Source organism: Malania oleifera, chromosome 2 (genome assembly GCF_029873635.1).
Source record: "Malania oleifera isolate guangnan ecotype guangnan chromosome 2, ASM2987363v1, whole genome shotgun sequence".
NCBI classification, from domain to species: domain Eukaryota; kingdom Viridiplantae; phylum Streptophyta; class Magnoliopsida; order Santalales; family Ximeniaceae; genus Malania; species Malania oleifera.
Genome location: NC_080418.1, coordinates 36,968,436 through 37,074,703, shown reverse-complemented (window position 1 = coordinate 37,074,703; position 106,268 = coordinate 36,968,436). Strand labels below are relative to the sequence as shown.

Sequence of the window (106,268 nt, the reverse complement as noted above, 5' to 3'; positions counted from 1 at the left end):
CCACTAGAGTTTGCTAGAATGTGCCCGATCAACAGGAGTGTCAACTGGATGTACCGGGAAAGCCAGGACACCCGTCATAATAAAAAAAAAAAAAGTAAAAATTAGAAAATATAATTCTCACTTGTTGTCATATCACCAAAATTGCAACCCAAATTAAAAGGTTAGCATAGATACATCGTCATGCCTTATTTTTAATTGTACTTCAATGAAAAGATAATACAAGATATAGAAAGTGTACCCCACTTCAAAACTTGGAAAACATTCAAATTGAAAGAAAAATATGAAGAAATTTAGTTTTTTTTCATATTTATTACCAACAAAAGTCAAAAAGTAAAAATAATAGCAAGTTAATTAACTAAAATATTATTATACTTGTTATTAGCTTCTGATTTTTCTTAATTTTTTAATCATAGTATAATAAATTTTTATTCTTAATAGTTTTAATATAGATGGTAAATATAATATGAATTTTTCTCTTATTTTATTTTCCCTTCTTTTTTTCAAATAAAATCTTTGATGCAAATGGAGCACAAGTGTACATAATGCAAAATTTAAAAGAAAATTTGTCATCATATCATTCAAACAATTAATTTACTTAATCTATATTAATATAAAACACACTTTGTCTTTCTAGCTTCCAAAATGCAATTCCAATTTTTAAATTTTTTAATTTATTAATGATATGATTAATTTTTGATTGGTTGGATTTAAATGTTGAATTGCAAATAGTTCATTTTACAAATTAATTATTTTTTCCTTGAAATGGTTGCATCTACGCTCTATTTTCCCCGTTCTGGTGTCCCAAAGGGTAAAACCTTCTATTGGAAGGACACATCCCAAGCTATCTCAATAGGAATGGTGAATTTATATTTTAGTAGTTTTCTTGATTGATTTTTATGAAATCGTCGCTAGCCTATAGTATATAGTGTGATTAGAACGCCTTATTTTCATGATTTGGTATGTGTTACCAATTAAGGAACGGGAGATTGGTTATATACGGAAAAAATATTGGCACCTCTTACACACTCATCCAATAGACATTACCTAATTGTTCTAAAATCTCTAAAATCAACTGAGTGTGACTCAGATTGTAACGCCCCAAAAAATCTCTGCTGATATAATAAAAATATTCAAAATAATGCACCATCATGACATCTCTGATATCATACTTTTACATTTCCTTCTTTTTTTTTTTCATTTTAAGCATAACACATATATGCATGATAATATATGTAGTGACCCAAAAAATAATAGTATTTTAATAATAAAGAGGGACGAAAATGGAAACGGGAACCGAATGAGGCAGTAGACATCGTCAACGAACGCGGAGGTAATAACAATTTCAAAAAATTTTCAGGCCTCGTCAACGAATACAGGGGTTCATCGACGAAGGTTCTTCAAGACCTCGTCGACGAGGTTCCGTCTCGTCGATGAGAAAATACTGAGAGAAGAATTTTGGCTACTCTGAATTTCATCAAAGAAGGGTAAGGTTTGTCGACGAAATTACTTAAGGACTCTTCGACGAGATGACGAGGCTCATCGACGAATCCCACAGTATAAATAGCCCTAAACTGATTTTAATCGCAGAAATTCGACCGCAAACCCTCTCCTCTCTCTCTCTCCTACGGCCCTTCCCTCTTCTCTCTTCGATTCTGGCTCCGTCAGTCATTGGATCGACGATTTGAGGCCACCACGACGTTCCTGGCGAAGTTCTCTTCAAGTCTGCCGAAGTGGATCATTGGTAAAACGAAGTTGGAATTCATCCCAAATCCAAGGTAAGGTCTTTTATTCAGTTTTTGGCCTTCTGGCAGTTGTAGGTAATGATTTAGGCCAAGAAAGATTGATATTCTGTTCTAACAAATGTGGTTTTCAGGGTGTTGAGTGGAGAACCCTAGGGGTGTAGGACCCATTACAGTAAGAGGATTTTAGGGAGAATCAGATAAGGGAAATATGTTATGTTAGATAATTTTACTATGTTCAGTATAAATTATACGTTTTTATCAAATGATAATTCACGATAGAAATTTATACAGTATCGTTTATGTATAATATGTTTAAAATTTCTGTGTGGCTTGAGAATATGGGTATAGTAAAGAAACATGTTTTACAGTGTTTTCAGAATATACAGTCAGTGGTTATGTTTTATAGTAATTACAGTATACCATGATTATACAGTTTTCAGTGCCATGATTATACAGTTTTCAGTGCCATGATTATATAGTTTACAGTACCATGATTATATAGTTTTCAGTACCATGATTATACAGTTTTCAGTACCATGACTTACAGATTACAGTTCAGTTCAGAAATACAGATCATACAATTACAGTTTATTATAGTGTCATGGTTAATACAATTATTACAGAATCATGGTAAAACAGCTAGTTGTATATAGAAATATATTATATAGTATCAGGCCCTGTTGGACCATAAAGCAGAGCACGGTACCGTAGCTACATATAGTTTACAGAGTGCAACCACCTATTTAGATAATACGTGGTAGTAGGTCGATCGTATAGTGCCCTGACGTGGACAGGATCCCCATCAGATATAGGTTGAGGAGGGCAGATCAGACCGAGGGAGTATAGTGATTTACCCTGGTCGGCCAGCCAAGGTAGATCCCGGCTATGGGCCGCACAACCCTGTCATGAGGGGTTAAATCATGACACATAGTTATCCACAGGGAAGTTTTCAGCTATTTATATGTATATACAGATTTACAGAGACAGAGAATATACTTATGTACATTAGAAGTATTTTAAATAGTAACCTAAAATATTGTTTTGTTAAGTAACATGGAAATGGTGGTGGTTTCTCTTACTTGTACTGTATTTATAGATCCAGTTATACATGATTTTATAGAAACAGATTTTCATAATATTGTAACTCATCTGCCACATACTAGCAATAGCATATTTCGTCTTACTAAGCGTTGGGTCATCCCAATTACTTTAACATTTTTCAAGTGACCCAAGTAGGCGAGTAGATCAGGCTCGCAGATAGAGGGGCCTTAGTATTGCCCTGATATTAGAGTGAGTATTTTTGGAAGTATTTTTGTATAGTCCTAGCCAGTTGAGGATATTTCTGGGGAGCAGTTATATATGTATATTCTGGGAAACAATTTAGCACTATGGTATTGTATATAATTACATATGGTTATGTTTATTTAATTTTTGTTTTTCGCTACTTAGGTTGATGATTGGGTTTAACCTAGTATGGTATCAGAGCATGTTAAATGTTATAGTATAAAAAATAAAAATAAAACTCATTTAAATAGCAAGTCGTTACAATATAAATTTTACATCTACCCATTCACTGTCCGCGGAAGCAAAAATAGACCTATCCATAATTGTACAAACTAGAGTACTACCTCTCAACCACTACTATACCATCTCCTCAAATAGAACTATAATCCAAAACTCTAATCATTTATATACACAGATCCAGACTAACACTTACTTTATCTGTAATAATTACACCCCATCCCTGGGCTCCTAGTCCTGGTTACCTGGTGATCCTGAAATGTTAAAATATTAATGAGGTGAGACACTTCTCAGTAAGACGGAATAAATTAGTGTCAGTGTGTGGCAATGAGTTTATATATATACGTATGACTCGTCTCATAATTAACTTAAACGAAATAGTAATTTAAATTATACTCAAACAATTTCATAGCATGTATTCTTTTTCAGTTCATAACTTGGCTCAAAAGCTCTATTTATATAAATTACAAGTTACATGATCTGTACACATATAAATCATTTGCTGATATTGAGGCATTTTATATTGTCGTCCCCCAATCCAGCCATTCATACTCAGTTCAAAAATAGGCTTAATAGCCCTATACATATAAGACCACAAGTTACATGATATATACACATATAATTCATTAGTTATGATTGAGGTGTTTCATACCGCCATCCCTCGATCCACCCATTCATAATCAGGTCACAATTCGGCTCATAAGCCCTATGCATAAATCCACAAGTTGCACAATCTACACACGTATTAACATTCACTGCATGATTGAGGTGTTTCGTGCCACTGTCCCTCAACCAGCTATTCATACATTCATTTATCATGATTGAGGCGTTTCGTACCATCGCCCTTCAATTAACTAATCATACATTCATTTATCATGATTAAGGTGTTTCGTATCGCCGTCCCTCAATTAGTAATCATACATTACACTTACTGAGTTTGAGGCATTTCGTACCGCCATCCCTCAAACCACCCATTCATACACATACCTTAACAAACAACAATATGTTTTGGTGAGTGTTTTCGTCGTGTAGTTTATTTCGCAAGTTTCGATTATCCTAAGCATAATTTGTGTGTTATTGTTATTATTAAATATATGTTTCATGGTTTAAGATTATATGTTTCATATTTATAATTTGTCTTATTTATGTTTTACAATTTGCGTATAAGGTGAGGGTTTCTAAATGTATTCATAAGTGGTAGTGGTACAGTGTCCAAGCATTCACATGAATACAACATATTATCATACTCTAGCTCTGTATAAACTACAGCCAATCTATAGTTCTGTATAGAATAATATCATGTTGTAACTCTGTCCTACAACTACTCTGTGTTAAACACTATCAAATCATTATTCTATATCCAACCCTAACATATCATTATGTTGTATTAAACACTATCAAAACATTATTCTATATTAAACATTATCATTTTATATCTCTGTATAAAAACACGGTCATATCATTATTCTGCATTAAACATCGTCATATCATATCAAGCTACAATATCTACCATACTCCCTACGTTCCTTGAGTTCGATATAACACATACTTGCCCTGTATCATCATAAAATGTCCTAACAGGCTTACTTATGTAGTAAAACAGTTATTTCTCATGCCACAAAAACATAGATGATTATTAATATTACAACTTATGCACCATCATATCGTTATTATTCTGTATCAATCTAATGCCACACAATTTGAGTATTACTTCATAATATAAAAATTTGTCTGGGATAACTTTATTTTCTATTGAAAATAATGGTATGACAAACTCTAGGGTTTTACTCAATTTCAAAATATCTGTTTCCCAAAAATATACCTATAACAATATTAATCCAAAATTCCCATATGCCTAACCATTCAGAAAATCACGTATAACATTTCTGTTCTTAAAATCTCAATTTTAAATGATTTATGTTAGCTTTATTGTAATCCCAAGAGGGGGGTGAATTGATAATTTTAAAATTTATACCCTAGGTAAGTATCCTAACAGCAGTATATTCACAACCCTATGGTCAATCTAGTGCAAGTAAAGTCAATCAATTATAATATGTACCAAAAATTAAATAGAGCAATTTAATTAACTACACATGCACCAGAAAGCAGTAAAAATGAGTGACACGCAAAAATGTGATCGAGGTTTGGAAAATTGCCTATGTCCCCGCCTTGGCTAACAAGCATAAGGATTACCACTATACTTTCTCACTTAAACGGGTAGAGCAGCACCTAAACAAACCAGGTCAATTAGCACAGGGCTTACCTCAACCTTTACAACCAATCCTTACCGGGCTGGATTACCCCCCACTCAAGCCACGCTTGGAAACACTCAGTAATTTCACAACAATGAAATTGGTATAGTGATTATGCTTTCATGTAAAGCAGATGTGTACCCAATCTAAGCAATCACATACACCACCAAATGATATAATGAAGTAAGCTCAATATGGTCTTAGATGTCTACTCTCAAATAGTTATATGAGCGATGTAATCAGTGCGTGAGAGTGCAAACAATATGATCTTTGTATCACAAAATATATATTCAATCTAAATGCTCAAACAAAGATATTAGCAACACTTCAGATTATCTCAACAAATGATATTTCTCAATACATAAGCCTCAAGAGATGTATAGATTTTGTTTGCAAAAACGAGTTTGATCTTTGTGTTCAAAAATAATATCACTCAAGAAATATTGCAACAAAGATCTTTAACACATAATCAAATATCTCTTCAAAGATTTCTCAAAATGAAACACACTAGATATTTGAAAATGATTTGAAAGTATTTAAGCAACCAAAATTAAGTACAAATTTCTTAAGATATTGCAATGATTGTGCAATACTCAGAAGTTCAAACGAAGTCTTCTCAGGAAAGACTTATTAATAAAGTCCCCTAAGAACACTTGAGGTTTTGCTATCAAATAAAACAATTTCAAACAAGCACAATCTCGAGAGAACAAACCTTATAGAACAACAACACTCAAATCAAACTTACAAAAAGATTTTTGGCAATATGGCAAGGTAAGAATAAGTGTAGGGAGTTTAGAAGTGAGTAATAGAAATTTTGGAATTGAGAGAAAATTCACTAATCAAGTTTGCTAATCTTGTTCCTAATTATTCCAAATGAAGGGGTATATATAGACTTCCCCCTGATTATGGTCATTAAGGACACATATCGAATTGTTATAAAAGTTTTATATTATTTAATTAAATTAACCCCATTTAAAAATATTAACCACGATGAAAATAATGGGGCAACTTGAGAGCACCGGTCGACCGAAGGAAGTTTGGTTGACCGAGTTGCTTGAAGTTTGGTCGACCGGGTATTAATTGAACTGCAAGTTTGGTCGACCAGACATGAAGGTTTTAGGGCGATTTTCCTTTTTAGCGTGGTTCAGTCGACCGGAAACTTTTTGAACTATCTAATTCGGTCGACCAGACCGTTGAGTTCTCACACATGGGAACTCGGTCGACTAAGGTGTTGTTATTCATTTTGGGCACGGTCGACCAGAAGGTCAATATGTTGACTCCGAGGGAGTTCGGTCGACTGGACATAGATGAACTAGGTAAGTTCGGTTGACCGGGCTGCGGTCAATCTATTGAGTCGGCACCTGTTCGGTCGACTTGGAGGATTTTGTACTTGAGAGTACGGTCGACCGAATGTGCACATTTAGTGCATTTCGGTCCTGTTTAAGCATGCAATCACCCTATTCAAATGACTATTCATATATGTGCATGTGTGAGTGTCCTAGGGTCATTTCTGGGTCCTTTTTAGTTTGAGCATACCTATTGTATCATGCAGGTGATGCGTATGATTATTACAAGCCAAGCCCTATTTACTATTACAGACTCTTTAAATAAAAATGAAATTAAGAAATAGAATACAACATATATTGGGTCTTTAGCTTCAATTCCTCTTTGTGCTATCATTATAATCTGCCAATTAGAATACCTGAACATAATCTCAAGCATGCATCAAATACAATAGGTATTTGTCATTATGAAAACCGAGCGTGACCTATAAGGTTAACAGTTTAATCTCAAAAAATAAGCTGACCTAATTTATTCCCCTTACCTATTTACTGGAAAAATGCCTACAAGGACCCTAAAACGATGCCTGCGGTGTTCGCACAAAACTTTGTATTCATATACCTTAGTTTAATTGACTCAACCCTAGAAAAACTACTATTTTAACATCCCTAGGTTCTGATTAAACTTTAAAAACAATTGATATAATTCACGCATAATTCATTTTCCTTGCCTTAACTTTGGAGTGGTGCCTAGGATCCTTAGATACCTAATCTACTCTAGTTAAACTGCAGAGAATCGACGCCAAGATCCCGAAATGACGTTTGTTAGTCAATTCAGGGTACAAATTGAAGAGAGAGAGAGAGAGAGAAAGAGTTTATCATTTTTTTTCCTAAACAAATGAGCTACTGCCCTATTTATAAGCCCCTATCCCAGACAAAACTGTCGACGGTTTGCTGGTTTGGCTTTTAACCCAACCAATTATTTACCATTTTACCTTTACTAAGCCGCGATAACTCAAAACCATCGACGGTTTTCTGAACTCATCCAAAATCGTCAACGGTTTGGCCTGTGCCAAACCAAATTTCCTCTTTTCTTCATTATTTTTATGATTACTATTTTTCGGGTTTCTACACAGATTCTTTCATTTATTCAATCATTAACTTCATTATCTTTGATTTGCTCTGCACAATACAAAAACCTTGTTTCCTTTTTCAAGATATGCACTAGACATGATCTTGAAGTAAATTATCTAAAATGACTTTTATAATTTTGTATTTTAAATCTTAGGAAGACCTACAAAAAAATAGAAATTTCCCATATTTTAAATTTAGAAGTATGCGCAAGACATAACTTCGGTATTTGCTTTATTTGAAGTAATCTTTATGCAAATGAATTATCATCTAATTATCGAGTTATTTTAAAATTTTGAGGTCGAATCACTAGACAGAGCATCTCTATATGTTTGACGTTTTAGAGATATGCACAAAATATTATCTCAATGGTGTTTCTAAAGTAACCCTTATTCATTGAATTGCCATTTTCTACATCTAATTATTTTAAATTTTGAGAAGACATGCTCAAGACGGAGAATTCTCCATTTAATTTTGATTAACCAAGGGTATGCACAAGACATAACCACTAAGGCCTTTTAATAATTCAAAATATCCTTTAGTATATTTTTTCTTATATTTTTACACAATTTTAGTGGATCTCTAATGATCTTTCTCTAATTTATAAACTCATTTTATCAAGGAATTTACTTAATCTAAATTTTATGGTCAATGCTAATTTTCCTATGATTTTATAATATTGACCTAATTCATATGCAACTTCCCTATTTTTTGTATCATTTTAAATTCAATTTTTTCAAAGAAATTGTTTAAGTTGCAAACGCTCCCACCCTCTGGTCAACTGGTCAATCACCAATAGGTTGGCCAATATACATTCTAACGCACCGACACATGAGTCTCTCCAAACCTTAACCCTAATCCATTTTCTCCCCTCTCTTGTCTTCAAACCCTAGCCAACTGTTAGCCTTGGTGGTTACACCATTATTGTTTAAAGTATTTTGATGATATTAACCTATATATTGTTCCTAGTGTTTTCTTATCTTTGGAAATCATGTTTAGTACAGGTACTCGTACATAAGTACTGGATCGAAGGCAAAGGTCGGACTGAGTAGATGTCAAGAAGGAAAGATCAAATGGACTCGTACTCGGAAGGACCCAAGCATGACCAAAGGAAGCTTAATGTAGTCTTATATGTTTTTGGGGAGTGTTTGAGGTAGTATATGTTGTAACTCTTCCGGGTGTATTTCTTGCATGATTTCTGAGTAAGAGTTGAGCAAATGCATGCATACTAGAACACATGAGTTTATAGGATTGCACTAAAATTATAAACTCAACTTTCATGGTTTTCAAAATTAAATTTAAGAGTTTGTCAAATGAATCCTAAACTCAAATACATTTTCAAAGAGACAAAGTTTTCAAACATTTTGGTTTTATAAATATTTTCATACTTGGTCTCATTTGTGTCAAAATGAGCTTTTGTCCTAAAGTGTTAACTCAAGAATATTTTATAAAGGACATATTAAGCATATAAGATATCAAAATAAGTTTTCAAATGTGTTTTTATTATCAAGATAACTTATATTCAATGGAAAACCCATTTGGACAAGTATTAAACTTTATTAGACTTAATATATTTCATATACTTTTGTCCAATAATGGTTTAAGTGATTAAAAGGCTTTTTGGTTGGTTTTAAAACCTCTGTTATGAATTGATCATCTTTCCTAAACACCTTTCGGTATTTGAGGCATAACTTTTGCTATAAGAGTCCAAAAAGCATGATCTTGGTGTCCCTGGAAATCTAAGAAAAAATTCCACAACTTTTTGTTGATGACTTTTTCTGGTTTAGGGCAATGGTCAACCATATCAAGGGAATGGTCGACCAGAGTAGGGGAATGGTCCACTAGATCAGGGGAATGGTCGACCTGCAATTCGAGTAGCTAATTATTCTTCATAAACTAGATGAATGGTCGACTAGAGAAAGTGAATGGCCGACCAATGGCCTCGTGCCCAGCGCTGTAATGGCTAAAAAACGACTAGTTTTTTTTTTTGGAAGTTGCTCCCAATGGCTAGTTAACGACTATAAGGGATTTTTGGCTATAAAAACAAGTCCATGGACTTGTTTAGGATGGTTTTGATCATTTATACAAGCATATAGTGAAAAATATCTTTGAATCCAAAACCTAGGCACTTTACATTGTAGTTATTCATTCACAAGTGCTCAAACTCTCTTGTTCTCTAATCTTGGTTGAATTATTCCTTGAGAGAGTAGTGTGAGGTTTAGTTTGTAATTCATATCAACTCATTTGTGGAGCATCTTTTGTATTTCCAATATCTTGTAAAAGGTTCTTTGTGAACCGTTGTTGGTGAAGGTTCTTTGTGAATCAAAGTGAAGGCTCTTTGAGAGCGTGTAAGGATCTTGTTCCCGAGTGTAGGGTTGTGTACCCGAGCTATAAGACTTGCTTTGTTGGGGAAGGAGCGTTGATAGTGGATAGAGGAATCCTTAGTATGGTGCTAAGACGTGGACGTAGGCTTGGTGCTGAACCATGTTAAAACCCGGAGTTAAGCTTTTCTCTCCCTACTCTTTTATTTTACTATTTGTCTCGTGCATGATTTATATTTTGTATATTGTGATATAATTGCTTGCCATATTACCAAGCCTATTGTTTTTTAGAGAGAAATTTTTAATATGCGAAAAGAGCCATTCACCCCCCTCTAACTCTACATTGTATATCCGCTGCGGGGCACACGTATATACTTTACGGGTGACGATGTCTAACAAGTGGTATCAAAGCCAGACGCTTGCATTTAATGGTGTAAAATCCAAAGCGTAAATATCAAACGGAGTATTTGGCTAGTACCTCCTCCCAAGGACAATCCGTGGCAAGACCGCCATTGTTCAATGGTTCAAACTACCCAACTTGAAATAACCAAATGACTACCTTCATCAAAGCACACGATTTCAAGATGTGGTGGGTCATCTCAGAGGGAGATTATGAATTCAAAAATGCCAAAGGTGAACCAAAAAAACTTAAGGAGTTGTCAGAAACCGAACTAAGGTTAGTTGAGCTTAGCTTTCAAACCAAAAACTTTCTTTATTGTGCTTTAAGTGATGATGAATACAATCGTGTTTATGGTTGTGATACCGGTAAAGAAATATGGGAAAAACTTGAAGTCACATATGAAGGTACTTCACAAGTTAAAAAGTTTAAAATTTACATGTTAGTCGATGAGTATGAAATGTTTAAAATGGATTAGGGAGAATCCATCACATCCATGTTCACGCAGTTCACACACATCACAAATGAACTAAAAGCACTCCATAGAACTTATTCTATGGAGGATAATGTTCAAAAAGTTCTCCAATCTATACCCGAAGGGTGTGACGACACCGGGTTACTTGATCATGTGTGTGTGGGTGATATGCACTATACTGAAACTATTTTGTGAGAATACTAGAATTGCATTGAACTGTATATGTTTTATGTCATGATAACACTCATATGCCACACACTGATATAACCTGGATCTGCCTTATTGAGAAGTGTCTCACCCCTATTGTACGTACATGTTTTTCAGGTCCTTCGAGTAACCGGAACTAGCGTCCTTGTGTTGGGAGCGTAGTGGTCGGTGTACTGCGTGAAGTACTTGTGTGTAAGTACTAGGACTATGTCGAGTTGTCTTTTGGGTTTTGGTTGGCACCTGGGTTTACATTTTGTATTATGTAACTTAGACTCCTTTTGTATAGACTATGGTATGGTACAATGTATGTATAGAAAGAACATTTTTCGCTGTGTATATGTCATGTATGTGAATGTGTATAGGGTGTACGGGAACCCCACGGGATCGGACCCTCATTCATTATTGTATCATTGTTGTTTTGTATGATACAAGGACATGTTAGGTTGCTAATTCACCCCTGGGTCCCATTACCAGGTTCGGGGTGTGTCAGCTTGGTATTAGAGCTAATTAGGTTGCTAGGTCTTGTAGACTTGGTTAGGTGTAGCCATGTGTACATACCAGAGTATAGGATGTAGGAAATGGGTAGAGTAGGTTAAGGGTTGTTTTTTTGCTAGACAGGGACTCATTGACGGTGTTTTGTATTTTTCCTAGAATGACGATTTCAGTAAAATCACGACAAACCATTGATGATTTTTGTGTCGGTGTGATAGGGTAGACCTAGACCCGTGAGATGGTAGTTAACATGACTAGTTGTAAATGACTGCGTTAACAGTACGTGACATAGGAGTGCTAATAGATTGTATTTTCAGAATGAAACCTAAGGATAATAACTTGGAAAGTCGCTCTAAGGAGACTGCGAGCGATGAGTCTCGTTCTGTGCCTCGAGGATTGATGAGGCAGGTTATGCAGGACATTGAGCGGAGTGTTAGGAGACGCGAACGCTCTTCTACTACTGCGGGGTGTACCATCGAGAGGTTCACACATATGCACCCTCCGAAATTTGCAAGAGGACCCGATCTGATGATTGTGCGGGACTAGGTCGAGAAAACCGAGAGGATTCTGGAGGTCCTACACTGCACAGATAAGCAGAGAGTCCTCTACGTTACCTTCCAGTTGTCTGGAGAGGCGAGGCGATGGTGGACTGCGGTGAGTCTGCTGAAGAAGCAGAGAGCCGATCCTACAGAGATGACATGGAGCCATTTCAAGGAAGTGTTCTTTGAGAGATACTTCCCGGCCTCCACACGTGATGCAAAGGCGGATAAGTTCTCTACTCTGACATAGGGAGATATGACGATGCAGGGGTATGCTGCTCGGTATATAGAGCTATCCCTTTTCGCGTCGTGTTTGATCTCGAATGAGTACAAGAAAACTCAGAGGTTCGAGAAGGGCCTAAGGAAGGACGTCCGCAGATTAGTGGGTATGCTTCAAATCCGTGAGTTTTCGATTTTGGTGGATAAGGCCACTGTGATCGAGACCGACATCCGGGAGGATGAGGTGGATCAGGAACCAAATAAGAGGTCAGTACCTTCTGGTTCTCAGTCTGGATCTCGCCAGGGATCATGGAAGAAGAAGAACAAAGGTTAAGGGTATCGTCAAAGTACTGAGTGTCAGAGTTCTTAAGTGAATCAGTTGGGTGACCGTTGTATAAAGTGCCACAACTGGCATAATGGTGAATGCCAACCGTTTGGGGGTAACTGCTACAATTGTGGCCAGTCAGGTCACATAGCTCGGGATTGCCACGTACCAAAGAGGGGTACGCCCGCTTCGAGTCAGAATCGGAGAAGTAATAAAGTATTCCGGGGAACTTATCAGGTGAACACAACTCCGGCAAGGGTATACTCGCTTACTTTAGAGGATTCTGAGCATGTGGGGAATGTGGTGACAGGTACTATGATGTTGCTTTTAAATAGAGTTGTGATTTTATTTGATTCGGGTGCGAACCATTCCTTTATATTTGCCAATTTTGTAAAACTATATGGGGTTGAGACCCAAGTCATGAATGAAGAATTGTCCGTAGCTACACCATCTAGGAGTGTATCGTTCTGTAGGAGGATGTTAGAAGACTGCCTAGTGGTAATTTAGGGAAGACTGCTACCAGCAAATCTTGTGGTATACGACATGTCTGGGTTCGATGTCATACTGGGGATGGATTGGTTATCCTCTAGTTATGTTGTGATCGACTGTCGCGGAAAGGTAGTAGTGTTCAGACCTCCTGGGCAGCATGAGTACGAGTTTTTATGATCGTGTATGCGTTCGATGCCACAGGTTCTATCAGCATTACAGGCGAGGAGGTTACTCTTGGACGGATGTCAGGGGTACCTAACTTGTGTGAAGGAACCACTGCTGGATGAGTCGAAGATTAAGAATATTCGAGTGGTTAACGAGTTCTCAATGTGTTTCCAGAAGATTTACCCAGTTTACCTCCGGATCGTGAGATGGAGTTTGTGATAGAGTTGCTGTCTGGCAAGGCACCAATTTCTAAAACTCTGTACTAGATGGCTGCAGCAGAACTTCAAAAGTTAAAGGAGCAGTTGTAGGAGTTACTGGACAAGGGCTTTATTCGACCTAGCGTTTCGCCCTGGAGAGCTCCAGTTTTGTTTGTGAAGAAGAAAGACGGGTCAATGCATATGTGCATTGATTACCGTGAGATCAATAAGGTGACTATGAAGAATCGTTACCCATTGCCTCATATCGATGATCTCTTTGACCAGCTGCAGGGGATACAAGTCTTTTCAAAGATCGATCTACGGTCAGGATATCATCAGGTGAGGGTTTGATCTGAGGATGTTGCGAAGACTGCTTTCCAAACCAGATACGACCACTATGAGTTTTTATTCACGCCTTTTGGGTTGATGAATGCTTCGACAGTGTTCATGAATATGATGAACAGGGTTTTCCATGAGTACCTGGATCAGTTTGTAGTGGTATTTATCGATAACATTCTGGTATACTCGAGGAATTTAGAAGAGCATGAAAACCATCTAAGGTTGGTGCTATAGATTCTACGGGAGAGGAAGTTGTATGCCAAGTTGAAGACGTGTTAGTTCTGGTTGAATCAAGTCACATTTTTAGGCCATGTGGTGTCTAATGGCGGTATCTCAGTTGATCCTAGCAAGATCGAAGCTGTGATCGACTAGGTGAGACCGAAGAGTGTGCAGGAGGTTCAGAGTTTTCTAGGACACGAGGGTTATTATCGTTGGTTCGTGGAGGGATTCTCTAAATTGTTTGGACCTCTGCACGATTGACTAGGAAGGGGGTGAAATTTGAATGGACCGAGGATTGCGAACAGTGTTTTCAGGAGCTGAAACAGCGATTAGTTACTGCTCTGATTTTGACCATTCCTTTGAGGGATGGTGGTTTTGTGATCTATAGCGACGCTTCTCTGAAGGGTTTGGGATGTGTGCTTATGGAACAGGGTATGGTAATAGCTTATGCTTCTTGGTAACTTAAGGAATACGAGAAGAATTACCCTACGCATGATCTGGAATTAGCTACTGTAGTTTATGTACTAAAGATCTGGCGACACTACCTGTATGGTGTTCAATGCTAGATTTTCAGTGACCACAAAAGCCTCAAGCACTTTTTCACGCAGAAGGAGTTGAACATGAGGTAGCAGAGGTGGCTTGAGCTGATCAAGGACTATGATTGTACTATCAACTATCACCTGGGGAAAGCCAATGTGGTGGTTGATGCGTTGAGTTGGAAGTCGAAGCATGCGACAATATCAGCAGTGGTAGCTCAACATCATATCAAATAGGATTTGGAAAGCCTTGGTATAGAGTTGGTGTTCGGTGATCATCAGACTTTCATTGCTAGTTTGGTGATCTAACCAACTTTGTTTGAGCATATTAAAGCCGCATGCAAAGTTAACTGAGATTGTGGAGAAAGTGCAGCAGCGGTTGGCTATGGGTTTTAACATCTTTGAAGGAGGTGTGTTAAGGTTTTGAACCAGGTTGTGTGTTCCAAACAACGATGAGATCAGAAGGACAATCTGGAGGAAGCGCATCGTTTGTTGTATACGGTACATCCTAATAGTACGAAGATGTATCGGGATTTGCACGAGACCTTCTAGTGGAGTGGTATGAAAAGGCAGATTGCTCAATTCATGGAGCAGTGTCTGATGTGTCAGCAGGTGAAAGCTGAACATCAGAGGCCGGCAGGGCCGTTACGGCCCTTAGCTATTTCGGAATGGAAATGGAAGCATATTTCCATAGACTTGTTGACCGGATTGCCGCCAGCGCTTCACGAGCAGAATGCCATTTGAGTGATCGTGGATAGGTTAACGGAATCTGCTCACTTTGTACCGAAGAAGATAAGGTACTCTCTGAGTAGGCTAGCAGACTTGTACGTGCATGATATAGTTAGAATGCAAGGGGTACTAGTGTCCATTGTGTTAGATCGAGACCCGAGGTTTACCTTTTGTTTTTGGAAGAGCTTGTATTAAGCATTGGGGACGAAACTTACTTTCAGTACAACGTTCCACCCTGAGATTGATGGACAGTCGGAGAGAACAATAGATCTTAGAAGATATGTTATGGGTTTGCATGTTAGACTTTAATAGTGGTTGGATGCAGTTTCTGCCACTTGTAGAGTTTGCCTATAACAATAGCTTCTAGGCTAGTATTGAGATGGCATTGTTCGAGGCTCTGTATGGTCGGAGGTGTTGGTCTCCTATGTATTGGGATGAGGTGAGTGAACATCAGGTGTTAGGACCTGAACTCGTACAACAAGCATCTAAGAAGGTGGGTTTGATCCGGGATAGGATTAAATCAGCTTAGAGTTGGCAAAAGAGTTACGTAGATGTTCGCCCCCATGAGTTGGAATTCGAGGTGGGGGGCAAGGTATTTCTGAGGCTCGCTCCGATGAAAGGGGTGATGAGATTCGGAAAGAAAGGCAAGCTGAGCCTGAGGTATATCAGACCATTCGAGGTTTTTGAGCGAGTGGGTTTGGTAGCCTACAGGATTGCACTACCCCCAATGCTCTCAAGGTTCCATGGCATGTTTCACGTATCCATGTTGAGGAGGTATATGTCGGATTCATCGCATGTTATTTGTTACGAGAACTTAGAAATTGGAGATACTTTAGCGTACGAGGAAGTACCCATTTAGATTAGTTCAGGAGCTACGTACCAAGGATATACCGTTAGTGAAGGTATTATGGCGGAATCACGAGGTTGGGGAAGCTTCTTGGGAATTGGAAGCGGAGATACGCCGGAAGTATCCACTGTTTTTCTGAGTTGTGGTTTTGATAGTAGAATCAGTGAGTATGTATGTGTTACCCTACTATTGTATTGGGATAAGTGGTTAGTCGTTGGGAGTGTGTATTATTGTGAACTCCTAAGACGGTTTATGTATGTAACCACGGTATTCTTCCTCCATAAGTGAGGGTGTGTATGTATTGTGACGGGACTACAATGTAAATGGTCGCCGGTCCTTTCTAGAGTTGAGTGTGTGGTTGGTGGTGTGGATGAGTTTGTGAATGAGAGATTACAAATTTCAAAGACGAAATTTTTGTAAGGAAGGGAGGTTGTAAGAACCCGAACCGTGATATATGGAATAAATAAATAAGAGAAGGGTAAAACGGTAAATTGAGCAGGCTTCATTGACGAAGCCAGAATTCGTCAACGAGGGCCCTTTTGTTGTTCGACGATGAAATGCAGAGACTCGTCGATGAGGAGAAGCTGAGAGGTTTCAGGAAATCCAGAAATCTTAGGCTCGTCGACGAGGCCACCGCTTCGTCGACGAACTATCTACATTGACTCGTTGACGAAGACGCCGCCTCGTCGACGAGGTTGGCCGAGTCAAAGGTGCTATAAATATCCATTGGGTTGCTTCTTAGCTAAGTAATCAAGTTCTCTCTCTCTCTCTAAGAAGTTGAAATTCTCTCTTTCTCTCTCTAGATTTCTTCACCGTATGTTGTTAGAATCGACGATCCGAAATTACTACTAGGATTAGGGAAGGATTCTCTTTAAGATTTACGGAACGGATATTTGTTTCGAGCATTTTTGGGATTTAACCCAAAATTGAGGTAAGGCTCGGTTTTTATTTCTATTTTGATAGTTCTGTAGGGAATAAAATTGTAAGTATGTTTTGTACTGTGATTTATAGGTTTTGGCAATTCGGTTCGTTGTTTAGGAGTTGTAGAGTTCGAGTTTGGATTTTTGGGGGAAAGGTAAGGAGATTCTGTTTATATCGGTTATTTTCGAAATCAGATTCCGTAGATCTGTGGTTCACGGTCCTATGTGTGTTTTGACTACTCATTTGGGAAAATCTAACAGGTAGAAATTATGGGATTTTCATGTTACAGTTTTGGGGAAAAGGGGGCATTGTGTTGCATCTCTAGCTTCATTGGAAAATCGTGGATATATTGTGATATATATTGTGTTATGGGGATGACCGTGCCTTGACTTGTTTAAACTGTATTTTTGGAAAATCTTGATTTTTAGATTATCAAATGGGTGTGGATTGAATTGTTATATAAGCATGCATGAGTTGTGATTTTCTGAAATGAGATTTAGGAAAGGGGTTCCGAATTGTTCTAGGTTGTGAAAGAGTGTCCGGCTCTATATCCGAGGGTGTGAAATATCACCTGCCAGTGGCTGGCAAGAGTGTCTGGCTCTATATCCGAGGGCGTGCAATACCGCCTTTCCGGTTGATCACCGAAGAGTGTGGATCCACCAGATGTACCGGTACAATGCCATGGGAGCCTGGGGCTACGCCATGTGCCAGGGACGCCTTGTAATGCAGGCTGGCTTCGGGCCGAAAGGTGTGATGACATCGGGTTACCTAATCATGTATGTGTGTGTGATGAGCACTATATTGGAACTGTTTTGTGAAAATACTAGAATTGTATTGAACTGTGTATGTTTTATGTCATGATAACACTCATATTTCACACAACAATATAACCTGTATCTTCCTTACCGAGAGGTGTCTCACCCCTATCGTACGTACATGTTTTCAGGTCCATCGAGTAACCGGAACTAGTGCCCTTGTGTTGGGAGCGTAGTGGTTGGTGTACTGTGTGAAGTACTTGTGTAAGTACTATGACTATGTCGGGTTGTCTTTTGGGTTTTGGCTAGCACCCGGGTTTATATTTTGTATTATGGAACTTAGACTCCTTTAGTATAGACTCTGGTATGGTACAATGTATGTATAGAAAGAACATTTTCCGTTGTGTATATGTCATAAATGTGAATGTGTATGGGTGTACGGGAACCCCACGAAATTGGACCCTCATTCATTATTGTATCATTATTGTTTTGTATGATACATGGACATGTTAGGTTACTAATTTACCCTTGGGTCCCATTACCAGGTTCGGGGCGTGACATTCCGGATGGGAAAAGATCGATAAGTTGCAAATGGGTATAGAGGAAGAAGGAGGTGATTTCAGAAAAGGAATGAGAGAAATTCAAGGCACGGTTGGTGGTAAAAGGATACTCACAAAAGAAGGGGATAGATTATGATGAGATCTTTTGTCCAGTGGTCTGACATACTTCTATCAGAATTATGTGGGATTGGTAGCTCATTACGATATTCATTTGGAACAAATGGATGTAAAGACAGCGTTTCTTCAGGGTGACTTGGAGGAACAAATCTACATGGTACAGCCAGAGGGATTTATTGAACCGGGAAAAGAAAATTTTTTTTACAGGTTGAAGAGATCTCTTTATGGGCTGAAATAGTCTCCGAAGCAATGGTATAAACGATTTGATTCTTACATGATCAAGATTGGCTACAAAAGGTGTGAGTATGACTATTGTGTATATGTGAATAAGCTTGAGGGTGACTCTCTTATTTTCTTGTTATTGTATGTCGATGATATGTTGATAGTTGCAAATGATTTAACTGAGGTGAATCAGTTAAAAGACTTGTTGTATAAGGAATTTGACATGAAGGATCTTGATTCAGCCAAGAAAATACTTGGGATGGAGATTTGCCATGATAGAACTGTAGGGAGGTTTTGGTTATCTTAAGGTGGTTATATACAGAAGGTGTTAGATAGGTTTAGCATGGCTGATGTAAGACCGGTGTGTACACCTCTAACGTATCATTTCAAGTTGTCTACTGCAGATTACCCAAGTTTGGATGAGGAAATTCGGGACATGTCAAAGGTCCCTTATGCTAGTGTTGTGGGGAGTTTGATGTATGTCATGGTGTGTACGAGGCTAGATTTGGCTCATGTGGTGAGTATGGTAAGTAAGTTTCTTCCTAATCCAGGAAGGCAACATTGGGAAGCTGTCAAATGGATACTTAGATACTTACGGGGTACATCGGGACATGGTATCATGTTCAGTAAGCAACAAGGTTATCCTTAAGTTATGGGATTTGTTGATGCTGATGATGCTGGAGATATGGATGACAGAAGGTCTATAACGGGTTATGTGTTTATCCTTGTAGGAGGACCGATGTGTCGGAAATCCATGGTACAGTCTCTGGTAGCATTATCCACAACTGAGGCGGAATATATGGCTATTGCCGAAACTGCAAAGGAAGCCTTAAGACTTATTGGTTTAGTTAGAGAGTTAGGGTTATAGCAAGATGGCGTGGTGTTGCATTGTGATAGTCAGAGTGTCATTTACTTGGCGAAGAATCAAATATACCATGCTAGAACCAAGCATGTTGATGTGAGGTTTCACAGGGTTCGGGAATTGATTGTTTCGAGTGAACTTGTGTTGGAAAAAGTTCACACGTCTGAAAAATGCAGCAGATATTCTGACAAAATCAGTTACTTCAGAGAAGTTCAAGCATTGCTTGGACTTACTCCATGTCTCTAAGTGATAGAAAGGAGACATACCAAACCAGGCGTTTACAAATTCAAGGTGGAGCAGTTAAACATGTTTTTCGGGATTCTCCTAAGAGGCATATAATCGCCAAGGTGGAAGTTGTTGTTTGTGACTCTTATACTTTGTTTTTCTTAAGCAGAGAAGGAAGAAGGAAAAACATAAAAGGGCAGCACAACAGGAGATCATCGACGAATGCCCAGTGTTCATCGATGAGAGGACAACAAAGACTCGTTGACGAAGGTTCTGAAATCGTAGACGAGAAAATACCGAGAGCAGGAAAATCTCACAGTTTTGGACTCGTCGACGAAAGCATGTTATCGTCAATGAGTGGTCTTCTGTAGATCATCGACAAAGCCCTGAACTCATCAACAAAAGGCGCCTGGGCTGCTAGCAGTTTTTTCTAAATTTTGAATTTTTAAATGTTGGGTGGTTGAGTAAATGGAGGGAAACCTCTGAGGAATTTCTATATATGTTATTCTGGGCATATATTGAAGTATAAGTATAAGGAGTGTTCATTTTGAGAAGTGAATTGTGTATATTGTGATTTCATAGTGAAATTTGTATGTCATTGCTTCCGTGGATGTAGGCTTTGCCGAACCACATAAAATCTGTTGTTGTTCTTATTCTGGTTGTGTTTGCATTTACTTGATGTTTATTCCACTGTGCATTCTATTTATTCGATCCATATCACAACACTTTTTCTAGAGATTGAAGTAGTTCTTAGTGGTATATTTACAAGTCAAGTACAATAGACGGAGTTACAAATTTCTTCTGCTGCTCATGTTTTTAACATGTTATTTTGTTTAATATTCTTTCATACCCTCGATCATTATAGATCGCTTCCATGGAGAATCAACCTCCATCTCCACCCTTGATATTTTAAAAGCTTCTAGAAGGTTCAAATTTACTAAAAATCAATTTTCCTAACTATAGTCCATTCAGCATTCAAAATTTGCAAAACACTTGTGGGGAAGATATTGCTAATTTCAAAGGAACATTTCACGAAGTTTCAAAAACCCTAAAACCCCTAAAAAAGTATGTGCTTGTTTTCTTTTTTCTTTTGGATACAAGCATCTAAAACATCTATAAAGATGTATAAACCATCTAATGTTGTCCCTATGTAAGTGTCTATTTAGTACCATTTTTGTATTTTATTTGCTTTGGCTTTCCTACAATAACAAAATAGGTTATGAAAACATATTTGTTTAAATTATCAATTTTTCTTTTTAATTTTTGTTGTTGTTTTTTTAACAGTTTGACAAAAAATAAAAATTTATGATTTTTAGTCATTTTGGCAATCTACTACCATATCAATATCTACAATTAACTTTTTTGAATGAAATCGTTCATTTCATACATAATTTAAATTAAAATAAAAATAAAATGAACAAATAAATTTAAAATATAATTAAAATGAAAATATGCATAAAATTTCACAAAAAATTTAAATATAATGAGTCATTACAAAATATTTTTTTTATTATTTTTCAACTATAATGTACAATAAAATTATTATTGTAAAGTCAATTTTGGAATATAATAATTAAGTAAAATAATTATAATATAATATTTTTAAATTTATATTGTTTTATAATTTATTATTTTGAACATATTTTAAATTGTTATTTAATTTAAAGAAAAAAATGAATACTTATTTATTCAAGTTTTAAAATTATTTTAATTTAAAAAATATTAACCAAAATTGTTAATTTTCAGCTTTTAGTTTCTATTTTTGGTTGTCCTTCCGCTTCAGATTTTGGTTTCCTTGTTGCTCGATCATACTGATCAGTTCAAGCATGAGACGTAAATGGGCTGCCCCCAACTGCGCAAAATTGTAACATGCTGACCCTATAGTGTCTTTTAAAATGGTGCGCTTGAGCATCCATCGCCAACTGCCAAGGGCAACACCAATACCATTGTTAAATTCTAAGCAGTATGCACTACAGGAGACATGTAAAGAGGAGATGCCGTGCCAGTGCAGTTGCAGCTTATATCCCATTCCCCGCCTAAAGAGGAACCTCAACCGGGCATGCATATTTCTAGGTTTCTACCTTTTAGTTTGTATATTCATAATGATACATGAGCACCTTAAATTGGCCTCAAGAGACATTTCCAGATACTGCTATACAGTCTCACTTGATTTATATACTTCTCTCAACCCAAATAATACAATTGAATTTGCTTTTGAAAGGTTTTTTTATCATTCTTTTTAAATGCTTTCGATCACCCCTACTCCACATTTCTGCTTCATATTATAAAGCCCCCATCAGGTCAAGAAATTACTCCATCCAGCCTAGTGCAGTAGAGTTTGCAACATGAAAGGGGGTAATAGTAGTCATGTCTAATTCAAAGTAGGCTCTTCCATCGCGTCGATTAAAGAATAGATCAAACTATCAATAAAAAAATAGAAACTAAAAATATAAGAAAATACAAGAACCAATACCAGCCAAGCAAAGAACCACGAAAAATTTTAGCCCTCAAACCACCAAAAAAGCCCAAGCCTACACACCCGCAAACCCTCCCACAGAACAAACTTAGCCAGCAGCTGTAGTACATAAAATACAACGCAATCGAGGGGCATCTGACACAGTTTCATCATCATCATCATCATCGCCAACATCACCGCCATCATTATCATACTCATAACCTGTAACCACTCCCCGGGAAGTAGCCTCAGCTCCTTTCTTGTTACTAATAGAATTGGTGGAATCCATAAGACAATTTAAGTGATAGGCATGACAGCAAAAGAACGTGATAACTGATACATTCTGTATAGAGAAAGGATCAAAACACATGCAACATCTTCCACCTCCCCTAGTTTTTGACTTCACTTCCAAGGTTCTCACACGAGGTGCTCTCCCAGATGCCTCAGAAGCCCTGTTATCATTCCTTTTTACCCGTGCTTCATCATCTTCATTGCTCAAGTAAATTGCATGCCTTGCTTCTTTGTAGTACTTAACCAACAGATTAACACAATCAGCCTGCCATTTTCACAATCACACCAGAATGTCCAGCAATCAATAATTTTTCTATTAAAAGAAAAAGCAAGGATGGTGTTTCAAGTAAAGAAATACCTTAAGAATGTCATTGCATCCATGTCTAAGTGAAGTTTCAGTCCTGTAATCTGTAATTATTTTGACAAGACGATCCCTAAGCCTGAAAAGAAAACAGAAAAGGAAAATATTATCCCAAACTGAAAAGCAAGAAAATTGTGCCCAAACTTTATACATGACATCTCCCTCTTATGCAGGTTTATAGCTTCTCTTTTTTGTGGAACATATAGTGGGCATAGCTGGGAATGGAATACTGGACAGTCGAGCCCATTTCCTGGTAAATGGTACCAAAATTATACAAGGTATGCTGCCTTCCATCCATTTGACTAGATGGAAACAATTATGAAACAAACTATACGGCTGTGCTCCTGCAAACATAACGGTACTTGTATTTGGTAGTTTTCCAATACAAATTTGCATGGCATGCAGAGCTATATTATTCTCTTTTAAATATTTAACTAAAAGAAAGAACAAAAACCTCACGTTATGTCAAATGTTTTGTTCACAGAATGTCTATTGCTAGAAGTAGAATTTTTTTTATACCATACAAATTTGATAGAAGTAAAAATGTATCTTCGTCGTAACAAATGATAATGTAACATTTTTTTATTATCCACGACATTGAACAGACATCGAATAGATATTCCAAAATTTTAACTATGGACATTTTTTTCCTTGCCTATTTTATGTTGGATGGAATAATGCAAGCTTTTGCATAAGTGACTTTCTTGTAAATTATTATATCTCTACACATTATTTTTTTTATTTCACACTCAATTATCTCATTCTATTTCTAGTAATAGACATTTCGAGAACCAAACAAACAAGTCCTTCATGAATTTCCTATTAGGTGCAGTCCCCCACCCCTTCTTTCCTTTTTTCCAAGCTGTCAGGGACAGAAGGGTTTTTTTGAAAATTTTTTTTTTTCGTTATAAAAGAAGAAATTTTATCGAAGGAGGGAAGTTACAAAATGGAGCACAAAATGTCCTACAACAAAGGAGGCAAAAGCCACAAGAAAAAAAAGTACAAAAACATCATCAAAATAACAAAACCTGCCAATCTCACTGAAATTTTAAGGGCAACCCAACAAAATGCTAGGCACGGCAAGATCAATGTGATGCCAAGAAAACAATCCTGTCCCAAAGCAATACACAAAATACAGCAAATATGGCACAATTCCGTAACTCTTTACCTTCCTTTTTCCTGCCAAAAACAACAAAAAATGGATTGCCAAAAACTCCTCCACTGTCTCTGGACAAGCCCAACATTCCCCAAAATAATTAAATAGCTTGCTCCAAATCCTCCAAGGAAGTCATAATCAAAGAAAGATGTGGAGCAGATTCAGAGCAATTAAAACAAAGCACACATACATCCAGAGAGAGAGAGCCATTAACAGTCTCCTAATCTGTAAAACGTTGTTAGCATTGATCCTATCAATCACAACCAACCAGAGAAAAACTTTGATTTTAAGGGCGACTTGGGCCTCCCAAATAGTTTTATAGGGAGGAAGAGAGAAACCGGAGCTATCAACAACTCACAAAAAGATTTGCAGGAATAAAACTCCGAGGGATCCAAAGACCAAGAGTGGGTATCAGCTTCCAAAACCCAAAGAGACCAACAATTGTTCAACAAGACTAACAACGAGGATAACTCCTCCATCTCCCCATAATTCAAGAGTCTCCTGAAGTGGAAATCCCAATAAGGTAAAGGGCAACCTGGCTCCAAAAAAGGAAGAAGTGGATCCATCTTATCTTGAGCTCAAACGAAATAGGAGAGGAAAGAGGTGGAGAAAACAACATTCCCCAACCAAAGGTCTTTCCAAAAGCGAATACTGCAACCCCTACCTAATAGAAATTTAGTATGGGAAATAAAGAGGGAATAAATATAAGAGATGGCTTTCCATGGACTTTCTAAAGAAAATCTAAGACCCGAATCCCACCCACTCCCATCAAGTTCAGACTTGCTTTTTATGACTTTATGCCATAGGGAAGAAACTTCTAAAGGGAACCGCCAAAGCCACTCGACCAAGAGATCCATGTTTTTTAGACACCAAATTACCAAGACCCGAGCCTCCGTTTAGAACAAACCACCTCCCATCTCACCAAATGATCCCTAAGACCCCCCACCGCTGATCAAAGGAAATCTCTCATCATTCTCTGAATCCTACTAGCCACTCCAGCAAGAATTTTGAAAATAGAAAGAAAAGAGAGCACCCTTCCAACCATATAAATGCTTAGACACTCTTTCAACAACCAGATCCCAAAAACTAGCGGATTTAGGATTGCCCCTCAAAGAAACTCCTAGATAAGGTGATAGCAAATCCAAAATAATACACCCTACCTCTTGAGGACAACTCCCTAATGTGCTCCACCAACATATTAATAGCAGCAATATCGCTCTTCCCCAAATTGAACTTGAGCCCAAAAACCCTTTCAAATAGATGGAGCCCCAAAAAAATTCAAAAAATATGACCTATGATCCCCCAAAAATAAAATAGTATTGTCAACAAATAGAAGATGCGAACCCATTAGCTCCTCCCTCCCCACTCGCAAACCTTTCACTAAACCTCTAACCACAGTCCTATCAACCATGCTACTCAAGGCATCCACCACTAAAATGAACAAAAAAGGGGAAAGAGGGTCCCCTTTTCTAATCCCCCTCATAGCCCTAAACCAAGATTTAGGTTCACCATTCGCTAACACTGAATATAACACATCAGACATACAACCTTTCATCCAACTTCACCATCTCTCTCCAAAACCCTTCTTTATAAAAAATTTATCCAAGAAGTTCCAACTCACCCTATCATAGGTGTTGGCCTAGCTAAGCTTACGACTCTTGATTTTGATGATAACAAAGTAAGGCTATCTAATTTGTTACAAAGTGGTGATATTTCAGTTAATGAAGGCAAAGTGGATTTCAGATGATAAAATGATAATTTTGAAAGCTCATGTCAAAGATCAAGGGCCAAATGAAGCTTAGACCTTAAAATGATAGATCTTGAAAGCTCACAAGGATCAAGGAACATGGAAGACTCATATCAAATTAACGATCCATAATGAAAGCTCAAAGAAGATTAAGGATCAAGGATCAGCGACAAAGGGATAAAAAGTCAAGAGAGCCAATAGGAGATACATTGTAAGTACTTCAAATATAATTCAAGTATGGATTTTCATTTTGAAGCTCATTAGGCAAAGAGACCTAGAAACCTTGTTTTTTAAGTCTTGGAACATATTTTTCAAAGAAAAATAAATTGATATTACAAGATTGAATAAGCAAAGAAAAGAGAGAACAAAAATACTTTAAAACAAGAAAAAATTGCTTAATAGGCGACTGGCTGCACGTGAACAGTCAACTGCCATGTTAAAGAGTTTCAAATGAACAAACAGAAACATGACAGTCAACTGTCTAGAACTTGATAGGCGACTGCCAGTGAAATTTGAGACGACTGACTGAGTTTTGATAGTCAACTGTCACCCTTCTGCTCATCTTTAAAAACTCAGTTGCTCAGTGATAGGCGACTGCCACCTTACTGCCTGTGTATTTTATATGTGTAATACACTGAAAGGCAACTGATGACAGAGACCTCACAGTCAACTGTCACGCGGCAAAATTTAAAATACATAACGGACATATTTTGAAAAATTAATTACTTGAGGCTCAAACTTATTTAAATCTTGGACCCTACGCCAAGTAAACTTGGGGAATAAGCTAGATACTTTTTTACATCTATAAATACACCCAAGTTAAATTGATTTAATTACCAAGAATTAAATTCAGCATTCAAATCTCTCTCAATTGCTTTCAAATTCTTAAGGCTCTCTCTTGTTCTCAATTTGCACGAAGCTTACTGAGTTTTTACTGATTCTCACTCACTGATATTGTACTACAAATACTAATTCTTTCATCCATTGAAAGAATCATACGGTGAAATACTTCTAAAGCTTCAATCTGAATTTCATATTGTGAATTACATTGAAGTATATAGTTTTGAACTGTACTAATCAGCTCTTTTGGGAGCAATTCTTGTACATCTTGTTTCAAATCTCTTTAGCAGATTGATTGACAGTTCGAGTGTTGAATCGTTGGACTGAACGAGGGTATATCGTTTGGAGATGCGGGCTATAGCCTAATCGAAGAAGTGTTGTAAACGGTGTTGTTCCGCCCGGCAAAGGAATTGACCTAGTGAATCCTTTGGTGGTTTGCCAAAGGCGATGACGTAGGCTGGGTATAAGCTGAACCTCGTAAAACCTTGTGTTCCTCTCTCTCTTCCCTACTCTTTACTTTTCAAGCACACTTTTTAAAATGCGTGGATGCTTTATAATTTCTAAATTCTGAGTGTTTGGTTGTTAAATAGACTGAAAGATAATTTGTTTTGGTTTGATCAGCATTGATTGCGGAAACCAAAAGGGACTATGTTGGTTGATCATCCTAAACTTATTAAACTGAAGATTTATTTAAAAGCTGAACCTTGGGAAGAAGTGTGATTGTGAATTTTGACACAGGGCTTATACAAATCCAGCAAGCATTACATATTACTACAGGGCTATTGTTACAAGAATCAAGTGATTAGTTATTTCGTTTTTGATTGTGGTTGATTTGAATTGATTGTTTTAAACGTATTTTGTGATTGTGTTTGGGTTGTGTTTATTATTGTAATACAAAAGTTTTTAAAAAGAACATTTTTTTAACAACCCAAATCACCCCTCCTCTTGGGAACTATATCCTATTTTCAATAGGCTTTCTCAAAGTCCGACTTAAAAATAAACCCCTTCTTCTTCCTTCTTCTAATATCCTAAATGACTTCATTCACACTCAAAATCACATCCCCGATTTGTCTCCCCCTCACAAAAGCACTTTGGGCCTTAGTAATGGTCTTATCAAGTACCACACTCGACCTTCTAGCTAGTACTTTCGTGATTACTTTATAAACATTGGATACTAGATTAATAGGTCTATAATCAAATATCTTGATAGACCTGTTTTTCTTAGGCACCAAATTAATATTATACATAAAATCCCATTCCAATAAAATTCATTAAAAACCTTCATCAAGTCATCCTTAACCACCACCCAAAATTCTTGAAAAAAAGCCAAATTGAAACCATTCGGCCTTGGAGCTTTATCCCTTTCCATTCCAAACACGATAGATCTCACTTCCTCTTACTCGAAAGGTCTCCCTAGCCAAGCTATCCTATCATCAAGCAAAGGGTCCCACGCTAATCCTTCCACCATTGGTCTATATTCGTCTTCCTCAAAAAACAAGTTATAGTAAAAATCAGTGATCTCCGAGCCTATCCTATTATTTTCTGAGATAATATCCTCCCTATCCAACTCCAGCTCCCTAACAAAATTTTTCCTCATTTTCCCACATTCTATCCTATGAAAAAATATAGTAAGACGATCACCTTCTCGAACCCATTTAAACTTTGTCTTCAATCTCCAGCCCCTCATTTCCTTAAAAATCACCTCTTCCAATTCATTCTTCAGTGATATTCTCTTTAGATCCTCCTTCCCCGTGAGATTAGTAAATTCTTCCCTGCTACATATCAATCAACTCACCTAAAATACAAGTCTTTCTAAGCTTAATGTCTCCAAACAACTCCTTATTCCACGTTCAATTTTTTTTTTTTCAGCCTCTTTAATTTCTTCATGAATCTAAAACCTTCCCAACCCCATCCACATCCTCAATCCAAGGCTCGTTTACCAAAGGCTGAAAAGTTTCATGTTCCAGCCATATATTTTCAAACCTAAAGGGGGTAGCACCCCAAGACACCTTCCTAGATTCCAATAGAATAAGAAAGTGGTCAAAAGTGGCTCCAGGAAGAGTGAATTGAGAAAGATTAGGAACTATCCTCCCACAAGCTGGAGAACAAGAACCTATCAAATCTACTAACCACATCTCTAGCTCCCCCACTAACCATGAAAAGTTAAGAGTTATTCAAAAGGAATATCCTTCAAGTCACTCTCCCTAATAAATAAATCAAATTTATGCACTAATAAAGTAAACCTGCCTCCCTGCTTCTTTTCTCGAGGAAATCTCACCACATTGAAGTCGTCCCCCACGATCCACTTAGGGAAGAAAAATACAGAAACAGAGTAAAGCTCATCCAACAAGAAGCTCCTTAGAGCAGGCCTAGAGGGACCATAAACTGAAAAAACCCACCATTGAACCCTATCTCTTACCTCTAACTAAACAGAAGGAGAAAAGAAACCCACTTGGCTCTCCACTTTGGAGATAATGCGGGCGTCCCACATCACAAGAATGCCCCCCTCCAACCCCGAAAGGGTACAAGGACCCAATCCTTATTATGCCCTTCCCAAATCCTGCTAAAAACCTCCCCATCAATTAATTCAAGCTTAATCTCCTAAATGAAAACAATATTAGGATAAATCCTAAGCAAAACCTCCCTCACCAAACTTCTTTTCCTAACATCCCCAAAACCCCTAATATTCCAACTGACAATCTTCATAGTCTAACTCGTTTACCCCTCTCCCTGTACCCTTTCCACCCCCATAATTAAAGGAAGAAGTCAGATTCTTCAACTCTTTCAGAACCTTCTTCTTTCTCCTCTCATATGTTATAAGACCCAACTCACCTCAACTTCAACAAAACTCACAAGTTTCAAACCCACGTCATTTAGGAGTTCATTTGGGTCTCTATAGTCTCTCTCACCACCCCCTGAACCAAGAACAAAAGCACTACCCCTAGTAGGACCTTCCTTGTGGCATAAAGCGTCAAAGGAAAGAAAGGACTGGACATGAAGGGGAAGAATACCTCTTCTAGATCTGGATGAATTTGGGTGGCCCAAAGAAATAGTTGTTACATAGTTGTCTCTTCATTAGTACCCCTCCCAGCATCAGAAGGAATATCAGCTACATCCACCTTTACACGGGTAGGCTCAAGAACAAGGGACAAAACCCCTTTTCAAACAAGCTTTGGTCTGAGTTGTGCTTTATAGTATCTACATCTTCTTACCTAGTGCCAGACGACAATGAAAAAGTCTCTTCTCCTAAATGCTGAGTATCATGTGAGGAAATTAAATTCTGCTCTCCTTGTCTTCATTAACAAGAGTTCTCTCTGAGAGTTGGTCCCAATCACATTCTCCTTCCATAACCAAATCGGCTCACAGCTCATTGGCATTACATACATTGTTTCTTTGAAGTTTGAACATTCTAGTTATTTTGAATAAAAGGAAAACATTTGCGATTTTTCCTTCTGTCTACAATAAGAAATAAGAAGCATGTTGTTCGTTCAAAATAAGAAGCATGCTCCCATGTGAAGCATAAAATGAGCAAGCTAGTCATCTTGAATTATAATAAATGGGATGCATTCATCATTGCTTTCATGGTAAAAACTTGTGAGCATGCTAGTTACTTCAATTATAAAAAGAATAACTCGGTCTTCTTTTGTTTGCTTCCATTCCCATGGGTCGCTAATTCAAAAAATCCTTGCGGCCCATGGATTTGATCTAACCCCTTTGGAGTGTGATTTCAAATCAAAACATGTTATGATATTTTTGAGCAAGGATACTAAAAGCATATCAACTGTTCAACCCCCATTTCCAACCCTAATGGCCATAAATGAAACCTTGATACCCAAAAACCTTACTAGCTTCATACTGCTCCTCACTAGAAGCGTTCCACACACATTTGGAGACGGTCTGTGTTTAGGCTGTTATCATAAATATTGACCAAAACACCTATTTTTATAATCCTCGACATGAATGTCCACTCCAAATCCCAACACCTATGAATCCCAAAAATGGGCTCAAAAACACAAATTTGGAGATGGTCTGTGTTTACGCTGCGATCGCAAATACTGACCAAAACACCCATTTTTATAATCCTCGGCAGAAATGTCCACTCCAAATCCCAATACCAATGAATCCCAAACATAGCCTCAAACAGATACTAATTTTGCCAATCATAATTTTCCCTTCAAGGAAAAAAATTGCTTGCTCATTTGAGGAGTTTAAATGAAAAATCAAGGATGTAGAAGGTATTGCGACAGTTAACTAACCAGAAAATGTAGATATTTGCACTTTGCAATTCATTCAAGAACCCTCTCAAGTCTCACCATATCAGCCCTAGTTGATTGGAATACTTTCCACCTAATGCTAACCACAAGCCATAATAATCAATTAGGCTTTTTAAACATTACAATTCGATAACCAAGTAAAAACAACTATGAAAGTCCATGCCACTAAGTAATGAAGGCCAATTTGCAAAAGAGTGTCCACTGCATTATGCAGCAAGAAACTTGAAATTCTATTACCCGTTGGAAAATTTGGACATGCAAAGAAGATCACAGAGATATAAAGTGCATAATGCGGCAACAAATTAGAACTCTAATAGCTTTTGAAAATTTCGGATGACAATGTTGAGACATCGGAGAAAATCTAACCAAGATCACAGGGTTATAAGCAAGTCAAAGCTCAGAAAGTCCACACCCAATGTGCATGATATAATAAATAAAAAGAAGCTAAGCACGGCATTGGATCTCCATCTCTACTAATATAAAGGATTAACACAAGAAAAACACTTAACTCAAAAATCTAAAATTCCACCAAAATAGATGTAGGAACATAAAAGAACTGCTACAAGCAATGCAAAAATTATTGGCAATACTAACTCCATCAGAATATATGTAGGAACATAAAAAAAACAACTGCTAGAAGCAATGCAAAAATCATTGGCGATACTAACCGAGGTATCTCCAATCCATTGGGCACCATATTTACGATATACAGAGGATCAAGATTGCCAACAGTATGCTCCAACAAAACACCAACCTGCCACACCATTGAAACATGCATGAAAATTTAGCTAAAAAAATGTACAGGTCCTAGCAAACAAATAAAATTATTTGTACTTCTTATAAGGACTAAGTCTATAATATACCATTTCAGGTTTGTGAAGACATTGCTTAATTAATTCTTCCCAAAGTTCATCATCATGCTGCATAGTCACGAATTCTATTGCCTGTACACAATCACAACACATGTACATTAGTGCAGATTGGCAAAATAAATAAAAACAGAGAGAGTAGTTCCAAAGGAACAACGAACAGTCTCTGTCAAGTGGAATATCATTCCAGGACAAAATAACCAAAAAACAAAATAAAAATATAGGAACCTCTTCTATATCCCCTAATTTATTTATTATAACAGCCAAGGCTTGTTTTGAATTTCCCATTCTTCCAAGGATGAAGACTTGCTCTCTCAAAAGATCTCTTTTGACACAAATCTCATACGCCTGAGAAATCAATTTCAATAAATTATTACATGAAATAAGTCATAGATAATAACTAATTACCAGTCAAGTGTGCAAACCTTCTCAAGTGTATAATGCTGACTACTGCGAAGAAAAGGAAGTAGCATCTTTGGATCATAATCTGCATAAAGCTCTACCTAGAACAACATTCATGAAAATTGAAGCGTCAGATAATGCACAAAGCATACAAATAGATGCATGCATCCAAATATATACTTAAATCTTACCTAAGACAAAAGTGTGAGTTACAATATTTTTCATTTGATGCTAGGTTCCCTTATTTGCCCTGCCTTATGTGAAAATCCATTACAATACATTTTGTCTGTTGAACTTCGTCCCTTTTTGTCTTAACATCTTGCAACAACCTCTACAATGTGTACGTGTTGTATATAACAGTAACACAAGAAGGCTTCTAGAGTTATTTACGCTTCTGCAGTTAACTCTAAAATTGTGAGATTGCAAAATTTTTTGTTTGATGCAATGCCCTCCTTTTACTCTTTTGACTCTCAACAACTACATGTGTGCGGTGGCACAATGCAAAAACTTATCCGGATATCTAAAGCTTTTTACTTTTTTTCTGGGTACAGCAGGACTTCCAGAGTTAATTACTCTTTTGTTATTGTGCACTGTCAAAGTTCTCTTTCTCAAGAACATAATCTTCCACTAAACATTTCCTGAAGTATGGCAGCAAAGATAAGTGTGCGCACAAAACATATTCTTTTCATTATTGAAAAAAGAAAAATCCTTGATGCTTGGTAGCATAGATTTCAGGCCTTGGACTTGGAAGTGTAGATTGGAAGAAACTCGGTAAAATTTTATATTGTGTTTTATCCAAGGTTGTCAGAATTGGGATCCCGTGGGATTGTTGGAGGGGTCTGCATAATCAGATCGTAGAATCAGATCAAGAATCGTAAGACTCTACTTTCAATGTAAAATAAATATTAAAAAATAATATATGTGGAACTTTAGTCTTAAGACTACAAACTTGGTCAGTAACTATGTATAAGAAATTAAAAACACATTTTTGGAATGTAGCTCAAGTGGTAGAGCTGCTTCTCTGCTATAGCAGCTAGACTGCCACTGCACCAACTATAGTTGCAATACAAATTGCTAATTTAGTAATGATAGGAGGAATATTGGAGACAAAGTTAAACTCGATGATGAAGAAATAAATAGCACTTGTAGATTTCGATACCTTGGATCTATTATGCAAGCTGAAGGAGAAATTGAAGATGATGTAATGCATAGAGTTAAAGCAGGTTGGGTAAAATGGAGAAGTGCTTCAAGTGTTCTATGTGATCGTAGAATACCCTTAAAATTGAAAGGGAAGTTTTATAGGACAACTATAAGACCAGCTATGCTATATGGATCAGAATGTTGGGCGACAAAGAAACATAATATCCAAAAAGTAAAAGTTGTCAAGATGAGGATGCTTAGATGGATGAGTGGGTATAACATTGAAAGATAAATTAAGGAATGAACATATTCGTGGTAAGTTAGGTGTAACTCCTATAGAAGATAAGATAAGGGAGGGACGACTCAGATGGTATGGACACTTGCAACGTAGGCCTTATAGTACACCTGTGAGGAAGAGTGACTTAATTACTGTAGGGGGCAGTAGAAGGGGTAGGGGTAGACCTAAAATAACTTGGGAGGAGATAGTGAGTAAGGATTTAATATCTTTGAATCTATCAAAAGAAATGGTCCATGATCGCATAAATTGGCGGAAAAGGATTCATATAGCCGACCCCACTTAGTGGGACTAAGGCTTGGTTTTGTTGTTGTAGATCATAACTCATCAATGTATGAAAAATTTGTTCTGAAGAAGAAAAAGAAGAAGAGCAATAACAAGTTCAGACCATAAAAAGGAGAAAAAGAAGAGGAGCAAGGAAAGGAGAAAAACAGAGCTCACTACTGATTCTTTCTTGAAGCTTTTCAAGAAGCAGATCTCTTTTGAAGCATACCTCTGCAGCTCTGCCTACTGGTGATCAAAAGAACTTTGGTTGAAGAGGATTGTTGACTTTATGAGTCCTACCCCATTTTGATTATGACAAATCCAAAGTATCTCACTTGTGCATCTAGTGCTTGAACAGATAGTTATTTCAGAAGGCACATAGAGTCGAGGTACAATGGAAGCCATAAGGAACTGAAAGATTACTTCACCTGGCATGTGGCATGGCAAAGTGAAGAGCAAGAATTGAAGACATTTTCTTTTTATTGTAATTGCATTAAAGTTTGCTCTGTAATAATTGAATGTCTTGCACGATGGGATTGAATGCTCAACACAGGACCATAGACTAATCTTAGGGAACCTCAATCTTCATGGAAAACCCTTCACCTAAAATGTCATACTCACACACATAGGGTTGAAAACTTTTAAGGTCAAAACAAGGCTAAATTTGCATTTTTAAATGACCCCGGTCGACGGGCCCTTTAATGTTATAAACGCCCCAGCCGACCAATCAAGACACAAGGGTAAAAATATTATGTTAACACAGCCCAGCCGACCAACCATCTTTTATACTTGAGAAGCCCAGCCAACCGGCCTTTACTACCCGGCTAGTTTGTGTAGCCCAGCCGACCAGTCTAACTGAACAAAAGAAAGTCCAGCCGGCCAACCTTAGTTATTGGCCAGGTTATATAGCCCCAGCCATTATAGCACATTGAAGCCCCAGCCGACCGACCTTCAAAGACTGGCCGACCGGATCATCCGGCCAGCAGGCTGTTTCTCGGTCTTTTAGGAAATCACCTAGGGCCAGTCGACCAGCACGTTGCCTAGTCAACCGAACCCCTCTGAAATTTGAAAAATGGCTTAAGGCCAGCCGACCGGAGCAGCCCCAAGTCAACCGGATCTCTCAAGTTGGGCAAACTTTTCAGCGCTAAACATCATTAATTTTTTAATTAAACAATTCTAAAATGCCCAACATGTCCTTAACAGTCAAAATTCTTTAGAAATCTATAAATAGCCCACTCATAAGCATAATTAGCAACGAGATTAGCATTGAAATTCTCTCAAATATTTCATGCAAATATTTTCCTACTCTCATCTCTCACATACAAGCATATTTTTCATTCTCTTTCTTATACTCATTTGTTTAATCATTTTAGAAATAGAGCATAAATTCATCTTCTGCATTTGCAAATTCATTGCAACTTGAAGATTGTTTGAATTCTCATACTTGTGGGAATTAAACATTTTATCTAAAAGCTTACACTCCCACTTATTCATTAGATTTTGAAATCATTTTTTGAGAGTAAACTTTGAGTTCTACCCATATTATTTTTGTTGATAAATATTTTTGGGAAAACTCCTTATAGCTTATGAATCTTTGTGCATATCCATTGCAAGATTCAAAAGCTTATTTTGTGATTGCAAAAATATATTTGTGAAGCTAATCTCCACATCTCCTATACTTTACTGTTTAAAAATATTTTTAGAGATATTACTTGAGTTCTTAGATCTTTGAAATACACTAAGTAAATATTAGATATTGGAATCAAAGATCATTTTCGTTATCATCTCTCACATTATTTTCATAAATATATCCGTGAGAGATAAACTTCAAATACTCTATTGAGCATAAACTCCCATCATACAAGAGTGCATTAATTTTAATATTGTACACATTTGCTTATTGTAGAAGCACTTTATTTTGTACACAATATTTTCATATCTGTGAACCGGTTTGGCTCAGTCCGATTAATTGAGCTAGGAGGGCACCATTCTGTAAGGTGTAAAGGTTTGGCTTCGCTCGGTAAGTGAGCTAGGGAGACTCCACCCTATAAGGAGAACCGGTTTGACTCCGCCCGGTTAAGTGAGCTAGGGAGACTCCGCCCTATAAGGAGAGTTTGTAAAAGGCATTGCTCCACCCGATTAAGTGAGCATATAGTGAATCCTCGAGTGGGATAACTTGACGCGGGGACGTAGGCAGGATTGACCGAACCTCGATAAAAATACCTATGTTATTCTCTTTCCCTACACTTTTTACATATTCCGCACTTGTATGCTTATACTTAATTTGTTGTGAATGTTATACTTGTTTCAAATATTCGCATACTTGAGTATTTTGGGGGATTTGAGATTGCATGAAAAATCCTAGGTTTATGTAATACTGATTGTGGCTTAAAATTGGACACACTTAACCTAGGAATTTTTAAAATACCCAATTCACCCCCCTCTTGGGAATACACTGTTCCCATCAAGTACGTAGGTGTTATTGTCGAACACCAAAGAGCTAGCTGCTGGTACTAGAACACCAATCAACAATCACTAGTCACCAGATGATGCTGATCAAACACCAAAGGGTTCTCTGGTTGTGTGAATAGAAGAACGCTGAGTGTCAAACTAAAGTCAGGTGCTAGGAGCTCTTTTGCCCTAGATTTTGAAGAATTTGGGCCAAATGTAAACCTTTTGGGGCTTTTAGGCTGATAAAAACATGTATTGAGCCTTATTATAGAGCCCAAAAAAAAATCCAGTCCAGATAACAAAGTAGGATCAATACAATTCTACTAATGATTCTGATTCTACAATTCTACAAACTCTTTTACGATTCCAAAATGATTTTACTTGATTTCGATTTTTGTTGCGACTTGGATCATTGGGGTGATCCTAGATCGTAGAATAGTACGATTCTATGATCCAGAATGCAATTTTAATAACCATGGTTTTATCCAAATCCAAGATTTGAACTTCAGGCTCCCAAAATGGGGGTAAGAGTGGAAAAGATATATGTTAAGAGACCGTTCTACCTAAAATCTTAAGTTGTTAGGTTGCAGGCCAACAATGTATATCAAGCCTTAACAAGACACAAGCACAACACATCATCTTGAAAGAATAAGAAATGAAATAAGAGAGGGAAGGCAGGTGGGGAAAGAGAAACAAAACTAAGAAACAAAGATGATAAATCAAGGAACAAAGCCATCAAGTCCATGAGCTTTATTCCCATGAGTCAACTTGCCAAGTAATCCAATAAAGATGCAATTAATTCTATTATTTCCCAACAAAACTGCAAAGAAAGATCTTGGCCCTTGAAAATTTGTCCATTCCTCTCCAACCAAATACCCTAAATTATAGCATAGACACCACAACTCCACAACTTCACATCATCCTTTCTTCCTCAAAATCTCAAAAGGAAGTCATAAAAGCCTCCAAAGAGTCCAAACACGGGACATGCCCAACATTCTCTAAAATGAGCATACAACTTATTCCACAAAATTCAACCAATGGATGCAAGAAAATACAATAATTCGGTTCATCACACTATGCAGTCTTTCAACAGCTGCATTAGAGATTGTGGTTTGAGAGCTATTCAATTGCAGAATGCTCCATTTGCTTGGTCAATAAGGGGACAGAAAGCAGTAGCTAGCAGGTTAAACCATTTTCTATTTACTAAAGAGTGGGAGGATGAATTTCTAGATCTCACTCAAGGGACTCTAGCTAGGCCCGCATCTGATCATTTTCTTGTTTCATTGGAGTCTAGAAAGGTTAAATAGGGCGCAATTCCATTTCTTTTTGGGAATATGTGGATGGATCATCATGGCTTTCGTAATTTGGTTGAGTCTTGGATAGTTGTGATATCATTGGATGGGAAGGTTTTAGATTTATGAAGCTAAAAGGGTTAAGCTAGAAAAGTAAAATTTAGATCTGTTTGGAGACGTAAGAGTTTTAAAACAGAGCATTTTGAGTGAGTTGAATGTGCTATAGAGAAGGGACGTCAAGGAGGGGGCTTCTAAAGAGGAGAGTGAGGATAGTTGGTTCGAAGAATCAGTTAAGAGCGTTCTTTTAAAGGATCTTAGGAGCTGGAGGCAAAATAACCAAAATTTAATGGGTTAGGGAGGGGGACTACAGCTCTAAATTTCACCATAAGATGGAAAATGGGCAAATGAAGAAAAATTATATTAGAAAGACAGGGTTGAGGAATAGGTTAATAATAACTATTGAGAGGATGATAGTAGAAGAGGCTGCTGATTTTTTTGGAACTTTGCTCACTAAGGAAGATTTAGAAGGACCTTGATTGAGGGGTTGGAGTAGATTCATATCTTGGATGTCAGTTGTGTTGGTTGGAGAAGCCTTTTAAGGAGGAAGAGGTTAGGGCAATAGTATTTAGTCTTAAGAAGGGTAAGACTCCAGGGCCTGATGGATTAAACATAGTTTTTTTTCAGGAGTATTAAGGTGTGGTGAGGTCGGATTTAATGAAGGTTTCAATGAGTTTTATGGTAACAGTAAATTGGGGAAGAGTGAATTCTATGTTCATCTCCCTAGTGCTGAAGAAGTTTATGTATATTAAGGTTTCAGATTTTTTTTTTTGTTGCCTATTAGCTTAGTATCCAGTGTGTATAAAATCATAGCAATGGTGCTTGCCTATAGGTTGAGTTCTGTCCTCAGTGATATTTTTTTTTAAATACAGAAATTGTGGAGGGAGGCAGATTGTGGATGCTTCTTGATTGCTAATGAGGTAGTGGAGGATTTCTGTTATAGGAAGAAGGGTGGCATTGTGTCTGAAGTAGACTTGAGAAGGCTTATTATAGGGTTAGTTGGGATTTTTTCGATAGGGTTCCTGGGAAGAGAGGTTTTGGAGTTAGGTGGAGAAGTTGCTTTAGGGAGTGCCTGTTAGAGATTACCAATGGGCAGCCTAACAATTGGTTCTCTTCTTCTAAGGAAGTCAGGCAAGGGAACCCGTTAGCCCCATTTCTTTCTGCCCGTTTGGTGAATGTGTTGAATATATAACGAGAGATACACCTGTAGGTAGGGAGGTTGAGGGAGTTATTGACATGGGTAAGGAGGAGGTTGGCATGTCTTATTTTCAAGTTGCAGATGCTACCATTATTTTCTTAGATGACCATACAAACTCTTTTGTCAATATCCTCACTATTCTGCCAATTTTTAAGAGCTCCTCTGGTCTTGGAATTAATATGGGGAAAAGTGGCTTTCGGCCAGTTGATGTTAGTCCTAAGGAATTTGGAGATAACCTCCCTAGCTAGGCATAGTGTTATAGTGTTAGTGTTATAGGGTTAGTTGGGAATTCTTCAATAGGGTTCCTAGGAGGAAAGGTTTTGGAGTTAGGTGGAGAAGTTGCTTTAGGGGGTGCCTAGAAGAGATTAACGATGGGCAGCCTAAAGATTGGTTCTCTTCTTCTAAGGGAATTAGGCAAGGGAATTCGTTAGCCCCATTTCTTTCTGCCCCTGTGGTGAATGTGTTGAATAGAAAGAGAGATGCGGCTGTAGATAGGGAGCTTGTGGAAGGTATTGAGGTGGGTAAGGAGAAGGTTGCAGTGTCTCATTTGCAATTTGCAGATGCTACCACTATTTTCTTAGATGACCATGCAAACTCTTTTGTCAATATTCTCACTATTCTGCTAATTTTTAAGAGCCACTCTGATCTTGGAATTAACATGGGGAAAAGTGGCTTTCAGCCCGTTGATGTTAGTCTCGACGGATTTTGTGATAACCTCCCTAGCTAGGTATAGTGTTAGAGTGGCCATTGGTCTATTTAGGAGTTCCTTTAGGTGGAAAGCCTCATTCATTGGCCTTTTGGGATCTAATGGCGTCTAAGGCTGCAAAGCAGTTGGACAGTTGGAAAGGAGCATTGTTCTTTTCAGGTGGTAGAATTACTCTTATTCAGACCTCCCTTTCCATTATTTTTTTGATAGAAAAAGAAGATATATAAATAGAGGAAAGCAGATTACAATTTAAAACAGGCCTAGCAATCCTCTAAAAAAATTAAAAAATTAAAAAATTAAAAAATTAAAAAATTAAAAAATTAAAAAATTAAAAAATTAAAAAATTAAAAAATTAAAAAATTAAAATTAAGATCAAAACAATCTAACTAACAAGTCACATAAGAAACCCCCTCTCTAAGTGCTTGCTATTATAATTCACCGAACACTACAAGTTTTCTAATTCACGCTGCCTCTTTTTCAATTTCTTCCTCTCTCCATCCAAGCAAACTTCACACCTCCAAGCCCAGAAAACCACAACCCCTTCCAATCCATCAATTGTTGAGCTTCTAAGTCCTTCCAATTGACCTCAACAACTGGAGTGGGCAATATCCATTCCTTACATCATTGCTCCTTACCTAAACCATCCTCCTCAATTATAAAAGTGCCCACTAAGCCTTCCAATGGAGATGGTGTCACGTACGATAAAACCCCAAGTAAATCAGATGATTCAGAATCATAACCACATTGATCTTGAAATTCATTCAAGCAAGCAGCCCTCATTTGCAAATTCACTAACATCACTATCATTTCCTGACGCATCACCCCATTTTTTCTTTCCCTTTTTACTCCACTTATTTCTCCCTTTTTGAAGATTTTGAGAATTCACAACACATAAAGTACTTCCAGCATTGTTGATTACCTTTTTTCCGAGAATTCCCAAAAAATTATCTTGCTCATCCAATGGGTGAACATAAACCTTCTTGAAACCCCTTCTCTTACCATAAGAGTTGTCCCCCTCCTCAATAGCCAATCTCTGTATGTTATTGAACCACCTTTTGTGAGCATTAGCGCAAGCCCATCCCTCAGCTAAAGCAAGAAGCTTCTTGACAACCCCTCATCCTGGCAACTACCCTCTCTGAAAGAACAGGATCACCAGTTGAGTTCTTAATGCTAATCAAGTTGCCAGTAACCCTGGGTGGAGCCTGGAGGCTGCCCTGTGGCTTCACCCTACCAATCCCCTTGCATTGCGCAATGGAAGGCATGGACTCACTTCCCCGCAATAAAGTGTTAAACCTGTTCTGCGGAAGGGGAAGGGCAGCGTCTATACGAGAGTTGACCGTACTGAGCTTATACAGTTCATCTCTAGATTCTGCAGTTGGTTCATTAACTTTTGGTTTTAACTTTTAAATAGACTTCTGGGCCTGGCCAGGGAACCCTTTAAGACTTAAAACTGTTACGAGGTTGAAAAGGCTGCTGGCTTCTAATAATCTCCATTTGGACTTACATCTCGTCTACTCAATCAGCCAAAGTCCTCAAAATACTGAATACCCACCTTCATCACATCCCCACACCCCAATGAAAGTCAGCCGCCTCTGCCATTGGATCAGTAGTCTCCAATCTCCATATGGACAAGTCCTGCCAACAACAGAAGATCAAACTGCTGCTGCACCTGTGTCTTGTGCTCTTCCAGCATCTGCTGCTGCACCTGTGTCTTGTGCTCTTCCTGCTTCACCTGTTGCTCTATCTGCTGCATCATGCAATGACATTTGTCACAGATCCGGTTCTACTCAGCTGATACTACCTGGCTGCAAGAATGACTGCCCCTCTGTGAATCTCTGCCAACACCAATCTTTTCAATTGGGAAAACCTTAACTGTCGCACGGAATTCTTGCATGAATTTTCCCCATCCAACCCCTTTTGGTCCTCCAGGAACGAACACTGAAAACTGTCTTCCCTTCTATCCCAATCCAATCGCCAAGAACTTCCTAACTTTTGTTGGTCGAACTGCCAATCCATCACACTAACAAATCTAGTGCTTCGAAACCCTTTCCCAGCCCGCAAAGATCTGAAGTCAGACCATCAGAAAACCATTTTGCTGCTTCCACGGAAAGCCTCACCCATCGATTTCATTTTGGATTATGCTCGAGAAAAAGCAGAAAATCTCCCTTACCCACTTTATCAAGTCTCAGATCGAATGGGTTGATAGCAATCTCCTTCTTTCATAATTTATGGACAAGGAGTGGTAGCAAGATAGGAAAGAGGGGAGAGCATCGCAGGAAACCAATGTTGCATATTCCCCCATATTATTTATCTCTTTTTAGGATCCTGGGTAGGGTAACTAATAAAGATAGAGAGCAAGGAGGATAATGAGGAATTACTTTGGTCAGGTGTAGAGGAGAGGCCAGATCTTTTGGTTAGGTGGGAGGTGGTGTGTAGGTCTAAGGAAGAAGGTGGATTGGATCTTGGTAATGTGGTGTCTAAAAACAATTCCCCACTAGCGAAATGGTCATGGAGGTTTCCCTTGGAAGTGAATTCACTTTGGCATAAAGTAATAAAAGAGTAAACTTGTCTCGCAAAATAATGGCTGGGATGCTAAATTGGGGTGTTATAAGCTCTTCTGAAAGTCCTTGCAGGTGTATTTCTTAGATGAATCCTTGTTTTCTTTGACGAAAATCCAGTTGGGGAAAGTTTTGGACAGGTGTTTGGTTTTTTTTTTTTTTTCATATTTTCTTTTTGCAGATGGAGAGAGGGGGGGGGGGGGAGCAGCATTATCTTCTTCCTTTACTAGGTTATATCACCTTTTTTCCCGCCACAGTGCTCTTTTCTAACTGCTGATACTTGGGACTTCCATTTTAGATGGGATTTGAATGATAGAGAGGTGGAACCGTGGAGGAGCTGTATTCTTTACTCATTTTACCCAGTTTTCTACTAAGAATGATTGTACAGTTAAGTGATTGGACTGTTTGGGGGAATATTCTTGTAATATTTTTATTTTCTCATCTTAACAAGATTGATGTGATCTTTTTTCTATATCAGTGTGTTTGGGAGGCCAAAGATCTTCTTAAGGTAAAGGCTTTTTGTTTGGTTGGTGGCTTTTAATAGAGCATGCAGAGTAGGAAGCCCTTCAAGCCCTGTTGCCGGGTATGTGTCTTATGCATGGAAACAGTTCAGCAGATGTGTCTCACTTGTTTGTTCAATTGTTCTTTAGACTGGAATTTGTGGAGTTCTCTTTTTGGGTGCTTAGTAAAATGTGGGAATGCCCAAAAAACCAAAGGAAGATCTGTAGGTGACTTCTCCTAATGGTTTTGGGAAAGGGAAGGATACTAAAAGGTTGAGGACATGGCTCCTTGTGATGTGTTGTGGGGAATTTGGCAGGAAAGAAATGCTAGAATATTTCAAGGAAGAGTTCTTCAGTTGGATTTATTTGAGACAGGATTCAATACTTGGCTTCTCTTTGTGCTTATAGTGCTCACTGTTTTAAGGGGCGTTGTTCTTTTTTGATAGCAAGAGAAGAGATTTCATCGACAAGAGGAGAATTTACAAAAAGGGAGAAAAAGACTTCTCCCATAAAAATTCTGGAAAAAATCCAGAAAAAATAAACTAAAAAGACAGAAGCTGGAAAAAAAACATAATAATCAGAGCAAAAGATTCCTCCATTCTCACTGAACCTCTGAAACACTAACTCCCTTCAAGCAACCGAAACCAACACGCCATAAAGAAACGAGGTAATGAACCTTCACCAAAACCTGCCAATTCAATTTTCTCCCTGAAAAAATCCATCCACTGCGCTCCAAACATAACCCCACAAAACTGCAAAAATACTGCATTTCCACGGTGCAACCCTCCCCTTTCTTCTACCAAAACCCTCAAAATAGACAACAATCCCTCCACCGAGGCCGGGAAAACCCAATATTCTCCCATCACACCAAATAAAATTTTCAATATTCTCATGCATAGTCAGTGTAAAAATAGATAAGGTGCCATTTTAGAATTCAAGTAGCATATCACACACACATCTGAAGATAAGGCCTTCAAAGGTCTCCTGATCTGCAAGACTGCAACAGGTTATTAGTGTTGATTTTAGTAAGCACAATCAGCCATGTGAAACCCTTAGGGCATGTTTGGTATCGTTGTTGTTTTCTACTTTCTGTTTCTATTTCTCCACAATGAAAAAACAAATTATAAAAACGAGTTTTTTTCTATTGTTAATTTTCTATTTCTGTTGCCGATTTTCAGCTGTTAGTCAAAAAACTGAAAACCAGATTATGGTTATCAATTGTTTTGACAAACTGTTGTCAAAAAATTTTTAATATCCAAAAATAGTTTTTTTTAATTAAATTATTCATTTTATTACACTTTTAAATTAAAACCAAAATTAAATGATCATATTTATTTAAATATAATTAAAATAAAAATATAAACAAATTTAAGAAAATAATAATAAAGGCAATTACAAAATATTAAAAGAAAAATATACACAAATTTCAAAAAATAATAATAAAGCCAATTACAAAATACTTTTACAATTTTTCAATTGTCATGTCCAATAAAATTTTTAATGTAAAGTAAATTTTGAAAGTAGAACAATTAAGTGAAATAATTATAATAAATTTCATTTTCCTTATAGTAATTTTTTTTAATGTAATATTATTTGTAATTTTATTATTTTAACCATATTTCTATAGTATTTTGATTTGAAGATGAAAATGAGCATTTTTTAATTTATTTTTTAATTTTTATTATTTTTATAAATGTTAACCAAACAGGTTGTTGGTTTCTAGTTTTTAGTTTCTGTTTCTGGCTTTTGGTTTTCGTTTTTTAATTTTTGAGGGTGATACCAAATGGCCCATTAATTTTTGGGGGAGCTTTTGGTAGAAGACTTTTGCTCTCAATTTTTTCTTTGTATATTTTTCTCCAGCCTTTCAATAAGTTTCTTTTTCTATTAAAAAAATGTGGTTCATCACCATCAAAACGAGCCAAATAAATGTGGGAGATAAAGCCATGTGAGGTTCCCTGGTCTGCAACTCATTGTTCATGGTACTTGGTTAGGGACTCCTAACCAAACAAAAGCCTTAACCTCAGACGAAACCTTGGCCCTTCAAATGGGATTCTATCTAAAGGAAAAGGAGTTGAAGAATGAATCAGATGACAATAGAAGAGTTTATAGGGAAAAAACACCAAATCTATCCCTCTAACAAGAAGACTGAAAAGAAAAGCAAAAAAAAATTTTATAGCAATAAATTACGCAACAATGTGATCTTCCCAGCCTCTTTGTCATTAAGATTCCTAAAAGATGGAAATCCCAAGAAACCAAGTCCACCTCCCAACCCCCCACAAAAATAAATAATAAATAAAAACCAAAAGTAAGAAATGGGAATACTGTGAAGGTTAGAAAGATTAAAAAGAATAAAAGCGACACAATATATATATATATATATAGCTAATTTGCAAACCCTCCTAAAACTGCATTCGAACAACTCTTATGGAGAAACTCCATTAAAATATCAGCATCGGATCAGTCTCCTGCAAACCAAATTTTCTTCTAATCATCTTATGCCAAAGAAAGCAAATAGAACACCAGAAGCATACAGCTACCTCTCCACAAAAACAAAGCTCTTAGACACCAAATTACCAAGATCCAAATAAATAGCAATTACAACTGCTAATAACAACTATAGCACTTTGAGCACTTCGATCAACCACCACACTCAGCAGCGCAGGCACCAAATAATAAATATAAAACCTGAACAGGCCACAAACAGCAGCTCCAGCACTTTGATTGACCATACACAGCTGTGCAGGTACCAAAAAATATACCTAAAACCATCAAGTATCAAGCATAATTCTCACCAAACATAAACACATTGAAGCCAGCTGCAGCAACTTCAAGAACCAGTGTCTCAGGCCAAACATTTCACACCTTGTGAAGGGCCATACAGCACTAGTTACAACACTCTTGCTTAATTAGTCAACCAAAAGAATAACACAATTTCAGAACCACAAACAAATTCTCAACTATCGAATACAAAGTTAAGTCAAAGCAGTAAACAAGCATGAAATCAAACAAGAGTCACGCAATAAATTTATATCAACGCAATTCAATATTGATACCTCTGTAGGCAACGTGTGTTTAGCGAGGGAAGCAAGTAGGCGAAACACGTTTACAAAATCTAGCCAGTTTTACAATCACTGATGAATACTCACCTCCTCTAATGAGCTTTCTACGCTATTCTAGCTCTAGCACGAGGAAACATTAAACTGTTTGAGGAGTCATACTCCCATTTTTCTCCAAGGCTCCCACTCGAAGAATAAAACCTACACGACCCATCCTATGTACACAAGACAAGCAGTCACAGGCAAGCATAATGCCCTGAACAAACTTCGCTCAGGACAACCAACCATGATACAGCCAAAAGAGATACACACAGTACAGCAACCACTTCACACCATATTTCCACAAACAGACAACACCCAGAAAAGCATGAGAACAGACAAAAACAGAACAAGGACGCCATATACAACTCTCAAACCAGAGAATCTAAGAATCAACTAGGCCAGATAGGGAAAAGGAAGAAGAAACAGAAAATGGTGGCAAGAACAACACTGATCAACATTGGCATGAACAGCAGCAATGAGCAATAATTGCAAGATGGGAACTTACTCTGATACCATGGCGTAAACCTAATATATCCAACTCGACTATCCAGATAATATGTGAGTTTACATTAGTTCAAGTGAGGAGCAGAAAGGAGAGAAGAAATTAAGAAAAAAATTCAGTCTGGAGAGAGACTAGTTGACTGTTTATATATGAAATAGATCCAAAACAACACGATAGTAGTACCCTACACTGTAGGATGCCGCCACACTAACGACTTCCAACAAACCACTGTTGATATTTGAAGTGTGCCGTTTCCAAAAGCCATTTTGGCTCTCCACGAAGTTAAAAACTGGAACTCTTCATAACGTAAATTTGGTCTGTTAGTTATATAAACAAATTTATGGCACAGATCTGACAGTTCACAATAAAGGAAACATAGAACAATGACACAAAAATGACAGAAACCTAATTTCCATGTCTCTGTGTACCTGCATATCGTGGAATTCCTTTCCTGCATGTGGATTAGCCTCAAATAGTGCATGGAGATATAAATGCAAAAAAAATCTGGAATTGCACTTGTTCTCAGCAGCAAAAAGTTGTGAAACAACTTCAGCCGGAGTAATAAAGTCCCTGTGATGGATCAATAACGGAACAGCTTGTTTGCAATCTAGCATCATCAACTGGACTACCTATAAGACAGGCAATAAAACAAATAGTGATTCATCAGATGGAATACAAAAAAAAAAAAAACTAAGGCAGAAGAATTCAGTTCTTAGAAATTCTGATAGGCTTTAATGAGTTTAGTTCATTTTATGAACAAAATATGTTTTCTGATCAGTAAAGAAATGTATCTTACTAAAGAAATGCACCAAGGGGGTTCCAGCTCATCTACAAAGAAAACTATTTTACGAGTTAAATAACTAAATATAGGTTAGAATGCACATCCAGCACGCTATTCCCAATACACCAAAAATTTGAAGTTTAAACTTTTTAACAGCCTCTCTTTGACCCTATAGAGATGAAGATATTCTCTCTAAACATTTCTAGTTTTCTACTCCTTTCCCTCTAGACACCCAAAAATATTGACAGCCTGACAGGATTTAAATTAATACCTCTTTTCTTCCCTGTACAAGTCTCTATACTCGTTAAATCCCACAATTCTTGAGCTACCAACCCCACAGCAACCCAAGATACAACCAAAATCAAGAAAACTACATCCTGCAACTCCCTTGTCTGCCATCTGCCTGGTGCCTACAATGGAGGAGAAGATGGTTACCTGTCTCAGCCTCTTATAAAGAAAACACAGGTCAAACAGCACCTTGTCCTCTTCAGAAGATTATTCATAGTCAAAATCATCTCCCACGCTTCTTCCTAAGCAAAGATAGCATCATTAGTGAGACCTCCTGATTTCCAAAGAGCCCTCCATGGAAAACTTGCCTGACCGCCACCCATCTTCCCATTTGCAATCTCCTTGTAAGAAATTTCCTTTAGCAAGCCTCCGTCATTCTATTCTCCCTCTCAATATTAACCACCTTCTTATAAAACAGATTAAATTACACAAAAAACTTACCCTCTAAGCATGAACCTGCCTGACAAAGGTTACATTCCAGGTAGTGCCATTACCAATAAGCTGACAAGCATAACAACATCTGACCAAGGCACTCCCAACTTAAAAGGCTGGCTTAATGCTTCTGCAGAAATTCCCAACACCATTAGTCATGCTTCCAAAAGTCCTGTCACCCCTTCCTGATCCGCTTCCAAGTTCCAAACCTTGACCCCATACATCTCCCAACCCTCTATAGCAATCCATCCATTCCAATCAGGTACATACTTTCAATAACAAGCCTCTAAAAAAGATCCTTTTCCCCCCATGAAATGCAAAATCCACTTGCCAACTAGCGCCCTGTATTGAAAATTACAGGATTATACTCCCAACACAAAACATCCAAAGGTTGTAGCTACCAACTTAACCAACCTGACACTTGGAACTCATCCCCCAGAAAAATATGTAAAATCGGAAATAATAAAATGCCAGCAATCAGCATAGAAAGCAAAATTCAGAAAACAAAAAAATAAATGTTTTTAAAATTCTAAATTGTGGCCCAATAGATGATGATGTGATCATGACCATGAAGATACAATTAAAACAATACTGTGAATAATTTTAGAGCTGAGACAACACTTCTTTTGCACCAGATAATGGCTCTAAAAGCCAAATAGCTTTGCTGTAACTTTAGCATATAAGATGGGACTAGCATACCTTTTCGCGAATGGCATCATGTAAGTTATGTTTTTCAATGAAGTCAAATATATCCGGCTTCATAAGCTGCAAAGAAAGGTAAATAAACAAAGAAAGGAGCAACATCAAAACCAAAATAGGGAACATGTGCCACCCAATGGCATTATCAGAGCATCAAACCATTAACATAGACATCACACATAATCTAACAATGTCAGGACTCAGGACGCAGATGTTCTGGGGTACAGATGTGCATGAAGAAAACTCACATCAGCGTACAGCGCAAAAGCTTTTTCAAACTGAGCATCAATTACATACAACTCTGCTAGTGCCTGCAAAGGAGAGTAACATTAGATTAAAAATGTGTACTGGCCAACAGGGTTAACAGGATTCAGAATTTATATGAAACATAATTTCCATCTGACCTCTTTGAGCGCATCAGTCATAGATGAAGTGTTCAGTTGAGGTTCTATTGCTGAGATGACGGGCAACGCAGAATAAATTACAGATGGCCAAGACTTGACAGTTAACAAGAGATCTTTGTGGAGAGAAGGATTTGTTGCCAGAGCTACAAGGGCAACCTGTAGCATAACAATAGACAGCTCAAGAGCTGGATCGAATATGGCAGTTGGCACCAGGGACAACAGAAATGGTATATGAAAAAATTAAAAAAGAATTTGCCCATGATATTTTCCTTAACAAACCTCATAAGCAGTATCACGCAATCTTGGGTTCTCTGTTGGCATGTATTGAACCAATACAGGAAGCTGACGGAGATGAGCAAAGTGGAAAGCCCATCTAAGAGAAGCAAGCTACTGCCAGTTATTAACAAAAAATTTTCACCAAATTAATAATTCATAATTTGATACCTCTCCCAAGCTGAAGCAGAACCTCGCAACAATTTTGGACACAAAGATGCTGCTTCAGCATATTTCCTTTCAACAATCAAATGATCAAGGTACCTTGATCCCACCTGCGTACATAATAGACAAATTTAGTAAAAAAAATATCTTAAAATATACTAAATTAAATAGGAACTGGAAGATGGAAATATTGAAGGTATTGAATAATCAGCTAGGACACAAACTTTTTTTTTTTTAAAAAAACATATATATCCAGAGTGAAATATACAAAATCACCAGGTTATGGAAAAATACTGACAAGATAGAAAAAATAAACGAGCAAATATATTTCCTAAAAGTTCACACATGAGACTATGAGGATACTGACCAAGCCATATTTTAGGACAATTTTTAGGCTATTGTGGCTTAGGGAAAACAGCATCAAATTAAATTTCTTTAAAAAAAAAAGGAAGGAAAGCAAATTCTCACTTCCCTCACAAAAAAGGCCTCATGATAGCATAGACAATGATACAATTGGTGCAGAGCTCTTCACACACAAAACTAGTTGGTTATAAATTATGATCCAATTTAGCATAACATCCTCAAAAAGAACTATACTTGAAAAGAAGATGAAGATCAAATAATTACTTTGCAAGAAAATAGGAATAGGGATAGGAATGGATATTGAATGCAAAAAATTATTGCTGAATTTGAAATTATACCAATTTTCAGTTCTATGCAGAATTTATCACAATTAAGTCTCATGCTTCTCAAGATCAATCACTAAACATGTCAAAATTATCAACAAAAAAAAAAAAAAACCCATATCTCCATCAAATACAAAACATGAACGGGTCACAAATTCACCAAGCTTGAGAGAAGAAAAGTGTAGGAAGTCAACAGTAATTCCTTTTAGTTATACCAACACAGATAAAACTTTTTAGTCAAAGCTTAATGCAGTGAGTCCAAATTTGCAATATAAGGCAATAACAAATTGCCCTACGTAGAGCTATACAAGAAGAACAATTAAGTGACACTTTCCCATACACAAAAAAAAAAAAGGAAAAAAAAAAAACCAGAACAATGTCGTGAACCAAGTATCTGAAATCATAGACCTCATACTCAACAAAATTGTCAAAATTTCCATTCAAATTTCCTCTACTCACTACCTTCAAGATCAAAATAGAATCCAATTTCCACCTTGCAAAAACTTCTAAAGTTACCATACATCACCATAATATGTCAAAATATTTAAATTTTTAAAAAGGTTGTCAAATTTTGGCAATGGAACAAATTTTCTTGAAATTAAAATTTGAGTTTCAAAATCATTCTATACTAACTTCAATATATTACCATTTTACAAACCTTTGATAGAAATTTCAAGGGTTTGATAACTTTGAACAAAATTTTGACAAATTTGAAGAATTTCATAAACTAAATCTCTTAATTTATATGGAATTTTAAGTGTTTTGAGTTTTAAAAAAGCTTTGATAAGTTGCATTCTTTTCCTATGAACTAATATTTAGTTAATTTAAGAATTTCATATATGTAAATTAATTTTTTTAATATGCTCACAGTTTTACAGTTATTGCACATTATAAACCATATACTTGTCATTTATGAATCTTATTTAGAATATTTCAGTTCTAAATAATGCATTATTGTGTCCATTGATCTCCCCTCTTATGATGGTTTTAGTGGGCCTAAATAGGGCAAAATGGTCAAGTGGTTAGGTGAGGTATGGGACAGGAGAGGAGATGGCTAGCAGCGGCCAAAAAACTATTGAGGGAGGCTTCTGCAGGAGGATTTTCACAGAACTGGATGGCTTCAGATAGAGGAGAAATGGAAAGAAAAAAAGGATATTTGGGCATTTTGATGCAAAAGCTGGGCAAAGGGTTAGAAGAGAAGCATGCCAGAACATATGGCGAAGGCTGAAATTTGCATATTTTTTAAGCCAAGAAACCCTAGCCATTATCAATGTAAAACTTTGCTCAGGCCTTGTTAAGTTGGGACAAGCATTTTTGTTTGTATGTGAGAAAAACCCAAAGTATTTATTTTGAAATTTTTATGACCTAAAAAAATATTTTTAAATGGCATAAAAGACCTCGTCTAGAAGTTCACTCCGTCCCTGTCCTGCTTCAACAGCAGCCAAAGCCTTTTCATGATATCCATGCTGTAGAAGCCAAGAAATATGATCTTCAGCATCCCTACAAACCAAACAAAAAATTCAGGTTCACAAGTCAAACGAATTTTGTAATCATTCAACATATATGATACAAGAAAGAAACATAACAGTACCCAAAAAAAAAGATTTGATAAGCAAAAAAATTTTAATAGAGAGGGCAGAATGTACAAGAAGAATAAAACAAAAACGAAAACAGGGAGAATAAAATCCTCCCTTTACATTGAAGGTAAATAATTAAATATTTCCTATTCTAGGCCCAAAACCAAAATCAATGCAAGAGAGCCAACCAGTCCCACTGCATCTCTTCCAAAGATATGTGATGACAAAAACTATTTGCTAACACCCACAAAGATGAAAGGATAAGTCACTCCACTCCAAAGCAAGTTAGTAGACAAAGCCACTCCAAAAATTCTGGCATTCCTTTCCATCCAATCACACCAAATTGTAGCCATAATGGGACGTTGCCATAAAGCTTTCCTATTTTTCCCTTCACCAAAGCCTCTAAACAATATGAAGCAAAATGTCTTCAATGTGCATGGACCCAGCTATCACCAAATATACAAAATAATTTATTACAAATAGCCAACGTGTAAAGGCAATGAAGAAACAAACCAGCACAAGTCTCTCCACCCCTAAAGCAAAGGACACAAATATCCGGAGACAAGGCTTTATTGGCTCATCTCTTCAGAAGCAAATGATTGGTATTAATTTTTCCAAGTACCACAGTCCAAATGAAAGCTTTTGTTTTCAAGGGAGCTGCGCCTTTCCAAATCAATGGATACAAAGCAAATTTATCCGCAGTAGAGTCACAAGTCAAATAAGAGAAAAAGGATTTACAAGAGAATTCCCTAGAAGTATCTAAGCTCCAGATCCTTTTGTCACTCCCCAAATGATTACAAAAAGAATCAAGCAGCCTAGTCAAAAGGGCCAACTCACTAATCTCTCACCCATTAAGATTTCTCCCAGAATGGAAATTCCAAGAATGCCTTCCTTCTTACAGAAGAAAAAAAGCGGAAATAGGAGTATCTTGGGTATTTGATACATGAAAAAGACAAGGGAATTTAGTAGAAAAAGGTCTATCCCCCAGACAATGATCTTCCAAAAAATGGATTCACTCTCCATTACCCACAGAATACTGGACCTTAGGAAGGAACTGATCATAAATCTCAGACGAGTGCCTTCATTAAAGTGTTACACCTAAAACAGCATAACCTAGTCAATGCCTTTGTAAAGTGCCACCTCCAAAATGTGTGTGTGTGTGTGTGTGTGTGTGTGAGAGAGAGAGAGAGAGAGAGCACCAATCTGCATTCCCCCAAGAGATGAATGAATCAAACCTGAGAATTTACACCACCCCCCCCCCCCCCCCCCCGAGGATACATATATCCATAGATACACACATACATATACAGACGTGTATATATATATATACAGTGCAATTAGGAGACATACCCAAGAGAGAGAGAGAGAGAGAGAGCATTACATGTTGGGATGGTCCTAGAAGAGGAGTTTCTTCCCAAATAAGAAATTTAAACTTAAAAATTCCTTGGTCAAAGGAGGCTCACTCTATAAAAAGGAGGACAGCCCCACATAGAGAGAGACTTTTAAAACCCCTTCAATATCCTCCTTTCTCTTTCCCTGGCTTAAAAGGAGTATCCATCCAGGGACCCTTACGTTGCAAGGTGATAACCATAAATCCTCCTCCTGCCATTTTTTAACCTTTACATTTAAATTGCTTAAATGAAACAAATGTTTAAGAGAGAGGGGGGTGGGGGTGGGGGGGGGGGGGAGGGGAGGGGGGAAGGCATTATACCTCAACTCTTCAACACAATGTTCTCCACAAAAAATACCAAATCGCCATCTCCTTGTGTTCTTCTTCTTCTTCTTTTTTAAAGGGGAAAAAAAAAAACTTTTTTGAAAAGCAGAAGATGACAAAAATAAGGAAGACAAGTAGTCGTCAAACAGAACAACAAAAGAAAACCACGTCATCTTAATAAAGCATTCCAGTTTTGAAAACAACAACTCTTAAATGGCCAGCTTTATAAGCCCAACAAGAAACCAAGTATCAGATCCTGTCCCATATAAATCCCACCAATAATTTATTCCCTGTAAAAATTCTAGCATTTATTTCCCAGCTAAATTCCACAAAACACAGCCCCAAGAGCACATCTCCATAGCCTTTTAGCATCCTTACCTTTCCCAAAACCAGAAAATATCTTCCACTGAATTTAGAGAGACCCATAATTCTTCAAACACCCCAAAAAGAGAGTTCCATGAGTTCCAAGAAAGAGAACAATGAATAAAAAGGTGAGGCACATCCTCTGAACCATTAACCACACATAAAACAGTCTCCCACTGTACAGCAGACTGTTGGTGTTAACTCTATTAAGCACCACCAGCAAACAAAACCCTTTATCTTAGAAAGAACTTTAGCCTCCCTAACACCCCAATAGAGAGGAAAGATCACGCTAATCTTAATAAGCTGAGAAAAGAAAGAATTACAAGAATAATCCCCCAAGAAATCCAAAGACCAAACTCTAACAGAGATGCAGCAACTCTACTCCTCACCTCTCTATCATTCAAATCCCTTCTAAGGTGAAAATCCCAAGAAAAGGAATACATGTATTCTCGAAGAGGAAATCACATGGTTATGAAGGGAAGAGAGGTGAAATACCCAAGCAGAGGAAAAAGATAGCACTGCAACACCCCCGCCCCCCAAAAAAAAAATTCCTTCCCAGTGATTACCTTTCCCAAATTGAAATTTCATCAAAGGAAGAAAAGAAGGTTAAACCTAAGAAATGAACCTTGAAGGACTCTCAGAAGAATTTCAAAAACCCCCAATGAGTCTCCAACCATTATTTTGTAAAGCATATTTATTCTTTATTACTATGCGCCAAAGAGAATTCGCTTGCCAGGGAAACCTCCACAACCATTTAGGCAAGAGGGACATGTTTTCAGAAACCAAATAACCAAGACCCAAGCCTCCTACTTTAGAGCTAAAAACCACCTCCCCCATAACCAAAATGATCTCTCCTCTCCCCTACACCTGACCCAAGAAAATTCCTCATAATCATCTCCTTAGAGGAGATATTTTCTAATCTAGGGTATGATTGATGGTCCAATTCAATGGGGGTGGACCCACTAAATGAAACACTCATTCCCCAGGTTAAATGGCCAGAAGCGATTATATCAAGTAAAAGAATAAACCAAAGGCAATAACAATACTCGAAAAAGTATAACAAAACTTGACATAGTAACCTGCAGGGGGAAGGTAATACTAGCAGGAAAGCTTGGCTCAAAATTAAATTATGATTTGCAAAGTTCAAATGATATTTAAAATATCATATCAAGATTCTGACTAGTTGATTCATGTGCAATGAGTACAACTTTTTACTGAAGCGCATAACAATTTATAATTTATGTTCTGTCAAAACACAGTGGGGGAGTATTAGAAAAAATAATTCAGTCATTTTTCCTTTACCCTTTTCTTTGGGTTGGGGGGGGGGGGGGGGTTTGTTATAATAATCTGTCCCAAAGTTTCATCAGTCCAGGACTTAATTTTGTCAGGTTGAGGACACAACAATTAAAATCCATAACCGCATACTAAACATTCCACTAAATAAATTATGCATTGATTACTGCCTAGCCATAAGCCCATAACAAAACCACTAACTACAAGCCAATCAAGATCTTACATCTCATTTTAGACAAAATTAGACCCTGCAGAAGGTAGAAACAGAAAAAACCAATACTAACCTAGGTTTTGCAATAACTACATCTTTGGGAGAGACAATATAGTATAATGGTTCATCACCAGAAGCCCACTGACCACCTGCATAGCTGCTACCTACATTCAAATTCCAAGTATCACAACTGTTTGAGTGATAAGCATCAGTTACACATAACTCACTAAACTAAATAATTTAAGAAATAGAAAGGGTAAAAACCTGAGAAAGGAGAGTGAGCAAGGGAATAGTCCTTTGCCTTATAATGCTCAAAGCCATGTACAGGCAGTGCATCTGTTGCAAGTTCATCATTATTCCATGTGACTACACGTACTTCAGGTCTCTGTGCATTTCCCTGCTCAAAGAAATTAACATATGCTTCCAATCATAATTACTTTCCCACTATATGACGAGAAGATGAGGGTCCTTGCATGCATGTTGTCAACTATAATGAAAAAAGAACTATAGAAAAAGATTCTTCTGAGGCTTTTCAATATTGTTGATAATTTTTTCTCTCTGATTGTTTTTATTTTTCCAAATACATTCTATACAATTAAAGCGTAGAAGAGTTGTGTCCCACACTCACAAAAATTGCAGGAAAAAAGAACACCGCATTAAATCTTAATATTTATATACATAATAAAAGAAGAATTCAGCATCTAGGAGAATAGGACATCTCCTTAACAAAGTCTGGGAAATCCAGATTAAAAAACACAAACGAACTACCTACAGACTAAAGAACAAAAGAGGGAAAAAAAAAACCATCACAAACTAACACTCCAACACATAATGCCAATCACGCTAAATATCAGAAAAGCTCACCCCCTTAAAATTCCCTTGTCCCACACACCAAAGAGAAGCCAAATAATGTTTCTTTTTTCCCAAACCAGCAACTCAGTCGACTTCTTCTCTAGAACCAGCACCGGAGCCGACTTCTTCTCTAAAAAAATGCAGGCATTACGCTCCATCCACAACCCTCCAAAAGCTGCAAAAAAAAAAAACATTTCCAAAGCGTTGCCCTTTCCTTTTTCCTGCAAATTCAACAAAAGTCACTGCCAAAAAATCCTCCACTATCTTAGAGCTCACCCAACATTCTCCTATATACCAAATAACATATTCCAAACACTCCAAGCATAGTCGCAATGAATGAACAAATGTGGTGATGATTCTGAACAATTAAAGCATAAAAAACATATGTTTGGAGATATAGTCTCAAAAGTCTCCTAACCTGCAACAAGTTATTGGTATTAATTTTATCAAGCGCAACAACTAGATAAAAGCCCTAATGTTAAAGGGGACTTTGGCCTTCCAAATAGATCTATAGAGCAGAAAATAAAAATTCGACCTATTTGGAAAATTACAAAAAGATTCAAATGAATAAACGCCCAAAAGATCCAGAGACCAAGACCGCCTATCCTCTAAAGAAAAACTGCAGTTATTCAACCAGACTAGTAAAGAGGATAGCTCACCCATCTCCCTAACATTTAACAATCTGCAGAAATGGAAATCCTAAGAAGGCAACGAACCACCTGAATCAACAACAAACGAAGAAACGGACTCATCCTAACTTAAGCTTAGGCGAAAAAGGCATGGAAAAGAGGTGGAAAAAACTACATTCCCCAACCAAGGATCTTTCCAAAACCGGATACTACTGTCTCTACCCACCAAGAATTCAATATGGAGAATGAAAAGGGGATAACTTTCAAAGATAGCTTTCAATGGGCTCTCTAAAGAACATCAAATCTCAAATTAATATCCCGCCCATTCTCATCTAATCCATACGTACTTTTAACAACCAAATGCCACAGAGAGGAATTCTCCAGCAAAAACAGCCAAAGCCATTTAGCCAAAAGGGTTGCGTTTTTAGACACCAAATTTCCAATACCCAAACCACCCTCCTGTTTAGACCCATCCACCACTCCCCAACTAACTAGATGATCCCTACAACCCCTACCCCCAACCAAAAAAAATCTCTTATAATATTTTCAATCTTATTAGCAACCCCTGCCAAAATCTTAAAAATTGGAAGAAAATATAAAGGGATACTAGAAAGACAATTTTGGATAAGAGTAATTCTACCACCAAAAGAAAAAAAACACCCTTACACCCATCCAGTCTCTTAGAAACCATTTCCACAACAGGATCCCAAAAGCTAGCAGATATAGGATTACCCCCCAAAGGAACCCTAAGATAGGACAGCAGCCAATCCAAAACATTACACCCCACCTCCACAGATAGCTCCCTAACAATCTCAATAGCCATATTGATAGTCGTGGTACTGCTCTTACCCACATTAATCTTAAGCCCAAAATCCTTCTCAAAAACGTGAAGGAGACCCAAATATTCTTAAAACAAATGGTTTATGATTCTCTCTAGAAAAAAAAAAGTATCACTAGCAAACTGAAGGTGCAAAACCTTGACCTCTCTCCCCACTTCCAAGCCTTTCACTAAACCTCTATCGACTGCCCTATCCACCATCCTAACCTGCCTAAATCTTATAATACCAAGATTTTTCTAGAAGAAATATTACATAGCAGCGAAGTTCATGCTAACCTTGCTAATCAAGGGAGGATGATGCCAGAGAATGAGTGCATAAAAAGACCACTTTCCATGCTTTCTATTCTTTAATCTTCAGCTTCCGTCCATCAACAAGTCCCTGTGCCGCCACCGTCGACAAAGAATCAAGGAGCTGACTCGATGTTCTCCTCTCAGCACCCCTATCCTTGGCCTTCGAGATGGCTCTTCCTTCCACTAACCAATTCATAGCCTCTTTCACACAACAAAGTCGATCTTCCTTCACCGTAGCTGTTTTTTCATCATCTTCATACCTATCATCTTGGACCATAGCCCTATGTGATCGTCCTCCTCTATCACCTTGAACCCTAGCCCAGCCCTTCGTGATCATCTTCCTCTACCACCAAAAGTAATACCTAGAAGCAGTCAAAGAGGACATTGTGGTGGTCGTTACTCCACTGAACTTCACTAAGGTCACAAAACTCACAATACGAAAGTCAACAACTGGATTCGTCAATTGAAGGGGTCATTCTCTGCACCTTGCTTCGTCTTCTTTTCTCGACCCTCTCCAGAGATATTCCACCATTAAACCCTAGCGTATCACTGGGGCAAGTCCTCCTTCACTGTGAGAATCAAACAGGAACAGTGCATCACTGCATCAAGTCCTCCTTGGCTAAAAGAATCGAACAAGAGCAGTGTATCTCAATGACTCCAATGTTCCCATCTCGGCAACTCTCATTTGATTGTCAATGTCAATTCTCTATGGGTGTCCCCTTCAACGATTGATTTATTTGGTTCCCATCAAGGTCATCCTCTTCAACGTTCAGCGCCTAAGACGGTCCTACTTTCGACAGTCTTTGCTTGGAATTCTTCAGCGTCAGAGATGGTCCTGCAACCAGATTCCTTGTTAATCTTTAGCAGGGCTGTGCAAGCGTCCTACCTTCACTTTGGGAGGCTCTTAAACTTCCTGCCTAGGGCTGATTGATTGTTTTTGGTTATTTGTTGTACATGTTGTTTTGATGATTTGCTGGTCGTTTGGTTCTCTCGCCTAGTGGAATAATGTTTACTTTCTGGTTGCCTATTCGCTCGTGGGTGGAAGGGAAGGAAATAGTTGGACGTGCTACTCGTGAAGATTAAGAGAGAATTTTTCAATGCTAATTGTTGGACAATTCAGCTTTCAGGCTATCTAAATTTGTTAGGAGATTCTTCTCTTATATCTTACTGAAAAAGGAGGAGTTCTTGTGGATCTTGAGATCCATGGGGCTAATGTGTTCAGGTTTATTGGAAGTAGCGAATGGGCAAGTGGGGTTCGCTCTTTTCCTAGAGAGAGAGATAAGATTCATATGGAACTAAGGAGCAATGACAGGGGTAGGCTTATTTGTATTGAGAAGCGGCATCATGGAGCTTGAAGACAGGCACTCCATGCCCAAAAAATAAATCAAAGCGAGGGATGGCACAAATTTTTAGAAGTCTTGATGAAGTTGTCTATTGACTTCTAGGGATACTGCATCATGAGATGTGCAAATTGTGGCTCAAAGAACATAGTTCGTCAGGAGCAAACCTTAGAGAAACAGAATGTGTTTCAAAGGCTTTTGGATAACAAATCATTCTCCAAAATTGTCAAAGAGCATCCGTTAAGGGGTAGAAGAATTGGGCAATTCAGGAGTAGCTTCTCCCCTAATGATGGAAGTGGGGATTGCAAACGTGGGCATTTGAATAAAAGGCCAAGAAGGGTTGTTTGCAGATGGGTTGAAAAGAGTACAATTAATATGATTTCACAACCAATTCGAGAGGAGGAAATGAGACCTTCCAAACATAAGAATTTAAGACTTAATGAACCAGGTATCCCTTCTAGCGGTCAGATGAGTAAGTTAGGTGGATTGGGGTTGAGGGGGAATTTAGAAAGGGCTCTCAAGCAAAATTGAATGGAGAGAGATTAAAAACATAGTGCTTAGAAGACTCGAAGGTGATGGAGGAGAATCTAAGGATTGCACTGCTCGATACTGATCCATAAATATCTTTCGATTCAACCGATGGGACATCAAAAAGGGAATTGGAGATTCCTAAGAGTAGGGGGGTAGAGGAGGTTTCCTATTTGGAAAGATGCCTTGAGCAGCTTTGTGACTTTAAGAAGGAATTGTTGGCGGATCAATTGAGAGCTGATTTAGCCCTGTATGAAGAGGAAGCCTTGGCTCAATTAACAGAGGAAAGCTCTAAAGGAAAGGGAGTGGAAGATTTAGGATAGGGTGACAAACCTACACAAAGCATACAACTGTATAGGAAGAATGTATTCAATTGTTCTCTGAAACTGCGCAAGGCGGCGGTAATAATGATATTAAGAACAGTTTAAACCAAATGAAAGAATTGATGGATAAAGGGTCTTTGTCCTTTGCACCTCAACCTAATTCTAATATGGACTTTGTTGATATTCCTTCAGTAAAAAAGGGGGTAACGATGACGAGGCAGCTTTTTCTGAACTCGTCCAAATCTGGAAAAGGCATTCTTCCCCTTCATGTTCAATCTATTCTTGCTTCTGACATTTATGCCACAATGAGGGTTCTTCAGGGAGTTGGAATTGGATATGGGGGAAGTCAAATTGTTGCTGAAATCACTAAGTTTTATTCTAATTTGTATTGTGAGGAGGATGTTAGCAGAACTATGATTGAAGAAATAGAGTGGGATCCTTTATCTAGCGAGGAAATGGGTTGTTTGGAAAGACCTTTCGAGGAAGAGGCATGGAGAGGGATATAGTTCCAGGACTAGACAGTTTTAATACGCCTCTCTTCCAAGATTGTTGGAAGGTGGTGAAGGATTATTTGCTTAAGGTCTTTAATGAATTTTACAGGAATCGGATTTTAAGTAAAGAGTATCAATTCCACTTTCATAATTCTCGTGCCAAAGAAGAATGAATCTATTAAGATTTCGGACTATAGATCAATTAGCTTAGTTTCCAGTGTTTATTAAATCATCACTAAGTGTTAGCTAAAAGGCTGAATATGGTGCTTGATAAGACTAATTCTAAGGCTTAAAGTGCATTTGTGGGGTGTAGGCAAAATGTGGAGGCCATTTTGGTTACTAATGAAGTTGTGGAGGATATTCAGAGAAGGAAGAAGAAGGGTATCATCTTTAAGTTCAATTTTGAGAAAGCTCATGATAGAGTGAACTGGAAGTTCCTGGATAAGATCTTTGTGAGGAAGGGGTTTGGAGAGAGATGGCAACATTGGATTAGGGGTTGTTTGCTTGATATGAGCTACTCAGTATTAGTAAATGGCGAGTCTAAATCATGGTTTAAGGCTAGAAGAGGGATTAGGCAAGGTGACCCTCTTTCCCTGTTTTGTTTGTTTTAGTGGCTGATTTTTTGAGTATGATGGTCGATAGGGTAGTGGATAAAGGTATGGTGAAAGGATTGGAAGTGGGGGAGGGGGGGGGGGGTCAAGGTTTCGCATCTTCAATTTGCTAATGATACTATCTTTTTTCTATAGGATCATAAACCATCCTTCAAGAATATTTTGGGTCTCCTTCACGTTTTCGAGAAGGTTTTTGGGCTTAAGATTAATATGGGTAAGAGCGGTATCACAACTATCAATATGGTTGTTAAGAATGTTAGGAAGCTTTCTGTGGAGATGGGGTGTAGTGTTTTGGAATGGTCCTTGTCCTATCTTGGGGTTCCTTTGGGAGGTAACTTTTGGGATCCTGGTGTGGTAAGGGTTTCTAAGAGACTAGATGAGTGGAAAGGTGCTCTTTTTTCTCTTGATGGTAGAATTACTCTTACCTAGGCTTGTCTTTCTAGTATCCCTCTATACTTTCTTTCGATTTTTAAGATTCCGATGAGGGTTGCTAATAAGATTGAGAAGATTATGAGGGATTTTTTGTGGTCAAGGATAGGGGGTAGTAGGGATCATCTGGTTAGTTGGGGAGTGGTGGGTAGGTATAAACAATAGGGTGGTTTGGGTAATGGAAATCTAGTGTCTAAAAACACAACCCTTTTGGCTAAATGTCTTTGGTGGTTTTCGTTAGAGAATTCCTCTCTGTGGCATTTGGACGTTAAAAGTAGGTATAGATTAGACAAGAATGGGTAGGATACTAATTTGAGATTTAGATGTTCTTCAGAGAGCCCGTGTAAAGCTATATCTTAGACTTATCCCCTCTTCATTCCCCATATTAAATTCTTGGCGGGTAGAGGTAGTAAAATCCGGTTTGGAAAGATCCTTGGTTGGGGAATGTAGTTTTGTCCACCTCTTTTCCATGCCTTTGTTGCCAAAACTCAAGAAAGAATGAGTCCGTTTCTTCTTTTGTTGTTAATTTAGGTGGTCCTTTGCCTTCTTGGATTTCCACTTCCATAGATCGTTAAATGATAGGGAAATGGGAGAGCTATCCTCTTTGCCAGTCTTGTTGAATACAACAACAAAACCAAGCCTTAAGTCCCACTAGGCGAGGTCGGCTATATGAATCATTTTCCGTCAATTTATGTGATCATGAACCATTTCTTTTGACAAATTCACGGATATTAAATCCTTACTATCTCCTTCCAAATCATTTTAGGTCTACCCCTACCCCTTCTACTACCCTCCACAGTAATTAACTCACTCTTCCTCACTGGCGCACTATATGGCCTACGTTGCAAGTGTCCATACCATTTGAGTTGTCCCTTCCTTATCTTATCTTCTATAGGAGCTACACCTAACTTATCACAAATATGTTCATTCCTTAATTTATCTTTCAGTGTTATACAACTCATCCATCTAAACATTCTCATCTCGGCAACTTTTACTTTTTGGATATTCTATTTCTTCGTCACCCAACATTCTGATCCATATAGCACAGTTGGTCTTATAGTCATCCTATAAAACTTCCCTTTTAATTTTAAAGGTATTCTACGATCACAAAGCACACTTGAAGCACTTCTCCATTTTACCCAACCTGCTTTAACTTTATGCATTACATCATCTTCAATTTCTCCTTTAACTTGCATAATAGATCCACGGTATCGAAATCTACAAGTGCTATTTATTTCTTCATCATCAAGTTCAACTTTGTCTCCAATATTCCTCCTACTAATACTGAAATTACATTTCATATATTCTGTCTTATTTTTACATATCCTAAAGCCTTTAAATTCCAAAGTTTCTGTCCATAATTCTAACTCAGCCTCTACTCCACCCCTAGTTTCATCAATTAATACAATATCATCTGCAAACAACATACAACATGGAACCTCATTTTGAATACTCTTTGTCATTTGGTCCATCACTAAAGCAAAAAGATAAGAGCTTAAAGCAAATCCTTGATGTGCGCCTATGGTGATTGGAAATTCTCTAGTTTCTCCATCTATAGTCCTTATACTAGTCATTACTCTATCGTACATATCCTTAATGACATCAGTAGACCTACTACACACCCTTTTTTTCTAAAACCCACCATAGAACTTCCCTAGGTATCCTATCATATGCTTTCTCTAGGTCAATAAATACCATATGTAAGTCCCTCTTCTTTTTCCTAAACTTTTCTATTAATGTTCTTAAAAGATATATAGCTTCTGTGGTAGATCTCTCAGGCATAAAACCAAATTGATTTTCTGAGACCTTCGTTTCTAACCTTAATCTTTGTTCAACTACCCTTTCTCAAAGTTTCATCATATGATTCATAAGTTTCATTCCACGACAATTATTACAATTTTGAATATCTCCTTTATTTTTGTATGTAGGTATTAAAGTGATTTTCCTCCATTCATCTGGCATTTTCTTAGTTTTTATAATTATATTAAATAAATTAGTTAACCATATAATTTTGTTATCACCTAAGCATTTCCAAACTTTAATTGGGATGTTATCCAATCCTAAAGCTTTCCCTTTTTTCATCTTTTTTAGTGCAAACTTAACTTCGTTAGCTCTAATTTTGCAAATAAATCTCATATTTTAAGTCTTTTCCTCATTTGTCAAATCTAAGTTAGCCTACTATTTGGTTTTCATTAAACAACTTACTAAGATAACTTCGCCATCTTTCTTTAATGTTTTCGTCCTTAATTAAGACAATATCATCCTCACTTTATTTCCTAAGTCCTTACTCTTCCTTTCTCTAACTTTAGCAAGTTTAAATATATCTCTTTCCCCTTCTTTTGTATCTAATCTATCATATAAACTATTAAATGATCTATATTTAGCTTCACTAATGGCCTTTTTTGCATCTTTCTCGCCTCCTTATACTTTTCAAAGTTATCCATGTTTCTACATTTTTTCCACGCTTTATACCAAATTCTTTGTCTTTACAACCTTTTGGACATCTTTATCCCACCACCAAGTTTCTTTGCTATCTTTTTAATAAAACTAGCTAATCTACTCCAAAGAGTATTTGTATCTATCTCATCCTCTATAGTCCACTCCCCATCTTTGATCATTTTATCTTTAAATTTTATTATATTTTCTCCCTTTAGGTTCCACCACCTAGTTCTCTTACACTAGTTTATTTTATCCTTTTTTTTTCCATTTTTTAATACATATGAACACTAAGGCTTTATGTTGCATGGTTAGGCCTTCACCTAGAATAACTTTACAATCCTTGCATGATAAACGATCTACCCTCCTAGTTTAAGAAAAATCTATTTGACTTCTATTTTGTCTACTTTTAAAGGTTATTAAATGTTCTTCTCTCTTCTTAAAGCAAGTATTCATCACACTAAAATCATATGACATAGTGATGTCTAAGATCATCTCCCCATGCTCATTTTTGTCTCCATATTCATATCCTCTATGTATCCTCTCATAACTTTTATTACCCCTTCCAATGTGTCCATTCGGATCTCCTCCTACAAATATTTTCTCAGTCCCTGGTATGCCTTGTATAATACTATCCATATCTTCCCAAAATTGTCTATTAAGATTTTTTGCTAAGCCTACTTGAGAAGCATAAGCACTAATGGTATTTATTATCTCTTGGCCTAATACCATCTTGATTTTTATAATTCTATCCCCTACTCTGTTTACATCAACAACGCTATCTTTTAAGTTTTTTTCTACAATAATTCCTACTCCATTTTTATGTTTTTCTTTTCCAGTGTACCAAAGTTTAAATCCAGATTTATCAATTTCTCTAGCATTCTCCCCCACCCAATTAGTTAATTGAAGGCAAATTATATTAATTCTTCTTCTAATCATTGTGTCCACGATTTCCATGTTTTTACCCGTAAGTTTCCCCTATATTCCAAGTTGCTAATCTAATCCAAGTTTCCTGAACTAACTTCTTAACCTACCCACGTCCAAAATGATGCAGTAATCCTCGCATATTTGACACCGTACCCAGACGCCAACATGGCGCGTTGCTTCGAGGTGACGACCTAGCCCACCCTCGCCCACTTTTCGCTACACCCGAGTGATACAAGTGCAACGCGTCACTCGTAGGGGTCACCCCAGCAAATATTCGGTAAGGATTCATATCATAGTGATTTGATAAATTTTACGCTGGCTGTCAACTACCAAACGCAACCATCCTCCTTTACTCGAGCTTGGGACCGGCAATCTTGATTTTTGGATCCTTCAAAGGTTTATTCGTGCAAATTTTTTTGCAATTCTTTGAATAGGCTGAATTTTTATTTTCCTCTCTATAGTTCCATTTGGAAGGCCAAGGTCCCCTTTAAAGTTGAGGATTTTATCTGGTTGGTCACGTTTGATAGAATTAATGCTAATAAATTGTTGCAGGTTAGGAGACCTTTGAAGGCTATATATCCAAACATATGTGTTCTCTGCTTTAATTCGTCAGAATCATTATTGCATTTGTTCATTCATTGTGACTATGCTTGGAGTGTTTGGAACAAGTTAATTGGTATTTTAGGCAAATGTTGGGTGAGTCTTAAGACAGTGAAGGATTTTTTTGGCAGTGATTTTTGCTGGAATTGGCAGGAAAAAGGAAAGGGCAGCGCTTTAGAAATGTGTTCTTTTTTTCTTTCTTTTTTTTGCAGTTTTTGGGGGTTGCCTATGGAGCCTAAGGCGCGCATTAATTCTAGGGAAGAAGTCGGCTTGTTGGTTTGGGAAAAGATATATTATTTGGCTTCTCTTTGGTGTGTGCCACAAGGGAATTTTAAGGGGGTGAGCTTTTCTGAAAGTCAGCACGATTGGCATTATGTGCTGGAGTGTTAGTTCATCATGGTTTTTTTCTCTTTCGTTCTTTAGTCTGTAGGTTGTTCCTTTGTGTTTTTTATCTGGATTTTCCAGACTTTGTTCAGGAGATGTCTTATTCTCCTAGCTGTATATTCTTATTCTATTAATGAATTCTTCTTTTATTATCAAAAAAAGACCACTTTCCCACTATACAACAAAAGGGTTGTGGTCCTTGCATGTTGTCAAGTCCATCAAAAATTAATTTATAGAAATAATATTCTTCTTGAGGCTTTTTTTAAAATAATTTTGTTGACTGGTTCTCTCTCACTTCGTTTTCCTTTTTCCAGATACACTCTATATAATTAATGTGTACATGGGTTCTGCCTCAGTATCAAAAAAAATTGCAGAAATAAGACCTTGTGCTAAATCTTATAATAATAAGGTTTTTCTAGCAAAATGAGTAGGCAGCAGAGATGTTCATCTAACCAAAAGTGGATCATGGTCTTAAATTTCCACGAAATTGTCAAAATTTCTGTCAAAATTTCGGCTTTCCATCACCCTAGAAATCAAAATGGCAGACTATTTCCATCTTACATAATTTCCGTCAAAATTTCAACAAATCATCCGAAATTTATCAAAATCTTAAAATTTGGTAAAACTTATCGAAATTTTAACTATAATGAAATTTCCTTACAATTCAAATGTAATTTCAGATGCAAAGTGAAATTTCTAATTTTTGTACATTAACTTATATTTAATCGATTTATGAATTTCATTTATATTAACCAAATATGTTAAATACACATTATATTATAACTATTGCACCTCATACAAACACAGATATATTTAATATATTAGTCCTAAAATTTACATTATTATGTGTGTTAACCGTTTCTGAAGTTTCATAGAAGAAATCCATGCTTTACTACTAATTACCATCATTTCTTCAAATCGAAATTGAAATTGACATCGAATTTTCCATACTTTTTCAAGTTTCGGAATTTTTAGTTGAAATTGAAATTTAAGACCTTCGAATGAATGATAATGGAGAAAGGATCAATTGAGAAAGACAAACAAGCCTGTAGATGAAGCAATCCACAATATTAGTTTTGGAAAAGAAAAAAAACACTCGCAATAGTAAAACTTTTTTGATAAAGGAAAAAAAAGATGTATTAGAATGAGAAAGAAAAGTCACAATGAAAGGGGACAGGATGTCCAACCACCCCCCCCCCCCCGGGGGGAAAAATAATGAATAATAAGTAAATAAGTAAATAAATAAATAAAAAAAATAACCAATGAAACCATCTTCAATCTTTTCCATCATAATTCACCAAAATCTTCAAATCAGCCAACACCATCTGACCCCTCTTAGCTCCCCATTTTTGCACCCATCAAAGCGCACTTCAATTCCTCCAAAATCACACAACTTCAAATCCAATTTATCCACAAGATCTTGAGCTTCTAAATCCTTTCTTGGAATCTCCTCTGCTGGTGTAGATAGAATTCCATCCTTGCACAGAAGTTCATTAACCAAACCATCATCTTTTAAAAATAGAAACCCCCTCAAATCTTTCCAATCAGATGGATGGACATATTATAAATCCCCTAGAACTTCACAGGAATCAGAAACATATCCATACTGTTCCCTTATCTCATCAAACAAAAAACCCGCATCACAATCAGACACACTAAGATCCTCACTATCATTATCTGATAGTTCCCCTCATTTTATTACCTCCTTTTCTTTACTAGCCCCATCACAAGAATAGCCTGTCTTCTTAGCTCATATATCTTCCACAATACTTAACTGTAAATTTGTCTTTAAAATTTTTGGCACTGTCTCATCAGAGTGCTCTCTCTTCTCTTCGTATAACTTCCTCATTTCCACACTCACCATCCCATCCTCCCAACGAGTGTAAACCTTGGAACCTTTAGATTTATCTGAGTTAAGGCTTAAAACATCAGATGTCCACCCCAAATCACCATTTTCTCTGTTAGCCTTGATGACACCAGCCTCTTGTCCCTCTGCAGAACTAGAATCATCAAACACACTTGCACACTTTTGATTTTATCATCTTTGTCGCCAAGAGACTTTTTTGAAGCCAAGCTAACAGCATCCTGGAATTGCTACATGCCTATATCTGTTCCTCACGTCTTCACTCTTCAATTATTTGAAAATTTTTAAATGCTAACTTCATTTATTTTGAAAAGTAACAATAATAAGCATCTCATGAAACATCTTATTTAATACACAACAAGCAGAACGATCATAGGAAGAAAATATACCTTAGACTACTAAATTTGTTAGAGGAAGGGAGGCAGGAGAGAGAGAAAGAAGAGTGCTGGAACTAGTCTACTTTGATGTTGCAAGCAGCACTCCCTCCATAAAATTTATGCAAGAAAATGCATGGCAAGAAATCAAGACCTGGAAGTTATTCCAGTGAAAATAATGTACAAACCCAAATCCTCACTAGAAAATTAAAACATACAAGACAAAACCAAAAAAAAAAAATCCCGAGGCAGATAAAGTTGATTCACTACTAGAAAATAAACCATGCTCAAAATTTAGATGGTGCTAGATCAACTTGGTTATAAAATATAAATAAAGAAAAAAGTACCTGGCGCGATGGAACGGTGCTGCTAAATTCCTTCTCTCCATCCTCTTCGCCAGGAATATAAGCTAGAACAACCAAAGAATCACCAAAAGGAGCAATTCCTGAAATGAAATAGCTGGTTTGAAAAGATGCCACAATATCAACCTGGTTCATACTGGACATAGGTAGGTGCTTGTAAGTCCCATTGGTTCCATTATACTGGTTTGTTCTTATCAAAGCAATTTTTACAGATGTTCCCCAGCCAATGACCAAGAGCGTATCATCCTGCAGGTGATGTAGGACACAAACAACAGCCATCCTTTAGAAAATAACACCACATTTGCATTGATAAGGAGAAAAATAAATAAAATAAAAGGGAAATTTTTTTCTCCACTACTTCTGGAAGCTTGCAGCATGTGCATATCTCAATCATTCTATGCCCATGTTAATCTTCTAACCTGCCAAACTAAGTGAGGAAGCAAAAGCTCTGGCCGTGGGCTTCCTCGTGGCCTCTCTATAAATGTTATACGCTGATCATTGGCAGCATCATATACTTTCACCCCTGCATCATTTGCCCATGCAATGAGACTAGCCCTCCATTTTACTGCATGTATTGGACCCTCACCTGAGTGCAGAACCTAAAAAACAAATCAATTTTTGTCATTCAGGAAAGGGGAAAAGATGGCTAAGCATATTGGCACTCAGTCCACCCCAACAAAGCATTTTCAAACAATGAACACGAACCTGATCACGATAGCCCAGCCATTTCTTTGTATTAAAATACAAATGACCAGCTAAACCACCAGCAACAAATCTTCTTGAAGCTTTTCTGGCATAATCTGGGTCTAGATCAATGGCTTTCATTGGGCGATGATAATCAAACTTCATTCTCTCATCAGTAAAAAGGCCATTTATTACGATAGATCCATCATCAGAACAGCTTCCTATATATTCACCTTCTAAGTCAAAACTAAGGTCATTGACAGCAGCCCTGTGAGCAGGGAATTCTTTAACCTGTAAAGAATTTTTTTTTTTTTTTTTTTGGATAAACCAAGAAATTTATTAGAAGAGAAAAGAATGTACAACAAAAGAAAAAAGTGGAAAAGAAAAGAAAACCAGGAGCATAAGAAAACCTCTTTTAACACAAAAACAAAAAAGTACACCATAAGATCATCATAATCTGAAAAGCCAAGTCAATGAAGCAGAGCCAACCAGTCCCTCTGCAGGTCTCCCAGAGAAATGTGATGAAAACAGCCATCAGCTGACACCCACAAACCACTCTACTCCAAACCAAATTATTAGGAGTGGCCACCCCTTTGAAAATTCTGGCATTCCTCTCCAACCAAACACGCTAAATAAGAGCCATAAAAAGTGCATCTTCTCAAGGCTTTCCTATCCTTACCTTTTCAAAAACCTCTAAAAGTTAAGAGAGCAAAAAGCCTTCAAGTGGAGGAACAAATCCAGTCTTCACCACATATATCAAATAATTTATTCCAGACAACCCAAGTAAATGGGCAATGAAGAAACAAATGTGAGCAAGTCTCGCCGCTACTCAAACAAAGGACACAAACATCCAGTGATAGAGGCCTTATTAGGCCTTCTCATTTGAAGCACATCATTAGTATAAATCCTATCAAGTAACACAGTGCAAATAAAAGCTTTTATATTTGAGGGAGCTTTAGCTCCAAATCAAAGAGTATAAACCAAAAGAACCCTCATTAAGGTTGCAAATCAAAAAAGAGGGAAAAAAAAATTACAAGAGAAATCCCCAAAAGGATCCAAACTCCAAACCCTTTTATATTCCCCAAATTAACATGAAGAGAATCAAGCAAACTGGTTAAAGGATCCAACTCATCAATATCTTTATAGTTGAGATTTCTCCCAAAAACAGAAATTCCAAAAGAGACTATCCCTTTGCAAAAGAAAAACCAAATCAGAAATAGGGGTATCATGAAGAATAGAGACTCAATGAAAATGGGGAAAAGCAATAGCCAACGCCATCTCCCCAATCCAAAGGTACTCCCTGAAATGAATCCACTGCCTGTTACCCACCATGTACTGGATTTTAGGAAAGAGATAATAATAAAAAAACCAATTAATTATTTCAAACCTTGTCTATTTTTATGTTTATACTATATTACAATATTATCCTGTGAAATTGAAATCAATTATGTTCCATTTATTTTAATTGCAGTATCATAATAGAATATAATACTGCAATACGTTTTCTTTCCTTTTCTTGTTTGGTTAGAAGATTTGGACCTAGGAGATCCCTTTCCCCGCTCCACCCTCCTATCACCTCAACCTAGGCTCAAAACATACATTATACTTTCAATATTATAACAGTTTATCAACACTGAAGTATTTCAACATAAAATAAAAATTAAAATCTCCTACGAGCATTTTTATACAAATTGATAGTATTACTGTATGTGATTGAGATCGTATTGTATGGAATAAGAATTTTGAAAGTAATCTTGTGACCATAATTATTTGAAAATTAATAAGCATATTGATTGTGTCCTCACCTATCGTGGGGTACAATCAATGGCGTTCATTATCCAGAAACAATTTGAATAATAAAATAAAGTTTATGATCATGTAAACTATTTTGGATTGCTTGGCGCTAGGAATTCCATGATTGACAGTCATACCCTCTCAATGTGTCATTGGTTGTGAAAATTCTGCTGATGACAAAGAAAGTGAATTGGGTATTGTATATTCGAGGATTTAAGTACCCTATCAGTATCTAATTTTGGGTTGTATAATATTTGATTACTTTGCTTTGCCATTAGATGAAAATTATTTTAGCATTATAGTTCAGTATCTTTCAGACGGGACTACAATGGGTACGAGGTTTGGCATGTTCCCCATAATTGAATAAACAATGAGAAAATTATATGCATAGTGTGATATTGTATTTTGCATGCATAATGAATGTATATATTTACTATTTTCTAGCCACTCTGCCTTGACAATTGTCTGCCATTAAAACACTGTCTGGGACCAATTTTGAGGACTCAAATAAGTCTGTAGTGTTCACCTCGCCATCATGAATGTGGACTTGGCATGGAGAGGATGCCTATGAAGCCAAATGAGATTGCTTCTACTAACGAGAGGACTTATTATGGAAAATGAGAACACTCAAATCGAGTTTGTCTTATAATTATAAAGCATTCAATGGAGAAGTCCATTCGGCAGAACATGAACTATTTCTAAAAAAAAAATTGTTAAGTTTAATAAAGCCTAGGAGGGGGTGTACATGAGACTATTGAGTTTCCAGTAGGTATGATGGTTTTGGTGGAGTATGTAAGCACATCATGAAACTCGCCCATTATTATAACAAATAGAATGAGATGAAGGCGTCCTTAGGAGAGTGTTCTTGGTATGGCAAGTTTTGGAATCCTTACGCTCTCCTTTTGATGCATTATAACACTCGAAAAGAGGAATGGAGCTTGAATAAGATGATTGCAATTGTGGTTCAAAAGGATGAGATGCTAAGGGTGAGTCAGGTGTATTTGGTTTCGGCTGTTATTCATGCTCCATCTTCTTCTAATGAGAGGAAGAAATTTGGCAAGAATGACATAAACAAATATCATGCTGGGAAGGAGAGAAGGGATTATAGAAACCTCAGCAACCAGTTGACTTTAAAGTTAATGGCTTCAAGGGAAAATGCAATTTCTATCACAAACTTGCACCTAAGAAAATAGATTGCTGACAGTATAAGAACTGGAATGAAAAAAGAACAAAAAAGAAAAAAAGAAAAAAAAAATGAGGAGTTAAAAAGCCAGCAAACACCAAATGAGGGAGAAATAAAGTGAACATGGCCAACAGAGTCAAAGTCAAAGTGGAGCAAATAAGAACTATTAAACTTCAATTGACTCCTAGTCATGTTTTAGAACTAAGAAATGTTGCTTATGTACCCTCCTCCATAAGGAGGATTTTTTTTTTTGTTCCACTGTTAGACAAGTGTGGTTACTCTTTTAATTTTAGTAATGGAAAATTAGTTTGATTTTTAATTTCTCCATTGTTGGCTGATTAGCTCTGATTCCTTGTGTGATGGTTTATATAGACTTGAATCAAACACAATCTTTCTTGATTCTCTCTCTTCATTTGTAGTGAATGGGCGATTGCTGGATGCAAGCGTGATACATTAGACGAGCATTCTTCCATGCTATGGCATAGACGCCTGGGGCACTTTTCAGGAGAGAGAGAATGGAAAGACTAGTAGAAGGGTGTCATCCATGACTTGGATGTTCATGATTTCAAGACTTGTGTTGATTGTATAAAAGGGAAATTGACAACTAAAGCTAGAACCAAAGGGATTAATAGAAGTCAGAATGTTGGTAACTAATTCACACAGATATTTGTGGTCTTTTCACTCTTGTTGCAATGGATGATTAAAGATATTTTATCTCCTTTACTTGATCGCTTTTCCCACTACAGTTGTGTTGAGTTCATTTAGGAAAAATTTGACTCATTTGATGCATTTAAGGCATTTAAGGCCTCAGGTCAACTCAATATAGGGAAAAGGATACTATGTCATGAGTATTGTGGAAGGTACATATGATGAAATTAAGTAGAATCATGGACCCTTGCATTAACTAAATTTCTTCTTGACTGTGATCTAGAAACATAACTTGAAAAACTTCCATTTCAGGGTGTAAAGTTGAAATGAGTTCATATGATCCATAGTTAAATAAGCTTGACCTTAAAACTGTTAGTAATTACTTTATTGGTTATTGTGTTGGGTCAAAAGGATTTAGGTTGTATTCTTTTTTCCATAATATTAGAGTGACTGAATCAAGTCGTGCTATTTTGGTTAACGAGATCCCATAGAGTTTGAAAACTATAATGTTAGATGATTTTGGAAGGTAGCCCTTGAGCATCAAAGAATATATATCATATGTGATGAGTTAGCATCAAACATCATGATCAAGTGTTGGATTCGTTGAGTTGCCTACTGGATGCAAGGTAGTTGGATGCAAACAAGTTTTTAAAACCAAGCAAGATTTCAGAAGTGAGATTGAAAAAGATAAGGCTACATTGACAGCTAAAGGCTACAATCAACCGAATGGACGTTGATTACAAAGAAATCTTCTCTCTAATAACCAAGAAGAATTCATTCCGTGTTCTGATGGCCCAAGTGGCTCATTTTGATTTAGAGCTTCACCAAATGGATCATGGATGTTAAAACAACTATCCTTAATGGAGATCTATTTGAAGATGTATATATCTAGTAGCCAAATGGTTTTAAGGAATCTAGGAAAGAACACTTGGCATGTAAATTGAATTAATCCATCCATGGATGAAACAAGCCAAATGGCATTGGTATCTAAAATTTGATGAAATTGCTTCCTTGGGGTTTAAGGAAAATGCAATCAATCCTTGTGTATACTAAGGAGAGTGGGAGCAAACTTGTGATCCTTGTGTTCCATGATGATGATATATTGCTTGCCACCAATGATGTAGATCTTTTGAGTGAAACTAACAAGATGCTATCACGCCAGCTTGATATGAAATATTTTGGTGATGCCACCTTTGTCTCATGCATACATTTCCGTCGTGAGATCCCCGAGCATTCTTGGTTTATTTTAGAAAACTTATATTGAGAGAGTTTTGGACAGATTTAATATGCAATCTTGTTCACCATGTGCGGCACCCATAGTGAAGGCTTGAAAAACTCTGCAAAAATCAGCGTCCTCAAAATGATAAATAGAAAACATATGAAAGAAGTCCCTCATTCTTCAGCAGTTCATAGTCTCATGTATGTTCAATAATGCACGCGTCCCAATATTTCCTAGGCAATTGGTGTGCTTAGCAAATACTTGAGTGATCCTGCAGTGAGTCATTGGAAGGTTGCATAGAAAGTCATGAGATATTTGCAGGGTACTAACAATTATATGCTCACTAACAAGCGATCAAATCACCTTGAGGTGATTGGGTACTCCAATGCTGACCATGCAGGCTGCATGGTTGATATGAAATCCACATCCGGTTATGTTTTTATGATGGCAGGAGAAGTCGTATCCTAGAAGAGTGTTGAGTAAACTCTTATAGCTACCTCAATTAGTAGGCAGAGTTCATTGCGTGCTATGAGGTAACTTGTCAAGCTTTGTAATTGCGGAATTTTATCATAGGACTTAAAGTAGTTCATTTTATTGTAGACCACTATTGATATACTGTGATAATACTGATGTTGTTAGCTTCTCCCAATCTCGTTCTTCGCAATCAAAGCATATAAATATTAAGTACTTGTTTGTTAGAGCATATAACCACAAAGCAAATGATTGCAAATTCACAAAGGGATTAACCCTAAAATTTTTCAGGAGCGTGTAACTAGCATGGTTGTAGTTAAAACCCTTTCATATTTTGAGCTAGTGGGAGTGCATCATAAATGATAGATGCTATTTATATATTATTTTTTATGATTATATTATTCTCAAGAATTATGTGAATTGATCAATTTAATTGTTGGTTATTATGATGTGTGCACACTCGTGTAAATCTTGTTTACAGTCATACTATGAATTACATATGTTGAGGCATTTTGTTTGGCCTCGTTTATAGAATATTAAGATTGTTATCTCGCTGTGATGTATTTGGAGACATGCAAATATTAATCTCAATTGATATTTTGACGTAATCTCATTTGTGAAACATAGGGACATTATGAATTAGCTTCATTATGGTATATTTGAGAGACATTTTGGCATTAGTTTTGATTCGCTTCTGTGAGAAGCATATGCATCGTTATGGTATATTCCACAGGCATGTTGATCACATTTTACAATGTTGTTTTGACCACACTCTTATGTTACATGTATGGTCAGGGAATTGTGTATGTTTTGATAGTGTAATGATAGTACCCCCTTTCGGTATGTGTACTTATGTTGTTGGATATGCATGATTCCATTATGGACCTATGCGTATATATTGAATTGTAAAGTCATTTCTAGCATTCAAAGGCCAACATAGGGGTTGTACTATTCATATGGTGGCTGTACTATTTATATGGTGGCTGCACTATTCATTTTACGGCTTTGAAAAGGAGGCTTACAAAACCACTATAAATAGGGAAGTGGTGGTGAAGGAAGAAATCATCCCAAGCATCTCCAACTCCACCTTTAGAAAGAGAAATCAAGTACTCTCTTGCAAAGTGTCCCTGTTGTAGCCTGTGTTTCTAGTTTCTCTTAATTTTAGAGAGATTTGTATACTCCTAATTCAAGAGAGAGGTATCATTGTTCTCCTCTTGTAATTAGAAAGAAGTTGTATCATTATTTTTCATAGTGGATTCCTTCTACTCTTACCCGTGGTTTTTCCCTCGATTTGTTTGGGGGTTTTCCACGGAAATCTTGGTGTCAATTCCTATTTTCTCATTTCTAATTTTTAGCTGTGTGATACTGTTCCTACCCATTCAATTTCCTAACAGTATAGTCATGAGATTATGTATGTTTTGACCTACATGATGTTAGTATCCCTATTGGACATGACTTTCTGCAAGTTGGATATGCATAATCTCATTCTGGACCATTATGTTGAATAGTGCTAGCTCGCATTCGGCTTTCTTTGTTGTGGCCACATGTTACGTATTTAAGTCTGAAGAATTTTTTTTCTTTATAAAACTTTAGCTATGTAGTCCAAGTGGGAGAGTGTTAGAATTTTGTTGATTTACATTGCCTATTTTATAAAACTCAAACTAAATGAATATCGGACATTTTGGGAGAATGGAACTAATGGGCCTTATGGTAAGTGATCATCATATTAAAGTTATGAGCCTAAAGCACCAATCCATGGGATTTATGTATGTGTAGGCGTTGTTTGCACAAGAAGCCTATGATGGTAGGGTTTCTTTATGCCATTATTTAAGTAACAAGGAGAGGTCCTACCCTCACCCTAATTTAAGTATGGTTGCCCATCAAGTCAAGCATCAAGACAAGGGAAGAGGGTAGTAAGCTCTCCTCGAATATTGTGGAACTCTTTGAACCTCAACAATGGAATCCACGGCGAAAAGTATACATCCCTGAACTTATCTTCTGTTTCCATGTTCAAGTGTCAATTATTGGTTTGGAAATCGATATTATCGTTCCAGAAAATATAGTACTATTCCGAAAACTATTTTATCAAGGCATTGACAGACTCAACTAGCTATTTAGGAAAAGAAATTTTCATAATGTCTAAATTCAAGAAAAGAGGTCAGATTCTATTAGCACCTGCACCCTAAAATAAGAGTAAGTGCTTCTCTTTAAGAAAAGTGTGACAACAATCATAGGACAAGCTCAAGTGTAAGACATCAACAACTTTAGGATTGTCAAATGGCAAACTCAAGACCAGAACCAAGCTTCATTAGGGCGAGAAGCTAAAACAGCACATTCCAGAGTACATTAAAACTACTGTGCTAACAATAATCAAATATTCCTTTGGTTTGAGGTGCATCAAAACCAAAATTGCCCAAAAATGAGCTGAATAGAATCCACACTCATAAACTGAGGATAAAGTGGGGAATTCGCAATAAATAATTTTAGGTCTACAATAATCATTGTTCCAACACAGATTAGCCTGTGAGATGAGGTTGGATCATGCTAACAGCATTAAAAGGGAGGCAAAAGAGTCTTGTGTACTATTTGTCAGTAAGAATTTTGAAAGTATTACTCTAGCTTTTTAGAGTCGAAATCAATGCACAGTTCAATTTTAGTAGCAAGAAAAGTGCTCCAAAAGTGCACAGTAAACAATGGACCGCCCAAGAGAACGAGATTAATGGAGAAACAGCTACTTTCGTAGTTTAACAATAAAAAATCACATGGCGGATATCAGTTTAGGAGGGTCAGGACCTGGTAATCCCAGAGTATGTGATATGTTTCCAAAACCCTGAAGACAATCCAAGTGACGCCCGAACAATTCTCACTTCCACGGATCAAAACAATAAAATCAACCCAAAGAATCATCTAATTACCACAATAAATCGAAAATTCAGCAAACCCTCAACCCAACAAACAACCAATCAACCACAAATAAGATCATAGCATCACCTGATTTCCAAGAAAGTCCAGAATATGGACGGCGCCATCATGCGTACCAAGCGCGATCATTCGCTCCGCCACAGCGATGCACGACGCCGCATCGCTCGACAGAAGCGAAGGTATGCTCCCTCCCATTCTCTGGTACTTAAGCCTGGGCTCATCTTCCTCTTCCTCCTCCTCCTCCTCCTCTTCCTCCTCCTCCTCCTCGTCTTCGTCCTCCTCCCTCTCGTCGTCGCCTTCTACTCCGTTCTCCAAAGCGACTGGAACCATTTGTGCCCTTCACGAGTTTGGATTTGCTCGGAAGAGAAGAATGAATGATTGGGAGATCTGCTGCGTTGCTTTTGCAAAATAGAATTTTTAGCTGTGCAGCTGCTATGTGGAACAGTGGAAGCGATATATATGTTTCCCGTTAACCGGTTGTATATTGATTTTTACGGTAATTATTTATTAGCGACAGGACAAAAGAGTGGGGACGCAGGCCCCGTGCCAACTGTCTAGTCCTTTTGCACCTTCGCTTCTCTCCCCTGATTGGGAATTTCTGCCTGCGGGCTTCTTTGAGGCACGCCGGTTGCGCAACGCCCACCACAGCTTGTGTCAAGCTTTTTTGACTTTGAATTCCAAATAATCATGCTATATGTAATAAGGAAGAGGACCTAATTACCCCCTGTCGCTAGCTCAGGGGGCAAGGGCAGATCCGGTCATGCCGGTGACCAGGTAGGCGTCCGGGTTCGATTCTACCTCGCCGAGCAAATCCTGGTTTACCTCCCTGCAGTATTATGGGATCCGTACTGTAGGATTAGTCTCCGTTGCGTTGCATCCCAAGGCATGCTCTGGTAGATGTCGGCAAAGGACACCCGACGATACTCCAAAAAAATAAAAAAAAAGGAAGAGGACTTAACAAAATAATAAATGTGATATAGGGCAATTGTGTCCGTGTGGCCCGTATTGCATAGCACAATTTTTTTACAATAATGAAAAATAAAATGAATATTGTCAATAAAATAATTGAAAATGATAGAATAATAATCCAAAAAATATATATATAAATATTATGTATGAAATTACTAATATCAAGATCATTTTGTTAATATACATGATACAAATTTATAAAAAAAAAATGAAAGTGTTAAAAGTTAAATTAATACCCATTTGATATTATTATCAAAAATTATAAAATGGAAACCTAAAAAAAATTGTTTTTTAGAAAAAAAAATGGAAATAATAAATCCCTATTCATCTATAGAAAACAATTTTGTTTCCATTTTTAAGTTCTAAAAATAATTACTGAAATGTTACCTTATTCTTTTAGTTCTCTAAATTTGTATGAAAAAAGTTATTTAAATATATACATATATATATATATATATATATTAAAAATCAATGATCCCACAATTCAATGGTAAATCAAATTTTGGATATTGGCGCATTCAAATGCATGTGTTCTTTGTTCTTTAAGGTCTAGAGAAAGTGAAGTTAGTTACTTCTAGACTTAAGAACGTCAAAGTCCAACATTATATTTTTTAGGTCATTAATCCGGCAATTTTTAAAAAGATTGCGCATGCCAAAACGGCAAAGTAAGGATGGGATACTGCTGACTTTTTTAGTTCGATCCCTGTTTTGATGCTATCAAAACACATGTATCTTATATGTGTACTTAACTTGTGAACAGGTATATACTTCAAATCACACATAAGATCAAGGGAAAATGGAAGCCAGCAGGGACATAAAGTTCACACACTTCTGGCGAATTCCATGGAAAATGAAGAGCAAAAGAATAAGACATTTTGATTTTATTTGTATTGCATTTAATTTTTATATTTTTGGTGTAACGACCCAAAAATTCTGTTATATTATTTTTTTTATAATAAACTCTGATACCACAAAATATCAATAAAATCAACTCAGACCCAAAGTGGGGTACCAGAGATATACCTCTCCATAAATACATACTATCTATGCAGCGAAAAACGTAAAGTACTTGAATCTCATATACAATACCAAAGTTCTATTATCTCCAAAATTATACATATACATCCCCAAAATCCATAAAACATTCTCACGATTACACAAAAACATATCCCCCAACTCAAACACTTACCCTAAAACTATAACGGTACCACACCCTCCTCTATCTCCGAGCTCGCTCTGCTCGTCTGTTTAGATCTCCTAAAATGTTTGAATTCTTGGGGTGAGACACCTCTCAGTAAGTGGGAATATGATATTATATGTTGGCTTTTTGAGTCCGATCTCTATTTGATGCTGACAAACCACCGGTATCTTATATGTGTATTTAGTGTTTGAACAGGTTATCATTCCAGCACGAACATAAGATACCGAAAAATGGAAGCCAGTAGGGACATAAAGCTCACACACTCCTGGTGAATTCCATTGAAAATGAAAAGTAAAAGAATAAGACATTTTGATTTTAATTTGTATTGCATTTACTTTTATTATTTGGTATGTAATAATGAATACATCTTGCATGATATGTTTTGAATGCTTAGATGACCATAGATTGACCATAGGGAACCAAATGACCTTAGGGACCCTTCGGTCGACCGACGCCAAGTTTTTGGCCTTAGATAGACTTTAGGTTCTCACACTTAAGTACACAAAGCCCTAACATAGTTCTCATATTATTAGGGAAATTTTAGTGCAAAGAAAATGACCTTAGGTAAAAATCAGATGGCTTTCGGGTGACCGAACTTGGTAGTTCAAAATGCCTCAAGCGACCGGACTGTTGTCCGATCAAAAGTTTGATTTGGTTCGGGCGACCGAACTCATGTCAAGTGCCTTTTCACCAACTTGGGCGCCCAAACGAACACGTTCAAAATGGGCTCGGGTGACTGAATTAGCTAGTTCGATTAACCGAGCTTGGAACCAGGCACCCAAACCTACAAACAAATGCTACTTACTTTGATTCGGGCTATCGAGCTAATTTTTGGGATGTCGAATTATTTTAAAACTTTTTAAAAATGAGTCTAGTCGGGCGACCGAACCTTGTCGGGTTAAAATTATTTTTACCGAAGTAAATTGGGGTTAAAATCGGGTTAATTTCTTAAACTCATTTAAAATCTTTTTAATAATTCCTAGCTTGTCCCCAATGGTCAAAAAAATTTCCGAAGTCTATATATACCCCTTCATAAGCCAAGATTAGTAACTTTGATTAGCCAAATTTTATCTCTAATTTTATCCTAATCAAAGTTTCCCTAAAAACATTTTCATTGCAAAAACTCTTTCTTTGGGGTAAATCTTTTACTCTCCAAATCTCTCTTTATTATTCTTTAGAAAATTCTTTCAAAGAGAGCATACATTTTATTTGGGCATTTACTTCTTGCATTCATGCTTTCATAGAAAACTTTTATCTTGCAAAAATCTTTTGAAAAATCAAAACCCTAAGTTCTCCAATTATTTTTTGAAAAATATTTTTGGGAGAATATTTTATTAGGGTCCAAATCTTTGTTGTGCATATCATATACACTATTTTTAAAAGACTGAACACATTATATTTAGAAAAGCACCCTTACTCTACTGAGCATCATTGCATATCATTTTAAAGTGCTTGTATTAAGCTTTACTATGTACATGTCTGCTTGTATTTAGAAGCACTGTATTATGTACAAAATTATTTTTTTTTATGTAATGGTTGGGTTCATCCCGTAAATTGAACTGGGGAGTCTCAACCCCGTAAATGAGACCGGTTCGGTTCAGCCCGAAATTGAACTAAGGAGTCTCAACCCCGTAAGTGAGACTAGTTCGGCTCAGCCTAGTAATTGAGTTGGGGTTTTCCTAACCCCGTAAGGAGAGGATGTAAAAGGCTTCTACTCTGCCCAATTAGGTGAGCATGTATAGTGGAATCCTTGGGGGTATGCCCAAGGCGGGGACGTAGGTAATATTGGCCTAACCTCGTTAACAAATATGTGTGTCATTCTCCCTCTATCTTATTTAAATTTCTGCACTTGAATTTCAATATGTGTATGCTTGTACATGTTTTTTTTATAACCACCTTGCATGCATACAAAACTAATTTAAATGAGATATGCAGCACACGTGTATATATGCACACATTGATAACTTAATCGTTGTATATACACGTTTTCAATATTGAATGGGATATGAACTGTAGTGAATCGGCGTAATTGTTTAAATTAGAGAAAAATATTTTAAAACCCAATTCACCCCCTCTTTTGGGATCACACCAATTCCAACATTATCAGTGTGTGGCAATATGAGTTTTAGTGTTCCAAATATACAACCATTATTTACCTTTTCTTTCACTATGAAATCATGTAAAATTGTAATCACGTATATACAAATATATTTCAAAATGTATACTTTCATTTCTTATCATACTCTATATAAAACATATAACTCTATATAAAACAATAATTTTGTATAAGTAAATGCGCATATATGCATAAAATAACTGCACTGGATGGATAAACAATAACGTCATGTATTAACCCCGCATGATCCGAGTTGTGCGGCCCAAAGGCTAGACCTAGCCATTATTGGCTTAACCAGGTTAAGTCAATTGTATCTGTATCCATATTTGTATCTGTAACTATGAGTATGATTGGCCTACCTAGCTGGTCCAAACTCTAAGGGGTAATCTCTACACTTCTATGACACAATCGACTATGTCACCAACACTTTGTCTAAGAAGTGTGGTTGCATTGACAACTATGGGGCTACGGTACTATGCCTAGCTATGGTCCATCAAGGTTCTAAAACCATATAATGCGATTTCCAAAACAATATAATCACATGATTTCATTTCACAAATCAATATAATATGTTATACTATAAATCAGTATAAAACCACTAAAATACAATATTGTAGTTTTATATAGAACACTGTCATTCTATATTTTTGTATCAAATGTTGTACTGTAGTTCTTTATAGAACGTTGCAGTCCTTTACAAGACGTTGTAGTCCTTAATAGAACGCTATAATATTGTATGAAATCTATAATGTAGTCCTTAATAGGACGCTATAATACTATATAAAACTGTATTGTAGTCCTTAATAGGACGCTATAATACTGTATGAAAACTGTACTTTATAAAATCGTATCTATGTATATATATATATATATATATATATATATATATATATATATATATTTCTCCATAAAAACTAACAAATTTATTTATACATACATTCAAACTCATGCCACACAAATTGAGTGATACTTTATACTATACTTTTTTGCTGAAAATAATGCTATGACTATCTCTAGGGTTTTACTCAACCCAATAACCCAACTATCTCAAAACATATATGTTTGTAAATCTTTTCCAAAGTTTCCATTTTCACAAATCAGTATACTCAGGAAAACATTTATATTACTCAAAAATCAAATATTATAATTTACTCAGTAAAATTTCTAAAAACACCTGACATAACCTATTCCCCTTACCTTTTTCCTGGAGCTACGCCTGCAGGGATCCTAAAACTATGCCTGCGACGCTCGCACAAGCCTTGTATCCATATACCCAAACTCAATCAATTCAACCCCATAATATTTATCATTTTAACATCCGCAAGGGCCACATATTCCAATAATTAATTAAACCTGAAAACAACTTCCTTCCCCTAGGTTTGGAGTGGTGCTTAGGAAGCCTAAATAGTGAGATCACTCCGATTAAACAGCAAAGAAAAGTAGTAGAGATCCCGAAATGATGTTTATTAACTAATTCAGGCTTGTTTCGGCAGGAAAATCAAAGAGAGAGAAAAGAGTTTAATTTTTCTAACACAAATGAACTTAAAGCCTTTATATAGGCTTGCTAGCACAAGGGAAACCCTCGACGGTTTGGCCTTTTTAATCAAACACTTTATACCATTTTACCTTTACCTGACCTCAGTAACCCAATGTAATGCCCCAAAAATCTCTGCTATATATTTTTTCCACAATAATAATAATAATAATAACTCTCATACCATATAACATAAATTAGATCAACCCGAACCCCAAAGGAAACCGTGGATATACCTGTCCACATATACATGACAACTATGCAGCGGAAACCATGATTTATTCAATCTTATATACAATACCAGAGTTTTACTGCAACCAAAATACACATATACATCCCAAAAAGGACCATAAATACCTTGGGGGTCATACCCCCAAAAATCCATCCTAATTTCAACCCAACTACTTACCCTTCAGTCCGGGTAGCACTATCAGTCTCCTCTATCTCGCAGCGCGGTCCGCTCGTTTATCTGGATTTTTTGTAATATTTGTAATTATGGGGTGAGACACCTCTCGGTAAGGGAGATAAACTAATACTGGTGTGTAGTGACATCAGTATTATTATGTTATAAACATATACTGTCCATGATAAGTTGTATCTGATAAGTAAGGAAAATTTGTACATAAGTTAACTACATTTGACAAGTCAGGTAAAACTGTTCTATATAAATCTGAATAATTCGTAAATCAATATAACATACTATATCATACTAAATTTCTGTATACTTATAAATCATCTGTCATATCTGTATATTACTGAAATTATACCCTGGATGGATAACTATATATCATGAATTAACCTCGCATGATTCGGGTTGTGCAACTCATGGGCTGGACTTAACTTTGGTTGGCCTACCAAGTTAAGTCAAACATGACATAACTACGCACAATTGCCCACCCAACCTGGTCCGCCCATCCTACCGCCCATCCTACTCCCCGCAACACTTCTCGGGTCAGCATACAATGGGTATCCTACTCTCCATAGCACTTCGGGGCTAATCGGCCTCCGACCCAACACTTTCTGAATAGTGTGGTTGTATTATCGGCTAACACCAACTTGGTCTACCCATCCTACTCTCCGCAACACTTCTCGGATCGACACACAAGGGTTATATTGTCTGATCTCACTAGCTAGCTACAGTACCGTACTCTGTAATCTGTTCTAATCCATCAGGGATCTAATATTATATAATACTATGTTTGTATATTACTATTTTACCATGATTCAGTATAGACTAAAATATCATGATTATATAATATTTGTAATAATACTGTTCCATGATTCTGTGTAAAATCAATCATAATAATAATATTTCTGAATATCTATTATAAATATATCAAGTCACGGCATCTACGTCGGCTGAATATCACGGTATCTGCATCGACTGAATATCACGACATTTGTGCTGACTGAATGTCACGGCATCTGCACCGATTGAATATTATGCCATATGCACCAGCTGAATATCATAATATAATCAAAATATAATTTATGTATTGTTTATAATTTTTTTAAAAACTGTCGTCAATTCATGCTTGTACTGTGAATTCATAAAATATTCTGACATACCATTCTTTACAGTAAAATTTATACTCATGCCACACACAGGTGAGTACTACTCTGTAATAAATTATATGGCATTGGAAAACATATTTTGCTAACAAAATAATATTAAATATATTTCAAAGTTTCCTCAGTTCAATATTAGTATTCCCAAAAACTATACTAAATCATATATAAATTTATGAATCAAATATTGTATATTCAATAATAAATTTTTTAAAAATACTTGATTTAATCTATCCCCTTACCCGGCTTACTGAGAGGCCTGCTAACAACCCTAAATCCACTCCCACGGCGTTCAAAGCTCAAAACCCTGAAATTACATTTTCCCTAAATTAATCAACTCAACCCCCAGAATATTTCTCATTTAGCATTTCTTAGGCCCCATATACTCCAAATTAACAATTAAACCCTAAAATACCTTACTTACCTTGGTTTCAGAGTGGTGCCCTGGAACCCCAACTCAACGATCCGCTCCAGTTAATTTGCAGAGAATCACCTCGCGAACCTCGTGGCAGCTTATGATCATCAAAATGGGCTATAATCAGAGCAAAAATGAAGAGAGAAGGGGGTTAGGATCGTAGGATTTAAAGAGAGAGTGAGTGATTTTGTTTTGATTTTATAAAATGAAGCTTGCAAGACTCCTTTAAAATCAACACTGTAGACGAAACCGTCGACGATTTTCTGCACCCCTAACAAAACCATCGATGATTTGGGTTTTTAACGCATTCTTTTACTTTTTTACCTGTAATTGGCCCATGGTAAATACAAAACTGTCGATGGTTTTTCTGGTCTCCCACCAACCGTCGACAATTCGGTCTACACCAAACCAAAACTTCTTTACTTTTACTTTCTCATTAATTCAATTTTTTCTGGGTCTTTACATTCTCTCTTCCTTATAAAAATTTCGTCCTCGAAATTTGCTATTTATCTCATGTATCAATCTCTGAGGACAAACTCACTGTAATTTTATTAATTACCCTCACTTATGGCAAAGGAATATTGTGGTTACATATACGATTCTGAGATATTACAATAACTAACCAAAACTCTCCCAAAACCAACCAAAACACAAAACCATTACATACAATTGATTTACTTGCACAAAAATCTACTACATACATGATTTCTTACATGGACCATTGCCTTTCCTTTCCGACTATTGTCGAACCCCCATCGAATAGATGTGGGTACTTCTTCATAAGACAAAGTCTCACCAATCTTCAGTGCTTCATAACTTATCACATGGGAGGGATTTGGAACGTATTTTCTTAACATGAAAACGTGAAATACGTCATGGATTCTGGACAGCACCGGTGGTAATGCCAACCTATAGGCCACTGGACCCACTCTCTCAAGAATCTCGAATGGTCTAATGAACCTAGGGCTCAATTTACCCTTCTTCCTAAATCTCATAATCCCTTTCATCGGTGCACTCTTCAAAAATACATGATCCCCTGCGTCAAACTCTAACTCATGTTGGCGAGTGTCTACATAGCTCTTCTACTGACTCTGTGCTGTTATGATCCTATCTTTGATGAGTCTGACTTTATCATGAGTTTGTTGTATCAGCTCTGGCCCTAAAATCTGTCTTTTCCCAATCTCTTCCTAGTACAACGAGGATCGACACCTCTTGCCATATAACGCGTCATATGATTTCATCCTAATGTTGGTCTGATAGCTGTTATTATAAGCAAACTCGACTAGTGGTATTAACTAGATTCAACTGCCCTCAACTGCCCCCAGTGTCTAGCACACATGCTCATAGCATATCCTCTAGTATTTGTATCATCCTCTCAGTCTGCCCATCTATCTGAGGATGAAATGTTGTTTTGAACAAAAATTGAGAACCCATGGCTCCTTTCTTCCAGAAACGAGATGTGAACCGTGACTCTGGGTCCGATACTATGGACATTGGCACGCCATGCAATCTAACTATCTCCTGAATGTACAACTTTGCCAGTCTGCTCATGGAGTAGTTAATCCTAATAGGCAAGGAATGGGCAGTCTTTGTTAGTCGATCTACGACTAGCCAAATGGCATCGTGTCCATGTAGTGCCGGCGGTAACCCTGTGACAAAATCCATCGTAATGTGCTTCCACTTCCATTTTGGGAATATGAAGTTATTGCAATGATCCCGCCGGTCTCTGATGCTCAACTTTCACCTGCTGGTACACCGAACAATTATTCACAAACTCAGCGATCTCTCTTTTCATATTGATTCACCAAAAAGATTCCCGAAGATCCCTCTACATTTTGGTGCTACTAAGGTGTGAAATATACAGGGATCGGTGCACTTTTTCTAGAATAATTTTCTTAATTTCAGCATCAGTTGGCACACAAAGTTTGGTACGGAGTCTCAAAACCCCATCATCTGAGATACTAAATTTTTTCTATTAACCATCTTGTACTTTATCCATAATTTTAATTAATTCCGCTTCTTTCAGTTGAGAAACTTTAATTCTTTCCTGTAGGGTCGGCTGTAGTACCACATTGGCAATAAATGCCTGGTGATTGCCCTCTACAAGTTCCACCCCAAGTCTTTCTAAATCCATTCTAATCTGATGTGCAGTTACTATCGCTGATACATATATGCTCCCTGATTTACGACTCAACCCATCAGCTACCACATTTGCCTTTCTTGGGTGATAACTGATAGTGCAATCATAATATTTAATCAGCTCCAGTCATTTCCTCTGCCTCATGTTTAATTCTTTTTCTATGAATAAGTATTTCAAACTCTTATGATCTGTGAAGATTTCATATTTCCCACCATACAGATAATGTCTCTAGATCTTTATGGCATACACCATTGTAGCAAACTCTAAATCATGCGTCGGATAATTAATTTCATATTTCTTGAGTTGCCGAGAAACGTATGCCACCACTTTTCCTTGCTGCATCAATACACACTCAAGTCCTTTCAGGGATGCGTCACTATAGATCACAAAATCTCCATCCCCCAATGGAATGGTCAAAACTGGTGCGGTGACTAATCGCTGTTTCAACTCCTGAAAGCTCTGCTCACAATCATCATTCCATTCAAACATAGCATTCTTCCTAGTTAGGCGTGTCAGAGGCCTTGATAGTCTAGAAAATCCCTCTATGAATCGGCGATAATATCCCGCCAGTCCTAAGAAACTTTTGATCTCCTGAACATTCTTCGATCTCACCTAATTCACCACTACCTCTATCTTGCTGGGATCTACAAAGATTCCATCCCCGGATATCACATGCCTAAGGAATGCAACTTTCTCTAACTCAAATTCACACTTCTTGAATTTGGCATATAGTCTCCTTTCTTTGAGTACTAGCCTTAAATGTGTCTCGTGCTCCTCAAAATTTCTCGAATAGACCAGTATATCATTAATGAAAACTACTACAAATTGGTCAAAGTACTGATGGAAGACTTTGTTCGTCAGATCCATAAAAGCAATAGGAGCATTCGTTAGTTCGAATGGCATGACCAAACACTCATAGTGGCCATATCGAGTTTAGAATGTTGTCTTGGAGATATCCTATGCCTTGACCTTCACTTGATGGTACCCAGAGCATAGATCAATCTTTGAGTAGACCTGTGTTGTAACGACTTGAAGAATAATGTTATGTAAATAATAAAAAGAAAAGGAAATAGGAATAGGAACAGAAGGAGGCAGCAGATTTCGTTGATGAGCACGAAGCGTTTGTCGACGACATTGCATTTTGGATATAATAACCCAAGAAATTTTTCCATGCCTCGTCGACGAACACAGGAGTTTCTTCGACAAGGGTACTTCGGGACCTCATTGACGAGAAGATACCGAGAGAGGATTTTTGGGAAGTCTGAAATTCGTCGATGAGGGTGCAGATTCATCGACGAACTTTCTATAGGACTCGTCGACGAAGTGACATGGCTCGTCGACGAATCGGCAGTATAAATAACCCTAAACTCAATTTAATTGCAGAAAAATCAACGCGACTTCCTCTCTCTCTCTCTCTCTCTCTCTCTCTCTCTCTCTCTCTCTCTCTCTCTCCTACGGCCTCTCCTCCATCTTTTTTCGATTTCGGCCCCTTTAATCGCCGGATTGACTATCTGAGGCCACCACGACGCTCCTGGCGAAGTTCTCTCCAAGTTTACTGGAGCAGATTGTCAGTGGAATCGAGTTGAATTTCTTCCCAGAATCAGGGTAAGGTCTTTTAGGCAATTTTTGACCTTCTGGCAGTTATAGGAAATGAAGTAGGCAAAGAAATATTGATATTTTGTTCTAGCGAATGTTGTTTTTAGGGTGTTGAGTAGGAAGCTCTGTGGGTGTTAGACCATTATACCATAGGGGCTTTCTAGTAGTCAGGTAAGGGAAACATGCTATGCTAGGAAACTCTTTTATGCTTTCAGCATGAATTATATATTTTTATCAAATAATTATTCAAATTTTATATATATATATATATTACAGTTTTCAGAGCTTGATAATATTAGTATGTATTTGTGTGGCTTGAGTCGATAACAGAAACAGTACTATATTTATAGAATTTGTGAATACCATGTTTATAGTCATTAACAAAAATACCATGATATTTGCATGATATAGAATGACGAATTTTTCAGTGAACAATATCCTCATAAATATGCATTTTCAGTAATTCTAAAATAACATGTTTATCAATACCATAACACCCCAATATACAAATATTCAGACAACAGTTCAGTTATACAGAAAACAAATGTTCATTTAGTTTATTTATAATTTCAGATAAATTCTATGAGGTTATGGTAAAGATTTTATTTTATTAGCAGGTCGTTTCAATTTGGTATCAGAGCCTAAGTTGCTAGGTTCTGTAGACTTTAGAATGCAGCAGAAGCAATACCAGAGTATAGGAAATGATTTGAGGTTTGTTTTGTGGTCTGGGTACAGGATTTTCCGTGGTGGTTTCTGTATTTTTCCTGGGGTGATGATTTCAGGAAAATCATAGTAAACTATCGTCGGGTCGTGTGTCTAGGTTGTAGAACTGGATTTTGAGTTAAGATTGGAGAGAGTAGTTAATTATAAATATAGGATTTGAATAGCATGAAATAGATAGGGTATGTGCAGAGGATAAGCTTCTCAAGTGTGTTTTTGTGTTTCAGGATGGATCCAGGAAGTAGTGGTGTGAATGCTATGAGGGATGGAGCAGGACCTTCCAGTATGAGAGGTGCTGATACTGATGTCGTTCTGCGTAGCGTCACTCAGCAGGTGATGAGTGAGATAGCCAGGAGCTCAAGGGAGCATGACTGTTCGATAAATCAGTTTACACGGATGAAGCCCCCATCCTTTACTGGAGGAGATGACCTGATTGTAGCTGAGAATTGGGTCCAGGATATCGAAGAGACGCTAGCTGTGCTTCCATATACGGATGAACAGAAGGTGGTATTTGCAGCATTTAAAATGATAGGGGAGGCGAAGTGTTGGTGGAGATCAGTGCGACTGATTAGGAGCAGAGGCTGGTTCCAATGCCAGTGACTTGGGATTGATTCAAAGAGCTGTTCTTCGAGCGATATTTTCCTTCTATCGTTCGGAGCACGAATGCGGTAGAGTTTCTGCATCTGGTATAGGGGTAGATGACCGTATCCCAGTACGCAGCTTGGTTTATCGAGTTGTCACGTTTTACTCCACATCTAGCACCCAATGAAAAGAAAAAGGCAAGGAAGTTTGAAGAGGGACTGAGGCAGAACTTGTTTGAGCAGGTGATTGGCTTCAGAGCTCAGACATTTACAAAGGTTGTAGAGAGAGTCGTGATTATTAAGAGTGGTATTCAGAGGAGTTTAGCAACGTAGAGTCAGAGGAAGAGGCCGGCGCCTTAGGGTTACCAGGCTGGCTCTAGTAGGAGTCCATGGAGAGGAGGCCGTGATAGAGGAGACCAGAGGTAGGCGGTAGGACCTTGGGAGTACCAGGGTATACAGACCTTTCTAGTGTGCTAGACATGCGGGAGGCGACACTAGGGAGAGTGCCTGGCAGGGAGAGGTGTACTGCCCTTTTTGAGAGTAAGTACCATTTTTGAGTGGCATGTTTTTGTAAACCCTTGGAATTAGTAAGGGTAGTTTTTAGAGAACAGTTTTGTTTGTATATTATGGGATAATTTGACACTCTAGTATTGTATTATATGTAGATGTATTTTACATTATGGGCCTTCCGCTGTTTAGGTTATTGTTGGATATTAAAATAGGGGAAAAAGATTTTATTTTATTAGCAGGTTGTTTCATGTGTACCGTAGAGCTGATCAAACAAATCATCTGTATGGGGAATATGATACTTATTTTTAACTGTTACTTCATTTATTTCTCTCTAGTCTATACACATTCTCATCGACTCATCTTTCTTCTTTACGAACAGAACTGGCGCTCCCTAGGGTGATACACTGGGTTTGATAAATCCTTTATCTGACAAGTCTTGCAACTTATCTTTCAACTCTCTCAACTCTATTGGAGCCATTCGGTAGGGACCTTTAAAAATTAGTGTCGTCCATGGTAGTAAATCAATAGCAAATTCAATCTCATGGTCGGGAGGCAATCTAGGTAGCTCATCGGGAAAGACATATGAAAATTCCTTCACCACTGGAATATCGGTAAGCTTCAATTCTTTCTCTAGCACTTCCTTTACACAGGCTACATATCCCTAACATCCGTCCAGGGGTAGCCTCCTCGCTTGAATGACCGACACCAGTTGTGGTGAGGAACACATGCGCAACCTCACAAATCTAAACTCCTACTCCCCAGGAGGTATGAATATCGCCTTTATTTTTATGATAGTCGATGTTGGCATAATTAGCAGCTAACCAGTCCATTCCCAAAATTATATCGAATTCATGCATGTTTAACACTACTAGGTCAACTGATAATATTCTTCCTTGAATATCTACTAGATAGCCTCTAAGCACCCTTTGACACGTCACTATTGATCCTGTCGGTGTAGCTATTGATAACTTGGTGTCTAACAGTTGAGTTTCCACCCCATATAATTTAATGCACCACATAGACATGAACGAGTGTGTGGCCCCTAAATCAAACAAAACAATAGTTTTAATTAAAAGCATATTAAATGTACCTATCACCACATCGCCAGTTGCCTCATCATCTCTTAGAGTCTACACACAAACCCCCGCTAGGGCTTTGTTCCTCTGCTAGCCTCCTCGGGGCACCTGGATATTCCTCGGAATGGTCTAAGAGCGGGAGCATTACTCTGCTGTGCACGACAGTCTCGTGCTAAGTGTCCCGATCTACCACACTGATAGCAGATATTTTTCCCCACTCGACACTCTCCTGTGTGTCTCTTACCACAAATAGGAAAATCGAAATAAGTTAGCTCGCCCTGCATCTCACGGCTCCCCATCTCCTACCTCTATCCCCTGCGGTATCCACCTCTCTTCCATGGGCCTTGGATAGAACCCGCCTCAGATCTAGGAGGTGTGGGTCTCTTCCTTTGGCCTTGCACCTCAGCACCCCTCTTCCTGCTCGCTTTGCCATGGCGGCCCTCTCTAGCCCTATCTACCAACTCTGCAAAATCCAGTTCTTTCAACACCACCACCTGTTCATAAATTTACTGCCTCAAGCCTCTCTCAAATTTTCTTGCCTTCTTTGTCTCATCATGAACGATGTACAGGGCAAAGCGGGACAACTCAATAAATTTTGTTGCGTACTTATGGATTGTCTGATGCCTTTAAGTCAGGTTCAAGAATTCCTCTACTTTTACTTCTCTAGTGGTGGCAGGAAAATATCGATTGAAGAACATCTCATTAAACCGGATCCAGGTCATGGCTACATGTACCAGTCTCTGCTCCTCCAGAAGTCTCATAGCAGACCACCAATGTTCAGCATCCCCTGTTAGTCTGAAGGTGGCATACAATACTCTCTGCTCATCGGTGCAGCGTAGTATAGTCTATATCTTTTCCATTTCTTGCACCCAGTTCTCTGCCGCAGTTGGGTCTGTACTCCCTGAAAAAGTCGAAGGCTTCATTTTGGTGAACTGCTCTATAGTGCAGCCCTAGTTTGCTGATGGGCCTCCCTGGTCCCTAGAGCTCCGTGCAATATCAACCACAACCTGCTGAGCTACATTAAGAAAAACTACGTTTGAATCACCGCAACCCATACTAGAGGGCCCTGTACCATCATCACCACTGGCGTGAGCACTGCTACCCCTAGGGTCCATCTTGAAAAGAAAATAAATATAATCTGAGGACCCTATCTTCATAACATAACTAATATATTTATCTAACTAAAATCTCATATCATCAATTAACTTGATGTCCTTATTCTCAATTTAAGATTCAGTCTAGCAATTTAGAAACACAACCTGACAAAAGTTTACTATGGCTTTCCTAAAATCGTCACCCACAGAAACCACTACGGAAATCTTGCTTCAAGACTGCGGAACAAAACCAAAAATTCTTATCTTAACTTCCTAATATTGACTCACTAAAATCTTGATCTACCTCATTTACCATCCTTTCCAAGATTTATTCCTATACTCTTGAATTATTCCTGCTGTACACTGGAGTCTACAGAACCTAACAACCTAGGCTCTGATACCACAATTGTAATGCCCCAAAAATCTATGCTACATTTTTTTCCACATAATAATAACTCTGATACCATATAACATAAACTAGATCAACTCGGACACCAAAGGAAACCAGGGATATACCTGTCCACACATACATGACAACTATACAGCGGAAACCATGATTTATTGAACCTTATATACAATACCAAAGTTTTACTATGACCAAAATACACATATACATCCCAAAAAGGATCATAAATACCCTGGGGTCATATCCCCAAAAATCCATTTTGATTTTAACCCAACTACTTACCCTTCAGTCAGGGTAGCAGTATAAGCCTCCCCTATCTCAGAGCTCGGTCCGCTCGTCTATCTAGGTTTCCTATGATATTTGTAATTCTAGGGTGAGACACCTCTCATTAAGGGAGATAAACTAATATTAGTGTGTGGCAACATGAGTATTATTGTGTTATAAACATATACTGCTCGTGATAAACTGTATTTGATAAGTCAGGAAAATATGTACATAATTTAACTGCATTTGACAAGTCAGGTAAAACTGTTTTGAATAAATTTGAATAATTCGTAAATCAACATAACATACTGTATCATACTAAATTTATATACACTTATAAATCATCTGTCATATCTATACATTACTGAAATTATACTCCCGATGGATAACTATGTATCATGAATCATCCACGCATGATTCGGATTATGCAGCCTGTGGTGTAAAAACCCGAAGAATAATGGTATTTAAATAATAAGAATAAAGAAAAATGGAAATAGGAACAGAAGGAGGCAGTCAACTTTGTCGACGAACGCTTCGCGTTCGATGACGATGGTGCATTTTGGATGGGATAATCCCAAGAAATTTTCTAAGCCTCATCGACGAACACAGGGGATTCGTTGACGAGGGTTCTTAAGGATCTCGTCGATGAAGTGTTGTCTCATCGACAAGAAGATACCGAGAGAGGATTTTGGAAGCCTGAAATTCGTCGACAAGGGTTGAGGTTCGTCGATGAACTTTCTATAGGACTCGTCGATGAGGTGACGTGGCTCGTCGATGAATCCCGCAATATAAGTAGGGTTAAATGTGATTTTTCAGTCATTTTCCTGCGCAGAACTTCTCTCTCTCTTACCCTTTGGTTCCCTAACCTTCTCTCTAAGATCTCGGGTTGATTTTTGGCCGATTGGACGATCTGAAGCCACCACGATGCTCCTGAGAAAGTTCTCTGCAAGTTTGCCAGTGCGGATCATTGGTGGGGCTGACTTGGAAACCATCCCAAATCTAGGGTAAGACTTTCTACTCAATTTTTGGCTTTTTGACAGTTGTAGAAAGTGTAGTACGCGTAGAAATACTGAACTATAGTTATGGGGAATGTTGTTTTCAGGGTGTTGAACAGGGAACCCTGCGGGTGCCGGAGTGTTTGATTTAGGGGCTTTTCAATAATCAGGTAAGGGGATAAACTAAGCTGGTATTTTATGAAAAGTATATATAATATTATAGCATTTGATTTCAGTGAAATAAATATATTTATATATGATTTACATTTGGGAAAATACTGTTGAAAGAAATGGTATATTAGATATATGAAAAACTTGATTCGTGTGGCATGAGTAGAAATTGTTATGAAAAACTGTTTTCTGGGAATGTGTTAATGATACGAATTTTGATAATGGAAAACCGGTGTACGGGTCGAGATTTTGATATATTTACCAGCGTACGGGTGGAGGTATGTGTATGATTTGCCAACGTATGGGCTGAGCTATGGATATGTTTGTCGGCATACGGGTCGAGCTATGGAAATGATTTGCCAGCCTATAGGCTGTGCTATGGATATGATTTGCCGGCGTACGGGCCGAGTTATTTTAAAATGTGAAATACCGGTGTACAGGTCGATGATTTTCATGATATACGTATATATATATATATATATATATATATGAAAAATGATATGATTGATTTGATAATTAATGATATGAAATATCCATGTATCACAGTTTCAGTATATGTTATATGATATTAGAACCTGGTTGGCTTGGTCTAGGGCAGCACTTGCACGGTACCGTTGCTATGTGTCTATGGTCATCATGATCATGATATTTGTGTTTACGCCACTGTACGGAGTGGTGTGAAATTGGATGGTCGATGTGGTTTTTAAGAAGTGTGTGAGCGCCCCTAGTGTACGGACCAGGTCTGGCAGACCCATCCGACTTACAAACTATACTTTTGACTTGGCAGTGGTCGGCCAACCGTTGTCAGGTCCCACCTTCAAGCCACACAACCCAATCATGTGGGGGTAATACATGATAATAGCCATCTAACCTACCAGGATTTTTTTTGTATTATTATTTATATGAGATGAATTATGCTATGGAAACCATTATGTTTAGTCATGTTTGATTATACATGTTTTCCCAGAAATGGTGTATATACAGTTTTACTGATTATGTTTACGATTATATGTATATCACATAAATGCTCATGTTTCCACACACTAGTGTTAGTTTATTTCCCTTACTGAGAGGTGTCTCACCTCGAATTTTATAAACATTTTAGGAGCCCCTGATAGGAGGGCGGGTAAAGCCCGCTAATCTAGTGCGGTTGGTAAGGGTTAGTGTTTTGATAGGGTCGGATGTATTTTGTGGGATGACCCTAGATATCTTTTGGGTTGTGTATTGTGTACATATATATACAGTGATTGTAGTAACTCTGGTATTGTGATGTATGGTATAATGAGATGTATATGATTGTATGTTTCCTACTGTATTGGCTTCTGTGATGTGTTTCTGATGCATCCCTGGTACCCACGGGTCCAGGTGGATTATGATATGCTGAGTTTTGTGATATTGATTTAATTATATTGTGAAAAAAAATGAGGAAATTAAGTAGGTCATCACAGTTTGGTATCAAAGCCTAGGTTGCTAGGTTCTGTAGACTTTAGAATGCAGCGGAAACAATACCAGAGTATAGGAAATGATTAAGGTTGTTCTACAGTCTAGAGGCAGGACTTCCGTGGTAGTTTCTGTGTTTTTCTTAGGGTGACGATTTTAGAAAAATCATAGTAAGCTATTGTCGAATTGTGTTCCTAGAATGTAGGACTGGGGTTAGAAATATGCTGAGAGTGTTTAGATAGGGGGCTAAGTTTAGCGGGTGAATTATAAGGATAGGTTTACTAAGTTGTGGTTGTTGTTTTAGGATGGATCCAGGAGGAGGTAGTGCCCATGCGAGCGGTAGTGATGGAGCAGGGCCATCAAGTGCAGCTCGGACCAACTCTAACGCGGTATTATGTAGCGTGGCTCAGCAGGTTATGGCTGAGATCGCTAGGAGCTCGAGGGAGTAGGGTGGTCCATCTGTAGGTTGTGGGTGCACTATAGAAAAGTTTACGAAGATGAACCTCCGGCATTCTCGGGGGGAATCGACCTTGCAGCCGTGGAGAACTGGATGTAGGAGACCGAGAAATTCTTAACTGTATTGCAGTGTACTAAGGAATAAAGGGTCCTCTTTGCCACCTATAGACTGACAGGAGAGGCCAAGAGGTGGTGGACTACGGTGAGACTGCTGGAGCTGCAGAGGGTGACTCCGATAGCCATGACATGGGATTGATTTAAAGAGTTGTTCTTTAATAGATATTTTCCAGCTACTGTTAGAGAGGCTAAAGTAGAAGAGTTCCTGAGTTTGAAGCAGGGACAATTATCAGTCCAACAGTATGCAGCGTGTTTCATCGAGCTCTCTCGGTTCACTCCGTATATTGTTCCTGATGAAGTGAAGAAGGCGAGGTAGTTTGAGAGAGGCTTGAGGCAGAGTATATTCAAGCAGGTGGTGGTGCTGCGTATCTAGGACTTTGCTGAGTTAGTCGACAGGGCAGCCTTGGCAGAGATTGGTGAGCGTCTCGATGCAGAGGAGCAGGGATAGAGGAAGAGATCTGCATCTACGGGCTACTAGCAGGGTTGTAGACAAAATCAGTGGATAAGAGGTAATCATGGCAGAGGGCAGAGACAGCAGATGGGAAGACACGAGGTGCAGGCAAGGCAGGGTCCTCCAGTCTGTCAGACTTGTGGTAGGAGACACTGGGGAGAGTGTTGAGCTGGCAGTATGGTGTGTTATTGCTGCTATAGATTGAGGCATATGGTGCAAGACTACCCTACACCACCAGATGCAGTTCTAGCTCCCAGACCATACCGGGGAGGTTATCAGGTGCCACATGAGGCCAACAGACGAATACAGCTCCAGCCAGGGTGTTTACTCTGACGCTGGATGAGGCTGGGAGGCAGGTGACGTGGTGACATGTATGGTTATTATGTTTTCTTTTAAAGTTATTGCATTGTATGATTCAGGAGCTACGCACTCGTTCGTGTCTTCGGGATGTGTTAAATTATGTGGGGCTGAAACACAATGATTATATGTTGAATTATTAGTAGCTACACTGACCAGGTTAGCAGTGAGATGTAGTAGGGTATTCCATGGTTGTCCAGTTGATGTTCAGGGGAGGATTCTATCTACTGATTTGGTAGTGCTAGACATGCATGGGTTTGATATTATTTTCGGTATGGATTGGCTAGCAGCTAATTTTTCCAGTATAGACTGCCATGCGAGAGAAGTAATTTTTAGACTGCCAGGAAGACCAGAATTCAAATTTACAGACACGAGTGCAATCTCTATCTCGGATGGTTTCAGCTGTTCAGGCAAGGAGACTGCTTTTGGGTGGTTGCCAGGGATTCGTGGCCTTCGTGAAGGAAACAACAAGGAATGAAGTGAAGCTCACCAGTACGCAAGTTGTAAAAGAGTTTACTGATGTGTTTCGAGATGGATTGCAGGGTTTGCCACCTGATCGTAGGGTGGATTTTCCCATTGATCTACTTCCAAGTACAACACTTATCTCTAAAGCACCGTACCGAATGGCACCCATAAAGTTGGCAAAACTGAAAGATCAGTTGCAGGATTTTCTTGATAAGGGCTTGATACGACCTAGTGTATCACCGTGGGGAGCTCTAGTACTGTTCATGAAGAAGAAAGACGGGTATGTGAGGATGTGCATAGATTACAGAGAAATTAATAAAGTGACCATCAAGAACAAGTATCCTCTACCCCGTATCGATGATTTGTTTGACCAGCTCCAAGGTACACGGGTGTATTCCAAGATCGATCTCATGTCAGGCTACCATCAGGTAAAGGTGAGAGCAGAAGATGTATCGAAGACAGCTTTTAGGACCAGATATGGGCATTACGAGTTCTTTGTTATGCCATTTGGTCTGACGAATTCTCCTGTGATATTTATGGATTTGATGAATAGAATTTTCCATCCATATTTAGATCAGTTTGTTGTTGTTGTTTTTTTTTTTTTTTATGATGTATTGATCTATTCGAGGAGCACGAGATACATTTGAGACATGTTCTACAGATGCTACGGGAAAAGAAGTTGTATGTCAAGTTTAGTAAATGCAACTTCTGGCTCGTGAAAGTTGTGTTCTTGGGACACGTTATCTCGGGAGACGGAATTTCTGTGGATCCCAGTAAGATTGAGGCGGTAGTGAATTGGGCTAGATCGAGGAACGTTTAGGAGATCAGGAGTTTCTTAAGGTTAACCGGATATTACCGTAGTTTTGTTGAGGGATTCTCAGCTTTATCAGGGCCTCTAACACGCCTAACTAGGAAGAATGCCAAATTTGAAAGGGACGACAGTTGTGAGCAGAGTTTTCGGGAATTGAAGTAGAGGCTAGTCACAGCGCTAGTACTGACTATCTCGTCTTGGGGTGAGGGTTATACTATCTACAGTGATGCGTCCTAGAAAGGACTTGGTTGTGTATTGATACAACATGGTAGGGTGGTGGCATATGCGCCCAGACAGTTGAAAGAATATGAAAAGAACTACCCTACTCATGATCTTGAGTTGGCTGCAGTTGTACACGCATTGAAGATTTGGAGGCATTATCTGTACGGCGAGTGGTGTGAGATCTTCTCCGACCATTAAAGTTTGAAGTACTTTTTCACTCAAAAGGAACTGAATATGAGGTAGATAAGGTGGTTGGAGCTAATTAAGATTTCGATTGTACCATCAGTTATCACCCAGGGAAAGCAAATGTGGTAGCTGATGCATTAAGTAGAAAATCCAGGGAACTGGTGTTGGCGGCTACGAAGATCCAATATCCGATCATGATGGATCTAGAGAGACTTGACATTTAATTAGTTGGAAATGATTCTCAGGCTCATATTTCCAGTTTAGTGGTGCAGCCTACTCTGCAATAAAGAATTAAAGATGCTCAGAAAGAAGACCCAGAATTAGCAGAGGTGATGGATAGAGTGCAGAATGGTCAGGGGGAGGAATTCAGTGTCGCAGATGACAGCGCTTTGCGATTCCGTACCAGATTATGTGTTCCTGCCGATGTGGATATTAGGAGGACCATTCTAGAGGAGGCTCACAGATCTCTCTGTATACAATTCATCCCGACAGTACGAAGATGTACAGGGATCTGTGAGAGTCGTACTGGTGGAGTGGTATGAAGAGAGAGATTGCCGAGTATGTAGCGCAATGTCTGACGTGCCAGCAGGTAAAGGCTGAGCACCAGAAGCCGGCAGGGCAGTTGCAGCCGTTATTTATCTTAGAGTGGAAGTGGGATCATATATCCATGGACTTCGTGTTAGGACTGCTGACGGCGTTACATGGCCAAAATGCCATCTGGGTGATTGTTGATCGTTTGACTAAGATCGCCCACTTTTTACTTATCAAGATCAACTACTCCCTTAACCATTTAGCGGAGATCTACATTTAGGAGATAGTTCGTTCTCATGGGGTGCCAGTATCGATTGTGTCAGATCGAGACCCGCATTTTACGTCACGTTTTTAGAAGACCTTGTAGGAAGCTCTAGGGTATCAGTTATCGTTTAGCATGACATTCCATCCTCAATCAAATGGGTAGACTGAGAAGACGATACAGACATTGTAGGATATGCTCTGAGTGTGCATATTGGATTTTGTGGGTAGTTGGACTCAGTTCATGCCATTGATAGAATTTGAGTATAATAACAATTATCACACCAGTATTGGCATGGCACCACTTGAGGCTCTATATGGTAGGAGATGTCGTTCTCCTTTTTTTTGGGATGAAGTGGGTGAGCGGCGAGTAGTGGGGCCAGAGCTTGTGTAGCAAGCATGTGATAAGGTTCGGCTTATCAGATACAAGATCAGTGTAGCTCAGATCCGATAGAAAAGTTATGTTGATAATCACTGCAGAAATGTGGAATTTGATGTGGGTAATCATGTGTTTTTGAAGATAGCTTCGTTGAAAGGGGTTATGCGATTTGGGAAGAAGGGTAAACTTAGTCCTAGGTTTATCAGTCCATTTGAGATTCTAGAGAAAGTGGGACCGGTAGCCTACAGGCTAGCTTTGCCACCTGTGTTTTCCAGGATCCACGACGTATTCCATGTTGCTATGTTAAGGAGATACATCCCAGATCCTTCTTATATCATCAATTATGGTGAATTAGAACTCAATAATTCACTGATTTATGAGGAGGTGCCAGTACATATTCTGGATAGGAAAGTGCAGAAGTTACGTAACAAGGAGATTCCTCAGGTAAAAGTTTTATGGAGGAATCATGTGATAGAAGAGGCTTCTTAGGAGTCCGAGGAGCAGATGAAACAGAAATACCCATAACTATTTCAAGAAACTAAAATAGTTAAGTAATATTTCTTTTGCAAGTACATGTAATGGCTTAATTAGTGTGACATTTTAGTTTAGGGAGAATTTTTATTTTGTATATGTAATCTCCTAGGACTCGGAATGTAACCACGGTATTCCTCCACCATAAGTGAGGGTAAGCAATAAAATAAGTAGACCCTTTTCTTGTCAAGGGATGATGAGTTACGTGAGCAGTAAATTTCGAGGAAGAAATTTTATAAGGAGGGGAGAATGTAACGACCCGAAGAATAATGGTATTCAAATAATAAGAAGAAAGGAAAATGGAAATAGGAATAGAAGGAGGCAGTTGACTTCATCGACGAACGGTTCGCATTCATTGACGACGTTGCATTTTGGATGGTATAATCCCAAGAAATTTTCCAAGCCTCGTCGACGAACACAGGGGATTTGTGGATGAGGGTTCTTCAGGATCTCGTATATAAGAAGATACCGAGAGAGGATTTTTGGAAGCCTGAAATTTGTCGACGAGGTTTGAGGTTCCTTGATGAACTTTCTATAGGACTCGTCGATGAGGTGACGTGGCTTGTCGACGAATCCCACAGTATAAGTAGGGTTAAATGTGATTTTTCAGTCATTTTCCTGCGCAGAACTTCTCTTTCTCTTACCCTTTGGTTCCCTACCCTTCTCTCTAAGATCTCGGGTTGATTTTCAGTCGGTTCGACGATCTGAAGCCACCACGATGCTCCTAGGAAAGTTCTCTGCAAGTCTGCTAGAGCAGATCGTCGGTGGGGCTAAGTTGGAAACCATCCCAAATCTAAGGTAAGGTTTTCTACTCAATATTTGGCTTTTTGACAGTTGTAGAAAGCGTACTATGCGTAGAAATACTGAACTTTAGTTCTTGGAAATGTTGTTTTTAGGGTGTTGAATGGGGAACCCTGCGGGTGCAGGAGTGTTTGATTTAGGGGCTTTTCAATAATCAGGTAAGGGGATAAACTAAGCTAGTATTTTATGAAAAGTATGTATAATATTATAGCATTTGATTTCAGGGAAATAAATATATTTATATATGATTTGCATTTGGGAAAATACTGTTGAAAGAAATGGTATATTAGATATATGAAAAACTTGATTCGTGTGGCATGAGTAGAAATTGTTATGAAAAACTGTTTTCTAGGAATATGTTAATGATACGAATTTTGATAATGGAAAACCGGTGTACGGGTCGAGATTTTGATATATTTACCGGCGTACGGGCTGAGCTATGTGTATGATTTGCCAACGTATGGGCTGAGCTATGGATATGTTTGCCGGCATACGGGCCGAGCTATGGAAATGATTTGCCAGCGTATGGGCTGTGCTATGGATATGATTTGCCGGCGTATGGGCCGAGCTATGGTAAAATGTGAAATACCGGCGTATGGGCCGATGATTTTCATGATATACGTATATATATGCAAAATGATATGATTGATTTGATAATTAATGATATGAAATATCCATGTATCACAGTTTCAGTATATGTTATATGATATTAGAACTCGGTTGGCTTGGTCTAGGCTAGCACTTGCACGGTATCGTTGCTATGTGTCCATGGTCATGACGATCATGATATTTGTGTTAATGCCGTTGTAGGAAGTGGTGTGAGATTGGATGGTCGATGTAGCTTTTAAGAAGTGTGTGAGCGCCCCTGGTGTACGGACCAGGTCTGGCAGACCTATCAGACTTACAGACTGTACTTTTGACTTGGCAGTGGTAGGCCAACCATTGTCAGGTCTCGCCTTCGGGCCACACAATCCAGTTATGTGGTGGTAATACATGACAACAGCCAGCTAACCTACCAGGATTGTTTTTGTATTATTATTTATATGAGATGAATTATGTTATGGAAACCATTATGTTTAGTCATGTTTGATTATACATGTTTTCCCAAAATTGGTGTATATATAGTTTTATTGATTATGTTTACGATTATATGTATATCACATAAATGCTCATGTTTCCACACACTAGTGTTAGTTTATTTCCCTTACTGAGAGGTATCTCACCTCGAATTTTATAAACATTTCAGGAGCCCCTGATAGGAGGGCGGGTAAAGCCCTGCTAATCTAGTACGGTTGGTCTGCCCTTCCAGAAGGGTAAGTGTTTTGATAGGGTCAGATGTATTTTTTGGGATGGCCCTAGATATCTTTTGAGTTATGTATTGTTTACATATATATACGGTGATTGTAGTAACTCTAGTATTGTGATGTATGGTATAATGAGATGTATATGATTGTATGTTTCCTGTTGCATAGGCTTCCGTGATGTGTTTCCGATGCATCCTTGGTACCCACATGTCCAGGTGGATTATGATCTGCTGAGTTTTGTAATATTGATTTAATTATATTATGAAAAAGAAAAAATAAATTAAGTAGGTCGTCATATATGGGTTGGACTTAACTCTAGTTGGCCTATCGGGTTAAGTCAAACATGACATAACTACGCACAATTGCCCACCCAACCTGGTCCGCCCATTCTACTCTCTGCAACACTTCTCGGGTCGGGACATAGTGGGTATCCTGCTCTACGCAACACTTTGGGGCTAATCAGTCTCCAACCCAACACTTTATGAATTGTGTGGTTGCACTATCGGCTAACACCAACCTGGTTCGCCCATCCTACTCTCTGCAACACTTCTTGGGTCGGCGCACAAGGGTTATACTATCTGATCTGGCTAGCGAGCTACGGTACCGTGCTCTGTAATCTATTCTAGTCAATCAAGGATCTGATACTACATAATACTATGTCTATATATTGCCATTTTACCATGATTCAATATAGACTAAAATATCATGATTCTATAATATCTATAATAATATTGTTTCATGTTTCTGTGTAAAATCTGTCATAATAATAATATTTCTAAATATCTGTTATAAATATATCTAGTCACGACATCTACGCCGGCTGAATATCATGACATCTGTGTCGGCTGAATATCTCGACATCTACGCCAACTAAATATCACGACATTTGTGCCAATTGACTATCATGACTTCTGTGCTAACTGAATATCATAATATACTCAAAATATAATTTCTATACTGTTTATAGTTTTTCTAAAAACTGTCGTCATTTCATGCTTGTACTGTGAATTCATAAAATATTCTAGCATACCATTCTTTACAGTAAAATGTATAGTCATGCTACACACAAGTGTGTACTACTCTGTAATAAATTATTTGGCATGGAACAACATAGTTTGCTAACAAAATAATATTAAAACAGTTTTCAAAGTTTCCTCACTTCAACATCACTATTCTCAAAAACTATACAATATCATATATAAACTTCTGAATCAAATACTGTATATTCAATAATTAATTTTTTGAAAATATCTGACTTAATCTATCCCCTTACCTGGCTTACTGAGAGGCCTACTAACAACTCTAAGTCCACGCCTCACGGCATTCGAAGCTCAAAACCCTGAAATTACATTTTTCCTAAATTAATCAACTCAACCCCCAAAAATATTTCTCATTTAGCATTTCCTAGGCCCCATATACTCCAAATTAATGCTTAAACCCTAAAATACCTTACTTACCCTAGTTTTGGAGTGGTGTCCTAGAACCCCAACTCAAATATCCGCTCCAGTTAATTTGCATAGAATCACCCCACGAACCTCGTAGTAGCTTTTGATCGTCAAAACATACTATAATCGAAGCAAAAATGAAGAGAGATGAGAGAGAGAGAGAGTGAGTGATGTTGTTTTGATTTTATAAAATGAAGCTCGCACATGGAGACCTAAAAATATAATAATAAAAAAAAAAGAAATAAGGAAAAGAGGAAGATGGTTTGGGTGCAGCCCAAACCGTCGACGGTTTCGTGAGGAAGCAAGGAAATCGTCGACGATTTTCTCAGCAGTGCAAGCTATAAAGAAAAACCCGCAAGCTCATTTGTTAAATTAAAAAAAAATACTCTATCTCTCTCTCTCTCACACCAAACCCTATGACCCTACCACCTTATTCCTCAAACTAATGGGCAAATGGAGAGGACGATTCAGATACCAGAATATATGCTTCGAGCATGTGTGCTAGAATTCAGGGGTAGTTAGACCCAATTTATGTCGTTGGTTGAATTCACGTATAATAACAGTTACTAGGCTAGCATTGGAATGACACATTATGAGGCATTACATGAAAGGATATGTTGTTCTCCGTTATACTGGGATGAAGTTAGTGAAAGGTGAGTTTTGGGACCAGAGTTGATATAGCAAGCATATGATAAAATCCGACTTATTAGAGACAGAATTAGTGAAGCCCAGAGTTGGTAGAAAAGCTATGCAGATACTCGCCGCCGAAAATTAGAGTTTGATGAAGGAGATCATTTGTTCTTGAAAGTAGCACCAATTAGAGGTGTGATGAGGTTTAGGAGGAAGGGTAAGCTGAACCCTAGGTTCATTGGCCCGTTTGAAATACTTGAAAGAGTGGGTCTAGTTGCCTACAGATTAGCTTTACCACTAGCATTATCCAGGATTCATGACGTATTCCATGTTTCTATGCTGAGGAAATATGTCTCAGATCCCTCCCACGTGATCATCTATGAGGAGTTGTAGCTTAAAGATACTTTAGCATATGAAGAAATATCAGTGCAAAAATACCATCAATGGTTTGTGAGAGGAGCAGAAAATCGTCGACAATTTTCTCAATAGTGAGGGCTATAAAGAAAAATTAGCAAGCTCATTTGTTAAATTGAAACAAAATACTCTCTATGCTACCCCGTGGAATAAAGGCTTAAAAAGAATTTGATGTTACTACTCATATCAACAAAGTGCACTTTTCTTTTTGGGAGCCTTCCCATAAGAATTTCAAGGATAAGCGTGCTTGGCTTGGAGTAATCTTGGGGTGGGTGACCTTCTGGGAAGTTTTCTCAGGAAGTGTACAAGTGAAGAAAAAATACACTAAAAAGGATACGTGTTGGTCTGTAGGGCCAGTCATTAGTCCGATAAGGCCCGCTCCCTTATTGTCTGGTCCAGGTGGAGGAGGAGAGATGCAGTACTCCCTGGCAGACCCAGGTTGGGGCATGACAAAATGGTATCAAAGCAATTACCCAGCCGAAAG

At 37.7% G+C, this 106,268-nt stretch overlaps 1 protein-coding gene across 1 annotated transcript; it reads right to left on the bottom strand.

Moving 5' to 3' along the window:
- Positions 1 to 22,456: 22,456 nt before the first annotated feature.
- Positions 22,457 to 78,622, bottom strand: LOC131149366 (vacuolar protein sorting-associated protein 41 homolog). Its single transcript, XM_058099754.1, has 19 exons — positions 77,696 to 78,622; positions 69,411 to 69,680; positions 69,125 to 69,304; positions 68,691 to 68,951; positions 55,691 to 55,823; positions 55,500 to 55,590; positions 51,666 to 51,768; positions 49,589 to 49,692; positions 49,424 to 49,517; positions 49,145 to 49,300; positions 48,989 to 49,051; positions 48,741 to 48,806; positions 46,969 to 47,169; positions 32,503 to 32,580; positions 32,306 to 32,425; positions 32,072 to 32,152; positions 31,877 to 31,962; positions 23,189 to 23,270; positions 22,457 to 23,095 (listed from the first exon to the last, which is right to left on the bottom strand). Exons 1-19 carry the CDS (start codon positions 77,954 to 77,956, stop codon positions 22,649 to 22,651), a joined length of 2,877 nt encoding a protein of 958 aa, XP_057955737.1. The 5' UTR covers positions 77,957 to 78,622; the 3' UTR covers positions 22,457 to 22,648.
- Between the last annotated feature and the right edge of the window lie 27,646 nt (positions 78,623 to 106,268).

Coding starts and splice junctions, on each gene's coding strand:
- LOC131149366 (XM_058099754.1), bottom strand. CDS start 77,956: ATGGTTCCAGTCGCTTTGGAGAACGGAGTAGAAGGCGACGACGAGAGG. Junction 49,518..49,588: donor TCTGCTTCAGCTTGGGAGAG/GTATCAAATTAT, acceptor TGCTTCTCTTAG/ATGGGCTTTCCACTTTGCTC. Junction 47,170..48,740: donor ATGATGCCATTCGCGAAAAG/GTATGCTAGTCC, acceptor CCTGTCTTATAG/GTAGTCCAGTTGATGATGCT.